Genomic DNA, 144,179 nt, shown 5'->3' with positions numbered 1-144,179 from the left:
CATGTGATTTGATATTTCAATCATCTCAGCCTTGTGGCTACAGAAAATAAGGGTCTCTTTCAGGGAACACACAGAGCCTTCAGGTCATTTATATGGCACTTGAGTTGGAATACAAATCCCTTAGCTTTTTTTTTTTTTTTTTTTTTTTTTACCACGTTTTCCAGTGCCATTAAGAGCAACCAGCCAACCTTAGCATATTCATTAATTTTTGAAAAATGTTGGAAAGTGTCATATCACAATCACCCAACTTCTTGCTTCTTATAAGCAGTGGATTAGGAGTATCCAATGCAGGTATTTTGGATATCTCTATTGCAAGATTACAGCATGGACAATCAGAGCTTTCTTTACTACTAGAAATACATTCATTAGTATCTTTAAATCTAATCACATTAGAGAGCTTATTCTAGAAACTCCAGAACGAATTCAGAAAACACGCTTTAAAAAATTCTGTTCCTCTAGACCCACTCCTGGTGCCAAAATCTGTACTACTCAGGATTCACCAGAGAAACAGAACCAATAGGAGACTATATATATATGTGATATGTGATATATGATATATATATATAGTTAGAAGGTTAGACCATATGCATGTACACATATATACAATGTGTATATATACATATAGTCTAACATTCCAATCTCCCATATATATAATATATATTTTATATATATAAAGAGATTTATTTTAAGGTATTGGCTTCCATGATTCTTGAGGCTGAGAAGTCTCACCATCTGCTGTCTGTAAGCTGGAGACCCAGGAAAGCTGGTGGTATAGTTTGAAAGCCTGACTGCTAAAGAGCCAATGGAGTAGATTTTGGTCTAGGTCTGAAAGGCCTGAGATCCAGGAGTGCTGAAGGTAGGAGAAGATCCATGTCTCAGTTCAAGTTGTCAGGCAGAGAGGGCAAATCCTTCTTTCCTCCACCTTTTTCATCTATCCAAGCTGTCAATGGATTGCATCATGTCTTCCCACATTGGAGAAGGAAATCTGGTTTACTCAGTCTACCTATTCAAATGCTAATGTATTTTAGAATCACCATAGATACTTCCAGAAATAATGTTTTACCAGCCACTTGGCCATCCTGTAGCTCAGTCAGCTTGACCCAGAATGTACCATCACAGGTCCCTACCTTTATGACTCCATTTAACTTTAAACCTCCCTAAAGGCCCTGTCTCCAAATACAGTCACATTGTGAGTTTCAGCTTCAACATATGGATTTCAAGTGGACATATTTTAGTCTATAATGGAGGGAGAATGGAGAAGAGAGTAGAAAATCCAAGGAGAGAGGTGAAAGTTTGGAAATGCCCCTGAAAAGAGTAAGAAAAGATAAGGAATAAATCTAATTGCCGAGACAGAAATAAAGTGGAGAATTTAGACTAGGTATGTAACTGTGGTACAGAATGAACTTATGAATTCAGAACCTGGACATTAGGTCAAGGTGACATGAGCTGATAGGCTCCAGCCCAAAACTTAAATTGGCATTAAAGGCAGCAGGATTTGGGCTTTGAACTCCTCTGGTTTGGAAAATTTCTTCCTCTGTACAAACTGCTGAGACCACCCAACTTTGAACATGCCTTCTCAGGAAATATGGGAGTCACAGTGAAACAGTGTTCACTAGCTTGAGGCATCATGTATGTAACCTTGAATACTTGCACATACTTTGCATTGTGTATTAGGTGAACGGATGGTAAACAAAGTGGAAATTTCCTTAGTTGAATTGAGCTCCTCTTCATACCAGCCCCATGTGCAGCACAGTCCTTGTGGAATGGTCAGCAGGCTTGGGCAGAAAGACCTCATTTGTAAGAAAAAGCAGGGAAAGGCTGAGGCCAGCATGAGAAGCTTTCTAAGTTACTGGAGTTGTGTAATCTAGTTGGTAACCTTCCGTAGCTTTTGAGCTGCGGGCCCAGTGAAAGATGGGCGTCTGTCGGATTATTCTGAGACACTGGAGGGGATGACCTGGTGGGTTAAAGTAGAAGAGTGGGACAAAGTTCATGCTGCATCTTAGCACTGCAATACCAAGAATACAAAACTTCTCACTAATTTGAAATAAACATCAAAAGAGGTCAAATTCTCCAAAGGATACAGTAAGACTTAGGGAATGAGATGCTAAGGCAGAAAGACACTGTATGACCACTTAGGTAAGGAGGACTCACCTAGTGGTACCACAAGTTTCCTCCCTTGGATCATCTCCAGGGCTGGATTCTCACTTGGCAATTAGGGGATCCTAATCATAGCATAGATGATTATCACAATTTCAAAATCAAATAAAAGAAACCAGACACAATTCATTCCCTGTGATTCTGTTTATGTAAGGTTCAAAAACAGGAAAACCAACTTAAGATGTTAGAAGTCTGGACAGTGGTTACCTCTGAGATGGGGTGAGGAGAGAGTAATGGATGGAAGGTGGGTTTCTAAGGTACTGGTAGTGATTTGTCTTAGGGTGATGGTTATATAGCTTTCTCCACTTTGTGACAGTTCATCAACCTGTATATTTAATATTTATGCCATTTTCTGGTATATGCATTCTACTTCCATAAGAGAGTTTATATTAACATGATAGCATACAAAGTTGCCCATTTTACTGAAGTTCTAAAACCTTTGAATTACTATATAAATACTCATCATGTTTCTTGTTCTGTAAGGCAGCAACAATTTGTCCTGCAACTGTATAAACCCTAATGTAACTCAAGAATGGGGCCAATGAGTACAATGTAGGGCTTTAGATGTAGTATGGGAAGCATCCAGATAGATCCCTGAGCTGTCACAATGGAATCACAGAGCTGTCAGGAAACTCAAAGAACAGGGAAGAACAATTTTAGAAAATCCATTATGGGGTAGGGGCTTCGATGAAGGCTTGGTTAACAAATACCCTACAGAACTCCCTAATGTCCCTCTCCTGATGAATCATAGAGGGCATCTCCTGGATCACAGGCAATTGAGAGGAAAAGTTTGACACCAAAATAATCATAGGTAACATCTGCTGAGTGCTTTCTATGAGCCAGGCCCTGTTCTAAGCTCTTTGAAGGCAATAACTTACTTAGTCCTCACTACACTATGAGGTAGATATTAGGATATTATTATTCTTACACAAAAATACAGACTTTATTAATCTCATTACACAGATGAAAAAATCAGAGGCACAGAGTGGTTAAGCAATTTCCCCAGGATCACACATTAATTAATAAGAGGCAGCAAGATTTGAACCCAGGCAATCTGGCTACAGAGCCCATACTCTTAACTTTTATCCACACGGCTAGCTCTTCTAGGCTAATTAGCACCTTCAGAAACTGCTTTTGCATACACACTCAGTAAGGGTATCAAATACAATTTTTTATGCAGTGGAAGAATGTTCTTTCTACCCAAAGAAAATATTGTGGGTTTTTTTTCCCTCCACTGGCTGTGGTTAGAAACTCATCTGTGTAGAAAGGCTTCACTTTGGCAGCTTTGCAATAGAAAACCCTTCCTGCAGCCTAGTCACGGGGAAAATTTGGAATCAGGGGAAGCCGCTGACCAACTAGAAGCTTCTGACTTAAGAGGAGCTTGGGTGTGACAGTAAGTAACTCTCCCAATCACAGCAGTGGCAGGATCCCTCTCCTGGCAAAGCCCTTTTCTGCTTAAGACTGGTCCAGTGTCAAACCCTAAGTTCCTGGGAAGAAGGGAGGTTATAGACTGCATGTCATTTTGTAATATCAGAGTTTTCTCACTGAGACTCTGTAAGTTCTAAGCAACTAAATAGAAGGTGTCCAAGGAATGTACTAACAGTTAAGATATTAGCATTTCCTACCATTGGACCCATTTCTTTCTGTAATTATGTGCTTCTGGAAATGATGGTTTAAAGAAACTAAGAGAAGACAAATAGAACCCTGACCTGGCTCAGACTGTCCATAGGTGCCAGGCTGTCTGGGGACTCTATGGTTCCAGCTCAGGTAACAGTTAGGTGTTAGCAGATGGCAAAGTGTTTGTTTGCTAGAATGATGCTTGAATGAAGCCATCATGAATTTTTGTAACCCGTGCAGTATTTCTGCTTGCCTGGGCAGTGATCTCAATATGTGAGACCTGATAATTATGGCTCGCCTCATGCAACTTAATTATACGAAGACTAATTTTAAGGATACTCATATATGTCGACTTGGTGCCGCAAACAACTCAAAAATTTTCAGTCATCAAATAAAGAAGATTCACAAAGATAACTCTTTTTATAGTAAGTCATCACTTCTTGACTTAATAATTTCTGTTTCTTAGAGGAGAGCTGTTTCAGATTCTCTCAATGGGACAGATTTGGTTTCTGTTGTTTTGATGCTGTGTCCCCCAAATGCAGCAACAACCAACAACATATGACTGAGATGCTTTGCCTATTGTTCGTGACTTAGTGATCAATAAGATTCTGTGTTCTTTCCATAACTTTAAAATTTGTTTCATGCTGGGCATGGTGGCTCACACCTATTAATCCCAGCACTTTGGGAGGCTGACGTGGGAAGATCACTTGAACCTAGGAGTTTGAGACCAACCTGGCAACATAGTGAGACCTCATCTCTACAAAACCAAATTAATTGAACAAAATAGCTGGGCATGGTGGCATGTGCCTGTAGTCCTAGCTACTCAGGAGGCTGAGGCAGGAGGATACCTTGAGCCCAGTAGTTTGAGGCTGCAGTGAGCTATGATCATGCCACTGTACTTCAGCCTGGGTAATGGAGTGAGACCCTGTCTCTAAATCAATCAGTCTATCATCTATCATCTATCTATCTATCTATATCTATCTATCTATCTATCTATCTATCTATCTATCTATCTATCATCTATCCATCTACCTATGTATCTAAAATATTGGCTGGGCACAGTGGCTCACCCTGTAATCCCAGCACATTGGGAGGCTAAGGCAGTTAGATCATTTGAGGCCAGGAATTCAAGACCAGTCTGGCCAACAGGGTGAAACCCCATCTCTACTAATACACACACACACACACACACACACACACACACACACACATCCAGATGTGGTGGTGGGTGCCTGTAATACCAGCTACTCGGGAGGCTGAGGCATGAGAATTACTTGAACCCAGGACGTGGAGGCTGCAGTGAGCTGAGATCCTGCCACTGCACTCCAGCCTGGGCAGCAGAGTGAGACCCTGTTTCCATTAAAAAACAAAACAAACTATATATTCATCAAAATAATAGACGAACACAGTCATATGAGTTGTATAATTCAGAAAGTCTTCTAACAAAAACCAAGTCGTCTGTGCCACTCATTCCCAGCCCAGTCCACTCCTTATCGTATTTTTAATATTCAATCACTTTCTCGTGTTACTTGATGGTTTATTCTCCAATTATCTCTGTTTACTACTGAAACATTTTATTCATTTGGTTTACTCTGGTCTTGTTCTTAAACATTTTGGGCTTTATTTAAATGAAGAGTGAGCTGTCAGAAAACCTGCAAATTCGTTACTGTTCTTGAGTCTCTCAGGGAGCAGGGGTTGCAGGGCAAGCAACCAACTTGAAATTTAAAAATCAACAGGCACATCCAAGGTGGAGTGGGCCATGAGCACTTCCTTGCCCAGGGCAGACGCTTCTAGATGCTGCACAAGTTGGCAAGAAGAATTCAACTAAGATTTTTAATTAATTGTTAAAGGCAGAGTGTGAGCTAGCATAATAATATAGAAATCTCAGAAGGTACAGGATTTGAACCCACCTGCAAGTTCTTCACGAAACCTGACAAGAAAAGTTAGGACAGGTTGAGGATGGTTTGTATAATGGCCAAGGAGCACTAAGCTTAGGGAGTTGACCTCTTTCACAGCAAGTCTTCTGTCTGGGGGAAGATGTTTCCTTATCCCTTAGGCTGCTCCCTGCAAACATAACCCCTAGGAGTGGCCGAGACAGGCATGAGAGCCTCATACTTTTACCACACTCAGCAAGAACTGGCGCGGACCCACACAGCCATCTCTTCTCCCAGCATGTCCAGAACCAGTCTCAGAGGACTCAGTATGGGGAGTTTCTTCCATTAAATAAGGAAGTTATCTTTAAATAGGGATGATCCCTTTTCTGCCTGTGATGCCTGGGCCACAGGTTTGTTGCTGAGAATAGAAGGATATGAAATAATGGGAGGGAAAGGTTGGACAAGGTCCCCAGGCCAATCTTTAACCTCAACACATTCCTTGACCCCTTTCGGCCTTGAGGGATTGTTCGGGGTGATAAGACAGGAGGTGAGATGGCCTTTCTCAATACAGAGGTAGACATGTGGGTTAGAGCAGACTAGGAAAATGCTGACAGCATCAGGACTCCGGGAAGCCGACCACCTCAGACACTCACCCACTCACCAACCTGGGGGCCACCACAGCCAAGAAAGCCCAGCGGTTCAGTGCAGTGAAGGTGAGGGGGGCTGGAGGCCAGCTGTCCAGAGCTGCTCTCTGCTCTATTGTGGTGTGGCTTCAACCCAGACCATCCCGCAATGACCCAGGATGAGAGAGGACTGGGCCTCATTTCTCTGCCTCCCCAGCTTCACCTGGCCATGTGCTCCTGGACCCACTCATAAGGCTGTGGCCAGCCATGGGAAATCCTTTCCATTTCTTCCCCTCATTTCTCATTTTAGGTACCTTGGGCTAGTAAGGGCTGTAGTTTGGCCAGCTTGGCCTGGAGGAGCATGACTTGCCCCAGGTGATGCTATTGACCTTACCTCCTAACAGCCTGCTGTGTGCCCTATGGGAGCTATTGCTGCTGAAGCCAGAGCTCCACCATGTTCAAGGTCAGATGCAACACGGTTCGACTTCCCTCGGTGCTGCCTGGAGAGGCTGGGAGCATTGCAGAAAAGTTTTGTGCATCATCTTGTATCTGCATTCCCTTGGCCCCTACTTTAGTTACATTTCCTTTCATTCTGGCTTCCTCAGGATTGACCCCTGTCCCAATAATACACTGACTTTTAAGTTTTTCTGCAGACTCTTTTTCCAGGAAGCCCAGCCTCAAGTGACATGTGTTGAGGTTAGTTAAGGGTTGGCCTGGGGACCCTGTCAAAGAGGATCTCCACAATGAGGGTCGGGGGCTTTAGGGATGGGAGTGGAAGAAAGTGAGAGTCAGACCTCATGAGTCACAGTGCTTGTGGGAGTCTGGGTGGGGGCAGCTCAGTCAGGGGAGGTCACCAGGTCTTGACAAAGCCAGAACAAGTGACAGCTGCTTTCAGCCAGAGACTGAAAATAAGATGAGCAGCCACTGGGCAGTCCGGAGACATCTGCAAAGCCACGTCTGAGAAGCCCTATGCTTCAAAGCCTCAAAAACAAAGTGTGCCCTCATATACTCAGATGCCAACCCCAGGAAAAAAAATGAAGCAGAAACAGAAGTTAGAGAGGTGAGTCATTCCAGGGAGGCTGCTTTGACCAGTCGTAAAAGAGAGAGTTCAGTGAATTTTTAAGATTAAAATTGGAAATAGAGAGGAAACCATTTACATTGGAAGAGATAGAAATATTTTTCATTGACAGACCTGTTGTTTCCGCTATCCAGCGTGGTGGGGGCCCCAGGAAGACGATCAGTTATAGATGAAAGTAAGAAATTGCATTTACTCTGCAAATCTGCATGCCTTGTGAGTAATGTTGTGACCCTGCTGTAATTCATTGGAGTTGTAGAGGAGAGCCTTCGCTGTTGGCCAAGATTACAGACATATGGAGCACCCAGAATGGAACTAGATGGGCAGACAGGAGACATGGGCGTTGCTGTCACCTAACTTTGTAACTGGGAGTGAATGCTTTCCTTCTCTTTAAACATGGCCATTTGACCAGATCTGTGATTCTAAAGTGGGGGTTGCAAACTGCAAATGCCCACAGGGGCCAGGCAGATAAGCTAAATGGATGAAGCGGACCAGTTGGGAAATGGGTGAACTGGAGCCCTTTTCCCCACATGTACACAGGGCAGATGCTGCTTGACTCCCGCAGGAATAAAGTTTGGTGTTCCCAGATAATAGGTTATGTTTGCTAAGAGTTTAATATACGTTAAACAAATTGATGATCTCATTTTAAGCTCACAATAACCCTATTCAGGAGGTACTATTATTATCTCTGTTTTTCAGATGAGGAAAATAACTGGAGTTCCTTCCAGTCCTGAGGCACGGAGAGGTTAAATAACTTGATGAAGGTCAAAGAAGTAGAAAGTGGCAGAACTGGGATTCAGACCCAGGCAGTCTGGCTGCAGAGCATGCTTGATCATGACAGCACAGTTCTCCTGATTTTTCATGATTAGTGGGACATTGAGATTTTTTAAAAATTAAAATCTTGCAATTAAAAAATGAAAAGTTAAAAAAATGAAAAACAAAAACTCAGTGAGCTGCAGAAGACCAAACTGAAAACTCAGCGAGTTTCAGAAGGTCTGTGGGTTGCCAGCTTGTATTTGGCATTCCAAGGCAATGAGTCATGATGTATTGTTGGAAAGCAATGATTTTGTGGAGTTGTTTTCCCCAAATATTCATACCAGAGTTTAAACTTGTAGATTTTCCTTCAGAGCAGTCAAATCGGGCACCTACACACTGTTTCAGATAATGCTTCTTTGGCTCAAAATATTTTCGAAATTCCACGTTTGGAATTGCCTTCAGAAAGGTTCACAAATCAGTTATATTATTTTGTGGTTGTATCTCATTTGGTGAGATATGGCAGAGAGTGTGTGTTCATGGGCATACACACCTGTGCTTATGCACACACACACACACACACACATACACAGAGTGGCTGCTCATGTTTTGCTGATGGATACACAGAGGCATGTAGAGAATATCACATTTCCAGAACAACAAAGAATTAGTGGAGGTGTCAGAGGTATTTGAACCAGAGTGACTCCATCTTGAATAGGTGCGATAGGAATCAACAGGAATAGTTTTGCAAGGTTCAGACCACAAAGACCTTGCTGATCAAATGAGATGTGGTAAAGAAGCTGGCCAAAACCCACCGAAACTAAGATGGCCCTAAAAGCGACCTCTGTCGTCCTCACTGCTCATTACAAGCTAATTAAAACGTATTAGTATGCTGAAAGACACTCCCACTAGTGCCATGACAGTTTACAAATGCCATGGCAACATCCGGAAGTTACCATATATGGTCCAAAATGGAGAGGAACTCTTAGTTCTGGGAGCCTCCACCCCTTTCTCAGAAAACTCATGAATAATCCACCCTTTGTTTAGCAGATCATCAAGAGATAATCTTATGTATAATCAGTCAAGCACCCATGCCGCTGCTCTGCCTATGGAGTAGCCATTCCTTTGTTTCTTCTTTAATAAACTTGCTTTCACTTTACTCTGTAAATTTGCCCAGAATTCTTTCTTGCGTGAGATCTGAGAACCCTCTCTTGGGGTCTAGATCAGGGCCACTGTCCAGTAACAGAAGAGCTAGGAATAAAAATCCAATCCCCGCCTCAGTAAAGCAGTTCATTACCACTACTGTATATTTCCCTTCCTCTCATTCACAACTTCTCTCCTCCCTGCCCTCATTCACAGAATATATGATTCAGAATAAGGCTGCAGTACAGTTGGGTTGGGAGAAGTTATCATAGACAATAGGAAGGTGTGGGGAAACTGATGTAAGGAGATTTATCTGGAGCATGGGGGGCCAAATATAATGTTTATTGAGTAAATGAATGATGAGTTAGAGTGGGAACAGCTTGGAGGTTGTCTCAGTTCCTGGCTATTATAACAAAACCTTAGACTGGGTGATTTGTAAACAACAGGTATGCATTCCTCACAGGGCTGGAGCTCGAGAAGTCCAATATTAAGGCTGTAGCAGATTTAGTGTCTGGTGACGGCTACTCTCTGCTTCATAGATCTGGCGCCTTCTATGTGTCTTCACATGGCAGATGGGACAAACAGGTTCCTTCATGCCTTTTTTAAAAAGGGCACTAATTCCGTTCATGAGCCCTCATGACCTAATCCCCAAATCCTCCACCTCTTAATACTATCACACTGGAGATGAAGTTTCATGTGAAAGTTCATATGAATTGTTGGGGGGACACAAATATTCAGACCACAGCATTCCACCTCTTCCCCCCACTAAATTTATGTCCTTTTCACAGGCAAAATAGATTCATGCCATCTCAATAGCCCTCAAAATCTTAACTCTTCCAAGATCAACTCAAAAGTCTAAAGTCCAGAGTCTTAATCAGATGTGGATTGATATGGTTTGGATATGTGTTCCTTCTAAGTCTCATGTTCAATTGTTTTCCCTAGTGTTAAGAGTTGGGACCTACTGGGAGGTGTTTGGTACATGGAGGCAGATCCCTCTTGGTTTGGTGCTGTCCTCAAGATAGTGAGTTCTCATGAGATCTGGTTGTTTAAGTGTATGGCACCTCCCCCCTCACTTGCTTGCTCCCACTCTGCCATGTGAGATGCCTGTTCCTGCTTTGCCTTTCCATCACAAATAAAAGCTTCTTGAGTCCTTCCCAGAAGCTGGGCAGATGCTTGTGCCATGCTTCTTGTACAGCCTGCAGAACCATGAGCCAATTAAACCTCTTCTTTTATAAATTGCTCAGTCTCAGGTATTTCTTTATAGCAATGCAAAAAAATGGCCTAATACAGAAAATTGGTATCAAGAATGTGGAAGTGTTTTTGGAACTGGGTAACAGGCAGAGGTTTGAAGAGTTTGAAAGGCTCAGAAGAGAACAGGAAGATGAGGGAAAGTTTGGAACATCCTAGGGCCTGGTTAAATGGTTGTGACCAAAATGCTGATAGTGATATGGGCAGTGAAGTCCAGGCTGCTGAGGTCTCAGATGGAAATGAGAAATTTATTGCGAACTGGAATGAAGGTCATGTGTGTTATGCCTTAGCAAAGAGTTTGGCTGCATTGTGTTTATGACTTAGGGATCTGTGGAAGTTTGAACTTGAGAGTGATAGTTTAGAGTATCCAGTGGAAGAAATTTCTAAGAGCAAAGCATGCAAGATGTTGCCTGTCTGCTTTCTAACAGCCTAGGCTCAGCTGCAAGAGGAAATAAATGACTTAAAATTATAACTGATATTTAAAAGGGCAGCAGATCATAAATATTTGAAAAATTGAAGCCTGGCCATGTGGTAGAAAGAAAAGCCCATTTTAAGGGGAATAATCCAAGCAGGCTGTGGAGCAACCACTTGCTAGAGAAATTTTCATAACTACAAAGGCACAAGGTGCTGATAGCCAAGACACTGGGGAAAAGGCCTCAAGGCATTTCAGAGACCTTTGTGACAGCCCCTCCCATCACAGGCCCAGAGGCCAAGAATGGAAAAATGTTTCCATGGGCCAGGCCCAGGGCCCCTGCTGCCCTGTGTAGCCTTGGAACACTGCTCTCTGCATCCCAGCAGCTCCAGCCCCAGTCTCAGCTCAAAGAGCTCTAGATATAGCCATAAGCCTTGGTGGCTTCTACATAGGGTTAAGCCTGCAAATGCTCAGAGTGCAGGAATGAAGGAGGCTTGCCAGCCTCTGCTTAGATATCAGAAGATGTATGGGAAAGCCTAGAAGCCCAGGAGAAGCCTGCCACAGGGACACAGCCCTCACATAGAACCTCTACTAGGGCAGTGCAGAGGAGAAATGCTGGGTTGGAGACTCCACACAAATTCCTCACTGGGGCACTACTTAGTAGAGCTGTGAGATGGGGACCACCATGCTTCAGACCCAGAATGACAGATCCACTGGCAGTTTGCATCCTGTGCCTGGAAAAGCCACAGTCATTCAACTTAAACCCATGAAAGCAGCCACAGGGGCTGACCTCTGTAAAACCACAGGGGAGTGGAGATGCCCAAGGTCTTGAGAGCTCACTCCTTGCACCAGTGTGCCCTGGAGGTGGGACATGGAGTCAAAAGAGATTATTTTGGAACCTCGAGATTTGATGAATGCCTTTCTGGGTTTTGAACGTGCATGGGGTCTGTAACTCTTTTCTTTTGGCCAATTTCTTCCTCTTGGAACAGGAATGTATACCCAATGCCTGCCCTTTCATTGACTCTTGGAAATAAACAACTTGTTTTGATTTTACAATGCTATCTCCATGCATTTCCAGATGAGACTTTGGACTTTCGGACTTTTGAGTTAATGCTGGAATTAGTCAAGACTTTGGGGGAACTATTGAGAAGGATGATTGTGTCTTGCAGTGTAAGAAGGATATGAGACTTGAGGGGCCAGGGGCGGAATAACATGGTTTGTATTCATGTTCCCTCTAAATCTCATGTTGAATTGTAATTACCAGTGTTGGAGGTGGGACGTGGCGGGAGTTGTTTGGGTTATGGGGGTGGATCCCTCATGGTTTGGTGCTGTCCTAGAGATAGTGAGTTCTCATGATATCTGGTTTTTAAGTGTGTGGCCCCTCACTCCTCACTCTCTTGGTCCTGTACTGCCATGTGAGATGACTGCTCCTGCTTTGCTTTCTACCACAAGTAAAAGCCTCTTGAGGCTTCCACAGAAGTTCAACAGATGCTGACGTTGCTTCCTGTACAGCCTGAAGAATCATGAGCCAATTAAATCTATTTTCTTTATATATTACCCATTTTCACATATTTCTTTTTTTATTATTATACTTTAATTTCTAGGGTACATGTGCACAACGTGCAGGTTTGTTACATATGTATACATGTGCCATGTTGGTGTGCTGCACCCATTAACTCATCATTTACATTAGGTATATCTCCTACTGCTATCCCTCCCCCATCCCCCCACCCCACAACAGGCCCCGGAGTGTGATGTTCCCCTTCCTGTGTCCAAGTGTTCTCATTGTTCAATTCCCACCTATGAGTGAGAACATGCAGTGTTTGGTTTTTTGTCCTTGCAATAGTTTGCTGAGAACGGTGGTTTCCAGCTTCATCTATGTTGTTACAAAGGACATGAACTCATCCTTTTTTATGGCTGCATAGTATTCCATGGTGTATATGTGCCACATTTTCTTAATCCAGTCTATCATTGATGGACATTTGCGTTGGTTCCAAGTCTTTGCTATTGTGAATAGTGCTGCAGTAAACATACGTGTGCATGTGTCTTTATAGCAGCATGATTTACAATCCTTTGGGTATATACCCAGCAATGGGATGGCTGGGTCAAATGGTATTTCTAGTTCTAGATCCCTGAGGAATCACCACACTATCTTCCACAGTGGTTGAACTAATTTACAGTCCCACCAACAGTGTAAAAGTGTTCCTATTTCTCCACATCCTTGCCAGCACCTGTCGTTTCCGGACTTTTTAATGATCGCCATTCTAACAGGTGTGAGTTGGTATTTCATTGCGGTTTTGATTTGCATTCTCTGATGGCCAGTGATGATGAGCATTTTTTCATGTGTCTGTTGGCTGCATAAATGTCTTCTTTTGAGAAGTGTGTGTTCATATCCTTTGCCCACTTTTTGATGGGGTTGTTTTTTTTCTTGTAAATTTGTGTGAGTTCTTTGTAGATTCTGGATATTAGCCCTTTGTCAGATGAGTAGATTGCAAAAATGTTCTCCCATTCTGTAGGTTGCCTGTTCACTCTGATGGTAGTTTATTTTGCTGTGCAGACACTCTTTAGTTTAATTAGATCCCATTTGTCAATTTGGCTTTTGTTGCCATTGCTTTTCGTGTTTTAGACATGAAGTCCTTCCCCATGCCTATGTCCTGAATGGTATTGCCTAGGTTTTCTTCTAGGGTTTTTATGGTTTTAGTCTAACATTTAAGTCTTTAATCCATCTTGAATTAACTTTTGTATAAAGTGTAAGGAAGGGATCCAGTTTCAGCTTTCTACATATGGCTAGCCAGTTTTCCCAGCACCATTTGTTAAATAGGGAATCCTTCCCCCATTTCTTGTTTTTGTCAGGTTTGTCAAAGGTCAGATAGTTGTAGATGTGTGGTATTATTTCTGAGGGCTCTGTTCTGTTCCATTGTTCTATATCTCTGTTGTGGTACCAGTACCATGCTGTTTTGGTTACTGTAGCCTTGTGGTATTGTTTGAAGTCAGGTGGCATGATGCCTCCCACTTTGTTCTTTTGGCTTAGGATTGACTTGGCAATGCAGGCTCTTTTTTGGTTCAATATGAACTTTAGAGTAGTTTCTTCCAATTCTGTGAAGAGGTCATTGGTAGCTTGATGGGGATGGCATTGCATCTATAAATTACCTTGGGCAGTGTGGCCATTTTCATGGTATTGATTCTTCCTATCAGTGATCATGGAATGTTCTTCCATTTGTTTGTATCCTCTTTTATTTCGTTGAGCAGTGGCTTGTAGTTCTTCTTGAAGAGGTCCTTCACATCCCTTGTAAGTTGGATTCCTAGGTATTTTATTCTCTTTGAAGCAATTGTGAATGGGAGTTCACTCATGATTTGGCTCTCTGTCTGTTATTGGTGTATAAGAATGCTTGTGATTTTTGCACATTGTTTTTGTATTCTGAGACTTTGCTGAAGTTGCTTATCACCTTAAGGAGATTTTGGGCTGAGACATTGGGGTTTTCTAAATATACAATCATGTCATCTGCAAACAGGGACAATTTGACTTCCTCTTTTCCTAGTCGAATACCATTTATTTATTTCTCCTGCCTGATTGCCCTGGCCAGAACTTCCAACACTATGTTGAATAGGAGTGGTGAGAGAGGGCATCCCTGTCTTGTGCCAGTTTTCAAAGGGAATGCTTCCAGTTTTTGCCCATTCAGTATGATATTGGTTGTGGGTTTGTCATAAATAGCTCCTATTATTTTGAGATATATCCCATCAGTACCTAATTTATTGAGAGTTTTTAGCATGAAAGGCTGTTGAATTTTGTCAAAGGCCTTTTCTGCATCTATTGAGATAATCATGTGGTTTTTGTCTTTGGTTCTGTTTATATGCTAGATTACGTTTATTGATTTGCGTGTGTTGAACCAGCCTTGCATCCCAGGGATGAAGCCCACTTGATCGTGGTGGATAAGCTTTTTGATGTGCTGCTGGATTCAGTTTGCCAGTATTTTATTGATGATTTTTGCATCGATGTTCATCAGGGATATTGGTCTAAAATTCTCTTTTTTTGCTGTGTCTCTGCCAGGCTTTGGTATCAGGATAATGCTGGCTTCATAAATTGAGTTAGGGAGGATTCACTCTTTTTCTATTGATTGGAATAGTTTCAGAAGGAATGGTGCCAGTTCCTCCTTGTACCTCTGGTAGAATTTGGCTGTGAATCTATCTGGTCCTGGACTTTTTTTGGTTGGTAAGCTATTAGTTATTGCCTCAATTTCAGAGCCTGTTATTGGTGTATTCAGGGATTCAACATATTCCTAGTTTAGTCTTGGGAGGGCGTATGTGTCCAAGAATTTACCCATTTCTTCTAGATTTTCTAGTTTATTTGCATATAGGTGTTTATAGTATTCTCTGATGGTAGTTTGTGTTTCTGTGGCATTGGTGGTGGTATCCCCTTTATCATTTTTTATTGCTTCTATTGGACTATTCTCTCTTTTCTTCTGTATTAGTCTTGCTAGCAGTCTATCAATTTTGTTGATCTTTTCAAAAAACCAGCTCCTGGATTCATTGATTTTTGAAGTGTTTTTTATGTCTCTATCTCCTTCAGTTCTGCTCTGATCTTAGTTGTTTCTTGCCTTCTGCTAGCTTTTGAATGTGTTTGCTCTTGCTTCTCTAGTTCTTTTAATTGTGATGTTTGGCTGTCAATTTTAGATCTTTCCTGCTTTTTGTTGTGGGCATTTAGTGCTATAAATTTCCCTCCAAACACTGTTTTCAATGTGTCCCAGAGATTCTGGTATGTTGTGTCTTTGTTCTCATCAGTTTCAAAGAACATCTTTATTTCTGCCTTCATTTCATTATGTACCCAGTAGTCATTCAGGAGCAGGTTGTTCAGTTTCCATGTAGTTGAGTGGTTTTGAGTGAGTTTCTTAATGTTGAGTTCTAGTTTGATTGCACTGTGGTCTGAGAGATAGTTTGTTATAATTTCTGTTCCTTTACCATTGCTGAGGAGTGCTTTACTTCCAACTATGTGGTCAATTTTGGAATAAGTGCTATGTGGTGCTGAGAAGAACGTATATTCTGTTGATTTGGAGTGGAGAGTTCTGTGGATGTGTATTAGATCCTCTTGGTGCAGAGCTCAGTTCAATTCCTGGATATCCTTGTTAACTTTCTGTCTCGTTGATCTGTCTAATGTTGACAGTGGGGTGATAAAGTCTCCCATTATTATTGTATGGGAGTCTAAGTCTCTTTGTAGGTCACTAAGGACTTGCTTTATGCATCTGGGTGTTCCTGTATTGGGTGCATATATATTTAGGATAGTTAGCTCTTCTTGTTGCATTGATCACTTTACCATTATGTAATGGCCTTCTTTGTCTCTTTTGATCTTTGTCGGTTTAAAGTCTGTTTTATCAGAGACTAAGATTGCAAGCCCTGCCGTTTTTTGTTTTCCATTTGCTTGGTAGATCTTCCTCCATCTCTTTATTTTGAGCCTATGTGTGTCTCTGCACATGAGATGGGTCTTGTGAATACAGCACACTGATGGATCTTGACTCTTTATCCAATTTGCCAGTCTGTGTCCTTCAATTGGAGCATTTAGCCCATTTACATTTAAGGTTAATATTGTTTTGTGTGAATTTGATCCTGTCATTATGATGTTAGCTGGTTATTTTGCTCATTAGTTGATGCCGTTTCTTCCTAGCCTCCATGGTCTTTACAATTTGGCATGTTTTTGCAGTGGCTGGTACCAGTTGTTCCTTTCCATGTTTAGTGCGTCCTTCAGGAGCTCTTGTAGGGCAGGCCTGCTGGTGACAAAATCTCTCATCATTTGCTTGTCTGTAAAGGATTTTATTTCTCCTTCACTTATGAAGCTTAGTTTGGCTGAAAATGAAATACTGGGTTGAAAATTCTTTTCTTTAAGAATGTTGAATATTGGCCCCCACTCTCTGCTGGCTTGTAGGGTTTCTGCCAAGAGTTCTGCTATTAGTCTGATGGGCTTCCCTTGTGGGTAACCCGACCTTTCTCTCTGGCTGCCCTTAACATTTTTTCCTTCATTTCAACTTTGGTGAATCTGACAATTATGTGTCTTAGAGTTGCTCTTCTCGAGGAGTATCTTTGTGGCATTCTCTGTATTTCCTGAATTTGAATGTTGGCCTGCCTTGCTAGGTTGGGGAAGTTCTCCTGGATAATATCCTGTGGAGTGTTTTCCAACTTGGTTCCATTCTCCCCGTCACTTTCAGGTACACCAATCAGATGTAGATTTGGTCTTTTCACATAGTCCCATATTTCTTGGAGGCTTTGTTCATTTCTTTTTACTCTTTTTTATCTAAACTTCTCTTCTCGCTTCATTTCATTCATTTAATCTTCAATCAGTGATACCCTTTCTTCCATTTGATCATATGAGCTACTGAAGCTTGTGCATTCATTGCGTAGTTCTCATGCCATGGTTTTCAGCTCCATCGGGTCATTTAAGGACTTCTCTACACTGGTTATTCTAGTTAGCCATTCATCTAATCTTTTTTCAAGGTTTTTAGCTTCTTTGAGATGGGTTTGAATTTCCTCCTTTAGCTTAGAGAAGTTTGATCGTCTGAAGCCTTCTTCTCTCAACTCATCAAAGTCATTCTCCATCCAGCTTTGTTCCATTGCTGGTGAGGAGCTGCGTTCCTTTGGAGGGGGAGAGGTGCTTTGATTTTTAGAATTTCAGCTTTTTTTGGTGTAGATGTCTTTTCTGTTTGTCAGTTTTCCTTTTAACAATCAGGACCCTCTACTGCAGGTCTGTTGGAGTTTGCTGGAGGTCCACTCCAGATCCTGTTTTCCTGGGTATCAGCAGTGGAGGCTGCAAAACAGTGAATATTGCTGAACAGCAAGTGTTGCTGCCTGATCGTTCCTCTGGAGGGGCACCCAGCTGTGTGAGGTGTCAGTCTGCTCCTACTGGGTGGTGCCTCCCAGTTATGCTACTCAGGGTTCAGGGACCCACTTGAAGAGGCAGTCTGTCTGTTCTCAGATCTCAAACTCCGTGCTGAGAGAACCACTACTCTCTTCAAAACTGTCAGAAAAGGACATTTAAGTCTGCAGAGGTTTCTGCTGCCTTTTGTTTGGCCATGCCCTGCCCCCAGAGGTGGTGTCTACTGAAGCAGGCAGGCCTCCTTGAGCTGCGATGGGATCCACCACTTCGAGATTCATGGCCATTTTGTTTACCTCCTGAAGCCTCAGCAATGGCAGGCATCCCTCCCCCAGCCTCGCTGATGCCTTGCAGTTCGATCTGAGACTGCTGTGCTAGCAGTGAGTGAGGCTCCATGGGTGTGGGGTCCTCCAAGCCAGGTGTGGGATATAATCTCCTGGTGTGCCGATTGCTAAGACCTTTGGAAAAGCACAATATTAGGGTGGGAGTGACCTGATTTTCCACGTGCCATCTGTCACAGCTTCCCTTGGCTGGGAAAGGGAATTCCCTGACCCCTTGCACTTCCTGGGTGAGGCAATTCCTCACTCTGCTTCTGCTCATGCTCGGTGGTCTGCACCCACTGTCCTGCACCCACTGTCTGACAAGCCCCAGTGAGATGAACCCGGTACCTCAGTTGGAAATGCAGAAATCACCCATCTTCTGCATCACTCATGCTGGGAACTGTAGACTGGAGCTGTTCCTATCTGGCCATCTTGGAACCGCACCCCCCACACATATTTCTTTACGGCAGTGAAAAAATGGCCTAACACATGGGTGAAACTCAATATTCATCTTGAGGCAAATTGCTGTCATCTGTGAACCTGTGAAATCAAACAAGTTATGGGCTTTCAAAACACAATGATGGGATAAGCATAGTAGAGACATTCCCACTTCGAAGTGGAGAAATAGGATGGAAGAGAGGTGTAACTTTTAAAACATAAATCCAAAATGCAACAGGACAAACATTAAACCTTAAGACTTGATGATCATCTTCTCTGACTCCATGTTCTGTCTTCTGGACTCCCAGAGGCAGGAGTTGGGCCCCCAGGGCTCCAGGTGGCTGGGCTCATCTCCATGGCTTTGCTGGGCACAGCCCACACTGTAGACTTCATGGGTTGGAGTCACTTACCCATGGCTCTCCCAGGATTGAGTTGCACACCATAGGGTCCATGCTTCTGAAATCTCAGGGAGGCTCTACAAGATAATGCCTCATCATGGGTAGTGGAGGAGGGGATGTTCCCTATGGGGCCCCACCCCTCTGGCAGTTCTCTTCCTGGGCCCTTGAGGCTCTCCAGGGCATCCTTTGAAATCTGGGTAGAGGCAGCCTTCACCACAAAGCTTTGTAGTCTGTACACCAGTGGAGAGAGCACTGTGTGGACACTGCCATGGTTACCACCTGTGACTTCTGGAGGGGCAGATATGTGCTACACCCAGGCCTGTTTGAGTCCCACAACCGGAACAGCCAAGGAGTGCTGATGTGGTTTGGATTTGTGTCCCTGTCCAAATCTCATGTTGAATTATAATCCACAGTGTTGGAAGAAGGGCCTGGTTGGAGGTGATTAGATCACAGGGGCAGTTTCCAATGGTTTATCACCATCTCCCTAGTTCTGTCTTGTGATAGAGATCTCCCAAGGTCTGTTTGTTTAAAAGTGTGTAGCACCTCCCCCCACCCCTCTCTCTTCCTCCTGCTCCAACCATGTAGGACAAACCTCTTTCCTCTCCACCTTCCACCATGATTGTAAGTTTCCTAAGGCCTCCCCAGTCATGCTTTCTGTACAGCCTGTGAAACTGTGAGTCAATTAAACCTCTTTTCTTTGTAAATTACCCAGTCTTAGGTAGTTCTTTATAGCAATGCTAGTGCTATACTGGAATGTCTGGAGAAGAACGATGAGATCGTTCTGCCCCAAAATGCTCTGGCATTTTGGGCCTGTGATAGGTGGGCAGACCCAAAGATCTCTGAAATGCCGTCAGGGTCATTGTTTCATTGTCTTGGTGAACAGCATCTGTTATCCCCCTGATCCCTACTAATCTCCTTATCACATGATCACTTGGTCACACCCTTGGTCTTCTCTCTTGAACATGCTTCTTCATTCTTTACAACATGGCCAGACTAAGACTTCTACAAATCTTTAAGTTTTGCTTCCCTTTTGATTATAAATTCCATCTTTAATTAGTTTCTCCTCACATTTTACTATAAGCAGTCAAGAGAAGTCCTGTCATGCCTTGAGATGAAATTTCAGGTTGATATAATGCATCATAAACTGTTTAAAGATGTATCATAAACTGTTATCTTTCAGTGAAAGGAAGTGTTTAACAAACAAGCACTTGTCAACCTGAAATAATCAAAAGAGTCAGGAATCCAGTTTTAAAGAGTTTATTCATGTGAAAAGCTAGGAATGGATATTCTGGGACACAAAACTCCAGAGAAACAGGGTCAGTTCTCCAAAGTTGAAAGTTAATTTCTTGCATGTATAGGAAGAACACAAAAAAATTTTAACAGGGTTACAAAATATTCTATACAAGACTAATTTAAGAATTACAATAAATTAATTAGTTACAGTCCCCCTTCTCCTTGAGGATTGTTTTCCCTTTTTTATATAGCTTGTCTTCATTTCCTTTCCAATATAAAATAATTTAAGGCAATGTTATAGCCATGAAGTCTTTGTTTAAGAAGGGTAAGAGAGAAGTTGGACTGTCATAAAAGTCAACCCTGGAGAGGAAAGAGGGTCTTCCCTGGTACCCTTAGGCCATTTACAATGTTTTACAAAACAATGCAGGCAAGGGAAAAGGCTTAATCTATAATCAAAGAAACAAAAGATTACAGCTTCCTAGGTTACAGCTGCCTGTCACAGTGACTCAGGTTCCATAATCATATTTTTCTAAGGCTCAAAATAACTTAGAGTTCCAACACCTTAGATTTTTCAAAAGTTTATTCACCTATTTTTTTAAAAGATGGCGTCTCACTATGTTGCCGCGGAGACGGTGTCTCACTATGTTGCCGCGGAGACGGTGTCTCACTATGTTGCCCCGGAGACGGTGTCTCACTATGTTGCCGCGGAGACGGTGTCTCACTATGTTGCCGCGGAGACAGTGTCTCACTATGTTGCCACGGAGACGGTGTCTCACTATGTTGCCGCGGAGACGGTGTCTCACTATGTTGCCGCGGAGACGGTGTCTCACTATGTTGCCGCGGAGACGGTGTCTCAAATTCCTGGTCTCAAGTGATTAGGTCCTGCCTTGGCCTCATAAGAGCTTAGATTTTGAATTACTTATTTCAAAATTTTGCTTAGATATTTCTTCTACCAAATATCCTAGTTCATCACTCTTAAGTTCTACCTTCCACAGAACACTAGAACACAAGTACAATTTAACCAAGTTCAGTGCCACTTTATAATAAGAATGCCCATGAGGAGCATGTTATTGGAAACTGGAGGAGAGGTCATCCTTGTTATAAAGTGGACCTTTCTGAGATCTCATCAGAAAGATCTACTGTTCATATTTCTACCAATATTCTGAATATGAAATCTTAGGAAATCTCTAAGAAGATTAAGGTGTTTTCTCCAGCTCTCCTCTTTGTCTGACTCTCACCAGAGTCACCCTTTATAGTCCATTCACAGTAGTACAGGCTTTTTCCAGCATGCACTTCAAAACTGTTCTAGCCTCGGCAAGGCATGGTGGCTCACACCTGTAATCCCAGCACTTTGGGGGGCCGAGGCAGGTGGATCACATGGTCAGGAGATCGAGATAGTCCTGGCTAACATGGTGAAACCCCATCTCTACAAAAAATATAAAAAATCAGCCAGGCATGGTGGCACACGCCTGCAGTCCCAGGTACTCAGGGGACTGAGGCAGGAGAATGGCATAAACCCCAGAGGCAGAGCTTGCAGTGAGCCAAGGTCACGCCACTGCACTCCAGCCTTGGTGACAGAGCGAGACTCTGTCTCTACCTGTTACTCAGTTACAAAGCTGTATCCACACTTTAAGATACATTTTACAATTTATTACAGCAGCATCCTACGTCTCAGTTTCTATCTCAGTCTGTTCAAGCTGCTATAACTAAATACTTTAGACTGGGTAGTTTATAAACAAGAGAAATGTATTGCTCAAAGTTCTGGAAGCTGGAAAGTCCAAGATCAAGGCTCCAGCAGCCTTGATGTCTGGCGAGGGCTGTTCTTGGGTTCATAGATATGGCACTTTCTATGTATCCTCACATGGTGGATGTGTTGCCAGAAAAGGAGTCTTGATCCAGATCCCAAAAGAGGGTTTTTGGATCTTGTGCAGAAAGGAATTCAAGGTGAGCCACAGAGTGTGGTGAGAAGAAAAAGCTACTCAGATACAGAGTAGGGCATCCTCAGAAAGCAAGAGGAGGAATGCATGGCCTTTGTTTTAGATTCTTCTTATATAGGTTTTTTTTTTTAATCAACGTAAAAGCTAAGCTAAGTTATGACTATGTGTGGGTGGGCTGACAGTGTGAAAAAATTTATTACTTTGTTGATATAAAGAAGGTTACCTTTGGTATTTTAGTGCATAAGTACATCAAAGAATGACTATAATAATCTTAAAAGCATATATTGTTATATAATATTCAGACTTCTGGACAGTCTGCTGTCATAGGAGTTTGTGCTTGTAGTCATTATTAGGCAGCTTCCTTAGCTGTAAACATTTTATGACCATGGGTTGTGACTGGCAGGGAATGTGCCTTGCTAGTTTTAAGATGGGCTGGGTTTTAAAACAGGTCATCCTGGCTCTCCTATTCTTCTATTTCCCTATAGATGGGGAAAATAGGCCTTCTCAAGCCTATTTTATAAGGGAACTAATCCCTAATCAACTCCCAAAGGCCCCACCTCTTAATAATATTACATTTGAGATGAAATTTTGACATATGCTCATTTTGAGGGAACACATTCAGACCACAGCAGAGGTAGCAATCAAGTAAGACGTGGATAATAACAATAACAACATGGGATACTGTATGCCAGATGTTTCCTGGGTATTGCACATCCATTATGTCATTTAACTCTCACTACGATCCTGTGGGGTAGGTACTATTGTCATCCCTATTGTATGGATGAGTATCTAGGGCTTAGAGAAACAGTTGGGTTGGGAAGGGAAGGAGATGCTGATTTGTACTGTCTCCCAATTTCCATGGTGTAAAATATCACTATTGTGAGGTGTTAAGTGAGGTATTTAAGTTAGGTTAGGTGTTGTCCAGTTTTGGCACAGTAAAAGGGCATTTAGATAGGAATGGTGACAAGATTAAGTTTATTACTCATAGATCCCGAGAGAGGAAGGCAGCACAGCACACAAGGTCAATGGGAGGAGGGGGCCTTCCAGGACACGTAACCAGTTGGGGAAAGAAAGGGAGGGACCTGTGGGCTGAAAGCTTTATGGGAGTCCAAGGCATTACCTAGGTGGTTTCCTGTGACAGAGTTGGACTGGTTCATTTTCAGGTAGGGAAAGGCTAGGTTTGGGAATTTGGGAGTTATATTCTTGGGTTCACCAGACAATGCAGAAGTAAGGTGGTCAAGTAGTGCAAGGTATGGCCTTATCTATCTAGAATATGAAACTGGGAACTGGGTACACAGACTATCTTACAATATGTAGGCCAAATGTGACAAGCCAGGGACACAATGAGCAGATGGATGCCAAGTCTGCATTAATGCAAATGAGAGTTATGACAATCACCATAGCTAATTTCAAGCTACCAACACAATGTCACTGAAAGTAGGATTGGAAAGAGATGCACAAAATTTGCTCCATATCCATGTGCCAGTTAGCCATCTTTAGTACCTGTCTGCTTCATTAAACAATTTCCTCAAAAGCACTTCTCTGCACATTAATGGCAAAGCCGGGCTCAATCCTTGGTCTCACCCTGAAACCCCTCTTAATCATTGCACTATAGCACCTCTGTGTTAAGCCACCCAGGATTTTAAGCAAATCCACTTTGGAATGCCAGCAGTAGCAAAGAAGGGAAAAGGATGGATGAGAGAAAGCACTCTAAAAGGCAAATGTTTCTAATTTTTTTCAGCCCAGCAGTCCTAAAAGCAGAGTTCAAAGATCAATGATCAATTAGTATCTAGCTGCCAAAAGAGAATAATGCTTTGAGCTTAGCAGAAAATCATGTAAACTCTTCTCTGGGAAGAGATTTCTTAGGGAGAATTAAGTAGCAGTACTAACAGAATTCATTTGGGAGAAACTGAGAAAACTTTCATGTTTAATCCACAGATTTGCACTTAAAGCTGTGGGGTTGAGCACAGAGGGGTAACAATATAACATCTCCTGAGATTATAGGATTAAAGAATCAGGTTTTTATAGGTATTTCAAAGTGAAACTCAGTGGGAGTTTTTGCAGGGGGGTGCTGGGGGGTGACTTCCAAATTCTTCTGTGTCGCCTTCTATACTCAAACTTGTTGATTGCAGTAAAAGCTCTGGCTTGATTGAGCCATTGGCACATGGCGCTTAATTTGATGTATATGGTGCTCAGTGTGGCACATTGGAAAGACCTTTGAACTAGATCCTAGTCTCAGCTTTGCCATTACTGGGCTGGCTGACTTAGGGTATACTACACTGGGCCTGTTTTTGCCATTTGTAACTCAAAAGGGTTGGACTAGATTGATTTTTAAAGTCTGTTCCAACTCTATAAGGCTTTAATTTTGTGACACTTAAATATTTTCATGTCCTAAGTGATAGGATTCATGCAGAAACTTTGAAGAAGCAAAATTAACTTGGAAACAGAATAACCATAACAGTAAACATTTCTATGGCACCTCTTAGCGCCAGACATGTTGTAAGTGCTTTACACATGTCAAATCATGAAATCTTTACAACAATCATTTGAAGTAGGTAATATTATTAGCTCCATTTTATAGATGAGGAAACTGAAACAAAAAGTAGTTACATAAGCCAATGCGTAGGGGCTATTCTAATCCTCACTACATGGATGAAGAAACTAGGGCTCATAGGCAGTAGTGTGCTGCTAGCTTGTGGCAGAGATGGAACAGGTCCTGTGGGCTGGAAGCAGCCCCATGAATGGGCCCAGGAGCATGTGGCTAGGGGAACCTGAGGAGGCAGAGAAATGAGGCCCAGTCCACCCTCATCCTGGGTCATTATGGGATAAACCACACCACAGTGGAGCAGAAAGCAGCCGTGGACAGCTGGCTTCCAGCCCCTGTCTCCTTCACTGCACTGCACTGCTGGGCTTCCTTGGCTGTGGTAGCCCCAGGTTGGTGAGGTGGTGGGTGTCTGAGGTGGTCACCTTCCTAGAGTCCTGATGCTGTCAGCATTTTCCTGGTCTGCTCTAACCCACATGCTTACCTCTGCATTGAGAAAGGCCATCTCACTTCCTCTCTTATCGCCTCCCACAATCCCTTAAGGCCAGAAGGGGTAGGTTCTAACCTTTCCCTCCCATTATTTCATATCTTCTTATCCTCAACAGCAAGGCTGTGGTCCAGGCATTATGGGCAGAAAAGGAATTTTCCCTATTCATTGGAAGACACTGTGCATTCAGTCTTCTGAGACTAGTTCTGGACCTGTTGGGAGATGCGATGGCCATGTAGGTCCCCACAAGGTCTTATGGGTGTGCTGAGTGTGTGGCTGTCACTCCTGTCCTGGCCACTGCTCAGGGTTATGTTTGCAGGGAGTAGCCTGAGGGATGAGGAAACATCTTACCCTAGACAGAGAGCAGGCTTGCTGTGAAAGAGCTCCCCCTAAACTCAGTGATTCCTTGGCCATGACACAAATCATTCTCATCCTGCTCCAGTCTATTTTGTGAATTTGATGAGGTTTACTGAAATACTTTGGCAGTTGATTTGTAGCATTTGTCACTTTTCTTACTGTACGCAGCTTTAATCTGTGGTTGTGGTTGAGCCAGAACATGTACAAAGCCAGGTGGTTAACTGTTTCTAGAAAGACCTAGTTGTTTATTGGCTCCAGACAATCTGATTCATGATTTAATATGACCTCCTACAGACTAGTAGGAGGAAGATGAAGCACTATGAACTCTGCTTACTTTTAAAGTTTGCAAGAGTTTTTGTTTGTTTGTTTGTTTGTTTATGCCAGGGGTAGGCACTCTTCCTCGAAAAGATTGCTTTAAAGTAACAAAGTGGACAAAGGTCACATGTTAAATGCAAGAAGGTATTTGGTAGGCTGACTGCACCCACAGTCCCAGTTTTGTGGAATGAGCCATTGTACCAAGACAATTATGTAAACCTGCTCCTTGCCCTTAAGGAATGGTAAAACTCCAGGCAGACCCATTGATGAGACCACAGAGGATTATAATAATAGCCTTCCACTGCTGTGAGACCGAGCCTTTGGGCACGTGTGTGATGCAGAAATTGGGGTTGTGTCAAAGTGTGGGTGAAAAGCCCAGGCAAGTAGAGAACTTTAGTTGAAGCACTGGAACATGCCAAGGAAGGTATGAAGACTCAAGAGACTAAAGTGAAGTCAAGGGTGAGCTAGATACCACCAGGGACCTAGAATCCCCGGGAATCCTCACCCAATTCCTTTAACAATACAATGACAGGTGTGTTTCCTTTCACCAAAGCATATAAAATTTGGGTCAAAGCAGCCACCTCCCAGTGGTGAAAATTGTCACTATTTGGTAGCTCCTCCTCTACTGAAATTTTGTGAAAATGTTTTAAGTGAAGAAAAAGACTGAGACTCAAGGATAGCAAACATTCTGCTAAGTTTTCAATTTTTTGGAACATGGAGATGCTTCCCACAAAATCACATAAAGTCATTAATCGGGTCAGGCACAGTGGCTCATGCCTAGAATCCTAGCACTTTGGGAGGCCAAAGTGGGCAGATCACGAGGTCAGGAGATCAAAACCATCCTGGCTAACATGGTGAAACACTGTCTCTACTAAAAATACAAAAATTTAGCCGTGTATGGTGGTGGGTGCCTGTAGTCCCAGCTACTTGGGAGGCTGAGGCAGGAGAATGGCGTGAACCCGGGAGGCAGAGGTTGCAGTGAGCCAAGATTGCACCACTGCACTCCAGCCTGGGCGACAGAGTGAGACTCTGTCTCAGAAAAATAAATAAATAAAATAGAAAATAAAGTCATTAATAAAGGAGATTGAATGCATTTTTCTTCAGTCCTTTCTGAATTTGGACAGTCTGAGACCTCATTCCCATCACTAATATGTGTGTCCTTTCTAATATAGTATGTTGAAAAGCATTGTTTCTATTTGGTTTATCTGGAGTCCAAATTTATGTGTTGAATCCACAAATGTTGACTGAGCACCAGTATACTGTGTGCCAGGCACTGCCCCTAGCCCAGGAGATGCTGTAGCAACCAAGACAAATAAGATTTTTACCTTTATTGAGAAGACCAATAATATAAAAGGAAACACTTCAAAAAACAATAATTCCGTAGATCATTTTAGGGAGTAGGAAGACAATAAATGCCAAAACCTGATAGAGAATGCTTTGAGATGGGTGTGCTACTTTAGACAGGGTGAAATGGAAAGGTCTATGTGCACAGGTGAGATTTAACCTGAGATCTTTATTACAATAAGAAACTGGGCTAGGAAATATGGACAGCACATTCCATGCAGAGGAAATGGCAAACATAAAGGCTCTGTAGTGGCCCCATTTGGGATGTTCCCGGGGCAGAGAGAAGCTACTGTGGCTGAAGTGGTGAAACAAGGAGAATAGCAGGCTGGCAAGAGTGGTGGGGCAGGTCACACAGCGTGTTGTGGCCCCCCAGGAAGAAGCTGAGTTGAAAGATTTTCTACAGGGCAGCCACATGATCTGGCTACCCAGTGGAAAGTTTTGCTTTGTAAAGAAAATGATATTTATTTGTGAATGGGCATTGTAATGAGAATATACACGCCACAGTAAACTATGTGCATATTCAGGGCAGTAAAGGAAGACAAAGTTTTTTAATGTAAAAATGAGGAGGATTACATAATTGTTTTGAGACAATTACTGTCAGCTACAAGGATCAATAAGATGGGCAGTGCCAGTTTGAGGTTGGACAGGCAGTTATTGGGTAGATGTCCTTGCAGGAGTATTTTTGGTGTGTAAGACTTTGATGGAGAGGTTGTGGTATTTGCAGAATCTTTTGTGATAGTTCTTGTTATCTGGCATTCATGCACAAAAACCCTGCATAACTTCATGGCCTTCTCTGGCTCCATTTTGTCAGGGATTTTAACATAAGTGACTCCATTTTTATTTTGACAACTTTCACAATGGAAACTTGTGTGTGAAGGGCTGGCCTTTCCAGCCCAACTTGCAAAGTCCTACACGCTGGATCTCCGTGCCATCTGCTAACAGGGAGTCTGTGGGAAGATAGTACTTCTTGAAAAGTGCAGCCTCCTGCATGCCCATAGAGTTCTTCAGTTTCATGGTTGCTGCTTTAGGGCCTACTGAGATTTGGGCATTCTCCTTTCTCATTCTTCTTCTTTTTTTTTTTTTTTTTGAGACAGGATCTTGCTCTGTTGCCCAGGCTGGAGTGCAGTGGTGCGATCATAGCTAACTGCAGCCTCTGGCTCCTGCACCAAGTGATCCTCTCACTAGTCTCCCAGTAGCTGGGACTACAGGCATGTGCCACAATGCCTGGCTAATTTTTTTATTTTTTGTAGAGACAGGGTCACAACATGTGTTGCTGAGGCAGGTCTCTAACTCCAGGGCTCAATTGATCTTCATGCCTCTGCCTCCCAAAGCATTAGGATTACAGGTGTGAACCACCAACCACACCCAATCCTGTTCTTTTGAAATAAATAATAAGGCAGAGTTTCCAAGCTAGCAATGTTTTAATGGAGAATAACGGAAAGCAATCTGTGCATTCACAGCCAGGATTCACAATTTTTTAAAGGAAAATGTTTCATATTTTGTGTGACGATAATCTTATTTATATACAAATGAATGCACATTTGCATTTCTTCCAGTGTGTTGAATTTTGCTCACGTATTGCAGTTTATAACATTACATACTCAAAGATAAAATTTCCATATGCTTTCATCTGTAGATTTAGACTGTCCAAAGTGGTTAGGCCTTCATAAACTAAATGTAAATAGAAGCTGGTTCATGAATTTGCAAATTGATTTTTCTTCTACTGCTTCACATAGGGCCAGAGCCCATTATATTCTAGTAGTTTGGGATGTAATCTAACATCTATTATTTAGATATGTGGTCTAAACAACACATTGGCATTACTTCTGCATAGATCCATATATTACTTTAAAATATGGACAAAAGTCTTGCATGTATATAGTCCCCCCCTCCCTAGGCTCTCACTTTTACTTCTCTCCTCCATCCTTCCCTTCCCAAACATGGAGTTGATCTCTCTGGACAGCATATGTTTGTACTTTTGTGTACAAGTTTGTCTTGGTGAGTCTTTCCCACCAGATTCTAAGCTCTTTGAGGGCAGGACTGTATTGGTGCAGCCCCTACCTCCATTCTGTCTCATACCTCACTCTCCTCCCATGGCTTGCTTTGCATTTTGTGCAGTAGATGTGTTCGGTTGAATTGAATGGTAAATATTTTCCATGCGTGTGTGTACAATTGAGCAAGCCAATGTAGTGCTTATGTTATTTTTTAAAAAAATGCATCATAGAGTTAACTGAAAGTAATTCCTTCCAGGCTGCTGAGTCAGCCAAAGTAACAGCAGCTGCATTTTGAAGCTGTGGGGATGGTAGTGGTGGAAATTACGGCATGGAAGACTCTCAGGAAGCCTCATCTTTTGAAACTCTCCAAGCTTTTACATAAGCCACACTCTCCCTGCAAGTGACTCTCTGCTTCTGTGCAAGAAAACACTTTTGCAAGTATTTTGTTTTTTCATGTTTTATTTTGTTTTTCTTTGGCAACTGCAGGCAGGACTGAATGTTCTGGGTTTTCTCCCCCCTGGATTTGGGTGTGAGTGAATTTACACTTTTACTGTTTTGTAAATCGTTACCTAGGCTTTGACAGAGGCACTTTTGTAGGCAGGGGTGGTATATGCTTAGCACCTCATGCAGAACATACCAGACATGCAATCACTTCTTTGCTGCAGCGGATGTAACTCAGCAATATTTGCTTTCCTCCACCCTAGCTGGAACTGCAGATCCTTTCTTCACATTACATGGAAGATTTTTCAGTTCATTTTATTTGAATACTAAAGTAGGATTGCCAGATAAAATACATTCACCCAGTTGGATCTGCATTTCTGATAAACAATGAAGAACACATTAGTATAAATAGGACCCAAATATTACATGGGAAATACTTAAATACTAAAAAGTGTTTATTGTTTATCTGAAATGCAAACTCAACTGGGCATTCTGTGTTTTTATTTGGTAAATCTGGCAGCCCTAATTAAAATCACAGTTGCAGCCAGCACTGCTGGCTTATATTCTCCCTCAGGAAACGGGAAGATGTTTGATGGAACATGCTGGGTTGAGGCTGTCTTTAGCAGGAACAATTTCAGAACAAACACACTACAGCTACTTTTTAAAAAGGCAATTGAAGGCCATTTTTTTACTGTTACTACTCTTGTGAATGCAGAGATTCCCTACTGCTGGCTGCAGGGTATGCCCAGGTAAACCCAAGGGAAAGACTGCGTGGGAAAAGCATTGTGTGGAATTGGAAAGGGTGAACCACAGGGAATGATGCAGAAAGAAGGAGGACTTGGAAGTAATCATCTTTGAAGTTGGCTCCGTAGAGCCAATCTCAGATGTCAGAAAGATGAAAATTCAGGCTGGAAATGTGAACAGCACAGGGCTAAATACAACTACATGGTAGCACCCGCTCACGGTGAAGGGGGCAGTTAGGCCATCAGACACGGCATTGCTGCTACAGGCAACCAGTTCTCTTAGAAAGGAGTGTCTGCAAGATGCCGTAACATCATGGAAAGAATGTTTTCTAATGCCTGAGTGGCAGGGCTTGCCTATTAAATGAGCAAGCCAGCAGGAGACAAACAGCAGGAGTGATAGATGCAAGGATAAAGATTGTCCTCATTGATGGGACACATCCAAGGTAAATTCTGGTTGGAAACAAGAACTAGCTGGGTGACCTTGGGCCCATACATTCACTAATCAGTGCTTGGGTTTCCTCATCTACAGAATAGGTTGGTCAGGATGGTGGGCTCTTCCAAGTCTCATTTCATTATGCAGCTGGAAAGTGCTCTAAATTGGAACAGCACTTCTTCACCATCAGTTTAGTTACCTACTTTAATCATAAGAAAGAACAGAATGAGAAGTTTGGGGAAAAAAGGGGAGGGGGTAAGATTTTTTATTCCCTGCATAATTCTCAACATTTCTCATCTTCTGGCATCAGAAGCTCATTCCTCAGTGGCTGGAGGATGTGTGGATTGCATTCAGGGAATTTGGTAAACATGAATGAATTGATGCTGAGGGAAAAGAAAAAATGTACCTATGGTAGTTTTGGTGTTTACAAGATGTCCATAGATAATATTGTTTCAGATGGAAGATATTTGCGACACAGTGTGCATATTTCCCTATGTTTCTGAATTTTATGGACACCTTGTATAACTATTTGATTTCAGGTATATATATATATATATATATATATGTATATATGTATATGTGTATACAAATATATTTTTTTAATTTCAAGTTCATCTTTTTAATGATTTTATTATATAATGTATGCACATATACATGTATATAAAATAGTATATATATTTATATACAATTTATTAAGGAATCACTAAAGTGAGTATACATTGCTTAAAAAGTCTTACTAATAAAAATAAAAGTTGCAATCTTTTTATTTAATCTTTTTTCCTGTAATTTCTTAAAAATTTTGAATATTTTTTCTTTAATTGGTGATGCTGAAAATTATACTATACTTATTTCCATTGTATAAGAAATGTAATATACTTGTCTATAGCTTTCCCACACGTTCTAATTTTTATTGATAATAATTTGTGACTCTGGCCCAAATGATTATCATTTTCATCACACAGCTTCTCTTTTAAGAATCGTTAAAAACATCTGTATTAATTTATGAAACTGTATTTATAGTTATTTAAACAACTCTTTATTTCGTTTCATTTGTACCACTGAGGCTTTTGGCCACAATCTCCAATTTAAATTTTAAAAGTTTGGTTTATGTCTTGGTTAAATCTTCAAGAAATTTTATCCATATATGCTTTCCTGGAAGCATATATAGATGATATAATTAACATGTCTTATATCCCTGGGTACAATTTTTGCCAGCCACATTACACAGAGTAATTGTTTAGTTATAGAATTTATTTATTTAATTTTATTTTTTTATTTTGCACCTATTTATTAATTTTGTTGTTTTTCTTTATTTTATTTTATTATTATTATACTTTAAATTTTAGGGTACATGTGCACAAAGTGCAGGTTTGTTACATATGTATACATGTGTCATGTTGGTGTGCTGTACCCAACATTAGGTATATCTCCTAATGCTATCCCTCCCCCTCCCCCTACCCCACAACAGTGCCCGGTGTGTGATGTTCCCCTCCCTGTGTCCATGTGTTCTCATTGTTCAATTCCCACCTATGAGTGAGAACATGCAGTGTTTGGTTTATTGTTCTTGCGATAGTTTGCTGAGAATGATAGTTTCCAGCTTCATCCATGTCCCTACAAAGGACATGAACTCATCATTTTTTATGGCTGCATAGTATTCCATGGTGTATATGTGCCACATTTTCTTAATCCAGTCTATCATTGTTGGACATCTGGGTTGGTTCCAAGTCTTTGCTATTGTGAATAGATATATATATTTTTATTATTATACTTTAAGTTTTAGGGTACATGTGCACAACGTGCAGGTTTGTTACATATGTATACATGTGCCATGTTGGTGTGCTGCACCCATTAACTCGTCATTTAGCATTAGGTATATCTCCTAATGCTATCCCTCCCGCCTCCCCCCACCCCGCAACAGTCCCCGGTGTGTGATATTCCCCTTCCTGTGTCCATGTGTTCTCATTGTTCAATTTTCACCTATGAGTGAGAACATGCAGTGTTTGGTTTTTTGTCCTTGCGATAGTTTGCTGAGAATGGTAGTTTCCAACTTCATCCATGTCCCTACAAAGGACATGAACTCATCATTTTTTATGGCTGCATAGTATTCCGTGGTGTATATGTGCCACATTTTCTTAATCCAGTCTATCATTGTTGGACATTTGGGTTGGTTCCAAGTCTTTGCTATTGTGAATAGTGCCGCAATAAACATTCATGTGCATGTGTCTTTATAGCAGCATGATTTATAATCCTTTGGGTATATACCCAGTAATGGGATGGCTGGGTCAAATGGTATTTCTAGTTCTAGATCCCTGAGAAATCAGCACACCGACTTCCACAATGGTTGAACTAGTTTACAGTCCCACCAACAGTGTAAAAGTGTTCCTATTTCTCCACATCCTCTCCAGCACCTGTTGTTTCCTGATTTTTTAATGATGGCCATTCTAACTGGTGTGAGGTGGTATCTCATTGTGATTTTGATTTGCATTTCTCTGATGGCCAGTGATGATGAGCATTTTCTCATGTGTTTTTTGGCTGCATAAATGTCTTCTTTTGAGAAGTGTCTGTTCATATCCTTTGCCCGCTTTTTGATGGGGTTGTGTGTTTTTTTCTTGTAAATTTGTTTGAGTTCATTGTAGATTCTGGATATTAGCCCTTTGTCAGATTAGTAGGTTGAGAAAATTTTCTCCCCATTTGTAGGTTGCCTGTTCACTCTGATGGTAGTTTCTTTTACTGTGCAGAAGCTCTTTAGTTTAATTAGATCCTATTTGTCAATTTTGGCTTTTGTTGCCATTGCTTTTGGTGTTTTAGACATGAAGTCCTTGCCCACGCCTATGTCCTGAATGGTATTGCCTAGGTTTTCTTCTAGGGTTTTTATGGTTTTAGGTCTAACATTTAAGTCTTTAATCCATCTTGAATTAATTTTTGTATAAGGTGTAAGGAAGGGATCCAGTTTCAGCTTTCTACATATGGCTAGCCAGTTTTCCCAGCACCATTTATTAAATAGGGAATCCTTTTCCCATTGCTTGTTTTTGTCAGGTTTGTCACAGATAGTTGTAGATATGCAGCATTATTTCTGAGGGCTCTGTTCTGTTCCATTGATCTATGTCTCTGTTGTGGTACCAGCACCATGCTGTTTTGGTTACTGTAGCCTTGTGGTATAGTTTGAAGTCAGGTAGTGTTATGCCTCCAATTTTGTTCTTTTGGCTTAGGATTGACTTGGCGATGCGGGCTCTTTTTTGGTTCCATATGAACTTTAAAGTAGTTTTTTCCAATTCTGTGAAGAAAGTCATTGGTATCTTGATGGGGATGGCATTGAATCTATAAATTACCTTGGGCAGTGTGGCCATTTTCACGATATTGATTCTTCCAACCCATGAGCATGGAATGTTCTTCCCTTTGTTTGTATCCTCTTTTATTTCATTGAGCAGTGGTTTGTAGTTCTCCTTGAAGAGGTCCTTCACATCCCTTGTAAGTTGGATTCCTAGGTATTTTATTCTCTTTGAAGCAATTGTGAATGGGAGTTCACTCATGATTTGGCTCTCTGTTTGTCTGTGATTGGTGTACAAGAATGCTTGTGATTTTTGTACATTGATTTTTATTCTGAGACTTTGCTGAAGTTGCGTATCAGCTTAAGGAGATTTTGGGCTGAGACGATGGGGTTTTCTAGATATACAATCATATCATCTGCAAACAGGGACAATTTGACTTCCTCTTTTCCTAATTGAATACCCTTTATTTCCTTCTCCTGCCTGATTGCCTTGGCCAGAACTTCCAGCACTATGTTGAATAGGAGTGGTGAGAGAGGGCATCTTTGTCTTGTGCCAGTTTTCAAAGGGAATGCTTCCAGTTTTTGCCCATTCAGTATGATATTGGCTGTGGGTTTGTCATAAATAGCTCCTATTATTTTGAAATACATCCCATCAATGCCTAATTTATTCAGAGGTTTTAGCATGAAAGGCTGTTGAATTTTGTCAAAGGACTTTTCTGCATCTATTGGGATAATTATGTGGTTTTTGTCTTTGGTTCTGATTATATGCTGGATTACATTTATTGATTTGCATATGTTGAACCAGCCTTGCATCCCAGGGATGAAGCCCACTTGATCATGGTGGATAAGCTTTTTGATATGCTGCTGGATTCAGTTTGCCAGTATTTTATTGAGGATTTTTGCATCGATATTCATCAGGGATATTGGTCTAAAATTCTCTTTTATGTTGTGCCTCTGCCAGGCTTTGGTATCAGGATGATGCTGGCCTCATAAAATGAGTTATGGAGGATTCCCTCTATTTCTATTGATTGGAATAGTTTCAGAAGGAATAGTACCAGCTCTTCCTTGTACCTCTGGTAGAATTTAGCTGTGAATCTATCTGGTCCTGGACTTTTTTTTGGTTGGTAGGCTATTAATTATTGCCTCAATTTCAGAGCCTGTTATTGGTCTATTAAGAGATTCAACTTCTTTCTAGTTGAGTGTTGGGAGTGTGTGTATGTCAAGGAATTTATCCATTTCTTCTAGATTTTCTAGTTTATTTGCCTAGAAGTGTTTATAGCATTCTCTGAAGGTAGTTTGTATTTTTGTGGGATTGGTGTTGATATCTCCTTTATCATTTTTTATTGCATCTATTTGGTTCTTCTCTCTTTTCTTCTTTATTAGTCTTGCTAGTGGTCTATCAATTTTGTTGATCTTTTCAAAAAACCAGCTCCTGGATTCATTAATTTTTTGAAGGTTTTTTTGTGTCTCTATCTCCTTCAGTTCTGTTCTGATCTTAGTTATTTCTTGCCTTCTGCTAGCTTTTGAGTGTGTTTGCTCTTGCTTTTCTAGTCCTTTTAATTGTGATGTCAGGTTGTCAATTTTAGATCTTTCCTGCTTTCTCTTGTGGGCATTCAGTGCTATAAATTTCCCTCTACACACTGCTTTAAATATGTCCCAGAGATTCTGGTATGTTGTGTCTTTGTTCTCATTGGTTTCAAAGAACATCTTTATTTCTGCCTTCATTTCGTTATGTACCCAGTAGTCATTCAGGAGCAGGTTGTTCAGTTTCCATGTAGTTGAGCGGTTTTGAGTGAGTTTCTTAATCCTGAGTTCTAGTTTGATTGCACTGTGGTCTGAGAAACAGTTTGTTATAATTTCTGTTCTTTTACATTTGCTGAGGAGTGCTTCCAACTATGTGTTCAGTTTTGGAATAGGTGTGGTGTGGTGCTGAGAAGAATGCATATTCTGTCGATTTGGGGTGGAGAGTTCTGTAGATGTCTATTAGTACGGCTTGGTGCAGAGCTGAATACAATTCCTGTGTATCCTTGTTAACTTTCTGTCTCGTTGATCTGTCTAATGTTGACAGTGGGGTGTTAAAGTCTCCCATTATTATTGTGTGGGCATCTAAGTCTCTTTGTAGGTTCCTAAGGACTTGCCTTATGAATCTGGGTGCCCCTGTATTGGGTGTATATATATTTAGGATAGTTAGCTCTTCTTGTTGAATTGATCCCTTTACCATTATGTAATGGCCTTCTTTGTCTCTTTTGATCTTTGTTGGTTTAAAGTCTGTTTTGCCAAAGACTAGGATTGTAACCCCTGCCTTTTTTTGTTTTCGATTTGCTTGGTAGATCTTCCTCCATTCCTTTATTTTCAACCTATGTGTGTCTCTACACATGAGATTGTTTGCTGAATACAGCACACTGATGGGTCTTGACTCTTTCTCCAATTTGCCAGTCTGTGTCTTTTAATTGGAGCATTTAGCTCATTTACATTAAGGTTAATATTGTTGTATGTGATTTTGATCCTGTCATTATGATGTTAGCTGGTTATTTTGCTCATTAGTTGTTACCGTTTCTTCCTAGCATTGATGGTCTTTACAATTTGTCATGTTTTTGCAGTGGCTGGTCATGGTTGTTCCTTTCCATGTTTAGTGCTTCCTTCAGGAGCTCTTTTAGGGCAGGCCTGGTGGTGACAAAATCTCTCAGACTTAAAGCTTGTCTTTAAAGGATTTTATTTGTCCTTCACTTACAAAGCTTAGTTTCACTGGATATGAAATTCTGGCTTGAAAATTCTTTTCTTTAAGAATGTTGAATATTGGCCCCCACCCTTTTCGGGCTGGTAGAGTTTCTGCCGAGAGATCAGCTGTTAGTCTGATGCCCTTCCCTTTGTGGGTAACCCCACCTTTCTCTCTTGCTGCCCTTAACATTTTTTCCTTCATTTCAACTTTAGTGAATCTGACAATTATGTGTCTTGGAGTTGCTCTTCTCGAGGAGTATCTTTGTGGCGTTCTCTGTATTTCCTGAATTTGAATGTTAGCCTGCCTAGGTTGGGGAAGTTCTCCTGGATAATATTCCGCAGAGTGTTTTCCAGCTTGGTTCCATTCTCCCTGTCACTTTCAGGGACACCAGTCAGACATAGATTTGGTCTTTTCTCATAGTCCTATATTTCTTGGAGGCTTTGTTCATTTCTTTTTATTCTTTTCTATCTAAACTTCTCTTCTTGCTTCATTTCATTCATTTGATCTTCAATCCCTGATACCTTTTCTTCCAGTTGATTGAATCAGCTACTGAAGCTTCTGCATTCATCACATAGTTCTCATGCCATGGTTTTCAGCTCCATCAGGTCATATAAGGACTTCTCTGCATTGGTTATTCTAGTTAGCCATTCGTCTAATATTTTTTCAAGGTTTTAAACTTCTTTTTGATGGGTTCAAACTTCCTCCTTTAGTTCAGAGAAGTTTGATCATCTGAAGCCTTCTTCTCTCAACTCGTCAAAGTCATTCTCTGTCCAGCTTTGTTCCGTTGCTGGTGAGGAGCTGCGTTCCTTTGGAGGAGGAGAGGCGCTCTGATTTTTAGAATTTTCAGTTTTCCTGTTCTGTTTTCTTCCCATCTTTGTGGTTTTATCTACCTTTGTTCTTTGATGATGGTGATGTACTAATGGGGTTTTGGTGTGGATGTCCTTTCTGTTTGTTAGTTTTCGTTTTAACAGTCAGGACCCTCAGCTGCAGGTCTGTTGGAGTTTGTTGGAGGTCCACTCCAGACCCTGTTTTCCTGGGTATCAGCAGCGGAGGCTGCAGAACAATGACTATTGCTGAACAGCAAATGTTGCTGTCTGATCATTCCTCTGGAGCTTTCATCTCAGAGGGGTACCCGGCCATGTGAGGTGTCAGTCTGCCCCTACTGGTGGGTGCCCCCCAGATAGGCTACTCGGGGGTCAGCAACCCACTTGAGGAGGCATTCTGTCCGTACTCAGATCTCAAACTCCATGCTGGGAGAACCACTACTCTCTTCTAAGCTGTCAGAGAGGGACATTTAAGTCTGGAGAGGTTTCTGCTGCCTTTTGTTTGGCTATGCCCTGCCCCAGAGGTGGAGTCTACAGATGCAGGCAGGCCTCCTTGAGCTGAGGTGGTCTCCACTGAGTTCGAGCATCCTGGCTGCTTTGTTTTCCTACTCAAGCCTCAGCAATGGAGGGCTCCCCTTCCCCAGCCCCTGAGAAACACGCATATTTACGAGGTGAGTATAGGATGAGGGATTGGAAAAGGAGCCTGAGAAAGAATCACAACTGCCACCTTGCAGTTCAACCTCAGACTGCTGTGCTAGCAATGAGCGAGGCTCCATGGGCATGGGCCCTCTGAGCCAGGCATGGGATATAATCTCCTGGTGTGCTGTTTCCTAAGACCATTGGAAAAGCACAGTATTAGGGTGGGCGTGATCCAATTTTCCAGGTGCTGTCTGTCACAGCTTTGGTTGGCTATGTAAGGGAATTCCCTGACCTCTTGCACTTCCCCGGTGAGGCGATGCCTCTCCCTGCTTCGGCTCATGCTTGGTGCACTGCACCCACTGTCCTGCACCCACTGTCTGACAAGTCCCAGTGAGATGAACCTGGTACCTCAGTTGGAAATGCAGAAATCACCCGTCTTTTGAGTCACTCATGCTGGGAGCTGTAGACTGGAGCTCTTCCTATTCGGCCATTTTGGAATCGCCGGTTCTCAGACATTTGGACTCAGACTGCAACTCACAACACTGGCTCTCCTGGTTCTCAAGTCTTTGGGTGTAACTGGAACTCTACCACTGGCTTTCCTGGGCCTTCATCTTATAGACAACAGATTGTGGAACCTCTCAGCCTCCATAATTACATGAGCCAATTCTTCATAATAAGTTTTTTTCTATCTGTATGTATCCTGTTGATTCTGTTTCTCTGGAGAATGATGACTAATACAGAAAATACAGAAAGCACTGTTAAGATAGATCTCAGAGTGTCAAGGTAAAAGCTTGTCAAGGCAAAAGCTGTGGCAATGTGGACAGAGAGGATGGGATATGTTTGGAAGGTACCTAGGAGCTAGAATTGGCTGTAGTTCATGACTAATGAGTTAGATAAGGGAAAGGAGGAGAGTGACATCAAAAGAATGATTCTTAAATTTCTGGATGGAGCAGCCAGGTAGCTAGTGAGATGAGAACACAGAGGATCAGATTCTGTGAGTGGGTAGGGTTAGGGAGAGCTGATGGGTTTCATTTTGTATACACTTAGCTTGAGGTGCCCATGGAGATAGCTAATAGGCAACTGGATGTGATTGTAACGCTCCAGAAAGATTTCAAAGCTAAGAGTTATAGAAAGGGGAAATATCGGCACTTAGCTAGTGGTTGAAGCCATGATGATCGATAGCTTACATGGAGAAAGTGAACTGAGTGAAAAGACCAGAGGGCCAAAGACCAAGCCCTTAGAAACACACATATTTACGAGGTGAGTATAGGAAGAGGGGTCAGAAAAGGAGGCTGAGAAAGAATCACAGAAAGCCAGAAAAATTAGGAGGAAGTATGCACTGGATATTCTGTTTGCCCCTCCAAATCCACTATCCTTCTCCATCCTGCTCCGTGGCCTGGAAGGCTGATTGCTGTGGACCACATCAACTGCCTCTCTTGTCCTCTGGCTTCAAGAGTTCAGCCACTTGGGGGCACTGCCAGGAGATTGGACAGTGAGAAGAGAAAGGCTGGGGTGATCACCTTCTGTCTTCTTTCTGCTGTAAATGGATTATTAGTGGCTATAGTCTGCCAAAACCAGGGATCCTTCTGGGCAACCTCACAATTGTAACTTGCCTTATCTCTACAGGCCTAAGGGTGTCAAGGCTGTCCCCTGTTGCTAGCCTATAGTTCCGTCACCTTCCCTTACTACTTTCCCTTAATCCTAGATCTTTGCGAATGATTACTTCATTAGACTCTCTTCAGTCATCCCTATTTCTTGCCATCTGTGTACTCCTGAGACCTCATCTTTACAGAGATTTATCACAAAAGCCACCGAAAATGAGTTTCAAGGTGGGAGTGGTCAACAGTGGTCAAAGATAGGAGCCTGTACTTCTTCCTTAAGCTAAGCTTTGGGTAATGCTGTAGAGGTTTTCCTTGGTGAAGACTGAAGGGTCCATTGTACGTGGCAATTGGAGGTTGTTGGTGACCTTTACTGGCACAGGTTAAAAGAAAGGTGAGCTGAAGTCAGGCTGCAGTGTGCTGAAGAGGCCATGGCAAGTTGTTGACCATCACTTTGAGGCACCTAGCTGTGAGAGAAGAAGGTGGCATTTTGAGGGAGCTGCAGGGTGGCATTTTCTTTTAGGGACTTGAGCAGACTTATCCTGTGGGAAGAATCCATTAGATAGGGGGAGGTTGGAAGAGCATGCAAGAGAAACATGAATGGACCAATGACCTTGGGTCATGAGAGAACAGGAATGAGGGTAGGTGTGCACATAAGAATGTTTACAGCTATGGAGTAGGTGAGTGAGGAGCTTCTTCCTAAATATTCTCAGTGAAAATTCAAGGACAGTGAAAGTTCAAAATAGCAATTGGGGAGAAATTGATAAGGGGCCCAGAAAAAGCCTAAAGGGCTTGCTGAAATAAATAAATGATTGATGTTACATGACATAAACCAGAATGTAGAATGTGCAGTCGAGTGACAATGTGATGAGATGAAATTGGAAAGGTAGGGAGTGTCTAGATTATGGCATTTGGTTTTTATACAGGCAGTGGGAGTCATCAAAAGTTTTTGAGCAGGAGCATGATGAGTTGGATATAAGATGATTTGGGGGTGAATCAGGGTCGAGGAGAAGTGCTAAAGGTCACAATAACCTAGGCAATAGACAAGGGATGTGCTTTATTTGGGGATTCAGAACAGATGTAACAAAGTTAAGAGTTATTGAGGAGTTAGATCCGGTTGGACTAGTGATGATGCCAACAGGTGGACTAGGGGGCTCTTAAGGCCCTTCCATAGAACCCCAAAACATTCAACCTTAGTCCACCCTAAATAAATATATACTGTAAATAAAAACAGTGTGCTTTCTATGCAAACAATTGTTTAACACAAATTGGCTAGCCATATTGCCAGGCCTAAACGTCCACCTGTACAGACATTCAGGAACTTCCACTGCACAGAGTTTAGCGGCTGCTCAGATATAGAAAATGAAAAGGAGACAGATAAGTCAGAAATTTTAACTGGGTTTACTGGGTGGATGTTATGATACTGCTGACCAAGAAAGGGAATATGAGAGATTATATTTGTGAAAGAAAATGATGAATTTGGCCAGGCACAGTGGTTCATGCCTGTAATCCCTGCACTTTGACAGGCTGTAGCAAGAGGACTGCTTGAGCCCCAGAGTTCAAGACTAGTCTGGGCAATATAGGGAAACTTTGAGTCTATTATTATTTTGTAAAAAAACAACAATGAATTTTAGGTGCTCAGATGACCTATATGAATTTGGGCAACTAGGGTTGAGAATGCGAGTCTGGAGCTTGGGAGGGAGGTAGGGCTTGCCATGCAGATCTGGCGTATCTGTGTAGAGCCAGTTGCTGAGGCAGTGGGGTTCAAGGAGAAAGGAATCATAAAGAAAGACTAGGAACAAACCAAAACCCTTGAGGAGTGCTGTCTTTAAGAGGGCAAGCAGAGAGGGGAATGTCAGGAAGGAAGACGAGAAAATATTGTGAAGCAGAGCATGAACAGAAGGACACAGCTCATGATGGCTAGAGTGTAGTGAGTCACGCCAAGGAAGGACTAGGCAAGGATATGCCAGAGAATCTTTTTCTTTATGGAAATCATCAATTCTTTTCTTGAAAATTGATTTTTAATTTACACTTTGTTCTAAAAAGTTGTCACTCTTCTCTTTTAACTTACTTAAAAACATTTATAATTACTCAGAATTTTTCCAATTTTGCAGTTTCACGATCAGCCTCCAAAAAGCTGTGCTAGTGTGTGTTCAGAATTCATTAAAATCTATCCAGCATTTCCACTTAAGTGCTTCCATATGTATGAAAAAATGTCATTTGAATTATCTTTGATGATCAAGTTGAACATCCTTGTCTTTGTCATCCTAAAGCTGTTCTTTTCAGAAAGCCAAATCCCATCAGATTCCTCCAGGTCTGTATTTAAGAAGGAAAGTTAGAATCATTTTGTCTAACTGCAACAGATTCTCTTCTGAATATTTACCCCAACCTATTGATGAAGTGCTGCTGTGTTCTCAGTGAACTGGTTTTGTTTGGGAGCTCTTGTAATAATGGTGCATGGTTCTTGGAATGATCTCAAAATATTCCCCTCTTTCTCTTTCACACTGAAGAGCAGGTTTATCCCCACAGGATGTTAACAAGTGTGTTTAGCTTATAACCCTTCTAGAATCATCGTCCTCAAGTGGACCTACAAAACCCTCATTTGCATCAGTGTCCACCTGGTTGGAATTCATGTTGTCTCCTTCAGGATCTTGTTGTGAAGGTTTTAGTTTTCCCCTGCCATGATCTTTAAAGGAATATGTTTAGAGCTGTGAATATTTTCTCAATGAAAGATTCTTATTTTAAAATGTCTGAGTCTCTTTCATGGAAGGCAGCCTTATCAGGATCTGATGGAACTTCAGCAGAACATGGTGGTGTTTGTTGTAAAACGTCCACATTTGAAAATTCTAAGTCTCTAAGTGAGCAATGCCATTCTGCTGCCTTGGATTGAAGAGCTGTGTCATAATCGTAAGTGAACATGCCCGGAAACTCATCCCCTAAGGGACTATTCCCTGGTGACCTGGGCCAGGGTGACGGGCCCTCAGATCTATCAGTGTCAGAGGCATTTTCCAGATGAGTCTTGTACACGCCAGAGTCTGGAGCAGAAATGAGAGGTTTTTCAAAGGGATCTTCCTGATTCTTGCATTTCCCTGGAATTGTTTGGAAGGTGACATTGTCCTCAAGACTGTTTACAGCTGCCACATTGTCCTTGCTTGCCCCTGAGCTCTCGTCCTGCAGGGACTCGTCAGGCGCTGCCCCTTCAGTCTTGTTCCTTGCACCCTCTGAACTTATGGAGCTCAGAGTGAACAGAGACCCCTCATCAGAGTCACAGTCACTCTCCAACTCACAGCAAGTGTCAGAAGGAGTGGATTTCTGCACTGATTCCTCGTTAGCAGGAGTGACATCCAGGCCACCGTCCCATCTTGGAGGAAAGACTGATGGGCCTGTGTCTCTTGGGTCACCGTATGGAACCTCGCTGTAGTGGGCTGAAAGCGCTTCCTCAGCCCTTGCCCTGGAGAGTCTTGGCTGCTGTGTGCTCAACAAATCAATGGACGAACTCACTTGCCTTTCCTTAGAAAATTCCATCTGTGAGTCCCAAAGTGACTGTTCAGTGCCACCTCTTTCCTTACTGTCTCCAGTCCTCTGTGCTTCTGCACGTGTTAGCATTTTACAGAGGGAAGCTGTCATTTCTCCGGAGAGGGACGGGTCTAATTCATTGGAATCATAACGGCTTGAGCCAGAGACAGCGTGAGACGTGCCAGCTACAGAAGAGACGCCCATTGAATGTGCACCGAGAGGCTCTTCCTGGGCCACAGTTTCATAAGTCCATTCTCCGAGAACCTCATTCCTATGGATGTGGTCCTGCGCTGCTGACATTAGTTCACGGTTACCGGCATGTGGATGTCTCTGGAGAATGGAATAGACTGCACCATCATTTCCACTTCCCGCCCCGGTGTTGTCCCCGCACTGTCCTGAGCTCTGCGGACTGCCAGGATCCTTTCTGCTCCTTCGCAGAGTTCTATCAGGAATTATGGTGGCGTGTGGGTGTGACTGTGTCACCCAGAAAGGGGTCTGGTTCTCGTAGAGGCTTAGATGAGGAAATGCTTGGCGCTGATGTGTCTCTGGGTGTGGTGTGTGCCCCGCAGCTTCGATGTCATCGTAGAAGCCCTTGTTTGAATACGCGTTGTCAGGGCCAGGGCTTTTGTTCTGGCACTTTTTTTGCCACAGTCTGTCAACATAAGGCCTTGTGAAAGCCCCCAGGCTGAAGGCGACGAGGAATGTGATGAACACTGACAGGCACACTGCCAGAGCCAGGTCCTGGGGAGCGTCCTCCTTTCTGCCGGCAGCCCGCACATCGCGGGTGCTTCTAACACTCCTTGGCAGCCGTCTCTGCTTCTCCCTGAGACCAGAGCCGGCCTTTGCCTTCTTCCCCATAGTGGAAATGCCCGCGTGCCTCCCTCCCTGGGTCCTCTCTGCTTTAGTCCTTATGAGGCTTTTCATGCGATGCAGATGAATGGGAGGAAGGCGGCTTTCCCTGGAAACCCTGCTCTGGGGAGTACCCCCGTTGGCCTCCTCACTCCCTGCAAGTGGGATTAAAAAAAATACACATTGAGTGAACATTGAAATAAGATTCCAGGGGTTTTTCTTTTTTCCTTTTTACAGAATTGAAAACAATTCAATTTTTTTGAATTTTGAATTCCAGGCACACCCAGCCTGGAGTGCAGTGGCACAATCACAACTCACTGAAGCCCCAGACTCCTGTGCTCAAGTGATCCTCCCACTTCAGCCTCTAGAGTAGCTGGGACTGCAGGTGTGTGCCACCACGCCTGGGCTGCTTTTTTTTTTTTTTATTTTCCTATTTACAGAGACAAGGGTTGTCATTGTGTTGCCAAGGCTGGTCTCAAACTCTTGGTATCAAGCGATTCGCCTACCTCAGCCTCCTGAACAGCTGGGACTGTAGGTGTGAGCCGCTGCCCCAGCTCCAGATTCTAGTGGTTTCAGAAGCTTCTGTGAGTCGTCTTCAGTCCTTATCTAGCTATATGTTAAAGTGTACATTACATGATGAGAAGCAGTTTAAAAATTTTATTCATTCATTCGTTTTTGTTTAATGCCAACAGCATGTTTATGGCTGTACACATTTACACGTGGCTATCAGGCTGAGGTCTGTTGCTCAGAGGTCCTGGAGGTTGTATGTGTCTTAGGCTTCCTGCCTCACTGCTGCCTGTGGGAGGAAGAAGCCAGACTAGAGGGACAGCCATATGTACATGGCTTCTCCTTTCTCCATAATCTTACTGACTCTGTGTGCTGTTAAACAGGAAAAATATTCCTTTTTCTTTACTGGTTCCTGACATTTTTCTCTCTACCCTCAGAATGCCAGTTGTGGAGTGAAACAAATGTAGCTGATGACATTAAGACTTCTCTCTGATCTTCATGAATTTCCTCTAAACCTGGTAGGCATGGCCGTGTTCCTACTTGAATGGCAGTCCTGAATAGAACAGAATCTATGACTAATGTTTTTTCATGGACTTTTTCTTTTTCTAGATATGAGGTTGAGATTTAGCCAAGGTAGTTAATAGTGAAAAAAAGCTTCCCAGAATGTTCAGCCCCAGTAACATATTCCAGCACTTTGGGAGAGGGGCAAGGAACAAATTAAAGGAAAATATGCATTTGTAATATGTGTGTGTGTGTTTTGTGTATGTAGAGCATCACACTTTTAGAGTGTTAGCAAACATTTAAAATAATGATGTTTTTAATTTTAAAAGTTCTTTCTTTAATAGATTATTTGTTAGGAATTTGGATAAAACTGTGATGTTAAATTTTATTCAATTTTTAATTCTTGTCTAATGCCAGCAGCCTGTCTATGGTTCTTGAGAATAAAGTTTGGTGTGTCAGAACAAAACTCGCTTCTAGTGGAATTCCTCCTTTTGACCAAATCCAATTGATGCTGGGTGAGAGGAACTGTGTTTCTTTGACCACATGAAGAAAATAATTGACGAACTGAGGAAAACAGTTATTTGACACCAGTGATTTGTCTACGGCACAACCCAAGACTGACTAATGCCAAGGATCAGCACTTTTGCTTTCATGGGGACTGTCAGTATTTCAAATGAGACTAAAATGTCTATGTGCATTTTTCAGCATAAATGGAGCCTTTTCAGAGAGACATTACTGACTTACCTATAGACCTGTTGCAAATGACATTCCACTTTTTCCTCCAGGATTCAGAAATAAAATTTTGAAAGACTGCCACACTATCATCACACGGCCAGTTATTATCAGCCAAGTCAACCACCAGATGGGGAAATTCTAGAGCTATGATCATCATTGGTAGGATGGTAGTCAGAGCATTGTTGCTAAGGTCTATGACCTGTTTGAGAAGAAACAAGTTTAGGATGGTCTGTGGAAAAAGACATTTACAGGTAAAATAAATGAGTTACAGAAAAATACTGTTTATGTCTCTATGGAGGCAATATGGATCTAACACTGATTTACAAGTCAGGGAACAGTGGGTTTTGACTCTCTGTTCTACCCCTAAAAAGTTTATGAGTCTTGCAAATTGTTGACTTTCTATAAGCCTTGCTCCCAAGGTTGCTGGAAGCATTAACTGTATGTGAAATCTTTAAGTATCATGCCTATATTTGATGCCTAATCATTTTCTCTTCCTTCTTTCCTGAGTGCAATTTGTACTGTTAAATCAAACCTAGACACTCATGTTATCAAGGTCTAGAATTGGATACCAGGTCAAGAATTTCTAGAACTACTGCAATCTTGAAAGCAGCAGCAAATACTGGATGATGAAGACACAGAACACAGAACTATGGTTGACCAGAAATGTTATTTATTTATTTATTTTTCTGGTAGAGATGAAATCTCACTATGTTGCTTAATTGGACTCAAATTCCTGGGCTCAAGTAATCCTCCCCAGGCCTTGGCATCCCAAAATGCTGGAATTACAGGCATGTGCCTGACCTCAAAGAGAGGTCTTTTAAATCAAATATTATCTCAAGAGTAGTAGTACATTTCTCTGCATCCATGGCTATTCAGTACATGCAGTATGACTAATTTTTCTAGTCTGATCAGGAAGGAAGGGGAAACGGGAACAAGAAGGATCCAGTGGCTCTAGAAACAGAGAGCAGGGTCTGTAAATGTCGGACACGACAGGAGCATGACATAGCAGGGAAAGCACAGTTAGGAGGAGTTTTAGCTGCCATTTGTAGAGCCCTGCTGGGTCCCAGACATGCTACTGGGTGCTTCACATACATAATCTCTGATCTCAACAATTTCCTCATTTTCACCTATTCTACAGAGGAAGAAGCTGGGTTAAGCCACACAGTATATCCCACATAGACCCTAGTACCTAGTACATAGCAGGTGCTGTGTAAACAATAGAAAGGAAGGAAGGAATGAATGAAATGGTAGAGCTGAGATCTGATCTGGCTTCACAGCTGTGTGCCTTCCACTGCAGAACATACCCTCTTGGAGCCTGAGCCCCTGCTGCACTACAGTGAAGGAAGGGCTGGGTTGAGGAGGCCTGGGGCAGAGGAACCAGGGTGGCTCATGAGGTTTGGGGAGGGGCACATGGTTATTAGGAGAAGAGAAAATCATAAAAATGAAAATACAGTCCTTGCTTTCAAAAAAGAGGATGATGAATATAAGCTAGAAAGGCTGAATGTTATCAAGGCCAATTGTTTTATAGACACCCGGGAAAAATCAGCATTTACATTTCGGGTTATGTAAATTCCTAAAGAAGGGCCTATTCAAGCAAATAATCAAACATTGCCACAAACAAGACCATTACATACAGAATCACAATTCTTTGTGAACTTGGGTAGTAAGCATGAATTTTCCATTAATGAATAGCCAAGCAGTGTTGACTCTCAAAGGAAGGTTGCCAAAAATTGGAGGTAGGAGACTGTGGGGTTGGAAAGAAAAAATACTTAGCTTTAGCCTGGTCTTGGTGAGGATCAGTAGCTTTCTTATGTATCACTTGACAACAGATTGAAATGTTCTGATGTTTTTCAGGTAATTATTTTCTTTTTAGTGCATATCTACATTTATTTTTTGTCCTAGCGTCTTATTATATTACAAATCATGGAACCAAAAGCAAAACTGGAGGGAGGATAGAAAATTAATAAAATGACTCAGGAGGAACAACTTCTGAGAGAGGAGTAAAACAGAATGGTCCAATTTGGCTAAAGAAATGCCCATCTACCAGCATTTGAAAGGGGTATACATTATGGAAAGGTTGGGAGAAGCATATGTAATATTGCTCCACAAATCACTGCATTTAAGAAGAATGGGATAAGATTAGGAAAAGAAATGCTAATTTGAAATGTCAGTGAAACTTATTTCATCCCATCAAAGCATGGTGATAAATGTATGCTTTGAAAAATCTATCTGGCTTCTGAAAAGATTTCCACATGGGAAATCACATAGAATAGTGCAAGTATCAAATTCATTGCCCAGAAGAAAACAACATCCATTTTGATATTCAGCTTTTTTGGTACCAAATATGTTCATCATGTTTCAAAACCAGTTTTTAGAGATACTGCCAAACATGCAGAAGGAATATTAGAGGAGAAGAAATGGTATGATTCTGGGGCAGTTACAGTGCATTGAGAATTACAGCTGTATATAAAACATTCTCGAGGTTGATTTTTAGTCTCCCTGTGACATCTATCACCTGTGAGCTGCACAAGACTCACAGAGCACAAAAAAAATGCACAGGAAATACAACAGATGAAGGGCAAATTACATATACAAGGAGTATACAATATACTACCAATTAACTACCAAGTTAAGTGGACCTTTTCATCTGTCCTCATGACTACTGCAGCAGACAGACTCTAGGATGGTCTCCAGTGATCCTGCCTCCTTGGTGATCAGGCCCTCGAGTGCTCTCCTTCCCTTGGGTGCAGGCAGGACCAGTGATTTGTTTCTAACCAACACACTATGGAAAACAATGGAATGCCACTTCCATGATGACATTACAAAGAATTATAATGTTCTTGCTAGCAGACTTTCTTCCTCGATGGCTCTGAAGCAAGCTGCCACATTGTGAACAGCCCTATGGAGAGGCCCACATGGCACAGAACTGAAGGCTGGCTTTGGCCAACAGCCAGCAAGAAACTGAGCCCTTACTCCAGCAGCCCACAAGGAACTGAATCCTGCCGACAGCCACGTGAAATTGGAAGTGAATCCTTTTCTAGCTGGGCTTTTAGGTTAGACTCCAGCCTTTGCCAACACTTTGATTGCAGCCTCTTGAGAGACCCCTAAGTGGAGGCCCCAGGTAAGCCATTCCTGGATTCCTGTCTCATAGAAATTGTGAGATAATCTATGTGTGTGGTTTTAAGCTGGTAAGTTTGTAGTAATGTATTATGCAGCAATAGGTAACTAACACTCCTATCTATGTCCATCACCCATGTATTCATTCCTTTGTTTATTCGATAAGTATTTTAAAATATGTGTCAGGTACCAGGCATATGCGAAGCACTGGAAAAGAAAACAGATATGATGTATGTCCTCAAAGAGCTTACCATAGGGTAGAAGGGTTTGAGGACACAGGCATTAACAACTAATCATACCTAAAACTAACTAATTTCAGTTTGGATACGTGCAATGAGAGGAAACATATAGCATGTTATAAGTGTTTATAAAGGGGAATTAATTTAATCTGGAGGCCCAGGGAAGGCCTCCTTGAGGAAATAATATTTTACCAAAACTGACAGGATTAACAGAAGATGGCTCCAGGCAAAGGACGAGCAAGTGGGGAGGACTTGAGGTGAAAACGGAGGCAGGAGGGCAGGGAGCCAGGGAAGAGGCTTGAAAGGAGGCTGGAGAGGCAGACAGGGGTCAGGTCCTTGCAGTGAAATCCTAGAAGTGTTTTAACCAAGAAGTGGCAGAATCAGATTTCTATGTTAAAAGAGCAGGGGACAGTGGCCACTTTAAAATTTCTATACACAGACTACATTTATAAAGTACTTACTGTATTCTAAGCACTGCTCTAAGCACTGTATATGTATTAAAACACTTAATTCTCACTAGACTCTGAGAGGAACTAAATTATCTTCATTTTTCAGAAGAGAAAAGTGAGACACCGAGAGATTTGGTAACTTGCCTAAGACAGTGTGGCTGGAAAGTGGCCGAGGCTAGGTTTAAGCACAGGCAGCTGGCTCAAGGCCACACTCCCCATCACTGCTTCACTAGTCTCCCTTTTGCAGAAGAGGCACTCCAGGAGCCATTCTGGTTGGAAGTGGGGAGTTGGAGGCTTATCTTGCAGCTATGCTTGAATAGCACTTTGCAGAACACTGGGAAAACCTCAGTTTTCTATGTTGACATTGCTTAATATGATAGCCACACCAATAGATGACTAATACACCTATCCATGTCCATCAGCCACTTATTCATTCCTTTGTTCATTTAACAAGTATTTAAACATATGTATCAGGTACCAGGCATATGCTAAGCACTGGAAAACAAAACAGATATCATGTATGTCCTCAAAAAGCTTACATGTGGCTACTGAGCAATTAAAACAGGGGTGGTCCAAATTGGGATGTGTGGTAAGTGCAAAATATCCACCAGGTTTTGAAGACTTACTATGAAAAGGGGATATGAAATATCTCATTAATAATTTCTATATTGATGACGTGTAAAAGATAATACTGGGTAAATAACACCACTAAGATGAAATTCACTTGCTTATTTTAACTTTTTCACAGTAGCTACTGGAACATTTAAAATTACATGTGCGGCTCACATTCAATGTTTCTATTGAATGATGCTGGCCTATATAAAGAATGGGAGCTGTGGTGGAGGTTATGGAGATGGGGTACTAAAGACTCTTCCAAACCATCTCGTAGTGCTACACTGCAGGCCACTCCGGTATTGCTAAAAGACCACTGAGAGGAGATTTTACAACATTCTTCCAAAGGGAAGGGTGTGGAGAAAAGTGCTTGGAGGAGAAGGGGCTGAAGCTGCCAGACCTGGAACAGGGCTTCAGGAGTTTCTTACCCTTACAGTAGCATAATTGGCACCTTGGGAGATTAACTGCAATGTGCCAGAGACAGGAACTATGGGGCCAAAATGTGACATAAATCTCCCCAATATGGGTTGGACGTTTAGAACTGCATGTGGCACACGTGCTATACAAGTATGGAAATGTCATTATCATTTTTATTGTTTTGTGTCCAATTTTGAAATGGAAGCAACAGGGTCACTGGGTTTCAGAGGCCCATCTAGTCCAGGGTCGTTGACATCTTAGCATCAGCCAGAGTGGTTTAGCGGGGCCTCCCCAAGCGTTCCATATTGCAGAAGACCCCTGGGACCTTTGACCAATCTTGTAGCTTAGGGAGACAGCCTCACTAATAACTAAGATTTAATTCCTTGCCAACTGGTAAGTGGAATCTTGGAGTTGGATATAATTTGATTTAGAAAAATAATCTGTCAATCCTTGCTGTTGAGTTTTATGTTGGAGTAAAATTCATGTCCCTTATTGTGGCCCTTGATTTTTAAGGCAAGAAAGAGACTTCAGCTCTTTTAAGGGATCTTAAAATAGACTAACAGTTTTTGATTAATAGCCAGTACTACTTGACATGAAGAAACTCTTCAATAGAAATATGCTTCTAATGTAATTGCCCGTGTCTTCCTTATTCAAATATTATAAAAATGATTTTAGAACCTGTAATTTTTTGAGGTCCTTGAAGGCTTGTGGGTGAATTTTGAATATCTTGTTGCTCTTTAAATAGAGATTCTCCAGTTGCAGGCAGGTGTGAAAATCAGACCACCCTATTTGCAATATCCCATTGAATGACAGATACAAACTCTGCAATGACTTCAGTTTCCACAGTCCTGTTAAAATGAAAAAGTAAGTTAAAATCTAAACTGGTGAAATTTACTGCAGCACTGTTTGTAATGGTGAAAAATTGGAGACAACATTAAGAGTTCTCAATTGAGGTACTGTTAAACAAAGTATGGTATATTAATACTATGAAATAATATGTGGTCTCAAAGGAGAATGAGACAGATCAACATATAAACTGAACTGGAAGAAAAAAGTTACGTGCAGAATAGTATAGAGTATAAGTCCAACGTCCTTGGGAAAAAGAGCCATATGCAGACATATACATAGATTTTGAGTGAGCAGGAAAAGGCCTGGCAGGAGATAAACTAAACTACTAGTAGTTACAGTTAGGACTAGGATGGTTGAGGGAAGTGAAGAGGGATAAGAAAAGAAACGTTGTTTTGAACACTTTTGAATTCTTTCTTTCAATGAGCATGTACTACTTTTAAAATAAGACAATCAGTTAAAAATATAACCTTGATTGAAAGACATGATAAATATTTATTTGATTGAACTATAGAGTAAAACTAAATAATCTTGCTAAACAATAGAGGAAAAAATTGTTTTGATGCTTTATCTACAGGGATGAATTCTTCCAGTTTTAAGATTTTTCTTATTCTATGCTTTTTTTTTTTTTTTCTAAGACAGAGACTCGCTCTGTCACCCAGGCTGGAGTGCAGTGGCACAATCCCCACTCATTGCAACTTCCACCTCCCTAGTTTGAGTGATTCTCCTGCCTCAGCCTCCCAAGTGGCTGGGATTACAGGTGCCTGCCACCATGCCAGGCTAAGTTCTTTTTTTTTGTATTTTTAGTAGAGATGGGGTTTCACCATGTTGGTCATGTTGGTCTCGAACTCTTGACCTCAAGTGATCCACCGCCTTGGCCTCCCAAAGTGCTGGGATTACAGGCATAAGCCGCCACACCTGGCTGTCTTATTCTATTTTGTAGCCATGTCCTTTCTTATAGCTACTTATTGTTGACATTATGACTATTTCCTAGGCATTCTTGTGTTTTCCAAAGGTAGTAAGTTGTAGCTAGATTTTGTTTTCCAGCAAAATAATCAAATTGAATTTTGGTCTCTGCCTTTGTATTTCACTTGATTTCAGAGAGTAACCAGGAGGTCCATTTGGCACTGAAAATGAATAAAGGTTGAGAAGGAGGTGCCAGTCATAGCTGTCTCTCAAATTTCATTTCCCATATGGGTCTCAGAAGGAAGTGCCTGCATTTTTACATTTCCTTCTGCTTCTGTTCTTGCATGTAGCCTGTGTCTTTAATCAACATAACAAGATCAGGTTGGTTCAATTACAGGAGCCTTTTTTCCTTGCCTACTGTCTGCAAGGTACTTATTGTAAGATTGATTATACAGGGAGATGACTTAATTGAAATGGCTGCACCATCAAGGTTGTCATATGTTCATTTAATTGTATATACACTAAGCAAGAGATCATCAGGACGATGAATCAATCAAAACATTATGGGCAAGGCAGTCGGTGCTGAGGACAGGTATGGACAGCATAGAATCTTTACTCTTTAAAGAGTTTAATCTGGTCCAATGATAAGACATAAACTCAAGGTAAAGTTACTAGTTATACACAGTAGTTCATCACATGGACCATCCAACCATAAAATTAATTTTTATTTGTTTGTTTGCATGTCTATCAGATGATCAAGTCCCTTCAGGGCAGAATTCACATCTTTGAATTTTTGCAGTGCTTGGTAGAATATAGTATATATTCAATAGGCCAGAGGCCACCATGTTTGGCCTGCATAGTGATTTAAAAATCATTGTACTGACATTAAAAATTCAATAAAAATTTGCATTTCTGGCTTCTCTTAAGAAAACTGGAAGTTCTAGTTGGCACAAGATGACATTTGGCTGGAGCTGAATGAAGGCTGCCTGCTGTCGATGGGGGCATGAGCTTATAGAAGATTATCATTTCTTTGTACTCATGTCTCTATCAAAAACAAGAAAACAGGCTGGGCGCAGTAGCCGATGCCTGTAATCCCAGCACTTCGGAGGCTGAGGCAGGTGAATCACTTGTGGTCAGGAGTTCAAGACCAGCTGGGCAACGTGGTGAAACCCTGTCTCTACTAAAAATACAAAAATTAGCCAGTGTGGTGGTGCTTGAGCCCAGGAGGCAGAGGTTGCAGTGAGCGGAGATCCATGCCACTATACTCCAGCTGGGGCAACACAGTGAGACTCTGTCTCAAACAAATAAACAAACAAAAACAAAAAAACAGAAAAACAAAGGATAGGCCAAGAAGACTTTTTTTTTTTTTTTTTAAATGGGAGAGAACTAAGGCTTATAGTCAGCTTATTCTGGTAAAAAATATTTCCATATTGGTTTGGAAATGACCATTGCCCAAGTCCCTGTGCACTGCCCTGCTGCCCTGAGCACTTACTTCAGTCTATCTTCTCCCTTCCCCCGGTCCAGCAGCACCTGGCTCCAGCACTACAGCCAGGAGGCATCCAACTGTGGAGCCCAGGCTGAAGGCCAGTTGTTAAATATTTTGAATATAACCTCTGGAGAAAATGTTTCTTTGTGCATAGAAGCATATTCCTACATCTTTTAATATGGGTCTGTCAGAAAAAATGCAAAATAAGACACCAATATGAAAGAAGCTACAGCTTTCTTAACATTTTCATGATACCTGCCTGGCCTATATAAGTATGTGAACTCATGATTCCTAAAATATCTCAGTGCTTAATTGAATTGAGTAAGTGCCCTAGGAGCTAAGTGGAGGGAGTGATCATGCCTAGCTTTAAAGTGACAGAAGAAATTATTTTTAAGCTCCTAATTGTGTACTCTTTATGCTCTAAGCATTTCACAAACATCTCTTTTTAATCTTCAGAAAGCCTGAGGAGTTATCAACATTTTACAAATGAAAAGCAACTAGGTTCAGTGAAGTTAAGAACTTGCCCAACACCATGGTAGGTGGAGCTGGAATCAAAACCTAGATCTCTTAACCATTACGCTTTAACCATGCCCATCTTTTATTAACTAAAAACAAATAAAAACAACCCTCCCTCAAAACCACAAAAGGGTGGTCTGGGCTATGGAGTACATAATGAAATTGCCAGATGTATTGGGGGTTGCTTAGTTAATCTGCTTGTGTCACGGAGTACTAGAGTGCTGGAGAGGAACTTAAGAGGCTGAGGTTTATTCCACCTTTGTGACTTTTTGTTTTGTTTTGTTTTGAGACAGGATCTTGCTCTGTCACCAGGCTGAAATGCAATGGCACAATCATAGCTCACTGTAACCTCAAACTCCTAGGCTCAAGCAATTCTCTTGCCTCAGCCTTCAGAGTAGCTTGGACTACAGGTGTGTGCCACTATGTCTGGCTATTTTTTTTCTTTTAATTTTTTGTAGAGATAGAATCTCACAATGTTGCCCAGGCTGGTCTCAAACTTCTGGCCTCAAGCAATCCTCCCACCTTGGCCTCCCAAAGTGTTGGGATTACAGGTGTGAACCATTGCTCCCAGCCCTGTTTCTGACTTTTAATGTGAGCCAAAGAAAATCACTTAAGGCCTCCATGCTTGTTACATTCCTTAAAAATTGTTTCTCATAGCTGGAATTGAGATATGTCTTTGATTGCTATGATCTTCAAGCTTTTGGAGTCCAGTGGAAGCCAGGTCCATTAGTTTGGATGATTGTTCATCAAATATTCACTATCTTGTGGGCAGAATACACTTCCCCATCCCACTGAGTTGAGTTTGGCCATGTAATTTGCTTTGGCCAAAGGAATGGCAGCAGAGGTGGTGTGAGCGAAGATCTGAAACATGCTTATGTGGCAGGGCTTGCTTTCTTGGTTTCTGCTAGTGTCATTAAAATAACACGGCCTGGTGGCCTGCTGGTCTGAATGAGGGCCTTGTGGAACAGACTGGGACCCATGTGTAACTTTCAAGATAATAGGGACGAGCCCTTGAGGAGTAACAACTAACTATATTAGAGTAGGGTTAGAGCTCTTGACTGCCAATTTTTTTTTTTAATTTATAGAATCAAAGTTGTTTAGTGAGATCTGGCAGGAGTTCTACTAGCCTCAGGTGACTGTGTGTGAATTATGCTGGATTAAGTTTTTTAAGTACTGACACTATCTTGTGAATGGGCTGATGCTAGGATGAAGATGAGGACAGAAGCTGTTTGATAGGCTAGAATCAAAGATGGCTTCCCAACTCTGGTCTGCAGAAAATCCAAGTCATGATACCTAGCTGGCCCTGACCGGTGGGGATGAGATGCTCTGAGATCAAGTTTTCAGAAAAAGAGCTCCTGATTAAATAATTTGACCTAGGTAAATTCCAGAGATCTGCTGTAGACATTATTCTAATCTCCACACAACAAAGTAAATTCCAGTTGGATTATAAGTATAATATGCCTGAAAAATCTTCTCTGAAAATTTTGCCATCCATGGAGTTAAGGCACATATAAATAAAAGATTGGTGTAGTTGCACACGGGGAAAGCTGTTTTTTTAAGATTAAAAAAATAAATTATAAAGGAAAATATTAATACATTTGATTGTCAAAAATTTAAATTGAGTGTATGTCAGGAACACTATAAAAAGAATAAAGATATGGATGAGAGCAGATTTCTTATTGGAAACAATGCAAATTCAAAATAATGGAGCAACATTTAAACAAATTGAAAATCTTTAAAAAGGTCAGCCTAGAATTCCTTATTGAGTAAAAATATATTTGAAAACCAAAGGCAAATAAGGACCTTCTCAATAAAGATTTGAAAGCATTCATCAGGAGTAGACCCAGAGTAGAAAAAATGTTCAAGGAAGTCCTTTAGAAGAAAAAATGAAACCAGATAGAAGTCTGGATACAAGTAAGGAACAAAGAGTTCCAGAAATGTAGGTTAATTTAAATAATTTTCTTATATTTAAATCTCTTTAAAAGCAACATTGTGAAGCAAAGATAGTAAAAACATATTGTGGAAATTATAACATATATAGGGGTAAAATGTAGGACAATACTTGCACAAAGGACAGAAGAGGGGAAAAAATGGGAGAACACCATTGTAAGGTTCTTATGTTACAGGCAAGTAGCATAATACCAAATAAAAATAGACTGTGATCTTAAGATACATATTGGAAACCCCAAAGCTAGAATTCTAGGATATCCATAGATTATTGGATATTCATAACACACTTCTAAATAACCCATGGGACAAAGAAAAATCAAAATAGAAATAAAGTATTTTGACTCAACTAAAAATGAAAACATCACATATCAAAATTTGTGGGATGTAGCTAAAGCCATTTTTAGAGGGAAATTACTAATTTATTATTAAGTTGCACTAAATGTTTATTAAAGAAGAAATATCTCAAGTCATTGACTTCAGCTTCCCCCTTAAGAAACTTGCAAGAATGAATGAATTGTAAGTAAGCAGAAGAAAGGAAATCATAAAGACCAGAGAAGAAATAAAGTAGAAAATGTAAAAATAATAGAGCAAAATCAATAAAACCAAACGCTGGTTCTTTAACAACAATAAAATTGATTTAAAAAGATTTCTAGCCAGGCTGATCAGAAAAGAGAAGATATAAATTATCAGTATCAATAATAAGAGAGGTGGCATTACTACAGTCTACAGATACTAAAAGGATAATGAAACATTGTGAACAGCTTTATGCTAATAAACTACCAATACTCACTCAAAGAGCAATAGATAATGTGTATACCCCTGCATCTATTAATGAGAGTAAACTTGTAATTAAATATCTTCCCATGAAAAAACTCCTGCTCAGATAGCTTCACTGGGGAATTCTACGAAACATTTATGGAAGAAACAAAGCCAATTCTAAACAAACACTTCCAGAAGACGGAAGAGGAATAAATATCTCCCAATTTATTTTATGAGGCCCGCATTACTCTAATACCAAAACTAGACATCAACAATATAGCAAAAGAAAATAATAACCCAATATTCCTCATGAACATAGTTGTAAAATTTCTTAAAATTTTAGCAAATTGAATCCAAAATATATAAAAGAGATAATAAATCATGACAAAATGGAATTCATCCCAGGAATGCAAAGTTGATTTAATATTAGAAAATCTACACAATTCTCCAAATTAACAGACTAAAACAAAAACCCATATGATCATCTCAGTGGATCCAGAAAAGGTCCTGAGCAAACTGGGAATAGAATTTCATCAACCTGGCATAGAGCATTTATGAAAGATCTAGCAGCTTTATTTTCAATAGCCAAAAAGACAACCTAAGTGTCCATCAACAGATAAATGAATCCAGATGACGGAATTCTACACAGCTGTGAAAAGGAATGAATCTTTTCCCCACAGTTCACAAAATTTTTTCTTTTTGTCTTATTTTTTAAAATAATGTTAACTTTTATTTGAGCGTACATGTGCAGGTTTGTTACATAGGTATATTGCCTGATGCTGAGGGTTTGCAGTACAAATGATCCCATCACCTAGGTAGTAAGCATGGTACCCAATAGGTAGTTTTTCAGCTTTAGTCTCCCTCCTCCCACACTCCTCCTCCTTCTAGTGGTCCCCAGTGTCTATTGTGCCCATCTTTACATCTGTTTGAACCCAAGATTTAGCTCCCACTTATAAGTGAGAATATATGGTACTTGGCTATCTGTTCCTTCATTACTTTGCTTAGGATAATGGCCTGCAGCTACATCCATGTTGCTGCAAAGGACATGATTTCATTCTTTTTTAGAGCTGTGTGGGAGACAATGGTGTATATGTACCACATTTTCTTTATTCAATCCACGTTGATGGGCACCTAGGTTGATTCCATGTAACTGTCATTGTGATTGGTGCTGTGATGAACATACGAGTGCATGTGTCTTTTTTGTAGAATGATTTATTTTTCCTTTGCATATACACCCACTAATGGGCTTGCTAGGTCGAATTGTAATTCTGTTTTTAGTAGGAATGAACTTTTAATATATACAAAGATATGGATAGGTCTCAAAATAATTATGCTGAAAAAAGAAGTTAGACCAAAAATAAAAGTAAATATTGTGTGATTCCTTTTATATAAAATTATAGAAATGCAAGTGAATCCATAATGAAACAGAAAGGAGATCAGCGGTTACCTGGGTTGGGGAGAACGGATGGGTGGAAAAGATAAATTACAAAGGGGGATGAGGAAGCTTTTGGGGTGACAGACATTACACTTAGTAAACACTCCCTCTGTACTATGAACTTCTTAAGTGCTCTCCCAAGTGTGATAACCTGATAACATAAAATGATATTCAGGGATTATGGCTTTTAGTCCAAAGAGCAATAAGCATTGGAATAGAATCTAGAATGGTCCTGGGTAAGATATTTGATTCATTAGGTCAGATCTTATTGTGGTCAAATTATGTAGGTGAGCCAAAGGCCTTGCCTTCTTAGTTTAGTGTCTTATATACTTTTTGTTTCTTTTTTTGTTTTAATTATCTTGATAGTGGTGATGGTTTCATGAGTCAGTGTGGTTCAGAGAGTCAGAGGACAGATCAGAAAGTGCTCTGAAAAAGGAAGAGCAGAGGCTTCCAACATTACACAGACCTATATAAATATGAACAGAGGCACCAAGACTGTTGGTGAATACTCTAAACATCTGAAGACGGAGAATGAGAATCCCCTTTAATTATCTATTGTGCCTGAAAGCATTGAAGTTACCATTATAGCAAAGACCAGAGCAGGAAATATAGAATTAAAGACTCAGGACGATCAAGTAGCAGTAAAGGGGAACTAATACTTTTGAACGCCTGCTGTGTGCCAGGCACTATGAGAGATGTTTTACATGTATCATCACTCTATGTGTATAGTCTTGATACACAGTCTCTAAACCTCACACCTACCCTACACATATAATTATTCCCAGTTAAAGATAAGGACCAGGAGGCTTTTTTAGGTTAAGTGACTTGTTTAAGGTCAATAAACAACTAAATAGTGTAATATAAGATGTGTAAAAGAATTATAAGAGTAAATAGGCTGAGAACAGTGGCTGATGCTTATAATCCCAGCACTTTGGGAGGCTGAGGCAGGCAGATCACTTGAGGTCAGGAGTTCAAAACCAGTCTGGCCAACATGGTGAAACCCCATCTTTACTAAAAATACAAAAAAATTAGCTGGGTGTGGTGGCAGGCGCCTGTAATCCCAGCTACATGGAAGGCTAAGGCGGGAGAATCTCTTGAACTCAGGAAGTGGAGGTTGTAGTGAGCTGAGATCATGCCACTGCACTCCAGTCTGGGTGACAAGAGTGAGACTCCGTCTAAAAAAAGAAAAACGAAAAAAGGAGTAAATAAAAAGAATGGAACCCGAACATACCCAAGCATGTGGGGAGAGGGTGATTTTGATTTTGAATGCAGTTATTAGAGAATCCTCTTATTTAACTCCCCTCATAGTATCAAGCCGAGATTTTCCAAGAGGAAGGTAAACTTCTTCTGGAGATGAGAATAAAGTCCAGGAAGTTCAGTTTACAGCTCCTGGATGAAAACTTTTCCTTTACTTTCAATTTTAGATAATTAAGATTTTATTTTTTTAAGGGAACTGGTTTGGTCCTTACAGACAACCTGGTTTGTTTAGGGTCTCTCAGGATGGAGTTGGGAAATTTAAGAAAACTCTTGCATGGTACTTGACTGCACTTCTCAATGGGAAAATGTGTTCTTTTAATATTTTTGCTCGGTGAGCCAATGTTCAGAGGGTAGTCAAATGAGTGAAAAGATGCTGTATGGTGCATTCACGGCTGGGGCTTGGACATCAGGGGATGGTACATTTTATATTTCAAGAGAGGAGAGTTGAATGCTGGGATGAAAATATAGAGGTAATTTGTGGAAAGGGAATTATTTATTCAACTGCTTTCTAAAGATTACAAAGGCCACAGTAGGCAGGGATTTTATTAGCCTTTGCATTTAAGTGGCCAGAGGCAGTTTTATTATTTCCAGAAAATGATCTGTGTCTCAGAAAAAAAGGCCACAGAAAGGATACTCAGACATTACACTTAGTAAACACTCCCTCTGTACTATGAACTTCTTAAGTGCTCTCCCAAGTGTGATAACCTGATAACATAAAACAATATTCAGGGATTATGGCTTTTAGTCCAAAGAGCAATAAGCATTGGAATAGAGTCTAGAATGGTCCTGGGTAAGATATTTGATTCATTAGGTCAGATCTTATTGTGGTCAAATTATGTAGGTGAGCCAAAGGCCTTGCCTTCTTAGTTTAGTGTCTTATACACTTTTTGTTTCTTTAGTACCAGAATTAGTTTTGAGTACATTGCTTATTGATAATTCCATAATCCAGTAGCAATCAGGATGAAATCTTTAATTTTCTATGAATAAAGGAACACAATATACTTTAATTTTTTATAACACACTGTGTATTTTTTTAAATTCCCCCAGTTTCAAATGTTAGGTATTATTTCATCTTATTTCTAACACATTTATCTCTTAGGTTCTAGAACTTAATTGGTTAATGTCAGGCTGCTACATTTGGTCTATTAACCTAACTGGAATCCCAACAAGATGTTGTTCCCGCTGCATTTCCAGTTACTCTGTGAGCACTCCAAAAATACTGCTTGCTGAAGGTAGGACAGATTAACCAGAGACTGATCCCATTGTTTTCATGTTTTTAAACTAGTCTTTCAATTATTAATGCTGTATTCCAAAAATATGGGAGGAAGGTAGAAGCATCATTAAAATTAAATTCATGGCTGGCTTCTGTTTTATAAATTGCATTGGCCAGCACCTCTTTCGGGCATTTTCCCAATATGAAGCTTATTGGTGACACCACAACTGACTCTGAAGACAGGGTTAGTTCGTGTGATATCTCACCCTTACAAAAATGGGCTTTCCTGAGTGAAAGCAATTTTTCATTGGTTCTAGAAACAGTCCCCATTTTAAAATATGTGGTACACAGTTACAAAGGTTGCTTGATTGTTGCTGAGATCTCTCTAATTTATTATTATTTTAGATGAATGCAAGTGCCTATATAGTCAGACACAAATAATTATCTGCTCATGAATTACAGTGGGCTACTACTGCAATAGTTGTTGAACATTTTAAAAAATAACTTGAGGCCGGACATGGTGGCTCATGCTCTAATCCCAGCACTTTGGGAGGCTGAGGCCTGTGGATCACCTGAGGTCAGGAGTTCGAGACCAGCCTGACCAACATGGAGGAGCCCCATCTCTACTAAAAATACAAAATTAGCCAGGCGTGGTGGCACATGCCTGTAAACCCAGCTACCCGCGAGGCTGAGGCAGCATCTCTCTCTTACCAGCAGTTCCCCTCAAAATGGGATTTCAAAGTCAGAGCAACCCAGCCATAGTCACAGAATCATAAAATAGGAAAAGTTGTTACAGGAGACTCAACCTAGTGAAAACTAATATGATGATTATGGGAAAATAATTTAAATCACAAAATACGATGGATAAAAGGACTCTGAATTATATCCAATCAGATTCATGCCTTACACTGAACTTCCAACGTCTATCTCTTTTCATTCATCTCTCTATGGCTTCATTTGCTAGAATTTTAATAGAATTTCAGATATAGAATTGGCTCACTTCACTTCTTTTTTCCCCCTGCTCTTCAAGTTGAACATTTTTCTTGATCTTTTGGGAGGCAAAAGTTTAACTCAAAAAAAGAAGACGGATCTGTATCTGCATTTATAGGGATATTTGGTCTTTAAGTGGAACTGTATTAGTCCTAACCCCTAGTTAGCTCAGGGGAATTCATCTGCCTTAAGGAGAGAAACTCAGCACTTCCCTATTTACTCTTGTGGTGGGGTAATATTTTGACATGTTAATCTCTTACCTCCCTATATTTTCCTCTTGCTCTTTCTCTCCATTCACACAGAAAGTAGGCTCCACGTTCATTGTCCCAGGGAAGGCACATGGCAAGGCAGAAAGTAGCTGAGTCTACAAGTCTTTCTGGCTTTTGTTTTCCAAAACCCTAAACCTTTAGAAGAAAATGATTTCCAGACAGAGGGTTTTGAAGAAAAAAAAAAGGGAGAAGAAATTTTCTCCAAACTGAAGAGACTGAAAAGAAACATTCTCTGGGTAGCAGGGGTAGGGAATGCTCACACCTCGATGCCTTGTTAGAGTATACGATTCTCAAGCTGGGTACAAATCCACGCAAAGGCAGAGGAAAGCTGATGAAAGACTGATGTTAAATATCCCTACGACTCCTCCTAATGGGGGCTCAGAATCGGAAATTATGTTACTACAGACAATAGAAGGTTATATCTCTAGTACACTTGAGTTTGTGGATTGAGATTCACATCTACCATACCAGTTAAAAAATTTTGTTATATTACATGGATATATGTAGGTATAATGATGTCCATCAAAAAACAAAACCCGGAAATAACCTAGTGCTTGATTAAACCAATTATGATATATGCATATATAAAAACCAACTATTTGAAATATTTGTGATATTGCTTAATTATATAAAGACATTAAAATATTCTATGATATGAAAATACAAATTAGAAATATGGACAGTATGATCCAATTTTGAAAGAAAAAGGCACAAATAGGCATAAATAATAAACTTGAAGAATATATATAACATGAATGACTTTAATTTTTCCCTTTAAATTTTTCTTCAGTTGTTAAATGTTCTCTAAGTAACAGGTATTCTTGTAATAAAAACAATACAATAAAAATAAAATAAAATACAATTCATTTACACTGAAAATATGACACACTATTTTTATGGAGAAGGTCAGGGAGATAAGACTCCCACCCTTCTCAAACAATTCTGCTGACATGGTGACTGTAATAATTCCTATACCTGCTAGGCTATTATTGCCAAAATGATGCTTAAAACAAAGCTAGAGAAAGAGCATGAAAATAAAAACATGAAATGTCAGAATTGGATAATAAGAAAAACCAAATATGCACAACTTGGAATGGAGAAAGAGAACAATAACCTTATACTTTTTTTTGCATAATGTCTTATATAAAGTAGGTGCTTAGCAAAGAGTGAACAAGCCTGAAAACAAACAAGGAAAGGAAATTAATTGTCTAGCACTCTGGAATATAAAAAGGGCAAAGGAAGTTTTGCTTTACGAACTTGATGTATTTTCTAAAGAAAACATTGGTGTATCCATTAAGGAACTCCAATATGTAGACTATTGAATGTCAGATGAGAATTTATGATAGTTGGAGGCTACTTGGAGTACCCTGTTAGAAACTAGGATAAGGAATTCTGATTTTGACTTGATAATCAGAAGGTTTACATACCAATATATAATATTAGGATACTTCTGCTGTACGTTTGGAGGACAACTAGATAGACTGAGGCAAAATGTACTCAAAGAAGAAAAATATTATGAATATGGCAACATTTAATTTGAATTGCATTACATATTAAATGTATTTGAACTAGTTATTGCTCAGTGCTTTTCTATATTAACAAATACATGATAATCAAAGTAGGTAACTTAGAATCACTCATTATTATTTAGCACTTAAATACTTCCTAGTGTCTCAATAACTGCACATAACATTAATGTCAGATGTACTAATGGGAGACTAAATTTCATTAGCTGTAAATTCCGCACACTATAACTTCCAATGCCACTAAGAAACATTATTATATGTGCTCTGATCAAATTGCTTTACTTTCAGCTGTCTCCTTGAAGCTGAAAACAAATGTGGAATTGTTATGAACATGAAACAACTCCACGTAAGCATTGTTTCTCTGTCTAGTTAAAATTGTACTCACCCTTGGGAGTGTCACTGAGTTTATTTCTTTGAAGAATGAGCACCTTCAACAATGGAAACCTGTTTCTGAAGCTGCTTCTGTGGCGTTTCACCCATGAGGACTTAGGACTGAGTAGATCCAATGAGAGGGACTGGATGGCATTGTTGCTGAGGTTTAACACTTCCAAAGCATGTAAATATGCAAAAGGGCTTAAGGTTATTTTTGATATGAGATTGTTACTGAGGTCCAGATGTTTTATTTTCCACTCTTCTTTTTTCGTGTGAGACTGTAAGAGAACTCTAAAGAAATTGAAACTTACATCCACAGTGGCTGCTGTCGGTGATATGTCCACAGGTATATCATGCTTTCCGGTAAAAGAACAATTTGTCAGAACATATGCATTCCATTGGCATTCAGAATTGAATAAAATATTGCTTTTTCTTGATGCATTTGTCATTATTCCAGTACAATAAAGACCTATAACTATGGTAATGACTCTGAAATAGAGGTTTTTCATAATGCCTGGAAAAAGGAAAATGAATTGACTTATTCACAATAATATATAAAAACTAACAGCAATAAGCAGAAAATTTAATTTTCAGTTTAAGATTTAGGAAAGTTATCTTGTCTTGGTTGCCAGTTTAAGCGAATGTTTGATTTCTTACTGGGGCATGAAAATGTAGCTACCAAAATAAAATAGCCATAGTATAAAATTACATTTATGTCACATTTTAAAGAAAGGACTCCCCTGATTTTTCAGAAAATACATATTCACTTAGGCCTCACCTCTGCATCTGCTTTTCCAGTATTTTTCACTCTGCAGTGTGCTTTGGGATGAATGAAACCTTGCCAAGATTAAAGACTTTTCTGTTTCTTTGCAGGCCATTAATACAGAGCAAAGTCTATTATGCTTATCTACAACATCGTAATCAACCATGTGGTTTATTACATAAATGACAACCAGTTACACTAAACCGTGACCCTCCATAACTCTGTGAGTAAAAAGTTCAACTCACAAAAGAGGCTCTTATTTTTCATGACTAGAAGAAATACAAGTTTTGGTGTGTGGCTTTTGTGACTTTTAAAATCATTATGAAATCATTTAGATATACACAACATAATATGTTATCAAATACATTTTCTGGCTCTGAACCATGAAGATGTAATACAATACAGAAACATTGAGTATCTTTTGTACCAAAAATTTTTGAGAAGAAATTGAAAGTTTTTAAAAAAGAAGTGTGTACAAATTACAATGGCTGAAAATAATTTTTAAAATGGGTAATTTTTGTGATTTGTTTTAAACTAAATTCCACTTAAAAACCACTGTGTGAGGCCTGGTGCGGTGGCTCAAGCCTGTAATCCCAGCACTTTGGGAGGCCGAGGAGGGCGGATCACAAGGTCAGGAGATCAAGACCATCCTGGCTAACACGGTGAAACCCCGTCTCTACTAAAAATACAAAAAATTAGCCGGGCGTGGTGGCGGGCGCCTATAGTCTCAGCTGCTCGGGAGGTTGAGGCAGGAGAATGGCGTGACCTGGGGGGCAGAGCTTGCAGTGAGCCAAGATCGCGCCACTGCACTGTAGCTTGGGTGAAAGAGCAAGACTCCGTCTCAAAAACAAAAACAAAAACGAAACCACTGTGTGTACAAATAATCACATTATTGAGTATATGAGTTTCCAAGAAATTGTCCCTTCCTTTCTGTTCTAATGGCACTCAGTTTAGTTTTCATCACTGCAGTCTGAAATACTAAAATGGCTTAATTGATTTTCTTGCTTCTGCCTCTTGACTTTCCTTTTTTGTCCTAGGTGACTCCAAAGGATTATTTTCCTACAATAAAGTATTTCCTATATTATTCCTTCATTTGAAATCCTCAAAGGGCTCCTTATTGCCTATAGTCCAAATCCCTCAGGTTGGTATTCAAAGACTGTATTATCTAGGTAAACTTATGACCTAACTTGATAAGTTCATGTGGAGCCACTACAGGATGTGGCTTGTGCAAAGAATGATCTATGCATATCACATACTGAAATTCACTTTCAGTTCATTCCCAGTTCCAAGTTCAATGCCTTTTCCTCTTAGCCACAGTCTTAAGATGGAGTTTCGCTCTTGTTGCCCAGGCTGGAGTACAACAGCGCCATGTCAGCTCACCACAATCTCCGCCTCCCGGGTTCAAGTAATTCTCCTGCCTCAGCCTCCCGAGTAGCTGGGATTACAGGCATGTGCCACCACACCTGACTAACTTGTATTTTTAGTAAACATGAGGTTTCTCCATGTTGGTCAGGCTGGTCTCGAACTCCTGACCTCAGGTGATCTGCCCACCTTAGCCTCCCAAAGTGCTGGGATTACAGGTGTGAGCCAATGCACCCGGCCAGCCACAGTCTTGTGTATCCTTCCAAACTCATCTCACATCCTATGGCCTGGTTATTTTTCCTGCTTTAGCCTCCATATTTGTGTTTATTTTTACAGAAATCTTTCAGTAAACACTGAAGGAACTGATACACATTAGTAACACTCAGCATTGCTATTGTTTTGCTTTGTATCTGTTCTGAACTCCCAAAAAAAGGAAGATTATCTATCTATCTATCCAATGTTTTACATTTTTAATAGTCTGCAGTCTGTCACTGGGTTGTTATGTGTAAATGAACGCACGGAGTGAAGTGAATGAAATTTACAATGTAACTTTAAAACTTTTGTTTCATACAAGGTCAATCCTCCCATATTTTCAAGGGTATTTAAATTCAGGTACACATGGCCATGAACAGCAAAGGTGCCCTACAGCATGGAGGAGTGATTTATTTTTACAGTGTGCTTCTTATGCAATACTAGAAATTGAATTGATTTGCCCAGGAAGAAAGATATTTTTTCTACATTCAAAGCTGAGATCATTATATATACAATGGTGCACCAAGCTAATGTAACAAAATCAGCAACAAAAAAATATAGTCACCATTCACAGGTACATTACTTTGTAGTGCTGAAGAGAAAGATATGGTTGAAAAATACGTTTTGTTAAGGGGACATGAATTAAAATTGCCCTGGTTCTTTTTAAGCTGAAGAGATTTATACATGTTAGGTTTGAGTTCAAAACAGCTAGACAAGGACAATCTTATATCTTAAAGCGAAAGGTATTAATTTGTTAAAAAATTATACTATTTATAAATTTATATGTATTAGCTAAGGAACCACTGAGAACTCCAGAAAAAGTTGCTTGGGAAACTGGAAACAATTAGGCAAAATGTAAATTTCAAAAGGGACATAATCAAGCTGAAGTATGAGGAAGCAGTTAGAAATGCTGGTTGTGTACATTTGTGTGTCAGCAAGTGAAAGACAGGAAGAAGGCAGCAGAAAAAAACAAAGTATTAAAGAAAGGAAACGAAGAGTTCATTTATACATAAAAGTAAGAGAGGGTGGCAAAACTGAAGGAAAAAAGCAACAAAGGCTATCTCGGGTAAGGACAAGACCTGGAAAGTAATATTGCTTCTAAGACATACCTTCGTATCCTAAGTGGTTTTCAAATGGGTAGATATCTGGATCAAGCCAGGTAAGGATTTAAGACCTGAACCTTTGAGGCTCCACCCATTCTGCCATCAAGGCTGCCCAGTGGCCAGCCCTCACCCTTTCATCTCCGGCTTTGGCCTCCTGCCATGGTGACAGTGTGCACTTTCCCCTAGGACACCAGGGAAGCACCACTGGAGAGAGGCCTTCTGCAATGCACAGAGAGGAGGGCATTCAAAACTGGGAATGTACAACTTTCTAACTTTGAGTTCTAGGAGTCCAGAGAGATTACATAAATACTGACAGTGTCCCATTCTCAAGCCATATTTAAATTCATCACTTTTGCATGACTAAGTAGAAAACAGTTAATATATAACCAATAAAAAATTAACAGCAAGCAATTTACAGAATTTTTATTGTAAACAGAAGCTCATTACTAGTTATTACAAACTGAATCAACTGAAACTCAAGTTAGCAATGTGAAACACATTTATAGGCTTCTTTTTGTATAGCGTAATTGGTGATTTTTGCCCCCTCAATACTTTTAAGAAGACTGCTAAAATTTTCAGCATTTCAATGATCTCTTATTTATCAAGTTTAGCACCATGACATTCTCATTCCCTTAAAAAAACACTCATTCAAATCTAGGTAGAACTTCCACCTTTCATCATCAAAATTATTACACAAAATTTATTTTTTTTCATAATGCAAAAAGAAGACAAATAAGTATATTTTAAAATATTACCAGCAGTCCCTGTTTTGTGTTGTTTTACATTTTTCCGTCTGCCCATTATTCTCTAAGAAATCTTGCATTGATTTCATTTGCCCCCCTTGTCATTGCAGCCAGCCTCTAGAATACTGTGGTAATTGAAACTAGCATGTACCTGCGCTCCCTCCCGGGATCCCATCTTTGTCACCCACCTCCTCCATGGCTACTGCTTGTCATATCTGTGCTCAGTGCAGGGATGAGCGTACAGCAGGAAGAGGCGAAGTCAGCATTTCATTTACAGAAAAATGCCATCTGGTGGAGAGAATGAGTTGTTGAAGGTTTACTGTGAATAAAAATAAGCCGGCCAGGCGCGGTGGCACACACCTGTAATCCCAGCATTTTGGGAGGCCAAGGCAGGCGGATCACGAGGTCAAGAGATCGAGACTATCCTGGCCAACATGGTGAAACCCCATCTCTACTAAAAATACAAAAATTAGCCGGGCGTTGTGGCACATGCCTGTAGTCCCAGGTACTTGGGAGGCTGAGGCAGGAGAATCACTTGAACCCGGGAGGCAGAGGTTGCAGCGAGCTGAGAGCCGAGATTGTGCCACTGCATTCCAGCCTGATGATAGAGCGAGATTCCGTCTCAAAAAAATAAATAAAAAATAAAAAATTAAAAATTAAAAAAGCCATAAGTAAAATGGTGAGTTTGCCCCGTTCTGCTTTCTAATAGATTTTCCAAGTCTACATTTCAGGGAAAAAGCCAAGACTACCTGTGAAGTATCATAGAATGCCATGGCTGTTAACCATCAGTTGTATAAAAACATCAAAATAGCCTCTCATGTCAAAAGCACTTCATGGAGATGTATCAAAAACACAAGTATTTCCCAAAAAAGAGTAAAAATAGATTATTTCATGAACTACATTTAATAAATAATATTTTGTAATATAGTGTTTTCTGGTTTTTATAAAAATATTTACTTAAATAAACTTTTAAAATAAATCTAAATAGAGCAGACAAGTAATGAATATGCAATTTAATTTAAGGGCCATCTGAAAAAAATTTCGGCATTTTTTTTCTGAATATAATTCAGGTATTAAGTAATATTGAATATTCAAATGAGTTCAAATATCACCACAATAACACTCAAGAGGTTATAAATCTCATTCTTTTCATTTAAAAACGGCACTCAGTGTTAGGTAGTAAGTCAATCCAATTTCAGCATAATTTAATGATTTCATAATCTCTAAGGTATTTGATTTTTCTACCAGAGAGAAATGTGACAATATTGAATACAAATTGTTTTTGGTATTGGTTTTCTTATGTGCACAATTCAAAGAGACCCTGACAGAATGCTGTTACACTTGAATGCAGGGTTGGGCCCATGCCACATCTCTACTGCCTATTTTACAGCAAATTCCTTTGGGGGCCCTGTCCCTGATTCTGTGTGAGTCTTAATAATATCAGAGTTCTTTTCCAATCAAATATATTAAAAATCAACTTGCTTGAGGGTTATAAATAATTACAATGGGCTAGTAATATTAGGAGCAGAGATAAATTACTATCCTTACCTAAAAATGATGTGTATTATTTCCTGCATTAGCACTCTTTAGTCCAGTGCTTCTGGACTTATTTTCAAGGCATCGTGTACTTACCAGGCCATGCCTGGCCCAAAGAACTTGTTTGGGTCTATGGCCTCCCCACTTTCCACTGTGTTGCCCCGAGTGCTGAGGGGATAAATATCTTGGCAACTCTGTTATGTATTGTTACTCCAGTGTGCCAAGGTCCACTGTTGGGAAACTGAGGTAACTCACAAGTAGGTAAATTTGACCTCTCCATTGTATAATATTTTGGAATTGGCCCAACATAGCTTACAATCGGACAGTGATTGGTCCTTTCTGGGTCTGACATGAGATTTATTTTCTTTTTAACTAGAGCAAGCATATCTGTTTTGTTTGATTCTCATCTTCTTAGGTAAGTTTAAGTTTACCTTTGTTCATCTTTTAGAGTTTTAAATAATTAAAAAGTCAGTGCAGATAGTGAAAACGACATGGCATTTGGAATCAACTACATCCAGGTTTGAATCATGCCTGAATTCCATTCCCAACTCTGCTACTTACTATGTGATGTTGGGCAAGTTTCTTAACTTCTCTGATCTTCAGTTTCTTAATGGGTAAAACTTGGATAATACCACCTACTTGCAGGGTTGTGGTGAGAATTGGGGATATAAACATGCAATGCCTAGGACAATGCCTAGGATGTAGAAGATGCTCAATAAAGATAGTTATCATTATTACTTAAAAGTTAAACCTGAGATGGTGTTTTCATTTCTACCACATTGTGAACAATTGATAGTTATCATTATTTTAAATAAACATTCTTTTACAAAATATTTTCTTCCTAGTGCAAAACTAAGGAACCATTGTTTCTATCTCACATATGTAAAGTTCTTTAATGACTTCACTAGCATGTGAGAATATGGCTCAGGCTTAATGCACTAGAAATCTGCATCTTTCCTTTTAGAAGCCAAAAGGCAGAGCATGAAACACTGATGCCGTACCTTTTAAATATCTTAAGTGGGTCTATCCCCATTAGAGTTACCAAAGTTTATTTACAGTGAGTCTAAACAGCTGCTTCAGCCCTTTAACCTTTAGAAAAGGGATAGTGGAATTTTAAAAACACTTCTTTAAACATGAATTTTGATTTTATTTGCTTCTCATAATTATTTTAGGGAACAGTAAATATGAAGATTAGTGTAAATTAATAAAACGTATTAGAATTTAGGCTCTCTGAGAAGATTTTAACTATGTAGACCATAAAACAGATACAGCAGTGCTCTGCCATTAAAATAATTATGAGTTATCACAAACTCTGTAAAAACAATGATTTGCATGCATAAAAAAGTCAAGTCAAGATATAAACATGTTGACCTCCGGGGTTCTTTTAATGAGTGTTTCCACAGGGGTTGTCTGAGATTTGGCAGCCCATGTTCTGGCTGGTTACTTGCACCTTGAAGAGCATCCCATCAGCACACATGCAGAGCTTGTAGCGTACCCAGTCACCACTACCCAACTGGTCTCCACTGGAGGAACTGGGTAGGCGGGTGGTGCTGACCATCACAGATCCATTTAGGATGATACTGTTTTCCTATTAGGAGAATAGTAATATGATTTATTTACCTCCATGAGTGGGTACAGAACAAAATCAGCAAACAAAACTTACTGAAATATCAATGAGAAAAGCAAGCAGTAAGAAAGAGTAAAGTCACAAACAAAACAGCAACAGCAATAATAAAAAACAAAATACCAGGATTCAACAAGTGACTTCTTCGCTTCATATATCCATAACGTATGTAAATAAATCTGCAACATAATTTCTCTATTATTAGTTAAAATTACATCAGAATTCCTAAGTGCATAATAAAATTGATGTTGATAAAGTTTCAGATCATTTTCATTTGTAAGTCCTAAGAGAACTATAACAAAGGTACTGATTGATAAGTTTGTGATCATGGGTACAAAAAGACTTTTCCTGGCCGGGCGTGGTGGCTCATACCTGTAAACCCAGCACTTTGGGAGGCCGAAGTGGCGGATCATGAGGTCAGGAGATCAAGACCATCCTAGCTAACACAGTGAAACCTCGTCTCTACTAAAAATACAAAAACTTAGCTGGCGGGCGCCTGTAGTCCCAGCTACTAGGGAGGCTGAGGCAGGAGAATGGCGTGAACCTGGGAGGCGGAGCTTGCAGTGAGCCGAGATAGCGCCACTGCACTCCAGCCTGGGCGACTGAGCAAGACACTGTCTCAAAAAAAAAAAAAAAAAGGCTTTTCCTCCTAGAGGGAATTAATTTTAATTTCCAATGTTTTTGCAACACTGCAAATGAAGATTCAAACCATATAATTTGACGACCAAGCACTCTAGTCTGGAGGTTCGTCACCCCCACTGTTCCAGAAACATTCTTTTATTGTAGTTCCTTAAAATCCTTCTTTTCAGGGACTCTTAGGCCTCTCTTGCTTTCTCCCTTTCCTCCTTTCTTCTTTTCATTCACTCAACAAATAATTACTGAGTGCCTGCTATATGCCAGACACTATTCTGGGTGCTGGGGAATACAACAGTAAGTAAAACAAGCAAAGCCCAAGTTTTTATTGAGTTGATGTTTTAATGGGGTAGGGGGAGACACTAAAAATAATGAACAGTAAAACACATAAGACATCAGGTGGGATAAATGCTATGAGGAGAAATAAAGCAGGATAAGTAGAGAGAGAGTGAGCAGGTGGGGACTGAGTTTTACACAGGGTGCTCAGGAAGGACCACCTGTGGTTTGATAAGGTCACATTCCAACACAAACTAGAGGAAGTGAGGGAGGAAGCTGTCTAGGTAACTGAGGAAGGGTACTCCAAGCAGAGGTAACAGTGTCTGCAAAGGCCCCAAGGTGAAGATGTGCCTGGATTCCAGGGACAGCTATGAGGCCAGTGTGGAAGAAGCACGGAGGGCGAGGGGAACAACTGGTATGAGATGAGTCAAAGAAATAACTGAGGATCAGACATGTAGGCAGGGAATAGACTTTAGATTTTATTCCAAATTATATGGGAAGCATTTGGAGGATTCTGAATACGGAAATGACTTGATCTTTTTAAAATGGCCACTCTGGCTGTTGGGTAGAAAACAGACTATGGGAGTGAATATTTGGAAGTAAGAAGATCAGCCAGGAGGCTGTTCCAACCATCCAGGCAGGAAATGATGGCAGTTTACACCAGGGTGGTGATGGAGGAGGTGATGAGAAACAGCCAGACTCTGTACCTTCTGAAGGTAGAGCCAGAAGGCTTTGCTATGAACTGATGGGTGTCATTTAATGGTACAGGAATACTGAAAGAAATGCATGCTTGTGGGGATGGAGAATCTAACTTTTCAACTGTTACATTTGAGATGCCTATCAGCTATCAAAATGGATAATGTAAGTAGGCAGCTAGATATGTGACTCTTAGTTCAGAGGAGAGGTTAAAGCACAATTCCAAATTTGGGAGGCATCAGCTTATAGAGGGTATTTAAAGCAAAGAGAGAAAATTGATTATAAATAATGGAGATAGCTAACTGATTATGCAGTGGTAGTACATGGAATAGACAGCAATTCTTAAGTGACTAGTTTTCCAATTTGTTCCAATGCTGCCATCTTGTGGTCATTTAATTTTACTTTCTTTAAAGTGTTTTTTTGTTGTTGTTTTGTTTTTTTTTGAGACGGAGTTTTGCTCTGTCTCCCAGGCCAGAGTGCAGTGGCGCGATCTGGGCTCACTGCAATCTCTGCCTCCTGGTTTCAAGCGATTCCTGCCTCAGCCTCCCGGGTAGCTGGGATTACAGGCGCCCGCCACCACGCCCAGGTAATTTTTGTATTTTTAGTAGAGACGCGGTTTCGCCATGTTGGCCAGGCTGGTCTCGAATTCCCGACCTCGTGATCCACCCGCCTTGGCTTCCTAAAGTGTTGGGATTACAGGTGTAAGCCATGGCGCCTGGCCTAAATTGTTTCTTTAAAAGCTTTTTCAAAAAAGTAGTTTAACTGATAAAATTATTTCTAATGATTGGCTTATACACTTTAGAACTAACCACTGATATTAACGAAGTTATAAAGCTAATTATGTGTTTAACACTAGGTTATTTTCCTTTAACAGTGGAGAAACTGATTATGTGTATATGTATATTTCAAAGTATTTAAATATTTTTCATATTAACTACAAGGTAGAATGGGACAAGAAGTGGCAGGTAGAAAAAAATAAAAGGTTTGGTAAGTTGCTAATGGTCTCTAAACGAATCTCTTGCTTCTGTGACTTACTACTGCTGAGAACAGCAGTTGTACTGTGGCTATTCTCCAACAATGTTCTTAGAAGAGTGGCTTCTTACACCACAATATACATACAAATTAACGCAGTAGGCAACTGAGTTTCTGGCAAGAATTACATTTTATGTCCATCTTTATTATTTAGAGATGGGATTATGTGTTCTAGGGGGAAAAACTGCTTATAAAAGTAAAACAACTACTTTTAAAAAGTATTTTTCCCAAGAACTATGAAATTGAAATGTTTTTTAATAAGAAAGAATGACAAGTCCTTACGTTTTTTTGTCATGTAATACTTGGTAAGACAAATTTAATTCGCTTTAATTAAATGGCATATTGTAGGTACCCAAAGGCATTTTGAATAAGTATATTTTGACCAGAATTGTGAGCTATTAAAAAGTTTTTGGACTTATGGCACATGAAATACCATACCTGTTAAAGTTCAGATATAATCTGTTAAGCACAAAGAAAATTCACTTTCAACAGCCACGATAAAGACAAAAACCTTTTTCCTTTACAATTAATAATAGATTAAAAATACATTTTTAATAAAAATATCTAAATGAAATAATTTTATAAATTTGCTAATTGTTTTTTTTTCACATCACTGGATATGAAACTCAGGGAGGGATGTGAAAAATCTTTAATTAAAAACAACAACTCCAAGGCATGAATATTTACTTTGATCTTCCAGAATTCTCTTTTAGAAGGTTTTTTTTGTTTTTGCCTTCTAAAACAATACAAGTGATCATTATACAAAAAAAAGAAAAAGAGAAAGAAACAGAAAATACAGGTAGTGGAAATAAAAATGAAACAAATAGTCTGTTATCTTGCTATCCATAGCTAAATATTGTTGACATTCTGGCATACGCTGCCAGGTTTTCATAAACATACACATGTTCTGAAAAATAAAAATAATTGTATTTCACAAATTGTTTTGTGACTTTCTTTTACTTCACAATCCACTTTGAACATCTTTCCATGTCAAAAAATAGACAATTATATCATTTTCAATAATTGTATACTATTCCACATATGGATTTATGTATCCAAGAACCTAATAATTCTCTTAAACTCTTAAAAGAATACTCACCGCCTTTAACTCCATATTACCACCCATGTGAAATTCAATGGTTCTGCCCATAATGAATACTCCTTCATTTCCACGCACAATAGCACGCCCATCAACTTTTATATTTAAATCACTAGTAGCATTGCTGGTAATCTGAAAATTAAAAACAAGTACTAAAAAGAGTTTCTAAATTAATGTGAGAATTGTTATCAGAGCTAGAGAAATAGGAGTTTCAGTCATGAGATATGAAGGTCAAATGTTTCTATTAATGTTTTAGAGATGTGGAAATTGAGATAAAGATGACTTGATAATGATCACACAAGATAGTTAATGACAAATCTAGAATTAATCCTTTCCAGTGTTCTGGAATATATTCTTTTATACTACTTTAAAACAGTATAAACTCTCCTCCCACTTTATAACTCTGGAGAATAACTCTCTCCCATTAGTAAAGCAAAGCCAATAAATCATACCCTTTCAGTAGATGCTTTTTGAACATTCAAACTTTTCACTCCACTTGGCAAATGAAACTCATGAGTTTCATAGTCTGTGCTGAATAAGATATTTTGAGTCCTCGGGTCAAAAAACTGCATGCCGATGTCACTTGTAATAGAAGTTTTGTTGTTTTCTACACTGAGCTTTGTTGTCCCTTGCTGAAAAACAATCTTCAAAAAAAAAAAAAAAAAACAGTTTATTGTGAATATATTTTTAAAGAAGACTGCAAACAAAATTCCTGAACAATATAATTTTAAAAATTGCAAAAATTACAGAAATTTAAAAACCACAATAATAGACTAACTTCAAATACTTTTAACTCTGTCTCTCTGTCCTCCCTCCATCCACTTGGAAGAAGAGTTCTTTAGAATGAAGGCTTATACATTTATTTGCTTATTAGCTCTGCAAAAATGCATGAGTCATGGAGGAACATGGCCCAAGGCCTAAGATAGGCAGGTGGTGGTAAGAATACCTCCTTGAGGTTTTATTCAGTTGAAAACTATGTTTTCAACTCTTGGCATGGGATGCCACTGACTAGATTGGCATATTCTCTTCCAGAGCCCCCAAAACTACAGAGTATTCTCACCTGGGAAAGTGCTTTCTTAATGCTTCCTCATATGGAGGAGAAAAGAGTAACCTATGTATTCACATACTAATTACATCTGTCATAGAAAATGCTACCATTGAACAAACTCTCAAATATTAAGAAATCATCTAATTTTAACAGATTATAAAAGCAATAGTATTATTAAATATTAATATTTATGGATGTTTTAAACTGTATTCACTATATTCATACATTTATAGATATATTATAAATATACTAATTTTTCTAAGGGAAAATATCTCTTTCCAATAATCAACTCCAGGTTTTTGCAAAGTATTTTTCTCTAATGCCCCTCTCCTGTTCGCATTTCTTTCAGTTAATGTGACAACTTACAGGCTGGTTGTTGCCAGTGATGACCAAATTTTCATTTTGCCTTCCTCCTACTGTGCTTTTATAAAGAGGATGGATCACTCCCATGTCAGATACTTGCTTAAATCGAAGCAGGCCACTTTCATGAAACTCCATACTATCACAGCCATTTGGTCCAATGCGAATCACGGCCCAAATAACAAGTGTTATCTGAAAAAGAACACAAGTCCACTGTTGGTAGGCCACATACATTTAATGTAATTGGAAAACAAATAGAAAATATTATCACCAAAATGTTAAAGACCTCCTAAAATGTTTAATCAGTGAGGTAAATATATCAATTAATTTTCCACTTATAAACAAAACGAATTTTATTTTTATTAAGGTATTACATGCAAATAGCTACAAGTCAAAATGTGCTAAAGGTCTATAATTTAAAAAGAATAGTTTCTTATTTTTTCTACCCTCTCTACATCTCATTCCCAGGAACAATCACTTTCAACAAATTTAGTTATTTCATCTAGAATTTATCTCTTTATTTCTAAATATATGTATTTCTTCTAAACATATTTCTAAAATATCTAACAAATATTTCTTCTAAACATGTTATTTCTTCATTTATCATAATTTAGGTTTTATCTATTAATTTTCTATTTTAGCAGACGAGAAATTTAGCTCATTTATATCTCTTTTCTTTTCCAGCTCTAATCTCAAGTTTTAATTAATCCAAGGTCATTATTTTCAGTATTACAACCATGTAAATATTGTTCATCACCAAATCAAATATGTCCTATAATGGCAGTTTCTTTCCTGTATCTTGTCTCTCAGAGTTTAATACTTTGTTTTCCTTAGTTTCTTTAAAAATCTAATCTCAAATCCTCCAATATTTCTGTAAAATCTCTCAATACAATTTTCTGTAGGTCTGAGCCTCTCAGATAATGTATTAGTTCTATTTTTCTCTCTCGGGAAATCTTTCTGGAACCTCTATCTTTCTGGTTTGGTCTGTGTGGGCTGGACTGGTCTGTATGGGCCCCCTGCACAGCTGTAATCATAAACTTTCCCTTACTTTCATGCTGAACTTCCTTTTCTCTTTCTCTTGTGATAGACATCCAGTTTCCTGTATCCTCATCTTTCTTTTGGTAGAGCACATCCGCCAGTGGCTTCTAAGCAATGTATGAGAAGTAAAATGTTTTGGAAAGCGTGCATGGCAAAAATATGTCTTTATAATGCTTCACATTTGATTGCTAGACTGGCTAAGTATACGATTCTAGATGGAAAATTATTTTCTTTCTGAATTTTGAAAGCCATTGCTTTATTGCCTTCCAGGTCCCAATGCTGCTTTTGGGAGGTCCTATTCCATTCTGATTTTGTATTCTTTATACACAACCTGTTTTTTTGCCCCCTCTGGAAGATATTAGAATCTTTTCTTTATTACTGGTTTTCTTAAATTTCATAATAATGGCCTTGTTGTGTCTTTTTATGCATTACGCTGGACCGAGTATGGTAGTTTTCAATCTGTTCTAGGAAATTTTCTTGATTTATGTATTTGATCATTTCCCCCCCAGTGTTTTCTGTGCTCTTTCTGAAACTCCTATTAATAGCATGTTAGAGCTCCTGAGTTGATTAATTTTGTTGAAATTTCTGGAAAAGTTTTTTTTATCTTCTAATATCTTCTATCTGTCTATCTATCTATCTGTGTATCTATCTATCTATCTACCTAGCCATCTACCCACCCACCCATTCACGTGTGTGTGTGTGTGTGTGTGTGCGTGTGCACATATCTATGAGTTCTTAATTGTTCCTTTTAACTTTTTTTTTTTTTTGGTAGAGACAGGGTCTCACTTTATCAGGCATGAGCCACTGTGCCTGGCTTGCGCCTTTCAAATGGCATGTTATTCTTGTTTCATTGATGCAGTATATTCTTATTTCTCTGAAAATACTGAATTCAGGTTTTTTTTTTGGTAGTTTTTGTGGCATTTTCTCTATTCCATGAGTTTCTACTTTTTCCACGATTTAGGTGTTTTCATCTCTATCATTTTTCAATTCTTGGCACTTTCCTCAAAAGCCTATTGATTCCTGGCTCAGTATTCATACTTAGTGATGAATTCATAGAAAATTCTTTGAGGGATAGGGCTTGTGACTGACAGGTGTCACAAGAGGGAAATTAGATGGCTTTTTCACCGGGACTTGCCAAATGACAGTATCTTCAGATCTTTCTTCTACATGCATCAGGAATCCCAGAGAAGGCTCTTCTGTCTCTTGCCTGGCTGCCAGGGAGCTGGAGGTGGAGGATGAGGAAAAGAGAGCGTGGGAAAGGGAGTCTCAGGACCGAGACTTTCCTGTTTCAGTATGGAAACCCAACCCCTACCCTCCAGTATCCTCAGGCAGATAGAATCCTCTCTGGTCCAGTGTGTCCAGAGACACACTAGTTTTGTATGACATTAGGAGGGGTAGCTGTCTAACTGCTGGATGGAAGGGAGAGGAGGCCTAGGGATCTCACTGCTTCTTATACAGATTTTCAAATGACTTCTCTGTTTTCAGTTCTTGCCTCACTTCTGCTTTTCAAGGTACCGGAACTTCTAATTCCCAAGGCTTTTTAGGGTTCTACAAGGTACTTCCACCAACATCCCCTCCCCAACAAGCAGATTCTCCTCTCTGATAAGTTATCTGCCATTGTTCCTCCTACTTTGTGTCGTCATTTATTATGGTTTAGGATTTCAGTTGCTTCCCACTTTCTTCAAAGATATTTCTGTTTCTTGACATTGTTACTTTGGAATGAGCTCTTTAGAGAAGAACATAAAAATGTCTTTATGCTGCCATCTTGACCAGAAGTCTCTGATAAAATATATTTATAAAATAAAATCCATTCAGAATTTCTGCTCCTACTAAAAATTTATATATCTAATATGAAATATGTAGGAAGAGGTCTTTCTGATTTGAGTGAAGAATTAGAAGTGCTTTGGACATACATAAATACAAAAAGACTGCCTTGCATGCATTAGAAGTAGAAAATAACACCAAAAGAATCACTTTAAAACTGCTGCAGACTATGTTCATGATCAGTCTTAAGTATACCAGTAATCATTCCCTCTGAAAATATCTGTACATGCACATGCCAGAGAGTTTCAAATTTAACCCCCAGATAGTCACAACTTCAGATTCAAAGGATTTCTTCATTAAAAAAGCAAATATCTTTGGAAAAGGCATCCTATCAGGTCCTCAGTACTTCAGTGTGAATCAGCCTACCAGATTCTTGCATCCTTTGACAACAGGAAGTTAGGACTATAAAATATAATCTTTAATGCCATCAAAGGGTTTAAAATTTTAAAATCCAGCTGAAGAGGCAACATTAAATGTATGAAAAGTTAAATGAAAACAGAAAGGATTATATTTTTAGGGAGATGTGAAAGCAATAAAATCATCTTGGCAAAGTTCTCTTCTATTGAGTTGATCCTATCCTTCTTAAAAGTCTCATGGTCTACTGATTGAGCTAGCTGGGAGCCTCACAATTCTACCCTTGCTAAAAATTGAGTCCATTAACGGGATAAACCCATGCACATTTTTTTTGTAAATGAAATTAATATACGAAAATATTAGCACACTAGTTTTTGTATAAAGTATTCATTAAAATTCAATAAGAGACAAGACATGTATAGAAAAGGAGAAAATAAAGTCTATGATTTCACTATAAAGCAGATAAAAAATTCCCCATGGCAATTAAAATGAGTATTCTTACAATATACTCACAATTAAATTGATGACAGCCAGGATAAACAAGAGGATAATCACACAGATGGCTAAATTGCCCTTTCTTCCTCTCAACCCTGTTTTGTGGAGACGATCTTCATCAATCGGAATGTATCCAGCTTTAAAGTTACTGTTGTGCTCTTTATTGACATTCCTTCTCTCAACAGCCTTCTCACGCATGGACTTCTTTACAGGACCATTGGAACTTTGCTAAAAATTAAATACAACATAATGGAACAGCTATACCCTCTCGTTTTGGTGCCTTTAACTATTAGGTGCAAATTCATACCTATAGCAAGCTGAATTGGTTACTGACACATTTTCCATGAATAAACTGCAAGTCACATTGAGTTGCAGTTCTAAGTAAGGGCATAACTGTGCTTAGAAGGAGAGTATAGAAGAAATTTCAAGGTCACTATCTGATATTTTTCCTCTCTGCTTTCAACAGTCCCACTGTCAAAGCATACAGCTTGTGATCAAAAATATTTGGGGCCAGGCGCGGTGGCTCATGCCTGTAATCCCAACACTTTGGGAGGCTGACATGGGTGGATCACGAGGTCAGGAGTTCAAGACCAGCCTGGCCAAGATGGTGAAACCCCGTCTCTACTAAAAACACAAAAAAATTAGCCGGGCATGGTGGCACGCACCTGTAATCCCAGCTACTCCGGAAGCTGAGGCAGAGAATTGCTTAAACCTGGAGGGGCGGAGGTTGCAGTGAGCCAAGATCGCACCACTGCACTCCAGCCTGGGCGACAGAGCAAGACTCCGTCTCAAAAAAAAAAAAAAAGTGAATGGTTGCATTTGTACTGAACTGAACATTACAGACTTTTTTCTTGTCATTATTCCCTAAACAATACAGTGAAACAACTATTTACATAGTGTTTACATTGTGTTCAGTGTTGTAAGTAATCTGCAGATGGATTTAAAGTATACAGGAGGATATGCAGAGGTTACATGCAAAAACTACACCACTTTATGTAAGGGACTTGAGCATCAATGGATTTGGCTATCCTTTGGGGGTCCTGAGACCAATTCCCCATAGATATTGAGGGACAACGGTATATATTTTCATTTATATGAAAATAAGACTGGAAAGGCTGACACAGTTTGTTACTTATTATTTCACTGACTAGAGCTCACATTACCCTAGATCAGTAGTTTTCAAATGCAGGGTGGGGAGTCCTGGGAGGGTTCCACGAACCCTTTGGGGGGCTGTATTTTCGAAATAACACTGAAATACTGTTTGCTGTTTTTACTCTCCTAGGCCCATGAATGTAAAGGCTACATGACCAATGTGATGGCATCATCACTCAATGGAATGTATGCTTGATAGCTCTGTACTTTAAAAATTTCTCCGTTTTAACTTCTCCTATAGTAAATATCAATGAATATAATCCACATAAATCAAAGCTCTTTGGAATCCTCTCTTTTTTAAGAGTGTAAAGAGAACCTGAGACCAAAATGATTTGAGAACCTCTGACCTAGACTATGGTTGAATGACATTTTGGGTAATAATCTTGAATATCAAGAGCACAAAAGAAATGGGCAGAAATGGATACTGTCCTACTTATTTCTTAGAGCTCTGAGAAAATTCAGTTGTTGAATACACATGTATTAAGCACTTTATGCTTAAACACTAATTCCATAGATAGGAATACAAAAGAACTATAGGAAAGGGTCCTTATCCTCTATGTATCAACGGATATGATTTGTGTACATGTTAACATAAAATAGTTAACAATGCAATAAAGCACTCTGTATGTTCAGATGCCAAAATCAATAGTCTAGGCAATACATGCTGCAGAGTTCAAAGGGAGGAGAGACAGGATGACCTGGAGTTGTTAGGGAAATGGGGAGAAGTAGATGGGTCAGATATGGCAAGGCTGGGAAGAGAAAGTTGGAAAAGTAGGGCCAGGTTGTGAAGGTTCTTGGACAGCAGGGTACAAATGCTAGTCTTTATGTTCTATTTAACTGGGAGTCACTGGAGGTTTCTGAGCACAAATTCAGAATGTTAAATGTGTGGGCATTTGTAGGAGAGAGAAGAAAGAGCAGTACCAGTAAGTAGGCTGCTGGGGATGTTGTAATAATGGAGGATTGAGGTAAGAGGACCCAAACTAAAGTGGGATGAAAAAGGAGAGATTAAGAAGATACTTTAAGAGAAGACTTAACTGAATTTGTAGTCAGGTTCCAAAAAAGAACCTCAGGCTTCTGACAGCCCTAACAGATGGGCAACTTAAAAGTGTTAGCCAAAGTTTAAATATAGGTCCACATAAAAGAGAGAAAGGACAAAATTCATCCCTCCTGAGATGTAGTCTTTACTCTTCTCTGCCAAACCATGCACATTACTGTCTTCATCTTGATGCATTTAACATTTAATGAATAGTTACTGTAAGCCAGGTGCTCCAAGCTACCAGGATGAACATAGTGTCCACCCTTAAGGAGCTTAATTACAGGCCAGTCAGGTAAACAGACAAGGTCACTAACAGTTCACGCAGCATGGCAAGTGCTGTAGTGGAGCAATGCATACAATACGGAAAGGGTACAGAAGAGGAACGCATCTCCACCTAGCAAGCAAGGGCATCAGGGAAAGTTTCTAAGAAAAGCTGAAGGTTGAGTTAACTCTTGAAGGATGGACAGGAGCTAACCAGGCAAAAGAGCTGAGAAAGTCATTCTAGGCAGAGGAAGAAGCATGGAGACTTTGAGAGGCAACCATCTCTGGGAGAACTAATTTTGGTCACTTTATGTGGATGGTGAGAAGGATAGGTGTAGGGATGAAGCAAGAAATACAGTGAGAGATGTGCTTAGAGGCCAGTAAGCAACATAAATACCATGACAAGAACAATGGACTTTATCCTGAAGGCAAAGGGGAACTACTGAAGAGTTAAAATAGGTTTCCTATACAATCAGATTTGCACTGTAGCAAAATCACTCCAAAAAGAGATGAACTGGAACTGAAGAGCCTAGAGATGAAGATATCAACAGCAGGTTTCTCTAAGAGTCCCAATGAGGTACTGACTGAGGTTTGACTTTGAAGCTGAAGTCTGGGGAAAGGTGTCAAGAGGTAGAACTGTCAGGATCTCGTGATTGTTTGGATATGAGTGTGGCACAAAGGGGTCGAAGATGATTCTCAAATAGGACTGGCTATATAATTTGTGGGGCCCAGGCAGAAACGAAAATGTGGGGCTCACTGTTTAAATCTCAAGCCCAGGACACGAGAACATTAAACCAAGTGCAGGTCCTTCTCAGCTCCCTTAAACTGGCGTTGGTCCTAAGTTTCTGGCTAGGTTAAACAAGTGAATGGATGGTTGTAGCCTTTTTAATAGTAAGTACGACAGAGTCCAGTTTTGAACATTTTTGAGTTTGAGATGACTATGGAAAATTCAGTTAAGTTCAGGGCTGGAGACGTAATGCGTAAATTTGGAGACTGAGTAATGGATCAGACTGCCCTACTTATGTGTAAAGCAAAAACAGAACCAGATGGAAAAAGAATCATGTGAAACAGAAGCTGATAACTTAGGCGGGAAATGAGGAAAGCCAAGGCACAATTTAAATCCCAACAACTCCAAGAAGTTTTGTCTCCTTTCAGTTTCACTCATTTCTCTACGTTTTATTTTACTGTTACAAATCTGCAGCCTGCCTATTGTCTTTAGCTGATTTTTCTGCATGTATTTGGCTGTATGACTTTAAGCTCCTTGAAGGCAGATTTTACGTCTTTTATCTTCAGAATGAGCCCTCCAGTGACATATATCTAATAGGTCTCTAAAAAGTTAATTATCTAAGAAAATCGTTCCAAAGGTCAAAACTTGACTCATTTTTTTCAACAATGTTTTAGAATGAGACTTTTTCAAGATAAACTACTATAATTGTTCAAAGGAAAAGTAAGTTAGGTAAGGGGGAAAGTTACTGACAATTATTTGTATTATAATAAATCACCTGGCGATTACGTGTATGTATATATTAATACACACACACATATGCATGTACATGTATGCATACGTATAACTAGATTTTGGGGGGATGAGGAACCTTTTAAACCACTCTAAGTTACAAGTTTACAATGCAGGTCAGGAAATCTTGGATAAATCATTTTTAAAAGTGAACAGGAGACAGTTTTAGACTGGTGACTAAATCTTCAAAAACCAAAGCGGGAGGGGAAATCTGGGATGTCTGCATATTGGAGATGGCAGAAAGAAAAAAAAAGATGACAAGCTGACACCCGGGCAACGGGCAACAGCTGACCCGTTTCTTGGCAAGTGTAAGGGGCGCCTTCTCCCTGGGGCTGTGGTTATTTTTATCCAAATCTCTGCTGGCGGCTGAACGGGGTACGTCCCTGGCACGTCCCAGCGCAGGCTTCCAGGCTGGCTCGACCGCCTCCCGGGCTCTCTGGACGGAGACCCCTCCTCACCCCCTCCGAGGGTCAGCCAGGCCAGGCCGGGCCGAGGCCGCCCCTGGCTCCTGGTCCCCAGCTTGTGCCAGCATCCTCGGCGTGGGACAGCTCCTCCCGCCCCGCCCCGATCGGCCCCGCCGAACCCAGACCCTACGGCCCGCGCGCCCCGCACCCCCGGCCAGCGCTCCCGCGGGTCTAGCCGGCAGGACCCGGCCTCCCCGCTCCTCCAGCCCGCGGCCGCGGCGGTGCTCACAGACCTGCTCAGCAGCCGCCGCCGCCGCCGCCGCCGCCGCCATCTTCCCGCGCCCGCCGCCGCCGCGCTCCCCGCCCGGCCGTGCCCGCCCCTCCGCGACCGCACCCCGCGCGCCTGCGCTTGCGCCCTGGCGGGGACTAGGGGGACCCGCTGCTCACACCCTCCCCTCCCCAGCCCGCATCTCTGACGACCCGCATCCCAGCCCTGCGCGCTCAGGCTCTGCCGTGGCCCCTGCACCTAGGACCGTGGCCTGGGGCTCGTTGTATTGCACAGAGGCCAGAAGGGGCCTATGGGGATTCCGCGCCACCTCGGGCCGCCTGCAGATTCCTCAGAAAGGGCACCCTCAAAAACCGAGGACGCTTCTCCCCTCCCCCTTTGTTCCCCATCGCTGAAAGGTCGGTGCCATCCCGAGCTGTGACGCTCTCTTTGTGTCTCGGACCAAGGTCTCCTTGGCTAGGGTGGGAGGGGCCGATATCGAGACCACAAGTGGACGCGGACTGGCGTGGTGACTGCGTGGGCAGAAGTGAACACGTGGTAACTTAGGTGGCTGGAGTCTTGAAGACTGAGAGTCCTCAAGGAGGACGTTGAATCCTTCGGGCTGCTTGACTTTGGAGGCCTATGAAGTCTGATGTTTTTATCCTGCGATACCGGGGATGGATTTTTCATTTGGTGTTGGAGATAGTGTTACCATGTATATCCTTGGGAACCTAATTGAACGGACATTTACTGAACACCGGGAAGCCACTCAGATGTACGAGTTACTTGAGTAGACATTCATTGTTCCCTGTTGTAGATATAATCCAATAATTATTTTAGCTGAAAAAAAAAATGCAGTGAAGTCAATAGCAACTGTTCCTCATGTAGCTGAATCACTTCTAATAAGCGCCTTTGGGCCCTAGTACTGTCTAATTCAGTAGGAGTCAGTATCAAGCTGGTCATCAGTCTCTCTGCATTTCTTTTTTCCCAAGTGCTGGAACCACTTGACTCATATCTCTAGACTCACTCCTCTCTGAGTCTGTGGGACAAACATGCATTTTAGGCAGGAAAATTCTAAGTTAAAGCCCAATGATGCAGGAGTCAGCAGTAAGGCTCTGTGTTAATATTCTCCCTGTGGTCTCATTGATCAGTTTGCACAACTGGGCCTTTAACTGATTCTGAGTTCCTATCTTCTAGTTCTTAATTCCTAAGCTTTGCATTTTTCTCTCTGCTGGGAAAGTTCTTCCCTCGCATGCACACTCTTATTCATCCTTCAAGAATCTATTCAAACGTCATATTTTCTCTAAAGGCTTCAGAGGCTCCCACAGATCTGTTCCTTAACTCTGTGCCTAGTCTTTTCTAGCACTTCAGATTGCATTATATTTTTATCTTGTCTATCTGCTGATTTCATTCAAAAGATGGTGTGTTCTATCTGGAAGGTAGGTGTCTTACTCATCGTTTAATCTCCAATGTCTAGCACAGTAATTAAACTTAATAGATATCTTAGAAATCTGCCCAGTATCCCAATTTCTAAGCCCTGACTTGATTTTGCCAACCTCCCTCCCACTTAGGTGGTGAGATATCTGGTAGCCAATTTTCCTGAAACCAAATGCACCTTTGGCTGTCTGAATATCACCTTCTCTTGGATTCTTTCCTCATCGCTGATGTCCATCTCTGACAGGACATCCCACTATTCTTAATACCAATTTCTATTCTCTTTTAAAGAGATCGAATTCACTCACATGACCACACTTTAACGTGGGTTATTTTCAAATGTACTATCGTCAGCTTTTTTTCCCCTGAAATAATGACATTTAAAGTCAACTCTGTGCCTGGCAATGCCTCTTTTACAAATGAAGAAATCAAGGCTTGTAGAGGTTAAATGGCTGACCATCTTTTCAACTCCTAAAGAGCCAGTATTGAATCTAGGTCCATCTGACTAGTCTTTGCTCTTTCTGCCATACATCACAGCCTTTAATTTTGCTCTTTCTTTTGACTGTTGCATGATATTAGCATTTGGAAGCACAAAACAGAGGTCCCCAGGGCTGGAGTATGAGTCAGATTTTGAAGGCACTTATACCTTTGTTCACTTTGCAGTGGTTTGAATAGTGCCCTGCAAAAAGGCATATCCAAGTCCTAACCTCCAGTATCTGTGAATGTGGTGTTACTTTGTAACAGATTCTTTGCAGATTGTTATAGAATGAATGTTTGTGTCTCCTCTGAATATTTCACATGTGGAAATCTTAGCCCCCAGTGTGATGATATTAGGAGGTAGGGCCTTTAGAAGCTGACTTAGTCCATTTTGTGCTTCTATAACAGACCATCTGAGAGTGAGTAATTTATAAAGCACAAATATTTATTTTCTCACAGTCCTGGAGGCTGAGAAGTCCAAGCAGGTTCAGTTGTCTGATGAGGATCTGGTCTCTGTTTCCAGGATGTTACCTTGAACACCTTGTCATCCTGAGGGGAGGAATGCCAAGCCCCCATGACCTAAACAGCTCTCAAAAGGCAACACCTCCCAATGCTGTTGCATTGGAGATTAAATTTCCAAACGTGAATTTTTGGGGACACATTCACATCATAGAAGGAAGTGATAGGTGATTAGCTGTCACGATTCATGATTAGTTCTCTTGAACAGGATTAGTGCCTTTATAAAATAGATCCAAGAGAATTGGTTTGTTCCTTCCACCATGTGAGGACACAGTGACATCTATGAATCAGGAAACAGGCCTTCAGCAGACACAATCTCTAAGCATGTTGATCTTGGACGTCCCAACCTCCAAAACTGTGAGAAATAAAGCTCTGTTGTTTATAAGCCACCTAGTCCATATTCTGTTATAGCAGCCCAAATGGACTAAGACAGATGTTATTAAGGATCTTGAGATCACTCTCAATTTAGGATGAGCCCTTATCCTTATAAGAGGACAGGATGGCAACATACACAAAGATGATATGAACATAGAAGCAGAGATTGGAGTGATCACTCTACTAGGCAAGGAATACCAATAATTGCCAACCGCTACCAGAAGCTAAGAAAGAGGGATGGAGCAGATATACCCTTAGAGCCTCCAGAAGGCTCTGATTTCTTACTTCTAACCTATGAAACTGTAAGACAACAAATTTCTGTTGTTTAAAGCCACCAAGTTTGTGTGTTACAAATACACACTTCAAGTTCAACACATGAAAAATTTGAACTCAAAACCTTTCTTCCCAATCTGGTCCTCCTATGTTCCCTTAGTGAATGATATCACCATCTAGTCAGACATCTCAAAGTAGTTCTATACTATTTCTAGAATGATCTTAATAAAATACAAATCTGATCATGTCACTCCTCACCCTCAAGCTTACCATACTCCAATACCTTTCATGATAAAATTTAAGTTCCTTATATTAGTACGTAAGGTCCTTCACCAAAAGGTTAGAACCTTTTGGTCCTTCTGCCCCTTTTTAGCCTTGTTTCCCGCCTGTCCCACAAACACATCCAGCGTGGCTACAGAAGAGTCAGGGAATCAGAGACAAAGTAATCTATCCCTTTATCCGTGCGCAATATTTGCAGCCCCCATCTACTTGCCCGAACTCATCAAGTTCTTAATGGCTCTGTTCCTTTGCATATGTGGCTCTTTCTCCTTTTAATCTGGCTTCTCTACTTGTCCACGAAAACTGAGATCAAGGGATATCTTTTCTGAAAAGCCTTTCTTAAACCTTCTCCCAATCATACATTTCTGATTTGTGTGCACCTCTCTGTGATCCCCAAGCATGCTGCTGTTGTCACATCACACTATCCTGAGAGTTATTTATTTGTCCATCTGTTTTACTTATCTGTGATTTCATGCCTCTCCAGATTCTTCCCATTTTTTCAGAATCAACCTCAGTCCTACCTCCTCCTGACAATCACAGCCAGTCCTTATTGCTGTTTCCTTTTAACTATTATTGCACTAATTTGCTGTGACACCCATTTGATACTTAGTGCAGTATCTTGTTACTTTACTTTTCATGCATATACAGTTTGCTTCTGATTAGACTGAGTTCCTTACAAAGCAGAGGTAATGTGTTATTATTTTCCACATTGCTGTAAGTCCTGAACACATTAAGAGCCAAGTATATATAATACATACTTAATAACTGATGAATATTAAATTAATTTTTTCTATTGAGTAAAAAATATTACTAGCATCTAAGTATCTCTGACATCGGTATCTAATGCTCACTATACCATACCCCAGAGAAGGCCACTAGACTAACCCTCATCTCTGTGTCTTCTAAGTGCTTCAAGGGTCCAGTTCTGCCCCTTCCATACTTAACCTCTGTGACCTCCAATGTGATATAAAAGAGACCCAATCGTACGGTTTTTCAGTTTACAGCCCTTTGCTGCCTCCGCACTGCCTATGAAATAAAGATCAATTCCTTTAGCCTAATATATAAGACCCATCATAGTTGAAACCAGGACTATCTTTGCAGTCTTGTCACTGATTCCCTGACTACTCTGTAGTCACACTGGACTACTATTTGTCATTTTCTGCCCCTCCATTCAATTTCATGCCTCTTTGCTATGATTCTTCCTGTTTCAAGTTGCTCTTCTCTTCCTGGTGAACGTCTCTGCATCCTTCCAAAACAGGGTCTAAACATCATCTTTCTATGACTTTCCCTGATCCTTTTTCAGAAGATGGGAAAGGAGGCAAAGGAGGAGTCATTGTTTCCGCAGAACGTTTATCTACTCTAACTGATCACATTGAACTACGGTTGACTTTTCTCTCTCTTGAATAGATTATGAGATTCTAGGGAACAGAGACTGAGCTTAATCCTGCCCATGCTTAAGGCAGATGGTTGTGTCACACTAGAAATCCAGTAAATGTTTATTAAAAGTGCTGAAAAGGATCTATTTCAACATCACACATCCTAGGGACTATCTTGTGCTATCCCATATCCCTCTCCTGATGTGCTTAAGGACATCTTGCAAGGTAGACCGTACCCACTGTGTCTCTGCAATAGCTTGGTATGTCCTGAGCTTACTCCTCTGGGGATTTTCACAGAACCATGACCTTGCCATTGCATTTAGCTAGCAGAGCTGAAAAGATGGAGGGTGAGGACGCCTTCTTTTCTGAAAAACCTATGATGGAAACCTGGGTTGCGATAGGAAAAATATTTTGCCGCTCTCCAAAATCACACTACATCTACCCTGGGTTTTTTCTCCTTCTAATCTGTATTTGTTGCAAATGTTCTATAGTTTATTTAGGTGCTAAGGTGATACACTTGTGATATATTTAAAATTTCCTCTTGTTTTTATAGTTTAATCAATAGTGCACATGAAATAATTGTACAAAAAAATTCTGAACTGCTGCTCTGAGTGGGTAGTGCTCCTTGGTTTGACACAGGAAACAGCATTCTTGCTTCTGTCAGTGGGGAACCTGCCTCCTGCTCAGTTCCCAGTAAATTCATTTGTTCTCCAATGGGTGTTTTTTAGAAAATATTTTCCCTTAATGTGGCAGAGAAAAGGACAAAACGGAACTCCTGAAAGGAGAACACAGAACACTCAGGTTAGAAAACACTTAAGTGGACAAAGAAGTGTTTTGCTACCTACAAGAACAAAGTGCCTCTGAGCACAAAGGGCCTAAGCAATACCTTGGATAAACATTGCATTTAAAGGCAACTTTATGCAAGTGGATCAGCAAAGACTAAAAGATTTTCTTCAAATAGTAATACAGGCCCTGATCCAAAGACACAAGATCCAAACACAGATAGCAGAAGGACAAGAATACTGTGGCTCAGCCAGGACAGGATGAGGAGTGCTTAAAAGAGCATCCAAGCCAAACACAGGTTGTTCTTATCAGCCCCCTGGCTAAGGGTTAGCAACTGTCCTTAGTGAGGAAGACTTGAAATTAAGATGAAAATCCTACTATGTAATATAATCCCCTGTAATTTATTGCATATATTTATGTTTGGTGTACTGTGAACTAAATATACATAGCTCTCACTTCAGCTCTCACTTCAGGCAGTGGATTCAGCTCATCTTTTGTTGGCTTCTTAAAATACCCAATTAAAAATCTTTCAAGCTGACTGATATAGGCAAAAATCCAGGGTAGAAAAAATTAAAATCTATTCCAAGGCCGGTCACGGTGGCTCACGCCTGTAATCCCAGCACTTTGGGAGGCTGAGGTGGGTGTATTACCTGAGGTCATGAGTTTGAGACCAGCCTGACCAACATGGAGAAACCCCGTTTCTACTAAAAATATAAAATTAGCCGGGCGTGGTGGTGCATGCCTGTAATCCCAGCTACTCGGGAGGCTGAAGCAGGAGAATCACTTGAACCCAAGAGGTGGAGGTTGAGGTGAGCCAAGATGATGCCATTGCACCCCAGCCTGGGTGACAAGAGTGAAACCCCATCTCAAAAACAAACAACAAACCTATTCCATCTAGATTCTTGACACATTACCCTTTCTAGAACAAATCACTCCTGGTTAGGTAGTAGAATTATGACACCGTAAGAACCACCAATTGGCTGTTAAAATTGCCTTCTATCTCAGTAGATTATGACATCAGATACAAAGCAGCCAATCACATCCTTTCCTTTCCAATCTGTTTCCTTTTCCTTCCTCCCTTCCTCCTCCTGGCCCCCAACTCGTTTCTTCTTTCTTATGTGCCAGTTGCTGTGATGAGGATATGAAGCTAAATAAGCCTCTCTCCTTTTCTTCATGAAGCTCAAAAGCTTATATCGGAAGCAAATAAATATAATATAGCATGATAATTGCAAGAATATTAACATGTCCAAAAGTTAGAGAAAGCATAAAGAAGAAAGTGATGAGCTCTGAGGGGTTGAGGTAATTAGGAAAAGTTTATCATTTTAAGCTGGGTTTAAATTTGTTAAAAGTGCAACTATAGAGAACTTCCTTGACTGGAGGTTAGAAATAGTAGTTATTCTAGCAAGCTGGCAGAATAAATTTTACTAAAAAAGGGTGCCCAACTTTTGGTGATTGGCTAATGCGCTCAAAATCAACGCTTGACCTAAAGTAAACTGTGAACCAAAAATTGAAACAAAGATCAAGATTTGCTCAATCTTGAACCTAATCAGTGTGGTAAAACAGTATTAAAGACTGTCAGAACTGCAGGGGATCTGGGAGCTCATCTATTCCATATTAGTCATTTTATAGATGAAAAAAATGTCTCCGAGTGATTAAAGATTTATATAAAGTCATAAGAATTCACTAATTGGCAGAGTGTGAGATAAAGCAACAGTGTTCATGTTTTGCATTTGCTGTTCTTTCAACTTCTCCCAAAATTACTTAATTGGTAATGTCCTAAAATAATCAAATTAGGACAAAATTTGAGCATCAGAATATTCCCCAAAGAGAATCATTACTTATCTGGTATTTTCTGTCATATGTGAAAAAAACAAGGCTCACCAACTTTTATTTATTTACTGATTTGAGACAGTGTCTCCTCGCTCTGTCACCCAAGACAGTGCAGTGGCGCCATCTTGGCTTACTGCAACTTCCGCCTCCTGGGTTCAAGTGATTCTCATGCCTCAGCCTCCCGAGTAACTGGGACTACAGATGTGCACCACCTAATTTTTACATTTTTAGTAGAGACAGGGTTTTGCCATGTTGGCCAGGCTGGTTTCAAACTCCCGGCCTCAAGTAATCTGCCTGTCTTGCCCTCCCAAAGTGCTAAGATTATAGGCGTGAGCCACCACTCCCGGCCAAGGCTTATCAACTTTTAAAATAGAATCTCAGCCATATTGACTACATGCTTATAATTTAAAATACATGGACTCTTTAATCAGCAATATAAACTATTTGCACTCCAGGCTTTTGCTCCCTCTTAAATTGATTGCTATTTAGCACCCATCAAAAGCTCTGCAGAGGGGACCATCATTAAGGGCACTTACGAAGACGTCCACTTATTCCAACAGGTATGCAGGTTCTAAGCTTGTATCAAATAACATCACCTGAGAACTAAAAATGGGGTGTCAATTACTTGGCCTGCTCTTTGATGAGCTGTTCTAGCACTACTCCTTCAGCGTTGATCAAAGGTGGTTTCACAAAACAATAATATCAAGATTTTTTCTACATATTTTTTAAAAAGATGTATTAAGAGATCTTTCATCTAGGTTGTCCAATACCCTTTGGAAATGAGCAAACACATTTTAGATTGGTACCAATAAAATGTGTTTTCATTGAAAGAGCTAGTATGTGTACTTTAAACATCAATCATTATCATAAAACTCATTTTCCTTTCTGCTTTGGCTTCCACTAAGCCCAGAAAGAAATATAAAATGAGGCTGTTAGTACATGGGCATACATTTTAGGCATATTTGCTTTTTCCTCTAAAAAATATTACCAATCTGACAGTATTTTCAAATGTCTTACTATAAGCCATCTCAGATACTTTTTTGGAAGTACTAGGGTAGGGAGGGTAAATAACGAATAAACATGTGAAACATTTCCTTTATTTTGATCTTCAGAAGGAAGACCAATGCTTCTTATCATAAATACAAGTTCCTGCTATACACATCTCTTGAATTCTAGGGAAGCCAAGATGTACATGAAATGACTGCAGGCCTTAAAGGTCTTGAACCTAATTGTGGCGCTGGGGCATATGTAGAGATAAATATCACGTAGCATATGCTAAGGTGATTTCGAAGATCCATTCTATCCTAAGACGCTGTAAGTCTAATTATTAAATGAGCAACAAGGACATTTAGTCAAAGTGTGTTCTGTTTTGAGGGAGCTGCTTAAATATTGGTATTTTAGTCAACATTTTTCTTTCTGAGGGTTGTAAAATTTGGAGGTAACTGTATTAGTCCATTTTCATGCTGCTGATAAAGACATACCCAAGACTAGGCATTTAAAAAAGAAAGAGGTTTAATAGACTTACAGTTCCACATGGCTAGGGATGCCTCACAATCCTGGCAGAAGGCAAGGAGAAGCAAGTCACATCTTACGTGGATGGCAGCAGGCAGAGAGAGCTTATGCAGGAAAACTCTCCTTTTTTAAAAACCACCAGATCTTGGGAGACTTACTCACTATCAGGAGAACAGCATGAGAAAGACCTGCCTCCATGGTTCAATTACCTCCCACCGGGTCCCTCCCACAACACGTGGAAATTCAAGATGAGATTTGGGTGGGAACACAGCCAAACCATATCATTCTGCCCCTGACACCTCCCAAATCTCATGTTCTCACATTTCAAAAGCAATCATGCCTTCCCAACGGTCCCCCAAAGTCTTAACTCATTTCAGCATTAACTCAAAAGTCCACAGTCCAAAGTCCAAAGTCTCATCCTAGAGAAGGCAAGTCCCTTCCACCTATGAGCCTTTAAAATCAAAAGCAAGTTACACGTTGTGCACATGTACCCTAGAACTTAAAGTATAATAAAAATAAAAAATAAAATCAAAAGCAAGTTAGTTACTTCCTAGATACAATGGGGGTACAGGCATTGGGTAAATACAGCCATTCCAAATGGGAGAAATTGGCCAAAACAAAGGGGCTACAGGCCCCATGCAAGTCTGAAATCCAGTGGATAGTCAAATTTTTTTATTTTTTTAACTTTTTTTTTTTTTTTTTTTTTTGTGACAGAGTCTTGCTCTGTCACCCAGGCTGGAATGCAGTGGTGTGATCTCAGCTCACTGCAACCTCCATCTCCCAGGTTCAAGTGATTCTCCTGCCTCAGCCTCCCGAGTAGCTGGGATTACAGGCACCCACCACCACGCTCAAGTAGAGACAGGGTTTTGCCATGTTGGCCAGGCTGGTTTCGAACTCCTGACCTCGGTGACCCACCCGCCTCGGCCTCCCAAAGTGCTGGGATTACAGGCATGTGTTACCGCACCTGGCCAGTCAAATCTGAAAGCTCCAAAATGATCTCCTTTGAGCCCACGTCTGACATCCAGGTCATGCTGATGCAAGAGGTGGGTTCCCATGGTCTTGGGCAGCTCTGCCCCTGTGGCTTTGCAGGGGACAGCCTTCCTCTGGGCTGCCTTTACAAGCCAGTGTTGAGTGTCTGCGGCTTTTGCAGGCACACAGTACAAGCTTTCTGTGGATCTACCATTCTAGGGTCTGGAGGACAGAGGCTTCTCACAGCTCCACTAGGCAGCACCCCAGTAGGGACTCCTTGTGGGGGTTCACACCCCACATTAACCTTCTGCACTGCCCTAGCAGAGGTTCTCCATGATGGCCCACCCCTGCAGCAAACTTTTGCCTGGGCATCTAGGTGTTTCCATACATCTTCTGAAATCTAGGCAGAGGTTCCCAAACCTCAACTCTTGACTTCTGTGTACTTGCAGGCTCAATACCACATGAAAGCTCCCAAGGCTTGAGGCTTGCACTCTCTGAAGCCATGGCCAGAGCTCTACATTGGCCCCTTTCAGCCATGGCTGGAGTGGCTGGGACACAGGGCATCAAGTCCTTAGGCTGCCCTGGAGACATGCCCTGGAGACATTTTCCCCATTGTCTTGGGAATTAACATTTGGCTCCTTGTTACTTATGCAAATTTCTGTAGCCCTCTTGAATTCCTCGTCTGAAAATGGGATTTTCTTTTCTATTGCATTGTCAGGCTGCAAATTTTCTGAACTTTTATGCTCTGCTTCCCTTTCAAAATGGAATGCCTTTAACAGCACCCAAGTCACCTCTTGAATGCTTTGCTACTTAGAAATTTCTTCTGCCAGATAACCTAAATCATCTCTCTCAAGTTCAAAGTTCCACAAATCTCTAGGTCAGGGGCAAAATGCTGCCAGTCTCTTTGCTAAAACGTAAAAAGAGTCACCTTTGCTCTAGTTCCCAACAAGTTCCTCATTTCCATCCACCTCAGCCTGGATTTCATTGTCTATATCATTATCAGCATTTTGGTCAAAGCCATTTGACAAGACTCTAGGGAGTTCGAAACTTTCCTACATTTTCCTGTCTTCTTCGGAGTCCTCCAAACTGTTCCAACCTCTGCCTGTTACTCAGTTCCAAAAAGTTACTCAGTTCCGAAAATGCTTCCACATTTTTGGATATATTTTCAGTGGCGCCCCAATCCCTGTAAGAATTTACTGTATTAGTTGGTTTACAAGCTGCTGAGACTGGGCAATTTACAAAAGAAAAAGGTTTAATGTACTTACAGTTCCACATGGCTGGGGAGGCCTCACAATCATGGTGGGAGGTGAGGAGGAGCAAGTCACATCTTATACGGGTGGCAGTGGCAGCGAGCTTGTGCAGGGAAAATTCCCTTTTTCAAAACCACCAGATCCTGTGAGACTTACTCACTATCATGAGAATAGTACAGGAAAGACCTGACTCTATGATTCAATTACCTCTCACTGGACCCCTCCCACAACAGGTAGGAATCCAAGATGAGATTTTGGCAAAGACTCAGCCAAACCATATTAGTAACTGTTTGGGGTAACTTTTTTCTGAATAAGTTTTCATAGAAACAATTCATGTTCATGGTAGAAACTTGAAAAAATCAGAAAAATATAAAAGAGCAATTAAAATAACCCACCGTTATACCTTGGGTTCACATTGTGTAATTTAACACAGTATATACAATTTAGTGTTCTGCCTTTTTCGTTATAGTGAAAATTTCTAGATAGTATATATTCTACAACAACAAGATTTTTATTGTGCAACATTTCATTGAATTATTTGCTCAACCATTACCCTATTGTTGGAGGTTTAGATTGTTTACAACTAGTTTTCTTTTTTAAATATAAACTAAAACTAATCTACATTCCTAATAATAGCAAATGTAGGTCAGTATTAGTTTATATTTAATAAACAGCAATTACTAGAGCAATTGCTACTGCATATGCCAAGCATTGTACTAAATACTTGAATTATCTTACTAAGTTTCATAATAATCCTATGAGAGAATTATTTTCCTTTTACAGATGATGAAACCAAGGATTACAGGCTAATTAAGGTGCTCAGAGCAAGGAAAAATCCTTTACCTCTAATTTATCTGACATAAATGTTCCAATATGCTTTTTTATTAATAAGTAAATGGGACTGTTCGAAGATTCCAAATGCCTGTAGAAATATGTAATTATTAGGTCCAAATTGAGAAATTTGAAGTTTTTCTCAATTCATTATATATATATATATACACACATATATATGAAGTTGTTTAATGAATATTTAGTTGTTTTGTTGAGTGAGTATTTTTAACATTAGAAATTATTATTCTACTCCAATCAAATAACATGTTATACCCCTATAGTCCTTATTTTGTGGTCTACAGAAAATAGTAGGAACACAGGCTCCAAAACTGAGCCTTTCATTTTCATTAGCAGATAGTAAAGCCACTGTAATGAAGAGAAATAAAAAATGAGAGGTGGTGAAAATTCTTGATTTTACAATACTTGAATATATGCAGTGTTCACAGGTTTTCAAGTACCTACAGAGATGAAACTAAGTTAAACTAGCTAGCTAACCAGCTGAGGCTCTGCTCCCCACCGCTGTTTTAATGAATGGATAGGAATGATTTACAATCAGCACAGTTTTTGATGCTATATAAAAGAGCTTGCTTCGAAAGCGCTTAAAGATGGTCGAAATGGTTTCCTAAGTAGTTGAACCTATTTCTGTAGCAGAATACACACTTTTGAAATAGTGCCAAACTAGATCAAGAAAGTCCCAATTAGAGAATTCAGAATTAAATGAAGCTTTAGAGTGCTCAGTGACTCTAAAAAAAAAAATACTTAAATATATACTGCCAAATCTTATCCAAACCTGAGGGATTAACTTTAATTTGTGAACATCCTGGAGCTAAACTCTATTGACTTGCGTACCCACCCAGTGGGTCAAGGAACAAAGCAAAAGCTAGAAGTAGGAAGTACTGAAATTTTACTTACAAGTTTCATACAGGTAAATGAAGAATTAAAGGAATTAAGAATTAAAGGAATGAAAGGCGAAAGAATAAAGGGGCCAAAGAGGTGATCTCCTGAGAGCCTAGCCCCAGACTTCTATAGAGACTTAACTTCTGCTTTTCTGGACGCGAGTGGGCACCCAGAACCCCGAACCGGGAGGAGTGCTCTAGACGCCCTGCTGCCCTCCAGCCCGCGCGGCGGCGCGTCTCAGTCCACCCCTGGGGCGCGCGGCTGTCATCCAGGGCGGGGCGGCGCGGGCGTTGCCACGACGCAGGCCGCGCGCGTCCCTGGCAGCCAACCCGTCCACGTCAAGGTTTGTTTAATAATCGCCAGAGTATTTATGGCCGGGCTCAGGCGGCTGCTGGGGAGCCAGGAGACCTCGCGGGGCGGCAGATGAGGCGCGGCGGCTGCGGCCCAGGGCACCTACCCCCCGGCTTCCCGAACCCGGCCAGGTCCGACCCGAGGGGGAGGATGGAAACACCTGCTGCCCTCTGAGCCGCCCAGAAGAGAACACCCTTCCCGCCATATCACCCCACGGTCCTGCGGACGCCACCGCCAGGTCCCCCCAAGTCTCCATCACGCAGCGCAGGGCCGAACGGAATAGTGAGCGATGGCGGAAAACCTGAAAAGACTGGTCTCAAACGAAGCTTTACGAACGTTGCAGGAAAAGCTAGACTGCTGGCTGAAGGAGTACAACGTGAGTCTGGGTGAAAAACCCCTGGGGCTCGCCCTCCCATAGGTTCCAGCACAGCCCTCGTCGGGGATTTCTTAGGGCTGGAGTTGGTGGCCACTTTGCAAAGCCTCCGCGGTTGTGATTCCTAACCAGGATTTCAGCTTTCGACCGGGATCTCTGGGGAAGGAAGGACATGTGTGTACGTGCCCTTGTCTCCGAGCTTCGGGAGGCGGCGCGCGAGTGGCGCGGCCTGCGGAGCGCAGCACTGGACTGCAGAGACTGGAGAGTGCTTCCAGTCAGTGGTAACTAAGGACGCCGGCGACCTAGCAATAGGGAAGCCCTGCGGTCCGCGGCTGGTCTGGGCATGCCGGCAACTCTTTGTCCCGTCCCCCGTGCCAGCGCAATCCACACTGCCCGCTTCCCCAATCCCGAATTATTTTTTACTACAACCCTCTCCTGCCCAGGGTTTGTATCAGAATGGATTTGTATAAACACACACCCAGGAGTTATTTACCCAGAAATCAGCGAAACGGACACTTGTTAACGTTGCGGGTTTCACTTGCGTGCTTGTGGGCCTGGCAATTGAGGCACAGTTCCAACACCAGGGCGGATTCAGGCCTTTTTCCAGGCATTTGTGAGAAGCCAGTATTCTGTCACCAAACCCATGAGCACTTTTCAAATCTCATTAATCCCTACTCGCACCCTGGCTCCGCATAATTCCCCCCTTCCCCCAAATAGAACTGAGTGTTGAATTTGCTTTACATTCGGTCGGTCCGTCTTAAATAGGGATTCCCCTCTTACATAATAAGTGGAGCAGTCAGGCAAAAGAACTGTGGGCCGGAAATTAGCACCCCCCGCCCCCGCCCCGTTTCTACATTTGGCCCTGCATGGGACTAGGTGAAAGACGGAGTCAAATTATGTTCCTTCTCTGGGTCTTAGTACCTCATCTGTGAAATAGCAGAGATTGGTCTAGATGATATGTAAATTTCCGGTTCAGATTTTAATTTTTTGAGCCTAGATTAGCTTGTTTCTGAGATCCTGCCTGTTATGAGGTCCTTAGGCTTCCCCATTTACCCTTTAACCAGTGCTCGTGAAGTGGAGGGGAGCTCAAAGAGCAGCTACAGCTTTCTCCTTAGCCTTCCTTTCTAGTGCTTCCTGTTCAGTCTCTTTGCTCCCTTTTAAAGAACCAGCGCTGACCATTCCTTCTCCATTAAGAATTCTGGAAAGTTAAAATGACCTCTTTATCATAAAAGACTTGGGTTCCCCCCAACTAATTTTAAAAGTACCTACTACTTAGTTTCAGGAGGTTGAGAATAAGAAATTCTAACATGCATACAGTATTTACCCCTTTTTTTGCCCAGTGGCCTAACTAAACTCTGAATTTTAAAAAACATGTTGTTTGTCACAATGTTTATTACAAACAACGCTAGTATTTGTCTGGAACTAATAAACAATTATTTTAGAAACTCCCTGTAAGTGATGAGAAGTGCCTTAGTTTATTACATTTTCCTGTCTTGATAACATCCCATTCTCTGCTCTCACTAAAACCATTTCCATCCAGCTGTTCCCTTCATCTCTCTACAGTAGAGGCTGCACTCACAGCCACCAGTGTTTTTCATACCTTGTGGCCACTCCCCAGGTTCCATCATTTCTCTTGAGTTTGCAGGCATCTTTATCACATTGGAATGTTGACACCTGTATTCTTCCCCCTCCACTCCTGCTTCATCTCTTACAACTATGCTATTGAATCTTATTTCTATAGGATGTGTTCCCATCTGAGCTCTCACTTCTCCGACTGCCCGTTGGACATCCTTAATAGTGAATGCTATTGAAATGCTCAAAATGCTCAAAGTCAAATCTGTCCAAAATGGAATTTAGCCTCTCCCATGCCCCAACCACAGGTCTTATTTTTCTAAGTAGTCTTCATCATTATATGCTCCACTCCATTTTCACCATCATAATCTGTTGGTTCTAACTTCAAAGTTCATACAGAATCTAAACACTTTTCACCACCCCCACTGCTACCACCCTTCTCCATCCTTGATAATCTTTCACCTGGATTATTACAAAAATAACAACCCAAAGAGACTCTTCTAAATGTCAAGTCAGATCAAGTTACTCTTTTTGCAAGACACTCCAAATTTCCTATTTCAGTCAGAAGAAGCCAAAGCTCCTACAATGACCTTCAAAGTCCTACACAATTTTGCTCCTTTAAGCTCTTTAACCTTATCTGTTACTCTCTCCCTTGCTCAGCCCACTCCAGCAGTACCACCTTTCTTGCTCGTCCTAGAGCAATGCTGTCCAATAGAACTTTCTATGATGATGGACAGATTCTATATCTGCATTGTCCAATAAGGTGACTATTGGGCACTTGAAATGTGGCAAGTGCACACTGAAGAACAGAATTTTTAATTTGACTTAAGTCCAATTGAAATTCAGATAGCCACATGCAGCTCATGGCTACTGTCTCAGACAGCACAGTTCTAGAGATGCAGACATGCTTCTGCTTCAGGGCATTTTGCACTCACTGTTTTCTCTGCCCGGAAAACTTTTCACCTGTTGATATTTGAGTGAGACAGTAACATCCTTACTTTCTTAGGAGAGCTTTATTTCTTAGAAAGGGTAACAACCTGCAGGCTGGGAAGCAGGCCCCTGCTGAAACCAGAGGCAGGCACTTGGAAGTAGGAAAGGTAAGACAGGAATTAATGATGAACGGGTTGGCCACATGTATACATATTCAACGGGTAATATTCATGAAGGGGGAACGCTCACAAGCATAGTAAGCAAACATTCATGTTACGTTCATCCTATATTCATTTTGGGGTAGAAGCTTAACATTTAAATGTATTACAATTAGGCCCTATACATCAAAGGTGGAGGCAGGGACATGAAGGAACTTAGTGTACAGCCTCTGTGGACCCGCCAGAACCAGCCTATGGTCCATGGTCTCTTATCAAGAGAAAGTTACTGAAATCAGTCTCTTATCCAGTCGAAGTTGCAGTTATGGACTGTGGAACATAGGAGGGGATCAGTTAGTCAGAGTCTGGTGGTCAGTGAGTTGCAATTGTTTTAACATTGTTTATCTCGAGGCCAGTGCTTGCTTAGCTACTAGATAAAAACAAAAAAACTTTTGACAATCAGAACATGGTTGATTCTTTATGTGTAGGGGTATGTGACTTAATCCTTGCCTGGCATGACCTTAGGTCTTTATCTTATTGCTGTAAAGAGTCTGTTATATTAGTCTTAAGATCTCTATTTTAACAGTAGCTTCATGCAGTCCAGAAAATTTTGCCTGTAACAGAACTAGCAGTATTTTTGCAGCAATCATGGTAACAAAAGGAGGCTCTTAGCCCATATCTGTGTCACAGGGGTTAGTAGCTTTAAAAGAACATGTCTTTATGTTAATAATGTTGGTGGTTATATTCCTGAATATTTTATTCTTTTCTATTAACCCTTGCTTTCCTATCTGCACAAAGCCATTAGAATGTGTTTGAAGTTTACTTATTTCAGTTCTACACTTACAACATGGAAAGTTCTTTTTTTTTTTTTTTTTTTTTTTTTTGCAAAACCAAACATTTATTCCTATTAAGTCAACAGCAATCATCTAATTTCAATAACATTATGTTTTGTTTTAGGGGTTAAAGCCAACATAATTATTCTTGGTAGCAGTCTCTGTTTTGCTAGCATTATGTTATTTTTTTTTATTTTTTTATTTTTTTATTATACTTTAGGGTTTTAGGGTACATGTGCACAATGTGCAGGTTTGTTACATATGTATCCATGTGCCATACAACATGGAAAGTTCTTATTCATTTCCCTGCCTTCATTCATGCCCACTTCCAATCCAACTTTGATACAGCTGTTTGAGGCATCATTTTTATGGCTCTCATTGCCAATACTAGTGATTCTCAACACAGGCAAGGTATTGTCCCCTAGAACATTGTTTTTAAAACTTACCTACAGGACTCAATGCATTTTACTTCACAATATAGCACACATAAACCCTTATATTTAAAAACTCAAGTTTCACTAATAATTCTTACCTTTACTCATTGTGGTATGTTTTTCTATTTTCTTTTTAGTATTATTTGCTGTTTAAGACTCACTAAATTGATTTTGTTACCCACTAATGCTGTGGTTATCAATCTTCATTGCATATAGGAATTGTCTAAAAAGCTTTTATGTTTCCAATGACCAGGCCCCATACAAGAGCAATTAAATCAATTTCTAGGAGTGGGAGCCCACAAAGCTCCTGAAGCAAAGGCTTTCCTGAAACTTCATGGCCCTTACCAGCTTCTCTTTTGAGTTTTACCTCTGAAATCTGGACCAATTTTTATTCTAGTAAGTAGCATGTGTTTTTGCATCTATTTTCGTGTTTGTCTTAGACTATAAATTCCTCCAGGGCAGGAGACATTGTGTCCCTAGCATCTACTGCATAGTGGCGTCTCCATAAAATTTCTTGAGAGTATAAATGCATGAATAAACCATGCCCTTCTGCTTCTTGAAACCATCTCCTTCTTTGGCCTCCTTATTCTTCTTCGTCTTGCTTCCTGGGTGTCCTCTCATTTCTGATTGCTCTTGTTTTGTTTTTTATCCAGTGGCTCTTCTTACTCAGACCACTTCTGACACAGCAAATTGCCCCTTGTTCTGCCCTCAGCCCTCTCCTCACTCTTTCCTCTCCCTAGTAATCTCATCTGTGCATGTGGCTTCTCCACTGTCCCATTTGCTGAAGCCTCGCAAAGCCACAACTTCCAGTCCTGTCTCTCTTCTAAGCTCCAGACTTACTTTCCATCTGCTTTGGGGAAAGCATTGTGGTTGAGAGCTCAGCTCCAGTGCTGGAGGCTGCAGGAATGGGTCCCCACAATTGTCTCTTCAAATTACTTAATTTGTTTTTCCTCAGTGGTGAATTTTGGATGATGATGGCATCCCATTTGTAGGATTGTTCTGAGGATTAAATGAAGCCATGTATATAAAGCTCTTAGCACAGGGCCTGGCTGGCATAGAGTAGGTGATCAGTAATTATTAGGTACTACTACTGGACATTCCATCTGAAGGTCCTGCAGGTCCCCTCACTTGTTCAAACCCAAACTCAAGATTATCCCTGTCATACCTCTTACTCGTTTCTAAACTCTCTGACTTTCTTAGGTAATGCTGAAATCAGTGGGACCTTTACTGGCACACGTGTAATTTGGGGCTGGGAAGGACCTTTGGGAGACCCTTAGTATGTCTACAGCCCCCAGCATCTCTCAGCTAGATGGTTATACCCATCTCCCTCCCCACCAGACTCACCCTGTGACCCAAACTCTATCTGGTCTGCTTTTGCCAGACAGATTTTTGTAACATGCAAAGCAAATATGAGCATGTCATACCCACCTTCCTCTGTTGCATCCTTAAACATTTTGATGATGGAATAAAGCCCAAGACCCTTAATGTGGCAAGTCAAATCTTTCAAACTTGGTCTCTGGACCCTGTACTCACTTTCCTCTAATATGCCTTGGTACCTTCTGTTCCTCCTCTTGAAATGCCCTTCCCTCTTACCCTTCACACCTCACCAGAGGTTATTTTGCTGCTCCTATAGCTTGCTATCCACACAGAGCACTTAATATAAACTCTAAGTTAATGATTTATCCCCTATGTGCCTCTTGTTCTCCATCTCATTTCCCCATCTAATTAGTTCACTGACTTCAGGCAACTTTTTTTTTTTTTTTTTTTTTAATATAGCTATGTTTCCTGAGCTTTGTTTCCAGGGCCTTACATATAATAGAAACTCAATGATTTGTGAATGAATAAATCTGGAGAGTCTGTGCTTTGGAGACAGTATAATTAGTCTGTATCTTTGCTCTGTTTGTCTTGTGTGGGTATGTGGGTATGTGTTTACTAGAATAATGTGACCCTATTGCAACTTGATTATCTTGTGCAATGCTTTGTGTTTAGAAGTTGCAGCATGTTGTAACATGTCTTGGGAAGGGGAACTGTGTGACATAGGATATTCTCTCCTGGTTATTTAAGATGTGTTTAAAAACTCATATGACCACCATTCCTCTGGGTACCCAGTATGTACCAGGCACTGGTCAAGGCATAGGAACAGATAGTAATGATACTACAGTAATACTTCTAATTATTGTGTATCTCTTTTACGCTAGACTCTGCTCATGAGATCAGCTACTGCCTAAACAGGAGGAAACAGAGCCTCATATTTAAATGTCTTTTCTAAGGGAATGCAGCTGATAAGTTGAGAACCAGATTTGAAAAAAGATCTGCCTTATTCCTAAGCCACTGGCTCCTTTCAATACTGCATGCTACCTCATAGGTGCCAATTGATGAACACCTTCTGTGTCTGAGGTGCTGGGCATGTATTATTTTTATTTAATTCTAATGCTCTACAAGGCATTATTATCCCCATTGCATGGGAGAGGAATGGGCTCAGAGAAGTTAAGTAACTTGTGCAGGGTCACATAGAACTGTGGCAAGCAGCAGAGCTGAGATATTCATGTTTGCTTGACTCCCAAGCTCATTCTGTGTCCACTTAGCACATGGAATGATCTAGCCAGAGGGCAAAAGGCTTGTAAGCAGGTAATTGAAGTTCAGTGTAATAAGTGCAGGTATAAAATGGCCAGGGCAAGGAGCTGCTGAATTAATGAGGAAGAAATGGAGATAGCTGTTCAGGCTATGGGTTTTAAATGCCCTATCATGTCAACATTACACTGTTAAATCATTCATTCATCAACTGTTGTTTAGACCCTTCAATTTGCTAGGATACTAGTGGCAATAGATACAAACATGAGCAAAGCAAGATCGTTTTTAAAAAGAACTCACGATCTTTTTGGGAGGAGAGATTAGATGGATGAGATGGAGAAAAAATGGCTACAGGAGAAATCAATGCTACAACAGAATTAGTCACCAGGTAACATTTACCAAGCATGGAAATTAAACCAGCTACCCTCTCAGTTACAAGTCCATCCCATCCAAACTCCATGCCAGGTGTGAAAGGCTCTCCAGGTCAACTTGCCCCCGCCAACCTCTAAATGACCTTCTGTGCCTCTGCCACATTGACATATTCAAGGTCGCTAAACTTGTTCCTGTCACAGAACCTTTGTCCTTGCTGTTCCCACTGCCTGGCATGCTCTTTCCCTAGTGCTGTGCTTCCCTGAATCTTCTAACCCAGGAATACTCAAGGGTCCCCTCCACAGAGAAGCCTTCCCTGGATGCTCTCCCCATTCACTCTTGGTTGCATCATCCAGTCTTCCGTCTACTCCCAGCAATAATCATGATCTAAAAGTCAGTATAGTTTAGTAGTTAAGAGCATGGGCTCTGGAAGCTGGGCTGCTGGGGTCCAATCTCAGCTCTGATAATTTACTAGCTGGGTAGCCAAGAACCAGTTACTTAACCTCTCTGTGCCTCAGCTTTCTCATCTGAAATGCGAATGATAATAATAGTTCTTCTAGCTCCTATTGTACTAGTGAGAGAATTAGCTGAGTTTATATACGCAAAGCACTAATAGAGCCTGGCATATAGGAGAGATATAATAAATACAAAGTGAGTGAATCATCTCATTTACATGCATCCATCCAACACACGGTGAGTCTGAATACAGGGGCACTGTAGAATGCAGGAGTGGGAATACAACAACCAACAGGACAGGTCCAGTCTCTGTCCTCAAGGAGCTTCCTGCCTGTCTGAACCATTTCCTTGGTTGATGCAAATGTGCATTTGACTTGTAAACTTTTGCCTAGAGATTATCTCAACTTTTCTCTTACTCCTAGTTTCTATCTGCCTTGTACCCTGTTTTCTGTTCTGGGATTTGTTGTGTCCAGGAGGCACCGAGGACCAATGCCTTACTGAGCCCTGAGGTGACACATAAATTGATGCATTTTTACAACCACATGATGTTTGTTGCTTGTAGTTGTATTCCTTCTTCTAGTGTTGGAGTCAGTTAGAGGTTTGGCTTATGTTGAAATGGTAGAATCTTTCAAAGGAATGAGGAAAGCAGAATAATACCTAAAAGCTTCACTTCTTGGCCTCCTCGTGTTCTGTTCTCATTGCTTAGTATGTTTCACAACCACTGGAACCACCTCCTTTTCCAAGTCTGGCTAATTTCATCTTGGACTAGATTTCACTTCCTCTTGGAAGCCTTCCCAGACTTTCTAAGACAATGGACTCTTGGGTAGAGCTTGCACTCATCTGTGTAGGTAAGACTTATTATTCCGCTGCAGGGTAACTGGCTATTCATCTGTCTGCCCCACGAGTCTGCAAGTGCCAAGTCCCTTATATCCTCAACCCAGCAATACCTTCTTGCTGTTAAGAAGTAGTGTTCTCTATGCATATATAATATATGCAAATTGAATTTATGTAGAGGACAGGAACCAATAAAGCAAGTAAATTTGGCAGTCATTTGTATTGTCTTATAACAGGTCTATTTACTTTTTAAATGTATTTTTGTAGGGTTTTACTGAGTAGGATTATTGCTATAAAAAACAACCTCCAAATCTCAGTGGCTTAACACACACAAACCCACTTTCTCAACCATGTGAAAATTCAGTGCAAGCATTCAGTCAGCAGCCTTGCAAATCTTGTGGCTCCATCATCCCTTATGCCCTCAGCATCCTCTCGGCTCTTCTGCATTCAGTTGGCAGAGAGGACAAGAAAAAAAATCGTTCAAGAAGTTCTCTTCTGGGCCAGGCCCAGGCATATATCACTTCCCATCCAGTTAACCAGAATTCAGTCACATGGCCATACGAACTGCTAGGGAAACTGTGAAATATGGTCTAGTTGTGTGTCCAGGAGGAAAGGGAGATAGGTTTTGGTGACCACACAGCAGTCCTGCCACAAGAGCATACCAGAGCCAGACAGCTCTTGGGTCAAGTGAGGCCCTGGTCTGCCTGCAGTGGGTCCCAGAGTGAAGTAATTACCCTGGTTATCTACTGTTTTGCCCTTGCAGACAAACACGTGTGATCAAAATCTAAACCATTGCCTTGAACTCATTGAGCAAGTTGCCAAGGTACAGGGACAACTCTTTGGGATCCTCACAACAGCAGCCCAAGAAGGTGAGAATGGCCTGTAATTTCCCATCCAGTTCTGCTTGCCTTTCTCTCTTTTCTTGGTGCTTTTTTTGTGTTCTTTGACTGTTGGTGTGGTTGGGTTTCTCTCACTGACCTGATGTGTGTATTCTCTTTTTTTTTAAAATTATACTTTAAGTTTTAGGGTACATGTGCACAACATGCAGGTAAGTTACATATGTATACGTGTGCCATGTTGGTGTGCCGCACCCATTAACTCATCATTTAACATTTTAGGAGGACGTAATGATGGTGTGGAAACAATCAAGTCACGCCTTTTGCCGTGGCTGGAGGCTTCGTTTACTGCTGCTTCCCTGGGAAAATCTGTTGACAGCAAGGTCCCCTCTCTGCAGGTAGGGATGCTGAAGGATAACCCTTGACTTTCTGAACAGTGAGATAAAACGAATCAGAAACCTCCAAGAGAAGAAGAGGACTTAATTCTGGTAAACTGACAGAGTGTCACAATTTGTGATGGATACTGGTGGTTTCCATGGGATGGTGTTAGTTTTTGAACAGGTGGAGATCAGACTAGAAAGAGAGCACATACCTTGCTTAAGGCATCCGCATCATTACATCTGGGCAACCAAAACATTAGTTACTTTATTTTAAACATTTATATGGATTTACCTATAATCCTTTCTAAAACAGAACTATTTAGAAAGCATTTAGTCTGTTCTGAGAAAACCAAACATCACATGTTCTCACTCATAAGTGGGAGCTGAACAATGAGAATACATGGACATAGGGAGGGGAACAACACAGCAGGGCCTGTCGGGGGATTGCAGGGGTGAGGGGAGAGAGAGCATTAAGACAAATAACTCATGCATGTGGGGCTTAAAACCTAGGTGACAGGTTGATAGGTGCAGCAAACCACCATGGCACACGTATACCTATGTAAAAAACCTGCACATTCTGCACGTGTATCCCAGAACCTAAAGTAAAAAAAAAATTAAAAAATAATAATAACAGAAAGCATTTAGTCTGTTCTGAGCAAGAGCCTTATAAGATAGTGGCTGAAGGATCCCTGCTTGGAGATCACTGAGCAGAAAACCAGTCCCTCTTTTATGGCGCTGGGTAGGTATCTAAACATTTATGTCTCAATTTTCTTATTTGCTGAATGGAGACAACGGTTTTGCTGATCTAATAGGGTCATTTGTGAGAATTAAATGTGATAAGCACACTGAACAAGTTGCACAGGGCCTGACACATGTTAAGTACTTTATAGACATCAGTTATCATTAAGTAATTTTTTTCCCTGAGAATTTATGGACGCTTCTCAGGTTTTTATCCTCTGTGTGGGTGTTATTCTAGGTATAAAGATGTAGAATGATGTTTCAAACTCTTTTTGGAAATTGAGGTATAATTTATATTCAGTGAAATCCATAGATTGCTATTTCAACAAATGCATATACCTGTGTAAATTCCCATCCCTATTGGAATATCAGACATCTCCATCACTCTAGAGCATTTCTTGCACCTTCCCCAGGGCAACCATCTTCTGATTTTTATCACTCTAGATTAATTTTGCCTGCACTAGAGCTTCATGTGCATGGAGCCGTGCATAATGTGCTCTTTGGAGTTGGGCTGTTTTTTTAAAATTCATCAATGTCGTTTAATGTATTCAGACTTTTTTTTTGTTTGTTTGTTGTATCTTTCCAGGACACGTTTGATAGGGAGAGACGTAAAGATCCCAGTCCTCGGGATCGGGATGTGCAACAGTTAGACCCTAATTTGAACTCAACCAGGAGTCAACTCAACCAGGTTCAAGACGAGTAAGAGGAATGCAAGTTACCTTTTTCCAAAAAGAATTGTTTTCAATTTAATTAAGTTTTAAATTTGAAAGGAGAATAATGGCTCATGTAAAATGTGGGCATTTGCAAATAAGTAATATGATTGTGTGTGTGTCTGTGTGCGTGTGTGTATGACAGAGAGAGGGAGAGAGAGAGAGAGAGAGAGACAGAGACAGTTTAGAGTCATTGGTCAGTGTCTGTGGATTTGGGGACAGGATATATTATGATACATGGTCCCCTGGTTCCTTCTTTGGAATTCCTTCTTCATAGGCACATCATCAGCCCATATTGACAAACAGGTAAAGATTGTTAGACAAAAATCTACCTTTTGGGAGAAAAATTTTAAAAAAGATGCAAAAGGGAAAGAATAAAAGAGAGTGAACAATCAGGCAAAGAGGAAAATTAAGAGAAAGGCAGCAAAAGTCAAATGAAGCAGGCTGCATCGATCTGTCCATTATACTCATTTAGGGATGTATGTGTGCCTCTCTGAATCCGAGAGAGTCAGAGTCTTTTAAGAAAGGAAGAATTCAAGATTTTGCAATAACTATTAGTTATAAGAATGTATTTTTAAAAAGTTAAGCAATTCCAGGCAACAGCACATATCAGATGCATGTTGTGGGCAGAGTCAGGGTAGCAAGCTTAGGGAATCACTGCAAAGAAAATTGTATGTAGACTTTGGGTTTGTACTTGAGGCAGGTAGACAAATATGTATGAAACTGTTGGACATACCTAACAAAAATCCATCAATGGGAATTTCTCCTACCACAGCATTGCTTCATTGATGACATAAATGGGACAGAAAGGAAGTCTTTTTTTAAAAAAAAATTAATAACTAGTTAAGGCTTGGGATGGAATAATGTATGGTGCTCTGCCTTGTTCTCTGATGACATTTCCATTTTTCTAAGGAAAAAATCTCTATTGATTTAGTTTTGCCTGATTATAAAAGTAATACAAATTTCTTTCTCAAAATGCATACAACAAATAAAAATTGATGAAAATCACTCTTGTTTTCTTGTCCCCATTAACATTTTGGTATATTTTACTCCAGACATTTTTCTTTGTGCCTGCACCTCCACACATACCCATTCATATTTCCAACTGGAGTCATAGTCAATGAGCAGTTATATACCTGAAGCAGTCAAAATTTATAAATGTAATATGCAAAAAGCATAAAATATATAATTTATTTCAATCAATGTGAGCTCATTTTGAAGGATTCTTCAATAAGCCACTTCAAGGTCACACAGTCATTTTTGGTTTATCGTAGTCCATTTTCTGTAAACATTCAGCTCATTCCAAGTGCAAACATGCGTTAAGAACTGTTTTTGCCCTCTCATGGGGTCTCGCTTCCCCTCATCCTTTCTAGGGAAGGGATGCTTGCATACTCTCCTGGTGACGGACATGAGGAGTTTTTGGTCTTATACTGCCCTCTGGGTTCTTGCTGGCCTTAATTTCGTGTAGGCACTAGTGTCTCGTGCTGATGGGTCCTGAGTTGTGCATGTCTTGTCTGGGTAGGTCTCCTGGGACATTAGCTAGCAACGGCTGCAGATGACCCTCCGTTTTCCTCTAGTTGTGAGGCAGGGCATCAAAACTTTACTGGTTCTTGATGGCTGTCAGCACCAGTAGGGGCCAGGGTTTCCCACTTCTCTTTCTTGTTTTAGTGACACTGTTGTTACCTATAAGGGGTACCATAGATCAAGAAACTTAATGCATGCTTTAAAAAAACTTTTCATTTGAAATAATTTCAAACACAGCAAATCTGCTAGAATAGCCCTAAACATTTCCATATGCCCTTTCATATGCCTTTTGCCCTGCATGCTTTATCACGTATGTGTTCCTTCTCTTTCTATATATATATATTCTCTCCACCAACCATTTGGAAGTTGCATACATGAAGATGCTTGCTGCTTTTCCCTGGATTTCTTAGTTTTTATTTTTATGTTATTTCAATAGATTTTGGAGAACAAGTGGTATTTGGTTACATGGATAAATTCTTTGTGGTGATTTCTGAGATTTTGGTGCACTGTCACCTGAGCGGTATACACTATAGCCAATGTGTAGTCTTTATCCCTCACCCTCCTCCTTCCTTTCGCTCCAAGTCCCCAAAGTCCATTATATCATTCTTATGCCTTTGCATCCTCATAGCTTAACTTCCACTTATAAGTGAGAACCATGTGATATTTGGTTTTCCATTCCTGAGTTACTTCACTTAGAATAATGGCCTCCAGCTCCATCCAAGTTGCTGCAAAGGCCATTATTTCATTTCATTGTATGGCTGAGTAGTATTCCATGGTGTACATATACCACATTTTCTTTATCCACTCGTTGGTTGATGGGCACTTAAGTTGTTTCCATAGCTCTGCAATTGCAAATTGTACTGCTATAAACATACATGTGCATGTGTCTTTTTCATAAGATGGCTTCTTTTTCTTTGGGTAGATATGCAGTAGTGGGATTGCTGGATCAAATTGTAGCTCTGCTTTTAGTTAAGGAATCTCCACATTGTTTTCAATAGTGGTTGTACTAGTTTACATTCCTACCAGCTGCATAAAAGTGTTCCCTTTTCTCCACATTTACTCCAACATCTATTGTTTTTTGATTTTTTAAATATGACAATTCTTGCAGGAGTAAGATGGTATCGCATTGTGATTTTAAATTGCATTTCCCTGATAATTAGTGATGCTGAGCATTTTTTATATGTATATTGGCTGTTTGTATATCTTCTTTTGAGAATTGTCTATTCATGTCCTTTGCCCACTTTTAATGGGATTAATTTTTTTTTTCTTGCTGATTTTTTTTGTGTTCCTTGTAGATTCTGGATATTAGTTCTTTGTCAAATGCATAGTTTGTGTATATTTTCTCCCATTCTGTGGGTTGTCTGTTTACTCTGCTGAGCAGAAGTTTGTTTTTGTTTCATTGTTTCTTCTGCTGTGCAGAAGCTTCTTAGTTTAATTAGGTCCCATTTTATTTATTTTGGTTTTTGTTGCATTTGCTTTTGGGTTCTTAGGCATGAATTCTTTGCCTAAACCAATGTCTAAAAGAGTTTCCAGTGTTATCTTCTAGACTGTTTGTGGTTTCAGCTCTTAGATATAAGTCTTTGATCCATCTTGAGTTGATTTTTGCATAAGGTGAGACATGAGGATCCAGTTTCATTCTTCTACATGTGGTTTGCCAGTTTTCCCAGCACTGTTTGTTGAATAGGGTGTCTTTTATCCACTTTGTTTAGTTTTAACCCACCTGTGGTTCTTATTCTGTTTTTAAATTTAAGGTATCACTAAAAGAATTTGTTCTCCACATTCTATGGTAGCCAGCTCTCTCTTCCCTCCCTTGCTTTGCCTACTTGTCTCTTAAACCAGGGTGCTGCCCACTATGGAATGAATGGGCCACCCAAGGAGGTTCCCTATGTCTAACCTTGTGGAGACTGGTTTGGTTCTGACTTAGTTCCAAAATGCAAATTCCGATAATTATGGGCAAATGGCCACAAGACTGCACAGATTTGATGAACCCCCAAGCAAGGGAAGACTTCTAGATTTTATGCCTGGATTCTGGTTATGAATCTTGCTTTTCCTCCTCTCCTATATCAAATCTATCAGAATGTCCAATTGAATCTATCGCCTAAACTTTCACACTAGCTCCTTTCTTTCTATTCCGCCACCCCTGCCCTGGTTCAATCCTCTGTTATCTCTTTCCTGAACCAATTGCCTTCCTTCTAACTGGCTTCCCCACTTCCATTCTTGGTCAACCACCGTCCATTTTCCACTTAGCAAATACGTATATTTTTTATTGTATCAAGTCATCCTTCTTTTTTGTTTTTGTTTTTGTTTTGAGACAGAGTCTTGCTCTGTCACCCAGGCTGAGGTGCAGTGGCGCAATCTCGGCTCACTGCAACCTCCGCCTCCCGGGTTCATGCCATTCTCCTGCCTCAGCCTCCTGAATAGCTGGGACTACAGGCAACCGCCACCATGCCCGGCTAATTTTTTGTATTTTTAGTAGAGACAGTGTTTCACCGTGTTAGCCAGGATGGTCTCGATCTGCTGACCTCATGATCCGCCCACCTCATCCTCCCAAAGTGCTGGGATTACAGGCATGAGCCACGGTGCCTGGCCATATCAAATCATCCTTCTGATTAAGAGCTGTTAGTCTCCTCCTTTTTAAAATATTATATTTTATTTTAAGTTCCAGGATACACGTGCAGGATGTGCAGGTTTGTTATATAGGTAAACATGTACCACGGTGGTTTGCTGCACAGATTAACTCATCACCTAGGTATTAAGCCCCACATGCATTAGCTATTTATCCTGATGCTCTCCCTTCCCCCAACCCCCAACAGGGCCCAGTGTGTATTGTTCCCCTCCCTGTGTCCCTGTGTTCCCATTGTTCAGCTCCCACTTATGAGTGAGAACATGTGGTGTTTGGTTTTCTGTTCCTGCGTTAGTTTGCTGAAGATAATGGCTTCTAGCTTTATCCATTTACATGCAAAGGAAATAATCTTATTCCTTTTTTGGCTGCATAGCATTCCATGGTGCATATATACCACATTTTCTTTATTCAGTCCATCATTGATGGGCATTTGGGCTGATTCCATGTCTTTGCTATTGTGAATAGTGCTGCAATAAACATACATGTGCATGTATCTATAATAGAATTATTTATATTCCTTTGGGTATACACCCAGTAATGGGATTGCTGGGTCAAATGGTATTTCGGTTCTAGATCCTTGAGGAATCACCACACTGTCTTTCACAATGGTTGAACTAATTTATATTTCCACTAACGGTGTGAAAAATTTCCTATTTCTCTGCAGCCTCGCCAGCATCTGTTGTTTCTTGACTTTTTAATAATTGCCATTCTGACTGGCATGAGATGGCATCTCATTGTGGTTTTTATTTGCATTTCTCTAATAATCAGTGATGTTGAGCTTGTTTTTATATGTTTGTTGGTCGCATAAATGTCTTCTCTTGAGAAGTGTCTGTTCATGTTGTTTGCCCATTTTTTGATGGGGTTGTTTGTTTTTTTCTTATAAGTTTGTTTAAGTATTCTCTTCCCTTTATACTTAGAAAAAAATTCTAAATTTCTCACCAGGGCTCTCATAGCACCTTTCCTGATCTGGCTGTATTTCTGCTCCAGTGTCATCTCCTGTCACTTTCCCCTGACCCAGTCTACTGTCTACTTCCTCACCTTGAGTCTTTTGCCTGTGCTCTTCCATTGTCTGAAAGAACTTTCCAGTCTTCCACTGGCTCTTTGCATGCCTGGCTCTTTATTATCCTCCAAGTCTCAGCTTAAATGTGCCTTTCTCAGAGTCCTTCTGTGACCACCATACATTGAAAGGTCTTTCTTCTCTCCTTTAATTCTTTTTCACAGTGATCTGCTTTTCTCATAATAGCACTTATGAGAAAAGTTAGAGAGTGAAGTCACAACGGGGAACTTAAAAAAATAAACTTGCTTGCATATTTATGATCTATCTCCCCAACTAGCCTGGAAGATCCAAAGGGTTACTGTCTTGCATTGCTGAATTGACACTGTTGTATCCCCAGTACTGAGCATCATGCCTGGCTCATAGTAAGTCCTCAATAATCTGCTCAATGAATGAATAGATATGCAACAAAACATTTAAATAGAATGTCAGCCCGATAAAAACAATTGTTAGCATATGAATATACTTTTCTTCTCTCTGTATGTCATCCAAGCACATGAAATTAGCATGTATGTTTGCTTGTATGTGCATCTGCTTGTATGTGTTAGGAGAAAAATACCCAAGTTCTTCATTCCTGCTTGCATTTTCCTCCTTTTCTTGATCCATTTTCTACAGTTCATTTTCTCTTGATAAAAATGTTCATTTTCACATATTTACTTTTAAGAACTTGTTACATCTTTATATCTGAATTAAATATATTAGTTTCCTTTCAATCTCCAATAGCCATATTATGCAGTTAATACTATTTTTTGCTTTCTTTTCATCTTTAGACGTTTCATTCATTCATTTCTCATTTAAAAAATATACCATGTGACAGGAACTGTTTAGGTACTGGGGATAGAGATGAATAAAATAAAATTATTGCCCTCTAATAGTTTATAGTGTGAATGCAATGAGGTAAATGTGAATGGAGCGCTGAGAAGGGGAAACAAACTTTGCTTGGGAGAATTGGGGATACTATGTGGAAGGCCCTTGCGGAGTGGGCATTTATTAGAGGAGGAAGCAGGTGGGGGATGGAATTTTCGGTGTCTGGTTAGGATCTGTAGGATTGACAGGGATGCTGTTAGCACATTATTTCTCAGGCTGCTTCACTCTCTAAGTGAAAATCCCAGCGTTTTGCCTTCCACTGTTCTTCCACCTAGAGGGAAGGATAAAGGCTGGTGTGAGTTTGGAAGGCAATTGCACTATCTTAGCCTCAGGAAAAGTGCTATGATATCTGGCAGGGTCAGAGAAGTCAAGAAGACTTTGTCAATTCAAGTCTCACTATTCTGGGGCAACTTCATTGAGGACCATTGGTCTTCATTCAATATCATCTATCTCACTTCCATTTTTTTTTTTTTTTTTTTTTTTTTGGAGACATGCTCTTACTTTGTCACCCAGGCTGAAGTGCAGTGGCACGGTGATAACTCACTGCAGCTTCAAACTCCTAGTCTGAAGAGATTCTCCCACCTCAGCCTCCTGACTAGCTGGGACTATAGGCACACACCACCACACCTGGCTAATTTTATTTATTTGTTTTTTATAGAGACAGGATCTCGCTATGTTGCACAGGCTTGTCTTGAACTCCTGAGCTCAAAAGATTCCCCTGCCTTGGCTTCCCAAAGCGTTGGAATTACAGACATGAGCCATTGCACCCAGCCCCACTTATTTTTTAAACTAGATAGACCTAAATAATACGATTCATTATGGTTTGTCTACCATGAAGAGGATTTGAAACTAACTATGACAGAGATACAGTGAAAACTCAGAGAATTTGTGCTCAATAAGTAGTAGAAGTCAGAGGCAGGAAGACATGAAGTACTTGATTGTCAAGATTGATTGTGAGGACTTTATAGGTGGGCACAAATTTTTTTTAAATATTGAAGAAGTCTGCAGCCCCACAGTCCAAAGCAATAAAAATCGATGTTGGTATATTATAGAAAAATGGAGATTTTGTAGAGAAAGCCAACTTGGGGCTTTGATGTAATTAGAGCAGATGAATTAGGTGGGTGAGAAGGAGAAATTGAACAAGTTTCTTTGTCCTTTATATTCTAATGCTAATAGTCTTTTGGGGGTAGTAGCTCTATAATTTCCTAGTGTTTGACATTGAGCAAAGGTTGGTAGCATGTTTAACACACAAGTCCACCACAATATTTGCAATATTACCTGATTGAATGCAGATGTCTTTTAACTTGATCTTGTTTATGTTGAACTGTGTCATATACCAGAAGTTCCTAAGTGAGCCTCCGCCTTGATTTAGAAAGTCTGCCAATTTTGAAAAATGTATCTTCAGTTACTGATTTATCTTACAGTCTGGCTGAAACTGAAAAGAATCTTGAAGAAACCGAGAACAGATCGGCCATATCCCTTTTGGCTGCAGAGGAGGAAATAAATCAGCTAAAAAAGCAGTAAGAAAAAAATTACAGGATTATTGTAGCCTAAATCATTGAATTTAGCTTTTTTTGGTGCTCCATTACAACATGAAAGAATCTGTTCACCATCAGAGAGAAAATGCAGAAATATTTTTATTAATTATATATATATATTTACTACAAAAATATTACTTGTCTACTATAGAAAACTTTCAAAGTACAACATACTATAAAGGCATATAAAAACCCTTTCATAACTGCAGAGCCAGTGACTGTTACCATTTTACATTCTTTCCAATTAATATATTAAAAATAGAGTTGATACTACAGAATAAAATATGTAAGTACACAATTTTGGATCCTAACTTTTCACCTGACATTGTTTTCTCTATCACTAAGAAAAAATGCTGCAGAAGGTGGTTTTAAATAGGTTCATTATGTTCCATCATTTGGAGATTTCCCTCATATTGAATATTTACTTGTATACTGATTTTCAACATGGGAAATAATATTGAGATAATTTTTGTGGAAAAATCTCAATTGAACTGTCAGATTATTCCTTAAAGATAAACTTCTAGAAGGGGAAAATAAACATTGATCTTTTAAGGTTATACCTTCCTGGATCTTAATTTTGATCTCCCCATCCCAAAAGAGTAAGTGGGGGATGTGTTTTACACACACACACACACACACACCCCTTTTGATTATCTTCGCACGAGTTCCGATGGTTCTGATTTCGTCAGGAACACCCAGAAATCTTAGCTAGGAACACTGTTCTATTTTCTGCTTCTGTCTTCCCCTTCCTCATCATTTTAATCTCTAATTTCCTATTTGGTATACCTTCTCAAATCCATCAATCATATTACTCATCAATTACCTATAGCATCAATTCTGTTCTTTACTGTTTGTAGTGCAGCTTTTCATTCTGTTATATCTTTAGCTTCTTTGCATCCTTCTTAATCTTATTAACTTTCTTTTTTTATTTTATTTTATTTTATTTTTTATTATACTTTAGGGTTTTAGGGTACATGTGCACAATGTGCAGGTTTGTTACATATGTATCCATGTGCCATGTTGATTTCCTGTACCCATTAACTTGTCATTTAGCATTAGGTGTATCTCCTAATGCTGTCCCTCCCCCCTCCCCCCACCCCACAACAGTCCCCGGAGTGTGATGTTCCCCTTCCTGTGTCCATGAGTTCTCATTGTTCAATTCCCACCTATGAGTGAGAACATGCGGTGTTTGGTTTTTTGTCCTTGCGATAGTTTACTGAGAATGATGTTTTCCAGTTTCATCCATGTCCCTACAAAGGACACGAACTCATCATTTTTTATGGCTGCATAGTATTCCATGGTGTATATGTGCCACATTTTCTTAATCCAGTCTATCGTTGTTGGACATTTGGGTTGGTTCCAACTCTTTGCTATTGTGAATAGTGCCGCAATAAACATACGTGTGCATGTGTCTTTATAGCAGCATGATTTATAGTCCTTTGGGTATATACCCAGTAATGGGATGGCTGGGTCAAATGGTATTTCTAGTTCGAGATCCCTGAGGAATCGCCACACTGCCTTCCACAATGGTTGAACTAGTTTACAGTCCCACCAACAGTGTAAAAGTGTTCCTATTTCTCCACATCCTCTCCAGCACCTGTTGTTTCCTGATTTTTTAATGATGGCCATTCTAACTGGTGTGAGATGGTATCTCACTGTGGTTTTGATTTGCATTTCTCTGATGGCCAGTGATGATGAGCATTTCTTCATGTGTTTTTTGGCTGCATAAATGTCTTCTTTTGAGAAGTGTCTGTTCATGTCCTCTGCCCACTTTTTGATGGGGTTGTTTGTTTTTTTCTTGTAAATTTGTTTGAGTTCATTGTAGATTCTGGATATTAGCCCTTTGTCAGATGAGTAGGTTGCAAAAATTTTCTCCCATTCTGTAGGTTGCCTGTTCACTCTGATGATAGTTTCTTTTGCTGTGCAGAAGCTCTTTAGTTTAATGAGATCCCATTTGTCGATTTTGGCTTTTGTTGCCATTGCTTTTGGTGTTTTAGACATGAAGTCCTTGCCCACGCCTATGTCCTGAATGGTATTGCCTAGGTTTTCTTGTAGGATTTTAATGGTTTTAGGTCTAACATATAAGTCTTTAATCCATCTTGAATTAATTTTTGTATAAGGTGTAAGGAAGGGATCCAGTTGCAGCTTTCTACATATGGCTAGCCAGTTTTCCCAGCACCATTTATTAAATAGGGAATCCTTTCCCCATTTCTTGTTTTTGTCAGGTTTGTCAAAGATCAGATAGTCATCTTACACCCTTGTCATTTTCATCACAGCATATTCTCTTCTCCCGGCTTTTGCTCTTGTTTTATGGTGGCCATGCCTCTTTGTATCTTGATAAGGATGCCAATTTTATTTCTAAAGATTTTTTTTGTTTGCTACATTATTTTCATAGGTTCACACTTCTAGCTAGTTTTGTGGATGTTTTTCAATTTCCATTGTAGTTTTCTCTCATATTCCAACTGTTCAGAGAATCAAAGATTCTAATTAATATTAAATATTCCAATTAATATGTTAAAAATAGAGTTGAGACTATTGAGAGAATCAAAGAACTAATGAGGGTAGGAGATTATATTTTAGACCAGCTTCCTGAATAGCTTTCGGAGGTCAAATAAGCATGCAGTTAAGATCTGTCCAACATGGGACAGTATGACTATGGGTCTGGTGTTTTTGCTAGAGGATCTGCATGAGTGTCCTTTCTTTAAGAACCTTTCCCCATGCAAGCTGCGGACATGGAGTGGCACCCTGACCCTGGCAGTTCTGCTCCTTGCTGATTTGTTCATTCATGTGTATTTCCATGAGAGTTTTCCAATGCAATAATGGCAGGCTGAGTAGCCTCTGTTGTTAAGCATGCCAATTGCTGCTTATGACCTTTCCTTCCTTCCTTCACTCCCTCCCCTCTCCTCTCTTCCCTTCCTCTGCCCTCTCTCTTTGCTGTTCAGGCTTAAATCACTTCAAGCTCAGGAGGATGCCCGCCACAGAAACACAGATCAGAGGAGCTCAGAGAACAGGCAGTCAGAGCCTCAGAGCTCAGAGGAGCGGAAGTTTGAGCAGTGGAACTCACTCAATCGGAATGCCGACCAGTGGGACACAGAAGCCATGTCCGATTATAAGAAACAGCTCCGAAATCTGAAGGAGGAGATAGCTGTTTTGTCTGCTGAGAAATGTGCACTCCAAGGAAGGTCAGACAAACTCTCAAAGATCTTCTCATTTAGGCTCTTTTTGCTGAGTTAAGGGGTTGGGGATGGGAAAATAAGTAAAATGATAAAATGATACCCTGAACCAAAACCTTAGCAATCTGCCAAGCTTTGAATTGTAAAGGGACTGTTTTCTTAACTGCACCCCTTCCAGAGAGAGAAAATACCTCCTGAGTTGCTAGCACTTGGACACTAATTAACTTTGGGCTGAGAGATATGTAGAAGGAAAGTTCTTTTTTTTTTTTGAGACAGAGTCCTGCTCTGTCGCCCAGGCTGGAGTGCAATGGCATGATCTTGGCTCACTGCAACTTCTGCCTCACGGGTTCAAGTGATTCTCCTGCCTCAGCCTCCCAAGTAGCTGGGATTACAGGCATACACCACCATGCTCAGTTAATTTTGTTTTTACTTTTAGTAGAGATGGGGGTTTACCATGTTGGCCAGGCTGGTCTCGAACTCTTGACCTCAGGTGATCTGCCTGCCTCCACCTCCCAAAGTGCTGGGATTACAGGCATGAGCCACCACGCCCGGCTATAAGGAAAGTTCTTTGGCCTGAAACCAGATTTGTGCGGGCCTATGTTCTGTAATATGAGGGTCATTTTCTCTGAGGCCTGGGAGTCCTCTCTCCAGGGATACTGTCCATTTCACTGCAGGGTATTTCTCTTTTATATCTGACTTTGATGGCACGTGTAGGTGAAGTGTTCTTGTGAAATCCCTTTCTACTTATGGACAGATTTTAAAACAGGTCATCCAGACAGTGTTAAGTAAGGACAAAGTAGATGTTTCTCTGGAGTCTCTGCATTTCCCTTATTCTTTTTAACAACCCCCCTCAAGCCCCTAATGTGTTCTGCTCCAGGCTGTGAGAGCCCCCATTCCCATTCTCTAAATGTCACCACAGTCTTTAATTTGGGGGAATCATTCTGCCAGTGTTTTGTTTGTGCCAACTTGTATTGGCTTCCAAGAACCTATTCTGTGCCTGTTTGACGTGGTGGTAGTATTTACACCATGGGAATTGGCCAACACCATAAATAAGTCTTGCCCTATCCAACCCAACCTCCCTGGCTGTTGTACTCAGTTTTGCATTACCTTTTGCTCATCTGACCTTCCAATCCCCACCTGTAAAACCTCCCTTTATGGAGACCCATTTACTTCAGGCTAGCTAGTCTGATAATTTACTTCGTACTTAAGGACAATATAACTTTTTACTGATACAGTAGTTTACAATATACCCAGTACTTCCACATCTATTTGCTCATCTGACCTTCCAATCCCCACCTCCACCCTAAAATAGGGCAAAAGTTATGTATGTGAAAACTGGGAATTCCAGCTACTTAGGAGGTTGTGGTGGGGAAGACTGCTTGAGCCCAGGAGTTCTAGACAAGCCTGGGCAACATGGCAAGAACTCATCTCTAAAAAAAGTTAAAAAAAATGAATAAATTAGCTGGGTATGCCTGTGGTCCTAGATCCTCTGGAGGCTGAGGCAGGAGGAACTTTTTAGACCAGGTGTTTGAAGCTGCCGTGAGCTATGATTGAGCCAAGGGATTTTTGGAAACCAGTCAGTAAAGGTTCTGGCCCAGTTTTTGTTACTTTGGGAGAGTGTGTTTAGCCATTTACCGTGTTTGAAAATTTCTTGGACATGAGTTTCCACTTTTCCAGACACATTAATGTGGATCAACAGGTTTTACTGATGACAGCAACTTGTTCAGCTAGGAGATAATCTAGAGCTCGTCTATTTCAAAAACCATTTCTGCTAGTGAGCCTAAAGACTTTTCTAGCAACAATAGACTTGCACCAGTATTTGCTAAGCCAGTATTTGCCAGTATTTCAAGGGAGGTGGTAAGTTCCCGTAGTGATTTCATGGTAAGTGAAACCTCCCCAAGGGGCAAGAGTTGCGATAGTTCCCACAACTCTGGTCACAATAAATCCCAAGGTCCTTTTTCTTCTAGAATGGGATTCTAGATTGGAAGTTATGTTCAGGACAGTGATTTGGGTGGGAACTATTGTACCTGGAGTACAAACACCATAATGAAGAGAATTATGAAGATAGAATAAAGCCAAAGCTTGAAAGGAGTTTAAATAACTTTTAGCAGTGCCGCAAAGCCATAAGAGCCCAGGAGGGGCAGCCAGGTAATACGGTGTTGATTGGTTTGATTAAAATGTTGGAAACAAAGGAAAGGGGCCTCTTGACAGTTTTTGAGAGGCAACATATGAGAGGAAAAGTCACGTTAATGTCCCAACTGGTTGGGTGAGTGGGGGGCGCGGCGGTGGTGTTCAAAACCAGGGAAGTGTATGTGCAATGGATAGGATATAAGTGGCATGATGGTTATTTCCAACGTTGGTTATATCATTCTAGTAACATACATGAGTGGTATTGGGAGTGCAAGGGGTGGTGTATACTGGAGGCCTTACTATACTGGTTTGTTTGAAAGGCTTAAAAATGGGCAGTGATGAGATAGATTCAGAGTTTTGTTGTAAGAGCCTAAGGCCTCAGATGGGTTAATGTTACCCACAGGAGTACCATTATAACAGGGTGTACATCCTAAAGTAACATTACAAATTACAGAAGTTCCAATGATATTGTAAGTATGGATGGTGGGAGGAGGACTACGATTACACAAAGGTGGAAATATTTCCCATTTTACCAGCATGGAGAGAAATGGTTGGGGTAGGAAAGTGTGATAAGAAGACTTGCTCAGCCGCAATTAGATTTACCCAAGGCTCATCCATAGAAAAGGAAAACACAGGGGCCTGGAAGGACTCAAGGCCCCACCAGTCATCTAGAGGATGACTTTCAGAGGCTTGGTTATAATCCAGGAATAGAGTTAGAGGTGCATGTCCTTCCCCTTGTCCTTGTTCTGCAGAAGCCCCTTGTCAGGTATGTGGGTGAGGTTGTGGCTGTGATGGCTTAGGAGAAAGAATTGCCTCTCTGTCACAAGGGAGGGAGGGGCACTCATTTTTCTAATGATGCTCTTGTTTGCAGTGAGAACAGGGTCCTGGGGGTGGCTTGTAACCTGGAGGTTTTGGACATTTTCTACTCTAGTGTCTTGGATTTCTGCAGCCATGATGGGACCCTGTTCTGTTAGTGTTATGGGGACAAGCCTTGGGGTTATTGGCTAATGAAAAAGAATGTGCCAATGCTGTCACCATGTAATTAGTGTGGTGCTGACATTTTTCCTCCTCCAATGGAACTGTTTTTATTTTGGATATTTCCTCTTGATTACTGAAAATCTTAAAGCCTACATTTAATAAAGTAAGAAAGGGAGTTTGTGGGCCTTGCTCTAATTTTTGGAGTTTTTGTCTGATGTCCGGGGAAGTCTGACTTACAAAATGTATGGCCAGAATGGATAGGTTCTTAGGGATTTGGGGGTCAAAACTTGTGCACATCCTCCACCAGTGTAGCCTAGAAAAGGATGGGGCTCTCAGATGGCTCCTGAGTGATTTCTTGTAATTTAGAAAAATTAACAGGTTTTATTACTGCCTTTTTCATTTCTTCCAACAAACAAGAGATCATATCATCTCATCTGCCCCTGCCTCTCTTTAGGCCGGCATCAGTGGCCTGGTATTGCCAATTGGGTTCTGTGTCAGGGACAGCTTCTGCCCTGGCTTTATCATTGTTAGGATTATGAACATGAGCTTCATCTGCCCAAGCTTGACCATATGCGTGACCTTTCTTCATGGGAACAGCAAGTAGTTAATACCACAAATATGTCTTGCTAGGTTCAATCAAAGGCAATAGTTAAAGCCCAAAATTCTTGAATGAACTTAGAGGGATCCTGGCTAAATGAACCCAGACTTGGATTAAATTTGTGAAAAATCAGACATTGGAAAAGGGACATGAACTTGGATTGCTCCTAAATCTCCATTAGCTACCTCACAGAGAGGCAAAACATTTGGGGATTTTCCGAGGACTCTGTACTAGTGGCATATGTAACTCCTGTGTAAGTATCTGAGAGGGATAAAGTATCTGGACATGGGGGTGGTTGATTAGGGGATGGAGCAGATGGGGAGAGTGTAGGTGAAGCAGGAGCAGGCTGAGGACAGTGTGATAGGCAAAAGGGTCATCTAAGACACTAGAATCTAGGAGGGAGGAAGTTTCTTGGAAGGATACATGAAAATTTTTATGTAATCTTGAGTTTTGGGATAAAGCCAAAAAGACCTGAACATATGGGATAAAGACAAAAAGACCAGAACATACCCTTTTTGAGGGTCTGGTAAAATGCGTCTACTTGTAAAATAATATTGTGATGCGAAGTTCCATTAATAGGCCAATTTGATGTATTAGGGATTACAAAAGAAAATTATATGCTTCTTTTTTAGCATTTATGGGTCAAAATGGAACCGATTTTTAAGAACGCATGCATTCTGGAGATGTATAGAGATTCTAGTTGCTTATAAATTTTTGGGAAAGAAGTCTAGTACCAGATGCTGGAGTCAGATAATAGGGAAGTCTAATCACTTCTGAATTCCTCAGATAAGGAGTTTTGCCTCCGGATGGTCGGATTCATTGGCCACCAGGTGATCTTTGCTTTACTCAAGAAGCAAAGCAAAGGATTTCCCTGACTGATTCTCACCAACAGGTCCTCCAGGAGCCGGTCTCCCAGCCCTGCCCCTCGCAGCCGTAGCTGCAGCCGCAGCAGATCCGCCAGCCCCTCCACCGCTGTCAAGGTCAGGAGCCCGTCCCCAAACCGCTCCAAGCTGTCCAATGTGGCGCGCAAGGCTGCCCTCTTGTCCCGGTTCAGCGATTCCTATTCCCAGGCCCGCCTGGACGCGCAGTGCCTGCTGCGGCGCTGCATCGAAAAGGCTGAGACCGTTCAGCGGATCATCTACATCGCCACAGTGGTATGTGACGCCTGCGGGACTCCCGGCTCCTTAGGGCAGCTGGGAGACAAGTTTGGTAACGTGAATGGAACGACTTACAAAGACTGGTGGATCCTGAGGTCACTGAAGTGGGGGAGATTCCAGTCTCCCCATCTGTCTCCTTCCTTCTCTTTCTTCCTCCTTCCCTTTCTTCCTCCTTTCCTATCTCCTTCCTTCCTTCCTTCCTTCCTTCCTTCCTTCCTTCCTTCCTTCCTTCTTCCCTCCATCCCTCCCTCCCTCCCTCCTTTCTTTCCTTCCTCTTTGTCTCTTCCCGTCTCTCTCCCTCTCTCCTTCCTTCCCTCCCTCCCTCCCTCCCTCCCTTCCTTTCTCTTTCCCTCCCTCTCTCCATCTCTTCCTCCTTCTTTCCTCCCTTTCTTCCTTCTTCCACCATTTTTTCCTTCTTCTCTCTCTCTCCTTCCTTCCTTCCCTTTCATTACAAATATTTGGGGGATGAATCATTTTCACAATCAATAACTATTCATATATATGTATGAATAGTTATATTCATATATATATATAACTATTCAACTATATATATGAATAGTTATATAATCTTTATTTATTTAGTTAGTTATATTGACCAGGCATTTGTTTAAGAAGTATCCATAAACGCAGGACTATCTCAAATGGGTTTATACAAAGTAGATTTGCACTGTACCTTTTGTCTAATATGGGCATATGCACACACAGTGGATATATTATTGCTAATGGCTGTCATTTGGTTTACTTTAGTTCTTAAAAAAATGAGAAGGTTGTGATTGTGTTAATGCTTCTGTTTATTAAGAGTAGTTATTAAAACTGCTTACATATCAGCTATTTGAGTATGGCAAATTTTAAAAGTGCACATATGTATCCTTAATTTCCAAAACAAATATGTTTGTTCTATGGGTTAGGGCCATACTAAGATACTGAGAGTTCATGAGGAGAATTGTTAAATATTTAGAAACAAAACAAAACATTGGTATGAGAGCAGAATTATCAGAAATACTGAACTTTATCCTGTATTTATTCATTTAAATCAGGGTTAGCAAACCATGATCTATGGACCATATCTGGACCTGGCTCATATTTCTAAGAGAAATACTACTGTCTGAAAGCTAAGAATGTAAGAATGTTTTTAGATTTTTAAAGGGTTGTAAAAAAAAAAAAAAGACGGAAACTGTATGTAGCTCAACATGCACACAATATTTGCTATCTGACTCCTGATTGAAAAACGTTTGCCATCCCCTGGTTTATATAATTAAGAACCACTTACTGAGTTAGTTAAAGCTCTGTCAATGTACAGGCCACATCTTCCTTGCATAACTGAGTTTTCCCAACGCTTACCACACCATAAGCATTTAATAAATATTTGTTGAATTAACATATGCCAGGACACATGTCTGAGTCTGGATATGTGTTTATAACATAAACACTAGGCTGATAATTTTCTCTTATTTCTTGACCAGTAATGTGATATTGCTATGGGCTCATAGCAGGGGATTTATTTCCTTCAATTTCTGCACTGTTCTGCTTCCTGCACTCAGAATTTCTAGAACAATAGTCAACTGTCTTGATATTAGTGAGCATGGATTATTATATGTTTATGTATTTTTCAAAATTAGAGATGTATTTTCTTCCAGATTAAAAATGTTTTTGATCAACTCTATTTAGTTATCAGAAGACCAATATGATGTTGAAGCTCGGATTCTTTCTAATTCCTTGTTTTGGATCTCTTCACTCACCTCTTTTCACCAAATAAATTTGCTGCATTTTTATGTGCAGGAGGCATTCCATGTAGCAAAAATGGCATTCAGACACTTCAAGATCCGTGTGAGAAAATCGTTGACACCATCTTACGTGGGGTCGAACGACTTTGAGAATGCTGTCTCGGATTATGTCATTTGTCATCTTGATCTATATGATTCTCAAAGCAGTGTCAATGTAAGTGTTGAGTCTCTTATTAGGACTGGTTTGCTGCTGCTGCTGCAGTTTATATTGAGTACTAATAACTCAGAAATCCATCCAGTATTTAGTATTAATTCTATGTAATGAAAAAGAAGAAAGGAACAGCATTCAATTTACTTGGTAGCACCTGCCATTATTAACTGTTTCTTCCTTAAACATATTATGGGGAAAAATTGTCTGAGTTTCTTTAGATAGGCTGTTATGATCAGGAGATGGAATATCATAGTTCTTAAGAGCAAGGATTTTGGGAAAAGTAAGTATGGATTTGCTTCCTGACTCTGACACTTACTAGCTGTGTGATCCTACACATTTACTTAATCTCTGTATGCTTTAGTTTTCTCATCCTTAAGTGGGAGTAACAATGTTCATTACTCCATAGAGTCATTGAGAGGATTAAATGAAAGAAAGTAGGCAATTTGCTTAGCACAAGACATGGCACAGAGTTAACAATCAATAAAAGCAAACTATTGTAATGATTGTTATGGATTATGAACAATTCAGAGTTCTGTGTTGGCACATCATACCCTTGACCAGAATAGAAAAATAAGGAAATGATAAATAAAAGCCACAGAAGGTTTTTTTCCTTGCTTTTTTGGACTCTCTTGGCTTTTACTCTGTCATTTCTACTCTTTCCTTCTTCCCTGTGAATGCGTGGCAACATCTTTCTCCTTTTAACACATGTACTGTTTTTCTGCTTTAACTTGTTTTGGCTCACATTCTCTTTTCCCACCTCCCATGAGTCCTAATATTCTTAGGATGTCAGAGTGTTTTTGTCACAGGCTGGTAACAAAGTGATGCCATCTTTTGTTTTTCAGGATGTGATCCGAGCCATGAATGTCAATCCCAAGATTTCATTCCCTCCTGTCGTTGACTTTTGCCTTCTCAGTGACTTCATCCAGGAGATATGTTGCATTGCCTTTGCAATGCAGGCCTTAGAACCACCCCTAGATATTGCATATGGGGCAGATGGAGAAGTTTTTAATGATTGCAAGTAAGAGACACAGGAGCAGAAGCTAAGGGATTCATCATGAATACATTGTCTTGTCTGTTTCCTGAAAACAATTTAAGGAAAAGAACTCTGGGTGGGGAAATTAACAGACACTACCTGATTTTCAGGCCCTACCATATACTTCTCTGTACTCCAGGGCAGGACCCACTCCTAGAGTTATTTTCCATTGAACATACTGGTCTTTGGGAGAGAACTAATGAGGACTTGGAGCCCTCTAGAATACTTTTTTAAAGATGCTCTATAAATACAAATGTGCATTACTTTCTATTGGTTTTTATTGCATTACTCAGGTCAGGCTTCTCAAAGTATGATGTGTGGATCACCTGCATCAGAATTACTCAAGGTACTTGTTAAAAGTACACATTCCTGGATTACATTTCCTGACATTTTATGCAGTAGGTCTAAGACAGGGCTCAGGAATCTGCAATTTAACAAGCACCCAGGTGTTCCTTATGCACACTAATGTTTGAAAATTAATGCTCTTGACTCTTTTGTCTAGGACCAATAGATTGCTACCAACTTTTACAGGATAAATATTCCCCTTATAAATTAAAACACATTAAACTAATTTAAAACATTGTATTGTGATTTCTTGAGATCACAGGATATAGCTGGAGATTATCTGGGAAGAAATCAAGCTAGTGGTTAAGAACACAGGCTCTGGCTTCAAGCTGCTCAGGTTCAAATTTCAGCTCCATCACCTATTAGCTGTATAATGTTAGGCATGCCACTTAATTTTTCTATTTCTTAGTTTCTTCTCTATCCAATGGGGGAAATAATAATGCCTACTTCCTAGGGTCGTAGAAGGTTAGTTGAGATAATTCAGACAAAGCACTTAGGATGCTGCCCAGCATGAAGTGGGTGCCCAGGAAATATTCACTCTGGGTTTTTGTTCAAGTTGTAAAGTTATGCCCAGCATTCCTGAAAGCTTGTTGATGAGGGAGGATGGATAGTACCACTCAGAATCATTCACTTTCTTTCACTTACGCAAATCACAACAATAATGAACTTTCCAATTGCCTTATAGCATGTCATATTTTCTTGCCATTGTCCTGCTTCTAGTTTCTCCAACATGGATCAATTCATGGAACAGCTGATATTAGGACATTACAATGCAATTGGGTCTTTTTGGTTCCCTTACAGAGCACATTATCTTCATTTGTCTCCCTTTATTCCTTTCTCCTTTAGAGGATGGAGAGTACCACTCAGAACCATTCACCGTTTTAGTTTATGGAATCTGCACATGTCAAAGACTTCTGTAGGGCCTCTTGCTGACATGCCTTTAACCAGAGGGAATGTGCAGCTTCTGGGGCATTCTCTGGCCTGTGTGCCTGGACATCTGTGCAGCTGGAATTGGATTTTCTAACCATGATTGGATTTAGTTCTACTTCTAGAACTTCACAGAACAAGGCTAACCCTTTTTCACCCTGGCAGCCTTTTGTACATTTGAAAGCAATTACTCAAACCCTCCTCCTTCTGGCCTTAGGGCTTCAGAGTTTCTTCATAGGAAGTAGATTTGGGACTTCTTGACAAATAGATTCATTGTCTGGGTCTTGATCTGTGCACCTTTTAAAGAAAGTGAACTGACCAGCCTAGAGGGACTAACAACCTTTTTATTCTTGTTCTCCATTAATTCAGCTAACTTACAGTTTTTCTTTCTGTTTTAGCCTTCTAACAGTGTTTATTCACTTTGAGTACAACTGAAACCTGCTGTATTTTTACTTGTACTGTGACTAAACCATATATCTCCTCTATTTGTGCAAATGCTTTTTAGACTTAATTATAGGACCTCATATGTATTCACATTTTATTTTATCTTATTAAATTCAGCTTATTGTTCCAGCCTGTTGAGCTGTTTTTAATTAATGTCATCTTTTTTTTTTTTTTTTTTGGTAACCACCTGCGTCTTTGAGCATGTTTTCTATATTTCATACAACTCATTCATAAACATGATAACTTACCACGGGATTGAGAGAGAGCCCTCAGCATCTTCCTTCAGGTTTCTGTTGATCCATTAATTATCCCTTTTTGGATATGATCATTTAATTAGTTTCCAATCCACCTACTTAAGTTAATCATCCTCCTATATTTCTTTTATTTTGTCCACAAAGACCGCATGAAAAATTCTATGGGAAGCCTGATGGGACTTCAGATAGCTAGTCTATGTCTTTAGAATTCCTCTGAATTGCATCTCTTGTAATCCTGAGAAGAGAAGGAATACAATTAGTTTGACATGATTTGGTCTCAGCGCATCCATGCTGGGTCACAGTTATCATTAGTTCCTATTCTAAGAGGCCACAAACATTCTTTAATAACAGAATTTGATCTATATTTACTCAGATCTGAGCATAATACAAAAAGAAAATTCACACTGATGTTTTCCCCTAGATATGCTCCATAATTGCTTAACTTCTCTTTCTTGTTTTGTATATTGAAAACAGATACCGCCGCAGCTACGACTCGGATTTCACTGCTCCCTTAGTCCTCTATCACGTGTGGCCTGCTCTCATGGAGAATGACTGTGTCATTATGAAGGGAGAAGCTGTCACCAGGAGAGGGGCTTTTGTACGATGGCCTTGCATAGTGACAATTCATCCCAAGTGTTTGATTCACAAGTTCGAGAACATTTATAAACCCAGAGATTCTATAAAAGAAATTTATAAAGAGTTGATAAGATTTCACACAAAGGAGAGGTCGGAGATGATCTTGAAAAGAACCGATTCTTTTCTTTGATTCTTCCATAATTCTGCATAATTTCCTGGCAGTAATTTCTTTACTTCTTGCTTTATTTAGAAGATGGAATCAATCATATTTACCTCCTCCATCTTAGAATTATTATGATATTTTAAAAACAAAGCCCTTTGAAGTTATCTTGTAGGAGGATTTCCATAATCCTAAGCATTTAAAATCAATTAACTTTCAGGAAACGATTTGCCAAATTTTTACTGACAATTCTCTATTTTGGGAAACTGTGAATGTGCCCTGTTTTTCTCTCCTTGGTATGATGTATATGGAGGGGAGGGATGGAGACCAAGAGGGCAGAGGAGGTGGGAGAGAGGAACCAATCAGTTTGGGAAGGTTGCTTCCTATATCCATTGGTTATAGAATGTTTTGAACCTACAGAATGTTAAATACTTGAACAGCCTTTAAAATGGAGCCTTAGGTACCGTATGTGAGCGTGTGAGTGTGTATGTGTTTGTGGTGGGGATTGGGTGATGGAACTGGCAGTGCTTGGATATTCTGCATAGTTTATGTTATGTAGTTTTTACCCCTGCCTTTCCTAGAAAGAGTTAAGTGAAGCCCCTTAGTCCAGGATGATGCCCACAGCTGGCTGGTCTCTGTTCCTGTTCTCCTTGAACTGAAGAATAGGGGAAGTGCTTTATGGCAGCTTTCATACATACAGTGGAGAAGGGGAATATTTTATTTTAAAAGAACTTAAGAAAAGGGTTTTTGTAGCTTAAAAATCCCATTACAGTGAATACTATCTTAAAATGTTTTGTTCCATAAATGTTGAGCCCTTAGCTGGGCATGGTGGCCCACACCTGTAATCCTAGCACTTTGGGAAGCCAAGGCAGGAGGATTGTTTGAGGAGTTTGGGATGAGCCTGGGCAACACAGCGAGACCTCATCTCTACAAAAAATAAACAAATTAGCTGGGCATCGTGGTGCATACCTGTAGTACCAGCTACTTGGGAGGCTGAGGAGGGAGGATTCCTTGAGCTGGAGAGGTTGAGGCTGTGTGAGCCATGATTGTGCCACTGAACTCCAGCCTGGGTGACAGAGTGAGATCCTGTCTTTTTTTTTTTTTTTTTTTTTGAGATGGAGTCTCATTCTGTCGCCCAGGCTGGAGTGCAGTGGCACGATCTTGGCTCACTGCAACCTCTGCCTCCCGGGTTCAAGCGATTCTCCTGCCTCAGCCTCCTAAGTAGCTGGGATTACAGGTGCATGCCATCACGCCCAGCTAATTTTCATATTTTTAGTAGAGATGAGGTTTCACCATGTTGGTCAGGCTGGTCTCAAACTCCTTACCTCATGATCCACCCACCTCAGCCTCCCGAAGTGCTGTGATTACAGGCATGAGCCACCATACCCAGCCTGAGATCCTGTCAAAAAAAAAAAAAAAATATTGAGTCCGTAGAAATAGAAATTGGGTTTTATTGATCCAACAGCTACACATGTTCTACAATAAAACATACTTCTTGCTCCTACAGCAGTCACACTCTGTTAAGAAGATCTTATCTGCTGTGCAGTTTAGGAAGGAAGGAGAAGAAATACCCATTATTCTTATGTTTTACATCAAATAGCAACTGCCTTTTAACTTCCTTCTTCTCTCCCATCAAGCATATCATGAACATTTGTCCAAGCTTAAATCCTAAAACAAAATAATAGAAAGTTCTTCCTAAAAGAAAGAACTTGGAAAAGAAAGGGGTCGAATTGGGAAATTTCAAGGATTTTACCAGTAAAATCTCATTTTAGTGAATATAGCTTTCTTCTTATTCATTTAGTTAGAAAACAGATAGGCAGTAGTGGTGTTCCATTCATTCATCCAATGATATTTATTTATTCAATAGTTATTTATGACCCAAACACTGTATTTATGTGCTAGAGATTTAGCAATAAATAAAACAGATACAAATCTCTACCCACATGGAGCTTACATTCTCCAGCACTAACAAACTCCTATGTAATTTCCAATAGCTTACTCATAAAAACATTCTACTGGCATCAAACACCAGAATATCCCAAGGTTCATTGTAATGGGATTCTATTTTAAAAGTACCTGAAGTTATTGCCAAATATTGGGCAGCTATAGGAGGTGAAAGGAGTGTAGCTTGTGCAGATGATCAGTAATGGGCAAGTGTAATCATATAAGTAAAATTCTTATGTTGTGGGATATGCATGTTGTTTTGAGCCATGACAGTTTTAACAAACTCCTGACTATGTCTCTCTCCTTCTCGCTCTTTTTTAAGTGGAATTCCGTGCGATCTCTAAGTCGATGTCGAAGCAGGAGTTTAAGTCCCATTTGCCCCCGTAGCCAAATTGGTTTAAACATGGTACATATCTATCTAATCATTTTTACACAAAATTCATCTATGGTTGGCATTTTTTTTTGCTTCAGCAGTACAAAAGACGTGATTATAAGTCTACAGGTGGAAAGAGAACCTGTTGCAATAATGCTAGCTCCAGATTGATTTTTATACTATGTGGGCTAAATAATTTATTATTCTAGAAAGGAGTAGAGGTAGTTTTATCTTTCTTTCTTAGTTCAAAGAATAGTAGATTTTGTGTATTTCATAGTTTTATTTTTATCTTTGGATGAAATGGGCTATTAGAGATCAGATAGTGGACTGAAGAGTGAATGGGATCTTGGCACAAGTCCCTGGTTCCTCTAGAAATCTGTGTGTGAGTTTAGAGAAATTGCTCAAATGGTCTGGATTTCAATACCTTATAAAGGGCATTGCAGGTATTAATGTGTCCTCAACTTCAAATTAGAAAAAATAAGGTTTTTTTGTGTGTATTAGTTTTTGGAAAAATTGCTAATACTTCTGTTAAAGAAAAAAATAACAGCAAAAACATCATGAAAACTATGAAGATAACATCCCTAAAAACATTATTATGGGCTGGGTAGGGTGGCTCACACCTGTAACTCTAGCACTTTCAGAGGCTGAGGTGGGAGGATTTCTTGAGCCCAGGAGTTTGAGACCAGCTATGGCAACATGGGGAAACATTGTCCCTACAAAACAAAACAAAAATCCTCCCCAAAATTAGCTGGGCATAACAAAGAATTCCCCCCCCCCCAAATTAGCCAGGCATGGTGGCATGTGCCTATAGTCCCAGCTACTTAGGAGGCTGAGCTGGGAGGATCACCTGAGCCCAGGGAGGTCGAGGCTGCAGTTAGCCGTGATTGTACCACACTGCACTCTAGCCTGGGTGAGAGAGTGAGACCCTGTCTTGAACAAAACAAAACAAAACTCCCCAAAACAGTCAAAAAATTATGATTCACCACTATACATTTATTCAACACATATTTAGTCAGTGCCTTTTGAATACAGGGCTAGACCAAGACATGTGGACACCAAATAGGCTAACAATGTGCTGTTCCTCCAAATAATAATTAAATATCAGTTCAACCTTGTTTAGAGAGAGTGGTAGAGAAGGAGAATCACATCCGGCAACCCTACACACTTTTCTGAAATTGTCTCTAGCATGCATCTGTAGCCCCAAAGTTGCAAAACTTCCTCAGCAAAACAAAAACAAAACCAAAAACTCCTGCAGTCGATGAGACCCAGCTTCCTTACTGACTTTTTTCTTTTTTTATATATACTTTAAGTTCTGGGTTACATGTGCAGAACATGCACTTTTGTTACATAGGTATACACGTGCCCTGGTGGTTTGATGCACCCATCAACCCATTGCCTACATTAGGTATTTCTCCTAATGTTATCCCTCGCCTAGACCCTCAACCCCCGACAGGCCCCAGTGTGTGATGTTCCCCTCCCTGTATCCATGTGTTCTCATTGGTCAACTCCCACTTATGACTTTCTGATCTTATGATAGTTTGCTGAGAATGATGGTTTCCAGCTTCATCAATGTCCCTGCAAAGGACATAAACTCATCCTTTTTTATGGCTGCATAGTATTCCATGGTGTATATGTGCCACATTTTCTTAATCCATTCTATCATTGATGGGCATTTGGGTTGGTTTCAAGTCTTTGCTTTTGTGAGTAGTGCCGCAATAAGCATATGTCTACATGTGTCTTTATCGTAGAATGATTTATAATCATTTGGGTATATGCCCAGTAATGGCATTGCTGGGTCAAATGGTATTTCCAGTTCTAGATCCTTGAGGAATCGCCACACTCTCTTCCACAATGGTTGAACTAATTTATACTCCCACCAACAGTGTAAAAGCATTCCTATTTTTCCACAACCTCTCCAGGATGTGTTGTTTCCTGACTTTTTAATGATTACCATTCTAACTGGTGTGAGATGGTATCTCATTGTGCTTTTGATGTGCATTTCTCTAATTACCAGTGATGATGAGCATTTTTTCATGTGTTTTTTGGCTGCATAAATGTCTTCTTTGGAGAAGAGTCTGTTCATATCCTTTGTCCACTTTTTGATGGGTTTTTTTTTTTTTCTTGTAAATTTGTTTAAGTTCTTTGTAGATTCTGGATATTAGCCCTTTGTCAGATGGAGAGACTGCAAACATTTTCTCCCATTCTGTAGGTTGCCTGTTCACTCTAATGATAGTTTCTTTTGCTGTGCAAAAGCTCTTTAGTTTATTAGATCCCATTTGTCAATTTTGGCTTTTGTTGCCATTGCTTTTGGTGTTTTAGACATGAAGCCTTTGCCCATGCCTATGTCCTGAATGGTATTGTCCAGGTTTTCTTCTAGGATTTTTAGGGTCCTAGGTCTTACACTTAAGTCTTTGGTCCATCTCGAGTTGATTTTTGTAAAAGGTGTAAGGAAGAGGTCCAGTTTCAGTTTTCTGCATATGGCTAGCCAGTTTTCACAACACCATTTATTAAATAGGGAATCTTTTCCTCATTGCTTGTTTTTGTCAAGTTTGTCAAAGATCAGATGGTTTGTAGCTGTGTGGTTTTATTTCTGAGGCCTCCGTTCTGTTCCATTGATCTATATATCTGTTTTTGTACAAGTACCATGCTGTTTTGGTTACTCTAGCCTTGTAGTATAGTTTGAAGTCAGGTAGCATGATGCCTCTAGCTTTGTTCTTGCCCAGGGTTGTCTTGGCTAGGAGGGCTCTTTTTTGGTTCCATATGAATTTTAAAGTGGTTTTTTCCAATTCTGTGAAGAAAGTCAGTGGTAGCTTGATGGGGATAGCATTGAATCTATAAATTACTTTGGACAGTATGGCCATTTTCACAATATTAACTCTTCCTGTCTATGAGCATGGAATGTATTTCCATTTGTTTGTGTCTTCTGATTTCCTTGAGCAGTGGTTTGGAGTTCTGCTTGAAGAGGTCCTTCACATCCCTTGTAAGTTGTATTCCTCGGTATTTTATTCTCTTAGTAGCAATTGTGAATGTGAGTTCACTCATGATTTGGCTGTTTGTCTGTTATTGGTGTATAGGAGTGCTTGTGATTTTTGCACATTGATTTTGTATCCTGAGACTTTGCTGAAGTTGCTTATCAGCTTAAGGAGGTTTTGGGCTGAGATGATGGGGTTTTCTAAATATACAATCATGTCATCTGCAAACATAGACAATTTGACTTCCTCTCTTCCTATTTGAACTCCCTTTATTTTTTTCTCTTGCCTGATTGCCCTGGCCAGAACTTCCAATACTATGTTGAATAGGAGTGGTGAGAGAGGGCATCCTTGTCTTGTACTGGTTTTCAAAGGGAATGCTTCCAGTTTTTATCATTCAGCAAGTATGATACTGGCTGTGGGTTTGTCATAAATAGCTCTTATTATTTTGAGATATGTTCCATTCATACCTAGCTTATTGAGAGTTTTTATAATGAAGGGGTGTTGAATTTTATTGAATTTGTTGAATTTTTCTGCATCTATTGAGATAATCATGTGGTTTTTGTCATTGGTTCTGTTTATGTGATGGATTACGTCTATTGATTTGCATATGTTGAACCAGCCTTGCATCCCAGGAATGAAGCCAACTTGTTCATGGTGGATAAGCTTTTTGATGTGCTGCTGGATTCAGTTTGCCAGTATTTTATTGAGGATTTTTGCATCGATGTTCATCAGGGATATTGGCCTGAAATTTTCTTTTTTTGTTGTGTGTCTGCCAGGTTTTGGTATCAGGATGATGCTGGCCTCTTAAAATGAGTTAGGGAGGATTCCCTCTTTTTCTATTGTTTGGAATAGTTTCAGAACGAATGGTACCAGCAACTCTTTGTACCTCTGGTAGAATTCGGCTGTGAATCCGACTGGTCCTGGACTTTTTTTGGTTGGTAGGCTATTAATTACTGCCTCAATTTCAGAACTTGTTATTGTTCTATTCGGGGATTTGACTTCTTTCTGGCTTAGACTTGGGAGGATGTATGTGTCCTGTAATTTATCCATTTCTTCTAGATTTTCTAGTTTATTTGTGAAGAGGTGTTTATAGTATTCTCTGATGGTAGTTTGTATTTCTGTGGGATCAGTGATGATACCCCTCTTATTATTTTTTGTTGTGTCTATTTGATTCTTCTGTCTTTTATTCCTTATTAGTCTGGCTAGCGGTATGTCTATTTTGTTGATTTTTTTTAAAACACCAGCTCTGGGATTCATTGATTTTTTGAAGGGTTTTTCATGTCTCTATCTCCTTCAGTTCTACTCTGATCTCAGTTATTTCATGTCTTCTGCTAGTTTTTGAATTTGTTTGCTGTTGCTTCTCTAGTTCTTTTAATTTTGATGTTAGGGTGTCAATTTTAGATCTTTCCTGCTTTGTCTTGTGGGCATTTAATGCTATAAATTTCTCTCTAAACACTGCTTTAAATGTGTCCCACAGATTCTGGTACGTTGTCTTCGTTCTCATTGGTTTCAAAGAGCATCTTTATTTCTGCCTTCATTTCGTTATTTACCCAGTAGTCATTCAGGAGCAGGTTGTTCAGTTTCTATGTATTTGTATGCTTTTGAGTGAGTTTCTTAGACCTGAGTTCTAATTTGATTGCTCTGTGATCTGAGAGACTGTTTGTTATGATTTCCATACTTTTGCATTTGCTGAAGAGTGTTTTACTTCCAATTATGTGGTCAATTTTAGAATAAGTGCTATCTGGTGCTGAGAAGAATGTATATTCTGTTGATTTGGGGTGGAGAGTTTTGTAGAGGTCTATTAGGTCCACTTGGTCTAGAGCTGAGTTCAAGTCCTGAATATCCTTGTTAATTTTCTGTCTCATTGATCTGTCTAATATTGACAGTGGAGTGTTAAAGTCTCTCACTATTATTGTGTGGGAGTATAAGTCTCTTCGTAGGTCTCTAAGAATTTGCTTTATGAATCTTTATGTATTGGGTGCATATATATTTAGGATGGTTAGTTCTTGCTGCATTGTTCCCTTTACCATTATGTAATGCCCTTCTTTGCCTCTTTTGATCTTTGTTGGTTTAAAGTCTGTTTTATCAGAGATTAGGATTGCAACTCCTGCTTTTTTTTGCTTTCCATTTCCTTGGTAAATATGCCTCCATCCCTTTATTTTGAGCCTATGTGTGTCTTTGCAAGTGAGATGGGTCTCCTGCATACAGCACACTGATGTGTCTTGACTCTTTATCCAATTTGCCAGTCTGTGTCTTTTAAATGGGGCATTTAGTCCGTTTACATTTAAGGTTAATATTGTTATGTGTGAATTTGATCCTGTCATTATGATGCTAGCTGGTTGTTATGCCCATTAGTTAATGCAGTTCCTACATAGTGTAGGTGGTCGTTACATTTTGGTTTGTTTCTGCAGTGGCTGGTACCGGTTTTTCCTTTTCATGTTTAGTGCTTCTTTCCGGAGCTCTTGTAAGGCAGGTCTGGTGGTGGCAAAATCCCTCAGCATTTACTTGTCTGTAAAGAATTTTATTTCTCCTGTGCCGGTGAAGCTTAGTTTGGCTGGATATGAAATTCTGGGTTAAAAATTCTTTTCTTTAATGAACGTTGAATATTGGCGCTCACTCTCTTCTGGCTTGTAGGTTTTCTGCAGAGAGATTCACTGTTAGTATGATGGGCTTCCCTTTGTGGTTAACCCAACCTTTCTCTTCGGCTGCCCTTAGCATTTTTTCCTTCATTTCAACCTTAGTGAATCTGATGATTATGTGTCTTGGGGTTGCTCTTCTTGAGGAGCATCTTTGTGGAGTTCTCTGTATTTCCTGAATTTGGATGTTGGCCTGTCTTGCTAGGTTGGGAAATATCCCCTGGATAATATCCTGAAGAGTGTTTTCCAACTTGGTTCCATTCTCCCCATCACTTTCAAGTACACTTTCAGTCAAATGTAGTTTTGGTCTTTTAACATAATCCCATATTTCTTGGAGGCTTTGTTTGTTTCTTTTTATTCTTTTTTTCTCTAATCTTGTCTTCTCTCTTGATTTCATTAAGTTAATCTTCAATCACTGATATCCTTTCTTCTGACTGATCGATTCGGCTATTGATACTTGTGTATTCTTCATGAAGTTCTTGTGCTGTGTTCAGCCCTATCAGGTCATTTATGTTCTTCTCTACATTGGTTATTCTAGTTAGCAATTCGACTAACCTGTTTTCAAGGTTCTTAGCTTCCTTGCATTGGGTTAGAACATGCTCCTTTACTTGGAGTTGTTATTACCCACGTTCTGAAGCCTACTTCTGTGAGCTCATCAAACTCATTCTCCATCCAGTTTTGTTCCCTTGCTGGCTATGAGTTGTGATCCTTTGGAGGAGGAAAGGTGTTCTGGTTTTTGGAATTTTCAGCCTTTTTGTGCTGGTTTTTCCCCATCTTTGTGGAATTATCTATCTTTGGTCTTTGATGTTGGTGACCTTTGGATGGGGTCTTTGAGTGGACATGCTAATCCTTTCTGTTTGTTTCTTTTCCTTTTAACAGTCAGGCCTCTCTGCTGTCAGCCTACTGGAGTTTGCTGGAAGTCCACTCCCAACCCTGTTTGCCTGGGTATCACCAGCGGAGGCTGCAGAACAGCAAAGATTGCTGCCTGTTCTTTCCTCTGGAAGCTTTGACCCAGAGGGGCACCTGCTAGATGCCAGCCAGAGCTCTCCTGTATGAGGTGTCTGTTGGCCCTGTTGGGAGGTGTCTCCCAGTCAGTATACACAGGAGTCAGGGATCCACTTGAGAAGGCAGACTGACCCTTAGCAGAGCTCGAATGCTGTGCTGGGAGGTTTGCTGCTCCCTTCAGAGCCATCAGGCTGGGACGTTTAAGTCTGCTATAAGCCCCTGACTGGGGCTGCTGCCTTTTTTACAGAGATGCGCTGTCCAAAGAGGAGCAATCTGCCAGTCTGGCCACAGCAGCCTTGCTGAGCTGCAGTGTGCTCCACCCAGTTTGAACTTCTTAGCAGCTTTGTTTACACTGTGTCCCTAAAACCGCCTACTCAAGCCTCAGCAATGGCAGACACCCCTCCCCAACCAAGCTTAACCATCCCAGGTAGATCTCAGATTGCTGCTGTGCTGGCAGTGAGAATTTCAAGCCAGTGGATCTTAGTTTCCTGGGCTCTGTGGGGGTGGGACCTGCTGAGCCAGACCTCTTGGCTCCCTGGCTTCATCGCCCCCTTTCCAGGGGAGTGAACAGTTCTGTTTTTCTGGTGTTCCAGGCGCCACTGGGATATGGAAAAAAAAATAAAGCCCCTGCTACTAGTTTGGTGTCTGCCCAATTGGCCGCCCAGTTTTGTGCTTGAAACCCAGGGCCCTGGTGAGGTAGTCACTGGAGGGCATCTCCTGGTTTGCGGGTTGCAAAGACCATGGGACAAGTGCAGTATCTGTGCCAGAGTTCCTCAGGCTCAGACCCTCACGGCTTCCCTTAGGTAGGGGGGAAAATTCTCTGGCCTTTTGCATTTCCCAGGTGAGGTGATGCCCCGCCATACTTCGGCTCGCCCTCCATGGGCTACACCCTCTGTCCAACCAGTCCCAATGAGATGAACTGGGTTCCTCAGTTGGAAACGCAGAAATCACTTGCCTTCTGTGTTGATCTCGCTGGGGGCTGCAGACCAGTGCTGTTCCTATTTGGCCATCTTGAATCTCCTCCCCCTTACTGACTTTAATGAGCATCTATTGTGACTCCTGCGTGCTCCTTATCATACATTCTTTCCGGATCTGATGGATGCTAGATTTGGGAGGGACACAAAAATGACAAAAGCAAGTTATCTTCTCGGAATAGATCTTAATATAGGAAGATCACGAGATCATGTCCTTTGCAGGAACATGGATGGAGCTGAAGGTCATTATCTTTAGCAAACTAACACAGGAACAGAAAACCAAATACCTTTCTCACTTATAAGTTGGAACTAAATGATGAGAACACATGGACACAAAGAGGGAACAGCAGGCACTGGGGCCCACCAGAGAGTGGATGGTGAGAGGAGGAAGAGGATCGGGAAAAATAACTAATCGGTACTAGGCTTAATACCTGGGTGATGAAAATCTGTCCAGAAATTCCCCATGACAAGATTTTACCAATATAACAAACCTGCAGATGTACCCCTAAACTTAAAAAGAAAAATAAAATATAGGAAAGAGAAAGATTATTATGATTTAAACAGATTAGCTGAATGTGATACAGTCAACAAACCAATACATCCATAATATGACACAATATGATAGTCAATAAAAGAAGCAGAAAGGGCTAGAGTCATCAGATGAGATAGAGATTCCTCCCAGATTTGGTCATGAGGAAGGCATTCATGGGGGAAGTAGTATTTAATTTGGTGTTTTAAAATGGGTGGAATTTCAATGGGCTAGGAAATTGGGAAGGAATAGTCAGGTGAAGAAAATGACCTAAAAAATGATAGGGAAATGGAAAAGTCATGCATCTGACACAATCCTTTTGCTCTTAGAGATTTTCATATAGCTTCATTATCTTTTTTCATGAATAAGTATTTATGGTAAGTAAAAGCAAAACAATAGTGCACGTAGTGGACTGGTAAATAAAAAGGAAACATTGGGAGCATGATACTGAGAGAACCACAATTCCTCATTCTAAAAGGAAATGGCATATCAGAAGAAAATACTATTAGACACTTACTGTGCAACAGCCATGGCAAATTGTAACTCCGGACTCCCATCGAAAGGCTTATTCATGGGCAATGTCCTCTGTGAGAATCCCCTATACCTTCTCTTTCTTTCTCATGTTGTGCTCAGAAAGAACACATTAATTTAAACTTTAGATGAGAATAAAATCTAATTTCAAAGGTACAACTGCAGCCAACTTTCTGTCTGTTTCCATCATCCTCTTGCCACAACAAAACTGGGTATACCTGCAAAATAAAATACAAATATTTTTGGTTAGTCAGGTTTATTTTTGTTTATGTGGGGTCTTGATTCATCCAGAATGGATTCCGTCTTTATCAGCATCTATTTATCTAGAGTGTTTGAAAGCTCAGAGCAAGGATGATGCTTGTAGCCAGTTACGCCTGACCAGCTATGTCACAGACTTGTGGTTCTAATGCAGTACCTTCTACTTAGTGAAAGTAAAGGTGAGATTTGAAAGATGAAGATTTTCTGGTTGCCTGGTGACCCTTCTTAATAGAGCAGAGTTTATGACTTATAATTTTTATAAAGGATCTTCCAGAGATTATATCATCATTTTAGCTTTAATTTGTGAGTTTTAATAAATATTTTTATTTTCTGGAAAGCACTGAATTCAGTATGGCTGCTCTTAGGCCACTGAACCCAGCTTTTAACTAATAATATAATTTAAACCAATACTTCAGAAGTCTAAAAAGAATCACAATAGTCAACCTTAGGGCGAAAAATCATAGTGCTAAAGTGCCTCAGAGCAAGCTATTTGGCTGGTTTTAGGGGAAAAAAAATATGTCAAAAGAATTCATCCTTTGAGCTCCATCTACTGTGTAATTCACATTATTCCTTTATATTTTCCAGATGTCTCGAAGTCGGAGTCCTTCTCCAATAAGATGTGGATTGCCAAGTAAGTGGGATTAGTTCAGATGGATCAAATTTTCTGCTTTTTAATACTCCTTCTAGTACTTAGCACTGAGCAGCAAAATAAATGCTTTGCTTCCTAGAGAGCATCTTTTTCTTACTCCTCACACCATTCATGTCTGGGCCTCCGGCTGATGGTACCCTGGCAGGTCCCATGAGTCATGTAGAAGGAGCTTCCAACCAAGAGGCTTCATTGCCATAAACCTAGATTAACCGCCTCTTTCATTTAGGTGCTTCCAAAAGGAAATCGAAGAAAGTGACCATAATAATGAACTGTCTATTTTTCTCCCTAGGATTTTAAAACCACCAGACCTGCTCCTTTGCCCCAGTGCATGGAAACAGCTGCCTTCTCCAGTGCCTCCATCTGCCTTCTGTGTCTGCCTCAGACCTCACTTAAGATAATGTCAAAAGGCAATTCTGTGTATCACCCCACACAGAGAGTTAAATGTTTTGGCTTGGCGCATTTGTAACTTTAGATATATTGCATTCTATTTTATTTTATAGATACTAATTCCATTAATTTCATAAAAATGATTGTATAGGCATTTAGGATCATATTCATTCGAAGTAAAGTCCCTTACAAAGGTTCAGGATTTCCATTTCAAAACACTAGGCTCTTTTATGGGAACTATGTGAACTGAAGTGGAAGGCATTTACCATGCTGAGGCTAAAAGAAAAGATGAATCATTTTAGTTTGCAGATGGATCGTAAATATAATTGTTGGTATCAGCTTTAGCTCAAAACCAATATTAGGTGTTTTAATTTCCTTTTAAGGTTTGGAAGACAGCCCTCATCTCAGGTTGGGGAGCTCATGTTAGTAGCAGTGACTTAAGGCTAAGTGTAGAAGATAATTTAAGATATATTTTCTTTATATATTAGCCAACAAATCATATTTATGGGTTGGCTTGCTTTTCTGTTCTGATTTTGAGAGTGCCCAGTTTGGTTTAGTTGAGTGATGAATGTCAAAGCTACTTAGTTTAGAGAATTTCCTTGTTCCATAAGTGTAGAGCAGTGATTTGATTAGAAGCCAGCTTTGAGATAAATGTTAATTACCTCATGCATATCTCCTGGGAATATTTCAAACTGTTTTAATGCATGTGTTATATATAAAAGTTTCTTGGGACATGCTCTTCACCTGTTCTACCTAGTTATTTGCAAATTCAGACCTCCTATTGAACTCTGTCTGACCAAAACTCCTTAAACTCAAGGCCCAAAAGTAGGGGCACCATTTACTGATTTTAAATTGAGTATATATCCCTTGACTTCTTCACTGTCAAATATTTTTGAAACTTCACGTTCAAGATAAGAATCGAATGTTGCTTTCTTGCAATAAGTAATGTTCTTTCTGCCTTTTTTGCACTCTTAAGTCAGTCTTAAACACACGCCTCACAAACATCTACTTTCTCCATATACCTTTGAGAGAGACACTGAATTGGCCTCAGCTCAGTTTTGCATAAGCTCAGTGCCAGAACCAGCACCTGATGCTTTTCAGGTGAAAATAAAACAAACAGCTTCTCTAAAG

General features: G+C 40.4%; 3 protein-coding genes and 1 long non-coding RNA gene across 18 annotated transcripts; 2 read left to right on the top strand and 2 right to left on the bottom strand.

The window, feature by feature from the left end:
• Positions 1-41,277: 41,277 nt before the first annotated feature.
• On the bottom strand, positions 41,278-68,055 carry LRRC66 (leucine rich repeat containing 66). The gene is made up of 5 exons (XM_055294753.2): positions 67,742-68,055; positions 64,269-64,769; positions 51,409-51,578; positions 45,906-46,095; positions 41,278-44,308 (listed from the first exon to the last, which is right to left on the bottom strand). Exons 2-5 carry the CDS (start codon positions 64,762-64,764, stop codon positions 42,525-42,527), a joined length of 2,640 nt encoding a protein of 879 aa, XP_055150728.1. The 5' UTR covers positions 64,765-64,769; positions 67,742-68,055; the 3' UTR covers positions 41,278-42,524.
• An 88-nt stretch (positions 68,056-68,143) lies between these two features.
• SGCB (sarcoglycan beta) lies at positions 68,144-98,127 on the bottom strand. Of its 3 annotated transcripts, none has more exons than XM_055294755.2 (6): positions 97,948-98,127; positions 80,512-80,721; positions 76,789-76,974; positions 75,827-76,018; positions 75,375-75,506; positions 68,144-71,602 (listed from the first exon to the last, which is right to left on the bottom strand). In XM_055294755.2, exons 1-6 carry the CDS (start codon positions 97,954-97,956, stop codon positions 71,399-71,401), a joined length of 933 nt encoding a protein of 310 aa, XP_055150730.1. In that variant the 5' UTR covers positions 97,957-98,127; the 3' UTR covers positions 68,144-71,398. The 3 variants fall into 3 exon arrangements, with proteins under 3 accessions (XP_055150730.1, XP_055150729.1, XP_055150731.2); XM_055294754.2 differs by lacking the exon at positions 97,948-98,127 and adding an exon at positions 85,156-85,259; XM_055294756.2 differs by lacking the exons at positions 80,512-80,721; positions 97,948-98,127 and adding an exon at positions 77,831-78,000.
• Positions 91,749-93,805, top strand: LOC129491042 (uncharacterized). The gene is made up of 3 exons (XR_008660443.2): positions 91,749-91,942; positions 92,929-93,033; positions 93,586-93,805. It is a non-coding gene; the product is annotated as an uncharacterized lncRNA (long non-coding RNA).
• A 44-nt stretch (positions 98,128-98,171) lies between the features above and the next one.
• Positions 98,172-143,132, top strand: SPATA18 (spermatogenesis associated 18). Of its 13 annotated transcripts, none has more exons than XM_055294744.2 (13): positions 98,172-98,659; positions 107,574-107,679; positions 107,929-108,044; positions 109,351-109,463; positions 116,967-117,062; positions 120,023-120,262; positions 124,852-125,113; positions 126,896-127,054; positions 127,894-128,069; positions 130,529-130,652; positions 133,057-133,140; positions 142,598-142,643; positions 142,951-143,132. In XM_055294744.2, exons 1-13 carry the CDS (start codon positions 98,573-98,575, stop codon positions 142,956-142,958), a joined length of 1,617 nt encoding a protein of 538 aa, XP_055150719.1. In that variant the 5' UTR covers positions 98,172-98,572; the 3' UTR covers positions 142,959-143,132. The 13 variants fall into 13 exon arrangements, 9 of the variants coding, with proteins under 9 accessions (XP_055150719.1, XP_055150722.1, XP_063467309.1 ...); XR_010114106.1 differs by lacking the exon at positions 133,057-133,140 and adding an exon at positions 128,378-128,430 and having other exon boundaries at positions 98,290-98,659; XR_008660442.2 differs by having other exon boundaries at positions 98,294-98,659; positions 130,529-130,702.
• The last annotated feature ends 1,047 nt before the right edge of the window (positions 143,133-144,179 follow it).

The sequence above is a fragment of the Symphalangus syndactylus genome, chromosome 10, assembly GCF_028878055.3.
Source record: "Symphalangus syndactylus isolate Jambi chromosome 10, NHGRI_mSymSyn1-v2.1_pri, whole genome shotgun sequence".
In the NCBI taxonomy this organism is placed as follows: Eukaryota; Metazoa; Chordata; class Mammalia; order Primates; family Hylobatidae; genus Symphalangus; species Symphalangus syndactylus.
This window is presented reverse-complemented; position numbering and strand designations above follow the sequence as displayed.

Bases quoted from the DNA above. Each gene is read 5' to 3' on its own strand.
- SGCB (XM_055294754.2), bottom strand. From the start codon at position 85,194: ATGGCGGCGGCGGCGGCGGCGGCGGCGGCTGCTGAGCAG. The intron at 80,722-85,155 runs GTCTGTGAGCAC...TTTAATTTTTAG, and splicing joins CGGCGGCGGCTGCTGAGCAG to CAAAGTTCCAATGGTCCTGT. The intron at 76,019-76,788 runs GTAAGTTGTCAC...TTTTTTTTGAAG, and splicing joins TCACTGGCAACAACCAGCCT to ATTGTTTTTCAGCAAGGGAC.
- SPATA18 (XM_063611239.1), top strand. From the start codon at position 98,573: ATGGCGGAAAACCTGAAAAGACTGGTCTCAAACGAAGCTTTACGAACG. The intron at 107,680-107,928 runs GTGAGAATGGCC...TTAACATTTTAG, and splicing joins CACAACAGCAGCCCAAGAAG to GAGGACGTAATGATGGTGTG. The intron at 117,063-120,022 runs GTAAGAAAAAAA...TTTGCTGTTCAG, and splicing joins ATAAATCAGCTAAAAAAGCA to GCTTAAATCACTTCAAGCTC.
- LRRC66 (XM_055294753.2), bottom strand. From the start codon at position 64,764: ATGAAAAACCTCTATTTCAGAGTCATTACCATAGTTATAGGTCTTTAT. The intron at 46,096-51,408 runs GTTCTAAAATCA...CTTCTCAAACAG, and splicing joins AGGACCTCAAAAAATTACAG to GTCATAGACCTTAGCAACAA. The intron at 44,309-45,905 runs GTAAGTCAGTAA...TCCCACTTGCAG, and splicing joins CATTTGCAACAGGTCTATAG to GGAGTGAGGAGGCCAACGGG.